Source organism: Onychomys torridus, chromosome 8, assembly GCF_903995425.1.
Source record: "Onychomys torridus chromosome 8, mOncTor1.1, whole genome shotgun sequence".
NCBI classification, from domain to species: domain Eukaryota; kingdom Metazoa; phylum Chordata; class Mammalia; order Rodentia; family Cricetidae; genus Onychomys; species Onychomys torridus.
In genome coordinates, this window is record NC_050450.1 from 1,020,804 (window position 1) to 1,159,534 (window position 138,731).

Genomic DNA, 138,731 nt, shown 5'->3' on the forward strand with positions numbered 1-138,731 from the left:
ATGGCTAACTGTGGTGCCTGTTAGCATACCAAAGCACCCCAGGCATGCAGGCTCACTCAGCAGCTCTTCTCAGCTCTTTTCACCCTGCCCCTACCCTTAATTTTTACAGCCTATAGGCTTCACTTCCCTTACCCCAGCTCTTGATTCCTAGAAAAATCTGCCATTTAGTCGGGTGGTGGTGGGCACACCTTTAATTGAAGCACTCTCTCTGTGAGTTTGAGCCAGCTTGGTATACAGAGGTCCTGGACAACCAAGGCTACACCAATAAACCGTCTCAAAAAACAAAAACAAAACAAAACTCTGCCATTCCAGCCATGCACCCTTTACCCTCTCCTCTCTTGACTCTCTCCTAGACCCCCTTCACGGGAGGCCCCTCTCTCCTGGTTCCCTCTCTCCTGGGCCCCTCTCTCCTGGTTCCCTCTCTCCTGGGCCCCTCTCTCCTGGTTCCCTCTCTCCTGGGCCCCTCTCTCCTGGTTCCCTCTCTCCTGGTTCCCTCTCTCCTGGCCCCTCTCTTCTGCCCCCTCTCTTCTGCCCCCCTCTCCTGGCCCCCCCCAACGCCTCTCTCCTCCCACTCTAATAACCGTTCTTAGTCTACTACTTTCTCTCTCTGCTCTGGACTCTTCCAGATGCCTCTGGCTGTCCTCTCTCATATCTACAATAAAAACTTTCTCCTCAACCATACCTAGGTGCAGTCACGTCCTCATTTCATTCAGTAGTCAACCCTTATTTGTCTTCCCTGCTAGGACAGTAAATTTCCTTCTAGCCTAGGAATGGGGTACACTGGGGATTTCCTATGAGGTGATTACTCAGTCGTGAGGTGTTCCTCTTGGCACTTTCTCTGTCCTGGTAGGCTGGTGGAAAGAAGTGCCATTGTCATCGTTATGATCAGATGCACATAGAACCCCTAAGGTAAAGGCAATACAGTTGCACTAAGGGACCGTCATTGAAAAACTCAAAATACTGCATTGGTGGAGTGCAGGGGGAAGGTCGAGCATGAGCATTAGCAACTTAGTAAACGCGCTGAGAACAAAAGGGAAGCAAAGGCTCTGAGACAAAGTCAGGACCCAAGCCACCGGCTCAGAGGGACAAACGGACAGGACCGCTGGCTGACTAAGCCAAAGGAGGTCTACGCCCCATTGAGAGCTCACCAATATCCACCTAAAGAAGCAACTAGGACTGTCAGGCACAGGAGGGTAAAACATAGGTCATTCTTGAGGTCCCACATTTGAGTGCTAAAATGGTTGACATACATACACACAAAAACAACAAACCAAAAAACCTACAGCTTTTCCCTGAAAGGGAATAAGAAGTAATTAATTAGCTGGTTGTGATGGCTCACACCTTTAATCCTAGCACTCAGGAGGCAGAGGCAGGTGGATCCTGAGTTTTGAGGCCACAATGGTCTACAGAGTGAGTTCTAAGATAGCTAGGGCTACATAGTGAAACACTGTCTTGAACAATCAAAAGAAACAAAGAAAACTCCATTTTAATATTCTCACCTGTGGTCTAATTATCTTTTTGTACACTGTGAAGATGTGTCACTCTGATTAGTTTAATAAAAAAAAAGCTGAATGGCCAACAGCTAGGCAGAATTTTCAGGGCAGAGGGAAAGCTGGGAAGAAGGGCAGAGTTGTGAAGAGATGCCATGAGGCACAGGATGGGCAGTATGCAGGTGAGATAGACAAGCCTCAGGGCAGCACATAGATTATAGAAATGGGTTAATTTAAGTTATAAGAGCTAAAATCAAGCCTAAGCTATCTGCTGAACTTTCTTAATAAGTCTTGGGTTGGGGATTTAGCTTGGTGGTAGAGTGCTTGCCTAGCAAAGCCCTGGATTTGATCCACAGCTCAAAAAAAAAAAAAAAAAAAAAAAAAAAAAAAAAAAAAGAAAAGAAAAAGAAAAAAAAAAGGAAGTCTCTGTGTGGTTATTTGGGAGCTGGCAGGCGGAACAGAAAAATCCAATTCATGTACTTTGTTCTGTAACTAATAAAATATCATGTAACCACTTCTACAGTGGAGCACACCTTTCAGAGCAACCGGAATCTATCTGGTCTTATGCTACCATCAGTCATACTTGGGTCAAGAATAAATATTCTCGATAGGAGGTGGTGGTGCATGCCTTTAATCAGAGCACTCTAGGGGCAGAAGCAGGCAGATCTTTGAGTTCAAGGCCAGCCTGGTCTATGGAGTGAGTTCTAGGACAGCCAGAGCTGTTACACAGAGAAATCCTGTCTTGAAAAAAAAATGAATATATGACGCTGTGCCTTTTAGGGTGGATCTTCAACATCAATTAACCCTGTCAAGATTATCCCTGATACACATGGCCAGGAGCTAACCTAACCTAGATAATTCCTCATAGGTTTGCCAGAGGTTTCTTAGGTGATTCTAGCACAGTGGTTCTCAACCTTTCTAACACTGCAGCCCTTTAATACATTTCCTCGTGCTGTGGTGACCCCTAACCATGAAGTTATTTTCATTGCTGCTTCATAATTTTGCTACTGTTATGAATCGTAATGTAAATATCTGATACGCAGGATGTCTGATGTGAGACCCTGTGAAAGGCTCGTTTAACTCCCAAAGGAGTCTCATTAACAGGTTAAGACACTGTTCTGACTTTTCAAGTTGATAAGCACTACGGACCATCATAGATAGGCTTTTGCCAAACTGTCCTTTGCTAAAACTGGAATTTACAAGGGTGCAAATGAACCTCGATAAGGACCTTGTTCAACCAAATGGAGACTCTTTGGGCCGAATGATACTTTCTCAGAGGTTGCTATCAGGTTTCTAATCACCAGACTTCTTCTGATGTTGTGGAATATTATTTTAACTAGGCAAAGATGTGTGACATTTGTTTTTGCTGCAGACTATTACTTTAACTATGTAGAGGAATGTTATTTTTGTTTATGCTGCATTTGTTTAATTATGCAAAGATGAGTTGCATTTGTTTATGCTGAGGATTGACTTTAACTGTGTAAAGGTGTGATACATTTGTCTGTGCTGCATTTGTTTAATTATGCAAAGATGAGTTGCATTTGTTTCACCTTGCCTGCCTAAGGCACCTGATTGGTCTAATAAAGGGCTGAATGGCCAATAGCTGGGCAGGAGAAAGGATAGGTGGGGCTGGCAGGCAGAGAATAAATAGGAGAAATCTAGGTTAAAGAAGAAAGAGGGAGAACAAAAGGAGGAGAGAATGAGGGACATGCCTGGGGCAAGAAGCCAGGCAGCCACCAGCCAACCAGACACAAGAGACAGCAAGAAAGTAAGAAAAGGTAAAAAGCCCAGAGGCAAAATGTAGATAAAGAATAACAGGTTAATTTAAGTTGAAAGAGCTAGACAGAAAAGAACTAAGCTAAGGCTGAACATTCAAAACTAAGTCTCCATGTCATGATTTGGGAGCTGGTTGGTAGCCCAAAAGAAAAACTTGGTACAATTTGAATTTTATCAAATGTCTCACTATGTTCCTTTTCTGAGCTAGGATCCCATTTCCAGTATGCTGATCTTACTGAATGGTCCCGATTTGGAGTTTATGTGATCTTTCTTCATTCAGGCTTTAGCTTTTAGGTCAGCAATATCTACAAGTGAAACTGTGTGCTTCAGGAGGCCCTCAATATATACAATGACTGGTGCTTTCCCCTTTCATTTCTGTTGTGGTATAATAATGTTTGTTTTGATACAGGGTGGGGGTGTATGTCTCACTATGGTCTTGGATAGCCTGGCACTCACTTTGTAGACCAGGCTGGTCTTATTTCTGCCTTTGTCTCTTCTTCCTTGACCATTCAACTGTGTTTCAGGGGCACTTACTCATTTGTGGGCAAGTATGATCCTATGAGAGGTAGTCCAATACACTTTTTAAAAAAAAAAAAATAACATTTTTTATATTTGTTATACTGGGGACAGGGGGCAAGCGTGTCATGGCACTCATGTGGAGGTCCAAGGACAACTTGTGAGAATCTGTTCACTTCTTCCATGTAAGGGTTTAGGGCTCACTCAGGTTGTCAGGCCTGTCAGGAAGTGCCTTTACCTGCTGAGCCATCTTGCTGGCCTCAATGTACCTACTGAGGGGGTAAATTTGGACTTGTAGGTTGAGGGGTGGTGAAAAAAAGAAATAAAAAGGAAAGGACAGGCTGGAGAGGTGGCTCAGAGGTTAAGAGCACTAGCTGCTCTTCCAGAGGTCCTGAGTTCAATTCCCAGCAACCACATGGTGGCTCACAACCATCTGTAATGAGATCTGGTGCCCTCTTCTGGCCTGCAGGAAAAACACTGTGTACATAATAAATAAATCTTTAAAAAAAAAAAAAAAAAAAAAAAAAAAAGGAAAGGACATGACTGCTCCTAGGCATGGTGAGGGAGAGGGTTTATTATAGATAAAAGGGAGAGCACAGCCAGAGGCAGAGACAGCGACATTTGGGAGAGTCTAGAGTGCACATGACCAGACTGAGCTGGGCCATGTGGGGAGAGGAGGAGAGGAAGAGAGAGGCGAGAGAGGGGAACTAGGTGCAGTAGCTAGGAGGCCAAAGGTACAAAGGGCAGGTAACCCAATGTCTGGATTACACAGGGAAGAGCTTCTAGAGGAAAGACAGCTCAGACCCTGGACTGGAGAGTTCAGGGTCGAGGGTGGGATATGTCAGCCATACCCTGTAACAGGTAGCAACTGAGGGATTCTGGAAGAACCTGACTGCCAGGTCTGCTTTGATATGTTATACAGGTACTTCAGCCATTTGTCCAGGTTTGAGACTTAACAGGGGAGGTCTCTGCGACCTGTTGCCAGCGGAGTGATAAAATGGTAGTTGAGTTCAAACTTCAGGAGTCTGGTGAAAGCTTTCTTTGGTGATTGTAGGGTAAAAAGGGCCAAGGAAAAACACTCTGCCCCTGAGTTGACCCCAAGACCAGGGACAATAACATGAAACTAATCCATGAGCTTGCCACAGAATCAGGCCACAAAAACCCACTAATCCCAAGACACCTTGGAAACACCCCCCCCCCCACAATAAACCCTATGTAAGCTCTGTACCCTGTTCAGTTTGCTGCTGCTTCTCACCTTAGAGGCAGCCACCCTCCCGGATTCTTCTTTCCAATAAATCACCAGTGAGGTTTGTTATACAGTGTGACAATTCGGATGGAGCAGAGACAAGCTCTAAACAACTGTCACCGGAGTGGAGAAGAACTGTAACATTTTTGCTGGGGAAACTTTCCCCTAGTGGAGCAGACACTTTGTTGGGTCTAAGCAGAGCACTTCTCTAGAACAGGGGTGTAAGAATCGCTGGGGAAACCCTCCCCTTGCTGGAGCAGAGTCATCACACTTGCACTGGGGAAACCTTTCCCTGGAGCAGAGCTATAAGCTATGCTCACAGTGACTTTGCGACATTCCTTGGCTCCTGACTTCCAGGATGGCTTTCAATCAACACTTAAAATGATAATTCAATCCTGTGTGCACAATACAACATACATAAATCTCTTTAAAGAACAAAGCTTAATAAAGATTGGAGTGGCTACATCTAAACTCTTTGTAACATACAGGTGACACTTTCCATATAGACAGGTTCTGTAGGTTGAGTGAGAAAAACAAGAATGTAGTAACAGTCTCGGAGAGGGTCCCGTGTGGTCTCTGCTGTATAGCACAAAAGTCACCAGGCTAGAATGCACATCTGCTCCCAGCTCTGAGCAGATAACAGCCTTAACAACCCTTCACTTGAAGGAACAACACACTGCTAATTTCAGGTGCCTCTAGTGCCTATCTGAGCACAAGAACCTTCATGCCTTCTACAGCTCAGTGGTCTTTTTTTGTTTGTTTCTTTGTTTTGGTTTCTCTGTGTAGCATTGGAGCCTTTCTCGGAATTCACTCTGTAGCCCAGGCTGGCCTCGAACTCACAGAAATCCGCTCGCCTCTGCCTCCCGAGTGCTGGGATTAAAGCCTGAGCCACCACCGCTTGACCACTGGTGGCCTTTTTAAGTGTTGTCTTCCCAGGTTTTTTACATTGTAAAGCTACTGTTTACCATCTGCAATTGCTAAGAATCTTGGGCAGAAACTTCACAACTGTGTTAAAATACACACACAGTCTCCCAAACAGGAATATAGTTCAGTGTTTTTACAATAACTCAGTGTGGGTTAGACCCTGGGTTCCATCCGTCTCTAAAACCAAAAGCAACTTGTCACTTTTTAGCTTCCACGATTTTCATGTCCAGCAGCAATTACTCAAATGTTTGCCCAACAGAAGACACTTTTTCTATATTTATTGACGGGAATGAGAACCTAGAGGTGAGCTGTCCTTTCCTCCGCGCATATTCTTTCCAAGGTTCTGGATTGTATTACTATAATTCAGCCCCACCTTAGTCCCTGGCCATAGTATGGATTTGGAATGCTCATGAATGGGCCTGGCTAACTCTACTTTGTTTCTGAGTCCATCTACTTCATTTTCGTCCTAAAGTTTTCCATACTGCTACCTCGGGTGTCAGAGCAGACTCGACGAACGAGCATCGTAGCGTAGGGTAACGCTCAAAACCACCCTTTAGGGGTCCTTGGCACTGACACAGCTCCGCAAGGCCGATCTATGGGTTCATGCCGAACCAAGACTTTTTTTTTGAGCTGAGGATCGAACCCAGGGCCTTGTGCTTGCTAGGCAAGTGCTCTACCACTGAGCTAAATCCCCAACCCCCAAAAGACTCGTATGGAATCCCCAAACTGGCTTCTGCCTCGCTTCCCCTTTTGACGCCGAGGACACTAGGACGCCCAGCGATCAGATTTATAGTTATTAGACCTTTATCCTTCCCGTGTGCTGCAAGTGAAACTCCTTTCCTGCCCTCAGCATCGCGTGACTTTCTGGGGACGACCCAGGTCGGAGTTCCGTTGTCCTTAGCAAACACAAAAGCGCCTGCTGGGCTCCACCGAGGCCGGCTCACACGCACGCTCCCAGCGTTCCCCGCACTCCCGCGCTCCCCGGCTCCCGGCAGCCCCCGCGCGCCTCCCGGCGCTCCCCGCGGCCGCAGCCCTGCGCGCGCCCGGCCCCGCCCGGGCCGCAGCCGTTCGTTCCTCCAGACGGCGGCTGGTCCCGCCCTGCGCCCGCCATCGCGCCTCGCAATTGGGCCGCGCTCGCCTCGCGCCGCCGATTGGCGGCCGCCTCAGCCCGCTCCCGGCTCCCCCAATGCGCGGCGGCCGTGCGCCGGGATTGGCCGCGCTCCGGTAAGGCCCGCCCTCCGCTCGCCCGCGCGGCAGCGGGTCTCAAGAGTCGAGAGCTTGCAGGGCCTTGGCGGGTTGCGGCGGCGCCGGGGCGGTGAGGGTCGGCCGGCTGTGGTCGGGCTGCGGGCGGCTCGGGCAGGTCGCGGGCGCCACAGGTAGGTGCGGGGCGCGAGGGGCGCCCCGCGGGCGGCGGGCTCTGCGGCCTGGAGAGGCTGCGCCCTTCCCTTCCTCCCCCCCTTCCCGGGCGAGGCCGCAGGCCGGGGCTCGGGGCGGGGCGCGGCGCGAGGCGGGCTGGGCCACGCGGAGTCGCGGCCTTTGTGCAGCGGCGGCCGGGCCCGGAGCCCGGGCGTCGTGGACGTAGGGTGCTGTCGGCCTGGTAACGAAGCCCCTCGGCCGGTGGGCCGGAAGCCATCGCCTCGCCTTCTGGCGGGAGACGTGTGGGCAGGGACACCTCTCATCCTGAACTCTGCCTGATTTGGCTGTTTGGAAAAGCCGAGAAACCGCACAAGTCTCCACCAAATTGCCCGTGGATGAGGTGTCATGTAGCTTATCAGGATGTGGTTTTACAGTAACAATGAACGTGGTAGAATAAATGGGAAGTGGCAACCTGTTGACAGCGATACCTGTCAAGTAGTGTCATCCAATGGACTTGGGTTGCTACCTGGTAGGAATTTGATTTGCCATCTTGCATGCTTGCATGTACCTCGTTGCTGGATGCACAGATGTCCTATGTAGGATTGTTGACTTATGGAAGCCAATCACTAGGAGGGGCCCACCATCTGCTGGCCCAAACTGGTCTCCCAGTCTTGAAAGTGGCTCAGTCCCCACTGTAAGCCACTACTAACCAAAGGGAGTGAATGGCTGGTCTAGTGAGTGTGGCCTGTATGTTCAAAATACGAGGATTTGCAGGGTGACAAAGGGATTGATGAGGTCATACTGCCTTTGGGTTGGGCAGGAGGCTGCAGCTGTAGCATTGGTCACCACAGCCGTATCTGCATACCAGTCCAGCAAGTAGGAGTTGTCCAGATGTGTTGGGTAAGCCCCATGTAACTAGTGTAAGGGCCCACTGCTTGCTCACAGTCCAGTTGGCAAAGCAAGGTCTGCATCCGTAGGTTCAGTCAGCTGAAGAGCAGTGAGGCTGAAGGGCTACCCTTTAAGCTCCTGTGGCCAGGGGACAGGCACTTCTCAGTGCTTGTCACAGGTTTACCTTGTAGGAAGTAGGGGTTTGATTGGTGTGCCCAGTTTTGGCCTTCTGCTTTCATCATTCCCCTTCCATGTGATCTCTTCTAGTTTTCATGTCAACTTTCCTTGACATCTTCCAAGTCTCCATCTCCGGCGCTAGTCTCCCTTCTGATCCATAAGCTCCTGCTTCTAGCTGTTCTTTTCACTTTGCCGTGGATTGCTTTGACACCCACTAGTTTGACCCAAGCCAAGCTCCAGTCACAGTCCATGCCAGAACAATGCTTATGCCTATCTAAGGTCACCTTGGTGCCTCTTCCAGGCCTTCATGCATTTCTCAGCAAGCCTTGCCACTTGTTTCCAACAGCAGACCTTTTCCCAGAAACCGGAACTTAAAGTCCTGATCCAGGCTACCTGGTGATCCTTTTAATTCTTCCCCTTTCATAATTGTATCCCCACTCTCTGGACATGAGGAATTCTTTAAATTGCAAGATGTTATAAAACTGGGGTATTACAGACTCATGCCTGCTTGTTTGGGTGGCAAAGCAGCTGTACCACTTCCTAGCTTTGTGACCTTGAGCAAGTTGTTTAACCTTTCTGTCACAGTGCTGGGTGAGCTCATAAAGTCCTTAGAGCAAGGCCTGTGTGAGGGTTGACTGCCATTGCTACCCTTCTGTGCAGTATCCCATTTCTCACAATAACAAGATAAAAAAAAAAGTGACTTGCTGACCTGACTTGCTGTCACTTCCTTCACATAGCACCCCAGCTTGGCCACACCATGTCTCTGCCTCAGGGCCTTTGCTTCTCCTCTAGGTGTCTTCTACAGTGACCTCCTTTTACCCTTGCTTCCACCTGCCTATCTGTTTCATCTTTAGGTGGGTACTGGCTGTAGAGCTTAGTGTAGTCTTTTAGAAGCTGCTTCCTGCTTCCCAGGTTTTTTTCCCCTTTGTTCCAGCTAGAATATTTGTCAGCATGTGACATCATAGATAATTTTCCTCTTATTATCCATCTCCCCCGCTGATATGTAAGCTCTGGGGCAAGTGTTTTGTCTGCCTTGTGCTTAACACTTATAAATGATGGATGCCTTATAGAAAGCATTTATTTAGCAAGTAGTTGATTAACGAATTGAGTAAGCTTACAGAGGGAAAAGTCAGAAACTTATCTAGGACTGTCCACTGCTGAGCCCAAGAGCTAAACAATTTTCCTGCTCCTGCAAGATGTGTACTCGTGTGGCTGGAGAGGTGGCTCAGAGTTTAAGAGCACTGGCTGTTCTTCCAGAGGTCCTGAGTTCAATCCCCAGCAACCACATGGTGGCTGGCTCATAACCATCTATAATGAGATCTGGTGCCCTCTTCTGGCATGTAGACAGAACACTGTATTTGTAATAAATAAATAAATCTTTTTAAAAAGAGAGAGGGGGGCGGAGAGAGAGAGAGAGAGAGAGAGAAGCCTAAATACATTTAAAAAAAAAAAAAAGATGTGTACTTGTGGGCCTCAGGGTACTACCTGTACTGTGTATCTCTTTAAAGTCCTGTCCCCTTTAACATTTACTAATGTCTTCATTTATTGTTTTCATTTTGTAGTTCTACACTGGCTCCTTAGCATGTAGCATGCTTCCCTATCCTGTACCACTCTTTGTCTCTAACCCCTGCCTACTTGGGTCTTCTTCCCATTACTATATTTTATCAGAGAAAGCACAGATTTTTGACTTGCTATGATCTCTGAACACCTGCCAGGCCCTTTCCTGTTCTTATTCGAATCTGTTAGAACTAAGTGTGCTGACCAGTCTGTCCTCGGCAGTGGTCCTTGGTTGCCAGGAAACTAGCTTTGTCCCTTTGGTCTCCCTTCTGGCTCCTTAATGATTGCTGCTCTTCTCAGTCATTCCTAAGCACCTTTGATGGGAACACCTTTAGAGAGGTAGTTTGTTAACTTCCCACTGAATTAACTGAGGCTATTGTAGGTTATAGGAAATAAAGTGATAGCATAGTTTGACTTGTCAGCTGTGTCCAGGCCATGGGGTCCTTGTCTATTGTTAGTGGTAGCACCTCTCAAAGTGTAAGTGGATATTCAAATGGTTAATTTAACCTAAACAAGCCTCTGGCTTTTAGGTTGTACTTCAGCAAGGCATAACCACCCCACTTAATCCCTGTACTGTAAGTGCTTATATAGATGATGTCTTCTGTCTCTTTGTCTTCTCTGGGGTCTTAAGAATATTAGTTGTGTAGGTGCAACCAAGCTGTCACCCATAGGCACGGTCGTGTGTGTATATCTGCACCTGCACCAGTGTGCATGGCATGTGCATGTTTCTGTGCATGATGTGGGAGTGTGCATGTATGCGTGTGTTTCTGCGTAGCCTTTCTTTCTGTGGTTTTGTGGCTAGCTCTGATCTGGCTTCTCTGTTTTGTTGTCCCTCTTTACACATCCTCTGTAGCAGAGCTTCCTGGGATTATATCCTTGCCTCTCTGCTATTTCCCTCTTGTGGTTTTGGTGCTTTCCTCCCAGCACATGTGGTCGTCTCCACCAGACTTCTTCAGGGCTCCAGAGTTGTGTGGCCTGAGTACTTGAGAGACAGGGCTGCCTGCAGCATCCCTCTATTCTTCTCTCTAGGCTTCTGCCTCGGTACCACAGTATGTCTGCAGAGAAGCCTTTTTCTTCACCTCCTTTTTTCTCCTTTCTACCCTATAGGGTCTGCAAACATAGACAATTCCTGTGACACTTTCTTATTGTTTCCAGAGCTGCTTCTACATCTTTGTTTTGGAGAACTGTCCCAACACCTGGTGCAATCAATCACCTATACCTGGTATAGCTGTGAGTCTTCTCTATAAGGAGAGTCGATTCCCTCTTGATAGCTCATTATCCTCAGCCTGGAGCTAGGCTCCTGGTGCCACCCAGGACCCTTTCTGCCTTGACTCTAGCTTTCTGTGTTGCCCTGCCTACCCCCCAATATTAGCAGGCTCCCTTCCCAACAGACACCCTCCCTCTACTGGGAATGGATCTATGCTGCCACTCCTGGTGACCTCAGCACGCTGCATCACTGTCCTGTCCACGTGCCACGTTGAGGGCCCAGGAGAGGGGGTCCCTGGGTAGCAGAGTGCCTGGCCATATCTCTGAGGTCCCTAGTGCCACAGAGTTGAGCTGAGGGTCTCGCTTACCCTCTGACTGATCCAGCCCTTGAAGGTGAGTGGATTGATAGCCTGAAGGAGGCCATGCACTCTGTGTTCCTGAAATGGTGACCTCCAGCTGCATGCTTGCTTATCTACTAGGCTGAGTTGTGGGAGTGCTATGGGAAAGTTTAGCTTTTTATTTTAGTCTTAATCCTTTTTGAGCTCTGAGACTATTTTGGTGCCTGTGAAATAGGGATTAAAGTGAATAGTTGATAAAATATTTAATTTAGGGCTCAAAATTTAGATTCTGAGGAAAACTAGTGAAGTTTTTTTTTCTTCTGATACCTAAAAGGCTTTCTTAAAGGCAGTTATCTTAGCCCTTTACTTCATCATAGATAACATTTGACTCTTAGCTTGGTACCAGAGAAGTGGAAGGTTTCTGTCATTTTGTGACAATATTTTTAAATTTCTTTGCAGGTGGAAGAAGAAAGGTGCCAGCCACTTTGGCATGAAGATAGAGTCACTTAGACGTCATTCTTTTAAGCTGAGTGCATTGTGATTTCCAATAATTGAGGCAGTGGTTCTAAAAGCTGTCTACATTAATGAAAAGAGCAATGTGGCCAGCTTGACTAAGCCGCCAGTGTGTGCAGCGCGGGCAGGACGCCACCGGGTTTCGACGGACTTGTGCATGTTAGCAGTATAGATTTATGTAAGGTGGTTTAAAACTCTGGTGTTTTAAATAGTCTTAACTGCTCATAATATGGAGACATATGAGAGTCCCTCTCCTCTCCCGCGTGAGCCCGCAGGAGAAGCGATGATGGAGAACCGAGCTTGCCCCTTCCAAGTGCTGCCCCATGAACAGTCTCCACCACCTCCCCTGCAAACGTCCAGTGATGCAGAGGTAATGGACGTTGGCTCTGGTGGTGATGGACAGTCCGAACCTCCTGCCGAGGACCCGTTCAACTTCTACGGAGCTTCTCTTCTCTCCAAAGGATCCTTCTCTAAGGGCCGCCTTCTCATAGACCCGAACTGTAGTGGCCACAGCCCGCGCACTGCCCGGCACGCACCCGCAGTCCGGAAGTTCTCCCCTGACCTTAAGTTGCTTAAGGATGTAAAGATTAGTGTGAGCTTTACTGAGAGCTGTAGGAGTAAGGACAGGAAGGTGCTGTACACAGGAGTAGAACGCAGCACTCGTGCAGATTGTAGCCTGCTCCTTAGTCCTGTCAGCGGGGACGTGCATGCTTGTCCCTTTGGCGGGAGTGTTAGTAATGGGATAGGCCTAGGGGGTGAGAGTGCAGATAAGAAGGAGGAGGAAAATGAGCTGGATCAGGAAAAGAGAGTGGAGTACGCAGTGCTCGATGAGTTAGAAGATTTTACTGACAATTTGGAGCTAGATGAAGAAGGAACAGGCGGGTTCACCGCTAAAGCAATCGTTCAAAGAGACAGAGTGGATGAAGAGGCCTTGAATTTCTCCTATGAGGTATGTTGATGACCCTTTCTCTGGAGGGCTCTGAGCAAAACCCAAAGAGGTTTGGAAGTGGCATTGTCTTTTGAAATCGGGGAAATCAAAGCAAAATCCTGTGTGAGGTCAAATAACATTAATGTGGAGAAGAGAAGGATGTAAGGAGTTTACATTTCTAAAGTTTCTAGTGCAAAGTTGGGCTAACATTGAGCCATATTTTTTTTCAACCTGAGCCAGCAAGTGCTGCTGAAAAGCCTCTTTGGCTGGGTGTGATCCTGAACCAGGGGTGTTGGTTTCACTTGTCATTTCATCCTATTTGTTTTTCAGATGATGAAATGCCATCAGGGCATACCCAGTCCCCATTGAGGGTCTCTGTGTATTCCCTCACACATGCAAAACTTGTCCTTGGTACAGAAGCATGGAGGGCTGTAGTATCTGAACACCTTGTTTTGCAGGATGACTTTGACAATGATGTGGATGCCTTGCTAGAAGAAGGTCTTTGTGCTCCCAAGAAGAGGCGAATGGAGGAAAAGTATGGCGGAGACAGTGATCATCCATCTGATGGAGAGACAAGTGTGCAGCCAATGATGACCAAGATTAAAACAGTGCTCAAGAGTGAGTGAGATGGTCACAAATCCTGATGCTTCAAGGCCCCAGAAGGGTTTTCTTCCCAAGAATATTTTGGGAGTTCTCTGGTGCCAGGCATCAGTTGGGGTAGAGACACAGGTTTAAGTGTAGAATAGTCATGGGACATGAAAAGGAAACAAATTGAACACAAGTGGACTCAGACCCACAACTCAGATTCAGATCTTGGTAAATTCCATGGAATCCACAGAGAGGCATCCTTGAATGGGGTGCATTAGTGTGTGTTATGTTAAAAGACCAATAATAGCCTACAGATATGGAGGCCAAGTTCAGAGGTAGGGTTTTGGTGAGTTGGGAGGTTATAATTGGCATCCAAGTTTGGTTCTGTTGCAGGTAAGTCAGGAAAGCACCAGAATGAGGCTAATGTTGGTTTCTGGGCTGCAGCATGGCACGTGGCACTGTGGGCCAGAGTGGGAGCTCTGGGAATAGAAGTAGAAGTATTTGGGAGATGTCCAGAGTGACACTTACACCTGCATCTGGTTGTCAGTGGGAGAGCAACCGGTGCACACCCACAATTGTGTTATCAGGCTCTGTTGCCAGTACAGGAAAGTGTAGGACAAGTTACGTGAGCTTCTGTGTGGATTTGGCTTAGTGGCACCTATTATTCTGGTAAGGATGCCAGGATCAGTTTGGAGGTTGGGGGAGGTTAAAAGGTGAGTGGGGCTCAGGCACATACATGAGACCCCTGGAGAGAAGGTGGAAAGTTCTCCTTCTTGAGTTACTGAGGAGATGAGAGGGTCTGCAAGGCTAGGTACCAGATACTGCTGCACATCTTGGTGGTAGCTGAGCAGTAGAGATATGATAGCAATTTCGGACCAAGTGAACTTTGGGCTACAGCTTCTGAGAAGGATGGGTCAGGTGGTCTTCACCTTGGTGTTCCTGGAAGGTTGGCTTTGTGCTCTTCCCATGGTTCCAGGAGTCTCACTTTGAGCTTCCCACAAGGCAGCAGTAGCCCTGGCTTGTTTACCTGTCTCTAGGAGGAATGATACTGGAGCTCTTCAGACAGCTTGGTGGGCTTTGACAGCCTGCTGCCACAGATATGTGGCTAAGATGAACCTGTCTTTTATTGTGCTCTGGTCCACATTCTTCTTGCTGCTGCTTCTGAATTAGCCCAAGGTTTGTGTGTAGCAGCTTCCTTTTGGTCAAGTTTCTGGAAGGAGTACCCATGGGTACATGTCTGACTTAGAGGATTCCCTCTGGCTCATAGTCTGATGGTGGCTGGTGTTGAGCCCTGGGGTCAAAGCTTGGCCCAGTATTGCTCCTGCCATTCTCAGAGTCAAGCACCTTTTAAAAATCAAGGGCCTGGAGAGATGGCTCAGCAGTTAAAAGCATTTGTTGCTCTTACAGAGGACCTGGGTTCAGTTCTCAGCACCCACATGGCAGCTCACAACTGTCTGTAGTTCCTGTTCCAGGGGATCTGACACCATCACACAGACATGCAAAACTCCAGTGCACATAAAAATAAATAAATAAATAAAAAATATTTTAAAAAATCATGTCTAGTTTTCAGGTTTCTTTAGTTTCTAGGTATCAGATTGCTCCTAATACCTGTAAGAACATTTTAGTTAAGTCTTTATATAAGTCTTTAGTTTTGTCATTGAAGAGAGGCAACTTGAAAACAAATCTGGTACTTTTCTTAAAACTGCCAGCAAAGCAAAGAAAGGATTGGAAGCAGTATCTTAAGCAACATATTTTGTGGGATTTTGTTTTGTTCTGGTTTATGAGACAGGGTCTCTGTAACTATAGTCCTGGAACTCACTATGTAGGCTGGTCTCTAACTCCCAGAGATCCACCTGCCTTTGCCTCTCAAATGCTGGGATTAGAGACATGCACTACCATGCCCAGTTGTTTATTTTAAAGACTTATTTTAATCTTGTGTGTATAAGTGTTTGCCTGCATGTATGTATGCGCATGGTAGAGACCAAAATAGGGCATCAGACCCCTTGGAGCTGTGAGTTGTAGATGATGGGAGCCACCATGTGAGTGCTGGGCACCAAACTTGGATCCTCTGCAAAAGCAGCAAGTGCTCTTAGCTGCTGAGCCATCTCTTCAGCTTGTTTTATTGTTTTAAGGTGGTGCTGTGGAATCAAACCCAGGGCTTGGCATATGGTAGTAAGGTAGTGTTATTTAATAACATGTGCCTGGTCACCAGGAACAGTAGTTGGCACATTTGCAGATTATTAGCAAAATTTACTCAGTCCTCAGGTACCTGTTCCTATGGCTTGAGCCGGCTGGAGAAATCCAGTATCCAGTGTTCTCAAAGTGTGGATGCAAAAGCTGCGTGGGGACTATTTGGGGCTTCTTGTGCATTGGTTAACCACGCAGACATTCTCACCTTGCTCCACATACTATCCTAGGGGTGCAGGTGGGCATAGCAGGCAGATAGAAACTTGGCAAGACCCGTAAGAAAACACAATCAGGAGGCATTGTGATTCAATCTTGTGTTTATAAAGGCATTGCAGGATGTTTTTGTGTTCTGTTCAGGTCGTGGCCGTCCACCTACAGAGCCTTTGCCTGATGGATGGATCATGACTTTTCATAATTCTGGAGTCCCTGTATACCTACACAGAGAGTCTCGAGTGGTCACCTGGTCCAGACCCTATTTCTTGGGAACAGGGAGCATACGGGTAGGGAGTCATCTGTCATGGTTTTAGGCTTTCAGTTCTCAGTACTTATCTCCATATGTTGAAGTGCAGTCAAACAGACTCAACGTTGTCCTGATAACCCCTGTTTTGCAATTTTACTATCTACAGAAACATGATCCTCCTCTAAGCAGTATCCCCTGTCTGCATTATAAGAAAATGAAGGACAATGAGGAACGGGAGCAAAGCTGTGATCTCATGCCCAGTGGGGAGGTGTCACCTGTCAAGCCCCTGGGTAGATCTGCAGAGTTGGATTTCCCTTTGGAAGAACCTGACTCCATGGGTGGAGACTCAGGGTCCCTGGATGAGAAGGACCCACTGGGGGCTGAGGCAGCCCCTGGAGCCCTGGGACAAGTGAAGGCTAAAGTTGAGGTGTGCAAAGATGAATCAGTTGGTAAGTGTTCTGAAGAGCTTTTTCCCTCCTTGTTACCTGAGTTCTCACTCCTACCATGTGCTGTGTGTCCTGGTTCATGGTTGTATCTGAGAAGGGAACTTTTGCATGTATAGCTCACATGGCAGACAGGTCTCTCCCCTGCTTTTAAGAGCAGGCCTGAGTGTAGCAGCCTGAGCTCTGCAGGGCCTGACTGCCAAAAGCTTCACAGAGATGATTATGGCAATGCCAACTGGTCTTTCAACGTGACCCATGAAGTCTTGCTCTTTCAGTACAATGTGATCCTGTGACATTGTCTGATGAACATAGAATTAGCCCACAGTCATAAACTCAGCACCAAGGAACTGCCATTCTTCTGTGGTTAGTCCCCTCACTTTTCTTTTTTGCTTTTGTTGTAGGGTTCTGCTTTTTGCCTTTCAAGAACTGAGCAATGCTCTTGAGTTTTGCATTTGTCTTTGGTTATATGCTTGTATTTCTTACTTTGACTTGTGCCTATAACTTAGTTCTGTCCCTTAGATCCCGGGTGGTATCAGAGCTCTTTCAACCCACCTGCTAACTTCCAAAGAGGACTTGGAGCTTTCAGGGTTAGGTTTGTGTGTATGCGGCACAACACAGCTGCACAGCTGGGTGTGGGGTGCCTGTGGTCTGGGAACAACACATCAGTGTAGAAGCCCTGAGGAGGTAGAGAGCCACTTGGATGTGGTTTGTTAGGAGTTTGAAGGGCCAGAGGCAAAAGTGTGATTGTCAGAGAGGTGGTAGACACTTGCTATTGGCAGTCAGGTACTTGCTGTTTGTTTGTGTTTCCCAGCACAATACTCAATACTTAAGGAGAAAAGCCTGAAGACTAGTGGGTTTTTTGTTTTTTGTTTTTATGTTTTTTTTGTTTGTTTGTTTGCTTTGTTTTTATTTTAAACCCCACCCCCACCACTGTATCATTTTCGTATTGTTTTTCTTAGTCCAGATAAAGTAATGATATGCACAGTATTCTGTCCATAAGGGACTTCTCAGAATGATTTGAAGTAGGTGTTAAAGGACCTAATTTTTTTTTTTTTCTTTCCTTGCTTTTGAAAGGGGTAGGGAAAGGGAAATGGGTATCATGTGTCCTGGACTTGTTTAATGGGGATTGTCATTATACACAGGGCTGAGAAAAGCATGATTCTTGTGTTGGAAATGTGGTTCACTGGTATATATCTTGGACAGATCTGGAGGAATTTCGTACCTACCTGGAGAAGCGTTTTGACTTTGAGCAAGTAACTGTGAAAAAATTCAGGACTTGGGCTGAGCGGCGCCAGTTCAACCGTGAGATGAAGCGGAAGCAGGCAGAGTCAGAGAGGCCCATCCTGCCAGCCAACCAGAAGCTCATCACTTTATCTGTGCAAGACGCACCTACAAAGAAAGGTGAGCTTTGCTTGGACCATCAGCATCAGCAGATAGAGCATGCGCTTACCCCAAAGCTACCTGTTTTCTGTAATACAGAGGCTGCCAATGTTCATAGTGGTAAGCCCCTAAAGAGTGACTCAGTAAAGTGGATGGGCCAGGTTCCTGAGTGTTAACTGAGATAGTTTTTTGTCACAGAATTCGTCATCAATCCCAATGGGAAGTCTGAGGTCTGCATCCTGCACGAATACATGCAGCGTGTCCTCAAGGTCCGCCCTGTTTATAATTTCTTTGAATGTGGTAAGTTCAAACCGATTTCAGTCCTTGAAGAGTCTCACATCGTTTTGCTTGTGGCTGGAGGTGGGAGTGAGTACATTGGCCCTGCTGGGTTGGATAGACGTGTAAGGCAGGGACAAAGAGAAGTGTGGTGCAGATAGGTGTCTTATTTTCACCCTTGTCTCAGAGGGAATGGCTCAGCTTTCCTTTGGAGTTTGTCCTATTCCCCACCTTCCCCTGTTTTTTTTTTTTTTGTGTCTTCTCTGCTCTACCTTAGTAGCTCCTGGCTTGTCAAGAACAGTTTGTAATAAAGGTCTTTCTGTTGTACATTGAGTTCTTTCCTCATCTTCCTGTCCTGTGTCTGCCACTCCCACCCCCCAACAATGAAGGAGCCTTGATCTCACCACACTTCCTGACAGCTCTGTCATCGGTGATTTCCTCTATATAGATTGTGAATGCTAGTGTGGTTGCTCTTGGGATCTGAGACCGGGGATCACTCATTTTTTTGGGGGGTGCTGTTTCTCAGATGTCCTTGGTCCTATGCTTTGCCATTCTTTTTTTGTTTGTTTGTTTGTTTTGTTTTGTTTTGTTTTGAGACAGGGATTCTCTGTAGCTTTGGAGGCTTCCTGGAACTCGCTTTGTAGACCAGGCTGGCCTCGAACTCACAGAGTGCTGGGATTACAGGCATGCACCACCACCGCCCAGCCCATGCTTTGCCATTCTTGACAGTCCTCCTTGTCTTTCAGAGACCACATCCCTACCTTGTATTGGGAAGCTCTGCCTTCAGCTCCTGTTTCCCCTTTGGGTCATTTCCCATAGTAGCCCATGCTCTTCAGTCTTCCCATCTGTGTCCTTTGCTGCCTGTCTTCACATCTCCCAGCCTTGTCTGCACATCTCAAACAAGCACAGACATGCGTTATTCAGGGGTATCTTGTCAGGACTGACAGACTTTGTATATGCATGCTTTTCATGTCTTGACAAGTGTGTTTTAAAACCAGTAATTTTAATTTCAAGAGAATCCAAGTGAGCCTTTTGGTGCCTCGGTGACCATTGATGGTGTGACTTACGGATCTGGAACTGCAAGCAGCAAAAAACTTGCGAAGAATAAAGCTGGTAATGTGGTTTGCTTGGTATATCAGTTACTTTTCCTGGTGCTGTGATAGGTCCCCTTACAAAAGCAAATTAAGAAAGAAAGAGTATGTTTTGACTCCTGAAGGGGTACAGATTACCATGGTGAGAAAGGCTTGGTGCAGGACTTTGAGGGTACTGCCAGCATGGCATCTGTAGTCAGGAGCTGACAGTGATGAATGCCAGTGCTTAGCTTCTTTCCCCCTTTTGGTTCAGCCCAGAATCTCATGCCCATAACATGGTGCCACTCACCATTAAGGTGGATTTTTCCCACCTTAGTTACCCATGTCTAGATATTCGTTCACAAGTATGCCCTAGAGGCTAACTTAATTTAGATATTGATCACAGAAGCTGGTAATCAGTATTAAATAGCACATTTAGTATCCAGAGACATGCTGCCTGCTGGGTTTGCCTCACTCTGATTAGCAAGGGGCTGAGTAATGAGTAAGTTTTTAGGGGTGTGGGTAAGACATTTATTCATGTAATCTATTTTTTAATGTTCTTTCTAAAAAAGGGGTGTGTGTGTGTGTGTGTGTGTGTGTGCGCGCGCGCGCGCGCGTGCGCGCGCTTCTTTCTGCATGTGAACTACTTGTGTGCTGGTGCCGTCAGCGGCCAGAAGAGGGCATTGGATTCTCTGGTACTGGAGTTGAAGGAAGTTGTGAGTCACCTGATTATGGGTGCTGGGAACCAAACCAGAGTAGCAGATGCCCTTAACTCTTACTGAGCCATTTCTGCTTCCCTCTACTTTGATTCTAAAACATAATAGTAGTGGTCCATGCCTGTAATTGTAGGACTTGAGAAGCTGCTTCAGGACCATTGTGAGTTTCAGGCTAGCCTTGGCTGTCAAGCAAGGCTGGGGTGTAACTCAGCTTTGACAAAACAGTAATTATATACTTATTGTAATGATTTAAACTAAGGAAGTGAAAAGACAAGCATGAGTTAGAAAGGTAGCTCAGTAGTTCAGAGCATACACTATTCTCTTAGTGGAACCAAGTTTGGTTCCTGTCTAGTTACTTTTCTTCTGCTGACAAAGCACCATGACCAAGGCAACTCTAGGATAAAGCACTTAATTGGGACTTGTGGTTTCAGAAGGTGAGTTCATGACCATTGTGGGAACATGGAGGCAGGTAGGGCAGGCATGGTCCTGGAGCAGTAGCTGAGGATTATATCTGACTTATAAGCATGAGGCAGAGAGCGCTAACTAGGAATAGTGTGGGCTTTGAAGCCTCAAACCCCCCATCCCCATGATACATATCCTTCAGCAAGGCCATGCCTCCTAATCCTTCCCAAACAATTCCACCATCTAGGGACCAAGCATTCAAAGTCAGTAAACTGTGGGGGCCATTCTTATTCTAATCACCGCAATTACCAGAACCTGCATGGGGCAGTTACAAATACCTTTAACTCCAGCTCCAGGGAAATCTAATGCCTCTGGTTTCTGCACATACATACACACATAATTAAAATAAGATAATAGTAGCGGGCTAACACACTTTTCATCCCAACATTCATTTGGAATGCAGAGACAGTCATTATCTCTGAGTTTGAAGCTGGTCTGGTCTACAGAATGAGTTCCAGGATAGCCAAGGTTATGTCTTAAAAACATTTTTTTTTTTTTTTTTTTTTTGTATGTTTATTTTTCAGGACAGGATTTCTCGGTGTGGCCCTGGCTGTCCTCGAACTTGCTCTGTAGACCAGGCTGGCCTTGGACTCACAAAGATCCATGTGCCTCTGTCTCCCAAGTACAGGTATTAAAGGCATGAGCCATTCTCATCCCCCATCTTCGGGTCAGATTTTTATTTTTTTACTTACTTTTTAAGATTTATTTATCATGCATACAGTGTTCTACTGGGGCCATGTGGGGTATGTGCAAGTTTGTTTTGTTATTTTTTATTTTTGGTTTTTTGAGACAGGGTTTCTCTGATTGTTGGAATTAAAGCATGAACCACCACACCTGGCATGCAAGTTTGTATTTAAACAGCAAAATGTGAGCATGCTAAGAGAAAAAAAGGTGGATTGTCACTTTACCACCATCTTGAGGGTTTTTGATATTTATATAGACTATTTCTTGGATTAGACAGTTGTTGCACACCATGTTCATCCCAAGAATACTGGTGTTTTCTTTTAAAAGACCCACTGCACCATACCTTTGCCTTCTGCCTCCATGCATGAATAGACAGCATTTTTGTGCCAAGCCATTTTGCTCAGCGTTGGGGTTATTTGGGCTTTTCTGAGCAGTGGATGCATTGCAGACTAGTGTTAGGTATACTTCTGGCCCTGGTACATACAGGGCCATTCTTGAACTTCATCCTATGGGCATGTTGTCTTCCAGAACTGGTCTCTATACAGAACAGGGGTCATACTAGTTTTCTCAGTCTTACTGGGTCCTAGTGGCAGGGGGAGGATTTCCTACTTGTAAGAATCAGAGGGTGTTCCTCTGTGCTACTTTGTTTTTGTGGCCAATGCTGAGGACAATAAGAAGTCTTTCTGCATCACATTACTGCCTGTCCTCTGTTCAGCTGCCCTTAGCTTGCATATTCTGCCTCTCCAGGAATGCCTTATACCTATTTTGTTAACTTTCTCCTTATGCAGAGCTAAGGATTGAGCCAGGTCTTGACATGCAAGGTAAAGTGCTCTACCACTGAACTAGGCTCTAGCTCCTGCTATCCATTTTAGAAAGATTCAGCCTAAAAAGATTTTTCAGCTCAACAAATTATTGAGACATTGAACAGATAACTTTGGAGATGGGGCCTGGAAGAGGAATGAAAACATCCTCAGGCTTGTCCTAAGCTATTCTTTTTACAAGGTTACCTGTCTCTGTGCTGGGCTTTGTTTCTCTGCCTATTCTGACTATACTTTCTAGACATCTGCACTGCTTGGTCTTTATTATGTGCTTATTTTGCTGGGATGTCTTACCAACAGTGCATTGCTGCATCAGGCTGAGCCATTATTGTAATAGGTATGGCCTGTTCATGTTGTTGTCACCCTCATTCCGCCTTCTTATACATGCTTCTTTCAGAGTTCCTCAGAATTACCCACCTGCCTGTTCATAGTAGCTGGTATCCATGTGTTGTGGTCTGGATGTCTGCTGTCAGGCCTCCTTGGGTCCAGGTTCTCCAAGCCATTTTTATATATACTACAATTTGATTAAAATGTAGATGCGAGTTCCTCCCTTGGTAAAATTGGCATACAAAACTTCTACCATCTCACTGTCCCTTCTTCAGGATGCACTTATTCTTTATCCTCTCCCAATCTACCTTTTAAAGTGCCGTTGCTGCTCTGGCTACGAATGTGGGAGCCAGCATGTAGCTCACTGCTGGCTGGGCAGCATGCCTGGTTTTCCTTTGGGCTCAAGCCCTTACCTCAGACTTTTTCTTTTTGTAGCCCGAGCCACATTGGAAATTCTCATCCCTGACTTTGTTAAACAGACCTCTGAGGAGAAGCCCAAAGACAGTGAGGAACTGGAGGTGAGTGTGGTGATCTTGTTCTGCTGGGAGCTGCAACTGCCATACATCCACTGACCCCCTTGCCTCAACCAGAGGTGTGTGTGCACCATGTCAAGGGTGTAGTCATTAGCCTGTAAGAGGAACTTGCTTGTCTTTGTGAAGGCAGAGGGAAAGTCTTGAAGAATTTTATCCTTTAGTTGAGTATGTATTATACAAATATGGAAATGAACCTAGCAGAGTATGTAAGATTGAGATTGTAGTTGTTAGAGCTGTCTGAAACCCTGTCCTGTGTAAATCTTTGACAATAAATATGGTTCTATGGCTATTCACAGGAAAGGAGTTTCATCTTGATTTTAAATTGATTTCTTTACTTGTCTGGTTTTTTTTTTTTTTTTTTTGAGGTCACTGATCATTTTAAAATCAGACTTTTAAGTTCTTTGGCCTTTGAACCCTTTTGTTATTGGATTCATCTATGATAGAGTCCTGAATATTTTCAGAAATTGTGTTGCCTTGGCTTTTCAGAGTTCTTGTGCTTCTACATTATGTTTTGCATATCTGTCAAGATAGGTATTGCTTTTCAGGTGTTTAAATTTTTATGTAAATGGGAGGCAGGAGCAAGCAGATCTCTATGAGTTTGAGGCCAGCCTGGTCTACATAATTAGTTCCAGGCCAGCCAGTGACTACATAGACCCTGTTTCAAAAAACCAAAACATTTTTTTATTTAAATGGAATTTAAAATTTTATGGGGGTCATTGGTAGACTCTTATTAGGCTTCTTGGAGTCATGTTCCCATTTGCACTAAGAGAAAACAGGCAACAGTAATTAAAAACAGTTAATTTTTTTCCCAGCACTCGGGAGGCAGAGGCAGGTGGATCTCTGTGAATTCGAGGCCAGCCTGGTATACAAAGCGAGTTCCGGGAAAGGCACCAAAGCTACAGAGAAACCCTGTCTCGAAAAAAAACAAAAAAAAAAATTCAGTTTTTGTATTGCATTTTTAAAAATTATTTTTTTGTGTGTGCGGGTACATGCAAGTGTGGAGGTGGAAGAACAACTCTAGGAAATGGGTTCTTTCCTCCTACCATGTGCGTTCCAGGATTGAAACTCAGTCACTCCAGCTTATGTGGCAAATGCTTTTGCCATTGCGCCATCTAGTAGCCTTTAACTATATTCAGCGATGAGGAACATAAGAAAAAGAGAAAAAACTATTGGGGTAAAGGTACAGAAAAGCCATGGCTTGGCTGTGCTGTAGTAGTGCCTGCCTGTCGTCCTCACACCTGGGAAATAGAGGCAGGAGGACCAGGGCAAGGACAGCCTCAGGTCTGTAGTTATTCAAAGTCAGCTTGAGCTACATGAGGTTCTGTCTCAGCTCCCCGCCCCCAAAGGAAAAAGAAAAAGGAGTGACCCCAATGGAGCACATAGAAAAGAAAGAAAGACAGTACACCAGAAGGAAGGACAAGGAAGGGTCCAAGAGAACAGGACAAGATAGAGGATGGATTTTTTTTCTCCAGGCCTGTTTTCATAGGTGAGTGAGGGCTCAAGCAAGTCAGAGAAGGGTTTTTCTTGGGCTGCACTGTTGGTGAAATCCTGTATGTAGGCCTGCTTGGTTATGCAGGAAGTGCAAGAGCTCCCCTCAAACTGGTCCTCTTAGCCTAGCTAAAGGACATTCGCTCCACCTGCACCGAAGAACCTCTGCCTTTGGGTTTGTGGCAGGCAGTTCTTTTGTGCATTTGTGTGCATGTGCTTCAGGTGTGTGTGCGCGTGTGTACATGTACATGCATGCAGATACTAACCTCAGGTTGTGCCTCAGGTGCCACCCACATTCTTGTGAGTATTTTGCTGGCTTGGAGTACTCAGTAGATTAACCAGTTTCAAAAAACAATACAAAACACCAAAGACAGGGGTAGCTTGATATACTACTTACTGGTAATTTTAATTTGTTCTAATGGTTTCTGAAACTCTACTACTTATTTTTGTTCCCCAGACTAGATGATCTTGATAGACCTATCTTTGTGTTTGCTAATTTGACTCTACTAGGAGACACCGCTAGTGTTCATAATCTCCACCCTGCCCTTCCTCTTGTGTTAGGAATAGGATTTAGGGCTTTAGACATGCCAGACAAGAACTCTGTCCCTGAGCCATATCTCCATGCTCCCCCCACCCCAACCCCTGTGTATATGTCTGTCTGGTTTTTTTTTTTTTGGAGACAGTGTCTCACTCTGTAGCCTGGCTGGTCTGGAACTCTCTATGTAGGTCAGGCTGACCTCAAATTCCCAGAGATCCACCTTCCTCTGCCTTCCAGTGCTGGGATTAAAGGCCTATGCCATCAGCAGTTAAGAACACATACTGTTCTTGCAAAGGACCTGAATTTGGTTCCTAGCACCCACATTGGGTCAATACTTTCCGCCTTTCTGGGCGCATTGACTCATAATGTACATATATAATATAAACATAATTAAAAATGATAAAAATAAATAATAAAAATAGAAGCCGAAGAGATGATTGAATACTTGCTCCCCTTGCAGAGGACCTGGATTCAGTTCTCTGCCCGCCCCCCATGTGCTCAGTTCCAGATCTGATGCTCTTTTCTAGCCTCCATGGTCACTATACATATGTGGTATACAGACATACGTACAGCCAAAACATCCATACATACAGAGAAACTGTTTTTGTAAAAGAATATTAAAAACTCAGAAGGGAACTCAAGAACAAGTTTTTGGCATTACAGAGAAAAGAATGGGGCATACAAGCTAGAGGTCTCATCAGCTGCCAGGAGGAGGGAGATGGATAAAGGACAGAGACAGTGAGAACAAGTGAGACAAGGCATGCCAGGACAAAGGAATCTGGTGCCATGGGCCTTTGTTCTGTGTAGGGTTTTTGTCTGTGTGTGTGTGTCTGTCTATCCTCAACTGCTTCTCTACATTTTTTGTTTGTTTGTTTTTTTGACACAGGGTTTCTCTGTGTAGCTTTTGGAGTCTGTCCTGGAACTCACTTTATAGATCAGGCTGGCCTCAAATTCACAGAGATTAACCTGCCTCTGCTTCCTCAGTGCTAAGATTAAAGGCGTGCACCACCACTGCTCAGCCTTCTCTATATTTATTTGGAGCGAAGGTAGCTGTTTTTGTTGTTTTTTAACTCACTATGTATCAATTCAGTATATATGAAAGATTGGATAATGAATGACTAATTGTATCTGTTGCTATCCTTGTTACTTTCTAGTTCTTTTAATTTATTGGTTTATGTATGTGCATCTGTGTGTGCATGAGTATGCAAACTTATTCTCAAGTTGTGTGTGGATGTACATGTGTAGGCCAGAGGACAAATTCATGGAGTTGGTGCCCTCCTTACTTTACTTTGGTTCTAGGGATGGAACTCAGATCATTAGGTTTATGTGATAAGCACCTTTACTACTGAGCCATCTTGCTGGCCCTTCCTTTGGGCCACTTTAAAATCCTGTTACTGGTTCATCTTTAACTTTGCAGTTTGTTACAAACAGCTGTGGATCTTTGTCACAGAAACACCTGTGCTGGCTTATTTATAATCTTAACAATAGAAGGCCAGCTCTTTAAAATGATTTATAGGCAGCTTGGAGAATTTTTCTCAGCATTGTGGTACTTAAAACTGGTCTCATTTCAAAGGAAAAAAACATTATTTTTTACAATCTTTTATTTACTTTTTTGTTTTGTTTTTGTTTTTTCAAGACAGGGTTTCTCTGTGTAGCCCTGGTTATCCTATAACTCACTCTGTAGACCAGGCTGGCCTCAAACTCAGAGATTCATCTGCCTCTGCCTCCTGAGTGCTGGGATTAAAGGCATGCATCACCACCACCCAGCATTTTTATTTTATTTTTTTAAGATGGATTTTATTTGTATGTGTGTCTGTGTGTCTGCCATGTGAGTGCAGGTGCCCAGGGAGGCCAGAAGAGGGCATCAGATCCCCTGGAGCTGGAGTCACAGGCAGCTCTCAGCTGCCCAACATGGATGCTGGGAAATAAATTCGGGTCCTCTGGAAGAGCTGTAAGCACTCCTAACTGCTGAACCATCTCTCTAGTCCCTCATTTATTTATTTATATATTTATTGTGTGGGTATGTACATGCCACTGCACACATGTGGAGTTCAGAGGACTACCATATGGATCCCAAGGAATGAACTCCTTTGCTATTAGACTTGGCAGTAAGTACCGTTACCCACTGAGCTGCCTCAAACCTTCCCCCTTTATTATTGATCGTTGATCATTGATCATTGCCATATTTGCCTCAAAGGAAGCTGGCATGGTACCTGGGAAGGAGATGGTTGCAGAATGACCTTTTATTCCCTTTCTTCCTGTTTAGTAATCCCCTGTTACCCTTAACTCACTGACTGATTCATTGATTGATTAAATTTATTTTATGATGTCAGGGATTGAACCCATGGCTTTGCTAGGGATGTATTTTACCACTGCCCTCTTAACTGCTAAGCTATCTCTCTTCAGTCCCAATTTTTATTATATTTACTTATGCATATGTGTCTGTGTAAGTGTGTATCGTGTGTATTGGGGTGGGGGTTGCCCATAGAGGGTAGAAGAGGTTGTTGGATCCCCTTGGAGCTTTAGTTACAGGTAGTTGTGAGCTGCCTAACATGGGTTCTGGAGCTGAATGTGGGTCCCCTGCAAGAGCAGTAAGTACCCTTAACTGCTAAGCCATCTCTCCAGCCTCTAGGTATGATTTATTTAATTTTGTGCTGTATGTTTTTTGTATGTCTGTGTGTAGATCACAGGTCATCCTTAAATGTCATTCCTCAGATACTGATCATCTTGTTGAGATAGAATCTCTTTCCTGGCCTGGAATTTACCAATTAGAATAGGATTGCCAGCCAGTAAGGTCTAGAAACTTGCTTGTCCTGGTGCTCAGATTGCCTGGCTTTTTTTTTAATGACAGTTGTGAGGTTCAAATATGTCTTCATGCTTGCATGGCTAGTGCTTTACCAACTGAGCTATCTCCAACAGCCAAAGTCTGTGCTTTCTATTGTGAGTAGTTTGGAGTTCTTACCTAACAGTCTGTGTGTCTCGCTTTTTGTTGAGAAGTAGACATTTAAAACGTTTGGCAGCTATGGAAATGGGGTACTCACATACCCACCACACACATACAGCACCACAACCAAGATTAGGTATTGCTGTTAATATTTGTTTACTGGTCCTACTATAACAAAGAAAGGCTGGACAGATTAAACCACAGACATTTAGTTGCCTTCGTTCTTGAAGTCAGAAGTCCAAAATAATGTCAGGCTTGTTAGTTTCTTCTAGACATTGAGCAGAGGCCTACTGGGTTCTAGATTGGCTATCTTCATGTTTGTGCTTTTCCTTGAAGATATGTTTTTTTCTGTTTATAAGGAATGAGTCCTCGAGTAGGGCCCACTCACCCCATGTAGTCACATTCTGAGGTACTAAGAGTTAAGACTTCAACTTGTAAATTTTGGAGGAGTTTATAGTTCAACTTTTAGTAATATCTTTCCCAGATAATAATTGCAAAGTATTATCTGCATTCTTGAGTATTACCTTTCTGTATTTTTATGTAACATGTCTACTAAGTTGGTTCATTTAGATTAGCTGATCATTGGACAAAGATTTCCCTGTACTAGTAGGTCTCTCAGCCTTTGTCTTTGTTAGTAGTTGGAAGTTTTTATCATGCAGATCCTGCTCACATTTTATATTTCTTAGATTGTCCCACTGTGGTGAGTAAACATTGGGTCTTAGTTCATTGCTAGCATGTAGATACAACTTACTGTTTGTGTATTGTGTATTGCTGCTTTTCTAAATTCATATATTAGTTTTTATAGTTCTACTGTAGATTTTTTTGGGTCATCTTTTGTGGATGCTTAATAAGAAATGTCCTCCATAAGCTCAATTTAGTCCTTGGTTGGTAGTTTTGATTGGAGAGGTTTAGGAGGTGCAGCCTTGCTGGAGTTAGTACATACCTGGATGTGAGCATTTAGAGTGTATAGCCTTGTCCTACTTCCAGCCTACTCTTTCTGCTCCATGCTTGTGTTTGAGATGGGATCCATGTCTCCTGTCAGGATGGATGCTTATCTGTAGAATTGTAAGCCCCAATAAATTCTTTGTTCTATAAGTTGTTTTTGGTTATTATGTTTTAGCAACAGATAAGTAACTAATTCATGTGTGTATAAGATTGTGTTTCCTATAGTCTTTTATTTTATTTTATTTTGGTTTTTTGAGACAGGGTTTCTCTGTGTAGCTTTGTGCCTTTCCTGGAACTCACTCTGTAGACCAGGCTGGCCTCAAACCCACAAAGATCCTCCTGCCTCTGCCTCTCGAGTGCTGGGATTAAAGGTGTGCGCCACTACCTCTTATCTTGCCAGTCTGGATGTCTTAACAGCCCTTGGCTGTTGTTGAATAGAAATAGTAGATATGTTTGTTCCTCATCTCAGGGGGGTAGTATTCAGTTCTTACTACCCAGTGTGGTATTGTCTGTGGGGTTCACAGATAATCCTTATTGGGCTGAGAAAGGTCTCCTCTGCCTCGGTTGCATTTCTTTCTTCCTCCCTCCCTCCCTCCCTCCCTTCCTGCCTTCTTTTTTTTTTTTTTTTTTTTTGTTCCATTTTTGGAGACAAGGTTTCTCTGTGTAGCCCTGGCTGTCCTGGAACTCCCTCTGTAGAGCAAGCTGACCTCGAACTCAGAGATTCCCCCTACCTCTGTCTCCCTGGGATTAAAGTTATGCACCACCACTGGCTGGCTGGCTGGCTGGCTGTTGAGCACTTTTAACATGAAAAGCTATTAGATTTCTGCCAGATGCCTTTTTTGGTACCATGTCTATGATCTTATTATGGTATGATTTTTTGGTCACAGCTGAGGACCGAACCTAGGGCCTTGTGCTTGCTAGGCAAGCGCTCTACCACTGAACTAAATCCCCAACCCGATGGTATGATATTTTTATTTTTTATTTGTTAATGTAGTTAATTATATTGATTCTTTTAAAGGATTCATTCCTGAAATACCTTTCTATTATACTACTGGTTCCCATTTATTTTGTGTGTGTGTGTGTGTGTGTGTGTGTGTGTGTGTGTGTGTGTCTGTGTCTGTGTCTGTGTTTGGTATTTATTTTACTTTGTGTGAGCACATGTTCCACACAACACACATGGAAGTCAGAGGACAACTTTGTTCTTTCCTTCTACCTTTGTGTGAGTTCTAGGGATTGAATTCAGATTTTCAGGCTTATATAGCAAGGGCTTTATCTGTTAAGCCATCTTGTCTACCCTTTGTTTTTGTGTATTTTGTTTGTTTGAGACAGGGACTCACTGTTATATTAGCTGGCCTGGAACCTGCTATGCAGACCAGGCTGGCCTCAAACTCACTATGTAGACCAGGGGCTGGCCTTGAACTCACAGAAGTCTATCAGCCTGAGTGCTAGGATTAAAGGGTGTTCCACTGAGCTCAGTGTGTTATTTTTTTGTGACAGGGTCTTGGTACATAGCCCAGTCTGGCATGGAACTTAGGATTTTCCTGCCTTATATTCCTGAATGCTGGGCATATAGGCACACACCACCATGCATACTAGCTAATATTCTTCAAAATTTTTCCTCTGTGTTTTTGAGGGTTGCTATTGTGTAGGTTTTGTTTTATTTGGTTTTGTACTTTCTCCTCTTGTTTTAATATGGTACTGGTAGCATCATTAACTAAGCTGTGAAGTATCATCCTTAAATTTGTGTAGAATTGGTATTATTTCCTCCTTAAATGTGGAGTGGTCATTCATTACCAGTGAAGTCATCTGGACCTGATGTTTTCTTAGTGGGATAATTTATAGCCACATTGGTTTGTCTTGAGTGGATGTTGCTGAAGGCTGCTTCGGAAGTCTGATTTTCAAGATGCTGTTCCTCAGTAAATTGTAGATTTTCATGGGCTGTCCACGAGCAGCTTATGTTTCTTTGTCATCTGTGGGCACTTGAGTCTCCCAGGAATATCAGTGATTATCTGTAGGTCATTTTGCCATTTGATTACACTGCAGACACACTCCACAGAGATGGTTACTGTGGTAAGCTTTATGTTCAGAGTATTGTATCCGACACAGACATCTTTGTGTTTCTGAGTGTGTGTTCTTCGGTGGGTATGCTGGTTGGGAGGAGTTTGGGGTTGGACATAAACTGGCTTCTGCCTGCTGAACCCTGATGTCCAGGTATCAACTACTGGGTAGAGCAGGGTCATATAGGGTGATGTTGCTAACCAGTTGACTGCCTTGTGGTTAGTTCCAGGGCCTAACTCCTGGTGAGGGTGAATGGCTACCCTATGTTTGAGGGCAGAGGCATCTTTGGATGCCTGTTTGAAGACAATAGCCAAACCATGACAGTTGGAATTCATGCTCACCAATCTTGGCTGGACTCTCCATGTCCTAATTTCCTCCACACTGTTGTCACCAGAACAGTGCAAACACAGAGGAGAACCTTCCATGTGCCATTCTAAGAGGACTTGACTTAGCTGTTTCATGTGACCCAGGGTCTGGGCTTTGGGGCTCTGTAGATTGTAGTTGGTTGTTTTTACTCTGGCCTTTGGGGCGGGGGGCACCACCCAGCTCTCAAATAAATACACATGGAGACTTATTACTACTCATTAATGCCCGACCTTAGCTTGGCTTATTTCTAGCCAGTTTTTTCTTAAATTGTCTTGTCTACCTCTTGCCTTTTATCTTTATCCTATATACCTTTCTTTACTTCTTCTTACTTTGTGACTTGCTGTATAGCTGGGTGACTGGCCCCTAGAGCCCTCCTCCTTCCCTCACTCCTAGATCTCTCTTCTTTTTTCTTCACCTTATTCTCTTGCTCTTTCTTCTTTTCCTCCCAGATTTCTCCTTCTATTTATTCTCTCTGACCACCAGCCCCACCTATCCTTTCTCCTACCTTTGTTATTGGCCGTTCAGCTCTTCATTAGACATTCCGGTGCTTTAGACAGGCAATGTAACACAGCTTCACAGAGTTAAACAAATGCAACATAAAAGACACATCTTTGCATCATCAAAATGTTTCCAGCATAAACAAACGTAACATACCTTAAAATAATAATATTCCACAACAGTAGGCATCTACCTAGCAGGCTGGTGAGAGACTTTCCGCTCCCAGCAGAGATCCTCTGGCCAGTGGGCTCTATTGTTTTCATGTTTGTTTCAAGCTCTTTGTTCCTATTTGCTTGTCAACTGAAAAATTTATCTTTGCTCTAAGTCTCCTGGGGAGTCTGGTCTAGGTTGTATTATGTTCCTGAAAAGGATCTATTGAAGGACTAATCTTCAGTACCTCAGAACGTGATCTTTGGAGACTAGGTTGCTGCAGTTATTTATTGACTTGTGGTTGAATAATTGTGACTGGTTTTCCAGAGGTGAGAAACAAAGAGGCTAAGTAAGATTGTCTTGGTGTTGCCATAAGCCAAAGGACCTGGGCTACCAGAAGCTGGAGCTTCCCAGCAGAGGGAATATAGCTTTGCTGACTACTCTGAATTTACTTCTTGCTTTTAGAATTGTGAGAGAACACACTATTATTGCTTAAAGTCACCCAGTTTGTGTACAGATATGTATTGCTTAGACGATTTACTTATGTAAACTTATAGAGGGTACCTGCACAAACTAGGATGACTAATGTTGCTAGGTGATAAAATCCTATGGGACTACTCTTGTGTATGTGATCCACTATCAACAGGTAGATTTATCAGTGCATGACTGTACTCTGTTTCTGCAGTTAGTCTCTGAGATGGTCTGTGCTATAGTGTGAGCTGAGCTGTATGGCCTCTTCTGTTCACTTAGTAGTATAGTGTCAGTCAAGAGATCAAGGCTGGAAAGGTTCTGTTAGCTACTAATTCTGAGCCTCTGTCCTTTGTCCTTTGCATTTCATGGCTGCTTTAACTACCCCTAGCCTACCTGAGTCTTGCTGTGCAAAGTTTCTCTCCCTGTGTGTCTTAGTTACTTTTCTTTTCTATTGCTCTGACAAAACACTATGACCAAGGCAACTTATAGAAGAGTTTATTGGGGCTTACAGTTTCAGAGGGTTTGTTCATGACCATCATGGTGAGAAGCATGGTGGCAGGCAGGCAGGCAGGCTTGGTGCTCAAGAAGTAGCCAAGAGCTCACATCTCATCCACAAGCAGGAGGTTGGGTGAGGGGGTGAATCTAATTAGGAATGGTATGGGCTTTTGAAAGCCCAAAGCCCACCCACAGTGATACACCTTTTCCAACAAGACCACACCTTCTAATCCTTCCCAAACAGTTCTACCAACTAACAGGGATATCAGGGGTGTGACATGTTCTAGTGAGGTGACAGGAAAAGATGTTCAATGCATGAGGGAAGCACACGTGGCATGACTCCCAGGAGGTATGGGTTTGCTCAGGATTCACAGGCATGTGCTTTATATTTTAGTATTTTAACCACATCAGTATTGAGGATTCACGAGTCTACGAGCTGACCAGCAAGGCCGGGCTGTTGTCTCCGTATCAGATCCTCCATGAGTGCCTTAAAAGGTAGGGTAGGGAGCACCTTCTTCAAGAATCAGGTCATGGGAGCTCCTCTGGAGTATCTCAGAGTTTCACTTGACTTTTGTCCCAAGGTAGAGTCATTATCTGTTTGCCTGGACATACAGGAGCCCCTTGGCTCTGGCTGATAGGCGAGCCCTGGGTAACTGAAATGTATATGGAGTGTGTGGAGAATCTCCCTTAGTCAGCTGAACATCTAGGGAGGGGTTTGGGGTTTCTTTGGAAAGTTATAAATGGACTTTGTCATTTGGTATCCCTCCCCAGAAGTCACCATGTCCAAGCATCATCCACTGATACCTTCTTGTCATCTTTGTTTTCCCCTAAAAGAAACCATGGAATGGGTGACACATCCATCAAGTTTGAAGTGGTTCCTGGGAAAAACCAGAAGAGTGAATATGTCATGGCATGCGGCAAACACACAGTGCGCGGGTGGTGTAAGGACTTGTCTCCTTCCCTGCTTCCCTCATAGACTGGCATGTTTTCAGAGGACTGCCGGGGTATGGCCAGTCGTTTCTGATATGAGGGTGTGTGGCCTAGTCTACTACTGCTGTGGCAGTCACCCGAAGCCCCAGCTTTGTGTGTGGGCCACCACACCTTCATCTGAAGCTAGATTTGTGGTCATCCTGTCTGCATTCTTCCTCCTGTTCCACTGTTTGTTCTCTTTCCTCTAACCATCCAGTTTGGTAGGGTGAAGGGCTGGCTTCCCGAGGAGCAGGCTGAGGTGCCTCCTGATGGCTATCTATCCATCTGCACACCTGTATTCTGGTCTGTAGGCACCATCTCACTCTGCTTTTACATCTGACATAGCTGCTTAGTAAAAGCCAACAGAAAGCCAGTAGTTACAGCTTCTTAGGAAGGAAACTGGGCAGAGAATCAATCATGTGAGGATGTGAGTTCAGTACTAGCTTGAACAACATAGTGAGACCTTATTCCTAAAAACAATAATAATATAATAATAATAAAACCATAAATTTTGTAAAGCAGTGGGTAACCACTATAAGGAAAAATTAGTTCTATATATATTGGGGGTGATAAATAGAGGACCCTGGGAAATACAGACCCAAATTTAGACCTGGATGGTCCAGTTTCCTATGGCTGTTGCTGCACCCTACAAACTCCAGTCCCCACAGAGGTCACTGCTGAGAAGGCTGAGCGAGTGAGCAGTCCACCGATCTTTCAGCCTGGAGAGCTCTCCTGGCTCAGGGTATCCTTCATATGGAGGCTCCACCCAGGCACCTACCTACTCTCAGGAGCCACAGACTTTAGGAGGCCTTGCTGCTGATGGTCTGTGTGTTGCACGAAAGTGGGGTGGAGTGGGCTGGTGCAGAGAAGGAAGCTTCATTGTCTTGGCTAGTAGCTTTCCCACTTGTCCTCGCCTGGATCTCCTGAAAGCCGCTCGGCAGAGTGGTACCTGGGTCCAGGTCTCTGGACTGTGAGTCATAGTATCTAGCACAGTGGCAAAGCACTGTCTACCCTCCTGTGGAATCCTCTGCATGGCTCCCTAGGTGCCAGGGAAAGGTTTTCATGTCTGGATATTTATGACTTCTCTACACCTTTGCTTTTTCCTCTCACAGGTAAGAATAAACGAGTTGGGAAACAGTTAGCCTCTCAGAAAATCCTTCAGCTACTGCACCCACATGTCAAGAACTGGGGGTCCTTACTGCGCATGTATGGCCGTGAGAGCAGCAAAATGGTGAAGCAGGTAACCAGACTGTCAGGTGGTCCGGCAGCTGCTCTGCTTCCCTTTTTCTTGCTTTGGAGCTCCTATCTAGGGTTTGCTGTCAAGGCCAGGCCTCTTTTTTTTTTTTTGAGACAGGGTTTCTCTATGTAGCTTTGCGCCTTTCCTTGATCTTGCTCTGTAGACCAGGCTGGCCTCGAACTCAAAAAGATCTACCTGCCTCTGCCTCCCAAGTGCTGGGATTAAAGGTGTGCGCCGCCACCGCCCAGCTAAGGTCAGACTTTTGATTAAGCCTGTCTCTTCTGTGTTGTGCCAATGATTGTGCAGACTGAGGGTGGGGACGCCCAAGCTACACCTTCTTGAATCTGCCAAATATTTAAGTATGAACTATTAGGGGCACACCTAGAGCATCAAGCCTGTCAAACACCAGACAGTAGCGGCAGTGAACACCACCTGGTGCTGAATTGTGTGAAGACTCGCGGGCTGTCTTTTGGCAGTTCCCAAGACAGTGTATCCTTGTTTAGTTGAAGATCTCAGTGGCTTACAGAATATGAATATTGCCTGTTTTGTTTCTGTGGCTTTTACCCAGTTCTCAAATTTTAAATCAATCTCTAAACCTAATGAGTATGGGGAAGTACTGGGAGTGATTGTTGGCTAAAGTGCTAAGGATGGAACCTAGAGCCTTGAATATCTAGACAAATGCTCTACTGCTGAGCTATACATCACCAGTATTTTTACCTTTTCCCTTAATATATGTAGAAACTACCTGGATCATTACGATCCCATCATTTAGAAGAGTATAGGTGGTGACCCTGAAGACTATGCTGTGGACCCTTGAGCCAATAAATAATCTGGAGCAGTGTAGCACCCCATTGGGTTTCATCAGACTGAGGCCTGGCACTGTCCTTGCTCTGGGCTGGCAAGGCAGAGGTCCAGGAGCCACATGGAGAATATAAACAGTATAAGGCTCCTCCTTTTCCTGCTTCCTTTCCCTCCTTACTGCTGGGGATCGTATGTGGGACTTTGTGCAAGCTAAGCAAAGACTATACCACTGAGCTGTATCCCCAGCCTTAATAGAAGCATTTTCTATGAGTTGAAATGTAGGTGCAGTATTTGCTGTACATAGTCTGGGCTGAGACAGAGGGAACATTGTTGCAGTCATAGGCAGGGGCTTCCTTCACCTAGAGGGTGAATGGCCCATGAGCTCTGGCATGCCAGCGAGCATCCTTGGCTGTGGCCTCCAAGGCAAGAAAGGACCAAAGAGAACGGCTGTTGGCTGTTATGTCTCAGTTGGCTTCAGCCATGCTCTTGCCACTGTCTCGGGGTCCCTAACAGTGACTGCTTGACTTTCATACTCAGCCAGTAAACACAGAGTGTAATCATGCAGGAAGGGACAGAGTTTCTGGGAAAAGCCAGGGAGCCCAGGGCTGTTCTTATACCCTGCATCTGTCAGCAGCCAAGGCCTCATTACAGGTGGGCCACTGGTGTGCACTTCTGTGCCCCACCAGGACCTTATGCTCCTGTTTTGGGTGGTCATGAGCATACTGCTGCTTGGCAGTTCTGAGAGCAGGCTTTGGGTCCCTAGGAGACCTCTGACAAGAGTGTGATAGAGCTACAGCAGTATGCCAAGAAGAACAGGCCCAACCTTCACATCCTGAGCAAGCTGCAAGAGGAAATGAAGAGGCTGGCTGCAGAACGGGTGATTATCTCCCTTTCTCACCTCTCCCCCAGGCCATCTGCCTCCCTATCCCCCAAATTCACCATCTAATCCTGCAGTCCCCTGTACTGTTTCTGCCCATACCACAATTACTAAATCATCAGGATTGCTGGGTCAGCTTCTTTCTATTATAGCTCAATCTTAGAAGCCCATTTCTGATCCCTGACTCTGGAGATGCTTAATCTTCCTTCCAGATGAGGTTGGCCTTTAAGTTCTAGCATTGATGGTGCTTTCCTAAAACATCAAGTTAGAGGACAGATAGGCCTTTTAGTCACTAAAGGTTCTGATTTGTAGTCAGGTATTTCGAGGGCAAGGATTGTGCACTGTCCTTGTACTTGATAACTCAAAGGTCATAGAATGGTTAAGCCTGGGTAGAACTTGGTCTTGATGAAGCTTCCATAAAACTGCTATAGGTAACTTGTCCCAAGTGGGCTCTGTTACTGACATAGTTTCCTGGTCTGGGGAAATACCTTATAGCCACTCACACCCTTAGACTTTCTGAGTTGGGAGCCATTCCAGCTCTGGTGACTTTGTCCCAGGTGTGAACACAAACTCTGAGGACCAGGTGTCTATTGCCATTTGCCTTTCTGTTGCTCTCAGGTGGGGGTGGGCCTTGTCTGCTGGAGTAAGCAGAACTTGCTAGCTTGACTCTTTGGGAGATTAGTTGTGGGGATCAAGGCAACAGGCTCAAGACACATAGTTCTTGTGGGGGAAATTCACTGGGCTTCCGGGCAAGCAAGGCTAGGATGACACTCACCCTGGAGGGGTGGATCCCAGCTTGTTGCAAATTCTTCCATTCTGGGTGTCTCTAGATTGCTAGGGAAGCTGCAGCACATGGGAGTCTACCCTGGCATTCTGAGGAGACCCTTCTGGCCTGGCCCAACCCAGCCCGCTCCCTGTACCTTCCCTCCTAGCCAGGTATCACAAGGCTTCCACCCTTTCACCCTTGTGAATCTCATTGCTGGGCCCACCTCTAGCATCATTGACCTCTGTTCTTCCAGGAGGAGACTCGGAAGAAGCCCAAGATGTCAATTGTTGCATCTGCCCAGCCTGGCGGTGAGCCCTTGTGCACAGTGGATGTATGAGGTAGGCGGCATGGACCAACAGTGCTACCTAGGAGACCACCAGCCACACATCATCACTGCAGCACCAGGCCTCCAACCTAAGTTCCTTTCCTGTGGCAGTGTCGGCTCTACTCTGGCACATGGGGACAGCTGTGACAACACAGCACACATGCAAAGAAGCAGTTCTTCTGGAAGCTGCTCTATGTGACTTATAGGATCAGCTATAAGTAACTGCACAATTGGAAGCTGATAGACAGCTGTAGATCCTGCTTGTATGTATCTGCTGCGGACTGTTTTTATGAAGGTTTTCATGAGTTTTAGTACACTATATGCACTGACAAGAAGTGATGCTTGGTTGATAGATGAGATGACCAGGTTTTATAGCTTTGGCTGGCCTATGATGCCAGGTAGCCCCTTTGCTCATAGTTCCTTGTGGAGCCACTGAGACCTGATCAGAGGTGCAGGTATCTTGTCCTGTAGTATTACCTGCTTTGTGTGTTTCCCATTTTCCTCTGAAAAAGTTATAATAGGATTATTTCAGGCTATTTTGGCTTAAAATAAAACAAAATTTTAGCAACAGAACTACTTTTCAGAGATTGCATAGTGAAGATACTGAACTGTCAAGATACTGAGTGTTAATCTGGTTGGCTCTTAGATTGCAATCTACTTCTTTTGACGATGTCTTAATGCCCTAACAGCTGTCTTCTGGATACCCAAGCTCCCACCTTCAATAAACTCTAGCAACACTTTTCTACAAAGATTTTTGTACAGTCAAGTCCATCTGTTGATCAATTTTTAAAAGCTTTTATGATGTTTTAGAATTTGGAAAGAAACTTTTACAGTGAGAGTAGAAGACATGTAGAATCTTGCATTTCAACAGATGGACTTGTGTAAATAGGAAACAGGGCCTTCAGTGTAGCCCATCACTGACCAAGAGCTGGCACTGCACATGACAAGTAGTTATGGCTTCTCTGGATCTCAAGGGTGGCTGCTATGTACACACATCAAGCCTGGTGTCAGGTTTAGTCTTTACCCACCCATGCTCACAGGACAGCCATGGAGAAGGGTATTGAGTAGAGGTATATTGAGAGCCCCAGTCTTGGTCAAGAGTTAGCCTACTCCAATACCTGTTCAGAGTGGCTGCAGTCTTATGTTCTCAGTGTTTCTCAACCCATACCTGAAGTTATATGGGTGGCATGTGTTGTCAGAAAGACAAGGTGGCATCCCAACACTATATTCCTCCCCGCCCCCCATAGCAGTCAACTTCTGTGTTAATCTTGGCAAGAACCCTCCAAATCAAGTTGTTTGAATTGGACACTTGATTCCTTTTCTTGCCTCCCATTCAGTTGTGATCAGCCTTTTGACTGACCCCAGGTTTGCCATTGAGAAAGCCTTAAGCACATGGTAATGGTGATCTCTCTATAGCTGCACTGGCCCAGACAATGTCAACAACAGGTGCTACCACACACTCCCCCTATCTCTTATAGGTGGGTGAGGTTTTAAATGCACAGCTATGCTATAATGCTGTGAGCCTGTGTGGATGCTGGCCATGGCTGTAGGGTGCACCCTGATGGTCTGAACACATAAAACTGTCCAAAAGGGATGGCTGGTTTCTTTTGATTATAGAATGTTGGATGTTTGTGCATCTTCAACTGGCCAGGACAGTCCTGGTGTCAGTTGTGTTTTTAAGTGCCATGGTGCACAGTTAATCCCATGTGAACTCAGCATAGATGGTGTGTATTCAGTAGTTGATGCCTGCAGGGGCCATCCTCAGTGCTCACTCCTTTGGAGTATATGATTGATGTTTGGTCCTAAAACCCACATTCCATTAAGCACACAGTGAAGCTGTGCACAGTGGCAGACATCTTTAATCCCAGCATTGGAGTCATAGGCCAGCCTAGTCTACATAAAGATGGTGCTTAAACATGGAAGCACAGAGTGGTGGCACCACAGGCCTGCAACACTGGGGAAGTTGAATTGGCCAAGCCTTAGCCTGAGGACTTGACAGACTGAGGTACTTTGCTACCCTACTCTTCTGTACCTTAGTGGTGGCAAGTAGGAATGACTCAGAGCTCTGGGTCTCACCACAGAAGCATCAGCAAGCTAGCAATTGTTTATTCTGGAGTCTGGCTGTTACAGGACACAGGTGTTCGTAGTGCCAACTAGGCCAGTCTCATGCCCACTGCTGTTTGCCTGCCACCCTCTGCTTAGTAGGGAGCTTTCAGCTTTTGTTCTGTACTTCTGCAGTTCCCAAGACCTAGGGTGAGAGGGAAGTCTCTGTTTCCTTTGGGGTGACATCAGGAGGATTTCTTGGAATTTGAGATTCTTGATGCCCCAGGGCTCCTATGCCGTTAGGGTGTTGTTCCATCCTCTCAAACAGGATGAGCATCTCGCAGTGTGGAGTCTGTGGGAATAGATCCACGGCCACAGCCTTGACTGGACGGAATGGGATGCCTTTTACTCGGTTAGATGGGGCCCTGCAGAGGCTGTGGTGGGAAGGAGGTTCCAATATTAGCCCCAGAGGTTCCTGTAGGTGGCAGATAGGTGTGTCATCATATCCCCCCCCCCCCCCCCACACACACCCAAAAGAAAAAAAAAAAAAAAATCACTTACTCCACAAAGTTGCCCATGGCTGCCCTGGGATTGCAGGAAACATACAGGAGTCGCTTGATGTTCTCAGCTCTACGAATGGCCAGAATCACCTTGGAATCTGACAAAGGCACATAGGGGCTAGTCTCTCCTAGCGGTGGAATACCCAATGGTGCTACCTCCCCAAAATGGAAGCCACTCACGTAGGCCAGCCCGTGGTGGGTCTAGGACAGCTACAAGTTGCTGGGAGGACAGTCTGCTCACCAAGCCTGGCACAAGATCCTCAGCCCTGCCGCAGTGGAATTCAACGTTGTTCAACTCTGGAGAGTGTCATAATTGTCACTGGACTCTGGGCCAGGCACTGGGAGGGCCTAACAGGCTTAGAGAGCATACAGCACCCCCCTCCCAAAGCCTTTCTGCCCCAGCCAAAAGTCTATAGACCCTTCGGTGTCCCACTCCCCAGAAGGCCCCCAAAACCTCAATACAGATTGTAGATATAGTTATTAAAGTGCATGGCAGAAGTCCTGCTGTGGCAGATCACCTGCTTGCTGTGTGATGCAAAGGTTCTCACCATTGGTAAGGGCGTTCACACGGGCATCCTTCACAGCCTCCTGGCACAGCTCAATCCCAACTACTCTCTTCACCTTCTGAAACAGATAAGCCCCACTGCCCTGGCTGCTCAGGAAAGAAAGAGGCAGCACAACTGGGTTGTATCTGGGATGTGAGAGTAGCTAGCCTCAGCCTTCACACTCATGATCAGCAGTCAGTAGGGAGATGTCCTACTTACCCGGGCCAGGGTCAGGCCTATGGTGCCAGTGCCACAGCATACATCTAGCACGGTACTGCCCCCATCCAGCTGAGCCCATTCCTGGATGACTGTGTAGAGCACTTCAGCTGCAGGTGTGTTTACCTGGAGGTTAGTTAGCCAAAGTGTACTCCAGTGTAGGCTGGATCCCCATCTACATAAGTGATCTCATCCACTCTCCTGGCTTTTAAAAACTAAATCCTTACAACAGAAACCCCCATCGATGGGGAGCTTTTTTCCCCCCGACTTCACAAATCCCCCCATCCCCAGGCCAACTGAGTGTGACTGTATACCTTAAACTACCAAAACCTTGGGATCTTTACCCACTCCATCTCCACAGTAGGGTTTTGTACAACAGGGAGAGGGGCTCAAGGGCTAAGAGACTGCTACCAAATAGTATCCTGTTCTAGGTTGGGTAGGAGGCAATAAGGCCGCATGTATAACTGGGTTAACCACAAATCAATCAGTGGCAAACTATCCCTTTCTTATCCTAGGGCCCCCACTACCTGGATGTCCTCTAATCTCTTCAAGCGTAGCTACTATTCTCCTTTTCACCACATCTGCTATCACACCTAGCTTCCCTGTCGTTGTGTTCATAAGGGGCACACTACCTGGAAGAATGCGTGAGGGGAGATACGGAAGGCCAGCCCCAGCAGGTCCTCCTGGATGCACTGGTCACCAGCCATATGCTCCAGTGGCAGGCCTTCCTGGCTGGGAGTCTTCCTACATGAGAAGCAGATGATTCATCAGTGCCACTGGCCTATTTGGAGACCCTTCCTCTCCCCACCTGGGCTCCTCACCTTTGTCCCTCTTCCACAAAGTAGAGGCAAGTCACCCCACTGGCCTTGCCTGGCCCTTCCATGAAGTGGTACACCAGGGAGGCCTTCAGCCCTGCCACCTCCTCTGAGCTCAGTTTCTGCAGTAGTGGATGCAAAAAACCCATCAGGCTAAGCAAAAACCAGTAAGACCTCCCCCCAAAAGACCACTGCCTGAGACCTGGGGGTGGAAGTAGGCAATGGCCATGGCCTGGCCTCTGCGGCTGGTACGGACAGTCAGCTGCTTCCAGTGGCCTGTATATGTCTCAGGGTCATATGCCGAGTATGGGGTGGACCTGAGGAAGCCACAAATGTCTCTGAGTGCCTAGTGTGTGTGCCTGTCCCGGCACCCTGCCCCTCCCCCAACTGCCAGGGCAAGGACCACAACCCCAGGACAGGTCCCCACCGAATGAATTCTTGGAAGGCCTTCACCACCTGCTTGGTGGCCTCTGGAATGTGCACAGTGTCAAAGGGGGCTGCCACAGCACATGTTCCACCCTTGTACTTGCCAAGCCTGCAGCCAACAGTGTTGTCTTCTCCATCTACCCCAACTCCGACCAGAAACTCACACTTATTTCGGTATTCAGTCTGCAGGAGAGAAGGTAGCAAAGAGGCAGCCAGATCTCAACCTTGATTGCCCAGCACCAGAAGAAGCACGATGGTGAACAAGAGACCCTGGTAGGAGTGGCAGGCAAACAAGGTTTTACTGCTGGCTTATCAAACACCAGGAAGAACTGAAAAGCAAGAAATGGCAAAGAGGATAAGGAAAGATTATAGAGAGCAGGATGATGGGCTGGCCCAGCGTTAAAGTAGATGCCTAACGTGGGAGGCCCTGGGTTTTGTCCCAGCACTGCATTACAAAACCAAACAAGGCCAACCTCCCCCTCCCCACACATAGAATGGGATTTCGTAGTCAGCCTGACCTGCTGGGGTGATGGCCTGACCCCCTCCAGTGGGCAACAAGCCTTATTATGCTGTTGTCTCTGTGTGAGCAACCAGGGTAGCAGGGCGCGGTTAGTGCTCCCAATTTCCCTGTAGGATGAAGCACATCATGGTTGGACTTACACTGTTCCCCATCCACACTGGGCAGCTCCCTTGAGACCTCACTATCACACTGGTATCATGGGGGCATTACTAACCAGCTCCCCGACCACTTAGACCAGTGGTTCTCAACCTTCCTAATGCTGTGACCCTTTAATACAGTTCCTCATGTTGTGCTGACCCCTAACCATAAAATTATTTTGGTGTTACTTCATAACTAATTTTGCTACTGTTATGAATTGTAAATATGTTTTCCAGTGGCTTTAGGTGATCTCTGTAAAAGGGTGTTTGACAGCCACCCCCCCACCCCGAGGTTAAGAACGCTGACTAGACCCACTGTGTGTCCTGAATAGAGTACAGGGATGGTGGAGCAGTCCAAAGTTTGCAAAACCCAGCTTCTATGGTTGGGATGCCAGTGCCACACTCACTTGGCCAGTTTTTGCAGCACCCGTTCACATTCCAGCCGTTTCTGCTCCAGCTGCTCAGAGTAGGGTACCGTCCAAAGAGGGGTCACCACGTCGGCAATTTGCGTAGCTGTCGGCTCACTATCACCTTCCTGCCGCCTCTTTCTAGCCATGGGGTCAGCCTTGGGTCGAGCCAGGCGCACGCTGAGTGGGCGGCCTTTCCAGAGAGCACCGTGCAGCACTCGCAAGGCCTTGTCTCGTTCAGCAGCGCTGCGAAATGTTACAAAGGCACATGGTGGTTGTCCAAAGAGTTTGATTTTGTGGGATTGTAGGCCAAAACGGCCCAAAAAGCGCCGGACATCACTGAAACTGGCATGGCGAGGCACATTTTGCAGTTCCAGTTTAAAGATCTCTGAGGTGAACAGGTCATTCCTTATGTAGCTGTAGAGTCCAGGCTGAGTTCCAGGCCCGGCAGCTGGTCCAGGCCCCTCTTTCTGTTCTTGACATTCTGGGGCTGCAGGGCTGCATACTGCACTGGCATCCGGGCCGCAGTCCTCCATGTGCTCCCCGACCTGTGTGGGGATAGACAGGGACCAGGCTGAAGGCGGTACCTAGGATGACTACCGCCTCGGGCTAGCTCCCTAAACTACTGCCAGACCGCCATTAGCGCACACTACACCAGCCCTGCCGAAACCCGCCCCTTTCTACCCTTGCGACCCAGTTCTCCCCCGTCCAATCTCTGATCTAACCGTAATGACTGCCCCTGAACCCCACCCCCATCCACATCTGCTGCACGTCTCTCCCTTTGCTTTACTTCCGTGTCCAGCTTCTCACTCATGGCCTGGCTCGTCTGCGGCCGGACCAGGGTGCTCACGAGGGCCACCACCTAGGTTTCACACACGAAGTGCTCCGAAACAGAGGTGCGACGCCGCGAGGGTAGGCCGCGGCTTCGCCTTACGCAGGAGAGGTACTCAAAACTACAGTGCAGCACTGCAGATTGGGAATGCACCACTCGCCGCCCAGGAGCCAGCGGGAGCCACACGTCCCGCCCGACTCCAGTCGGCCAGTGCACACTAGCCGAGCCTGGATTCTCTAAGGGCTGGGCTTCCGATGACGTCACCGCCACGCGCCCAGTCCGGACTGATCCTTGCACCAGCCGCTCGCACTGACGTCAGAGGCACTCAGGGCTTGCAGACGGAAGTGCGCGCGTGGGTCGCCGGGAGAGCGCGCTCCCCAGGCTGAGGCGCGGCCGGGCATGCGCCGCGGGCGTTTTGGCGGGAAGCGCGGGGCGGGCCGGACAATGAATGTCCGCCGTCAGAGCCAATAAAGCTGCAGTGGTTTTGAATCACGGCGCGTTTCCCGCCGCTGGGGTCAGGGGTCAGGGTTCGGGTCGGGGGGCGGAGGGAAGAGCGGACGGGCGGGAGACGCCGGCGCCAGACGCGAAGGAGAAGGAGCTGCGACCAGTCACCCGGAGGCCGCCGAGCCAGCGACGCCTGAGCCAGTCGAGCCGCCGTCGCCGCGCCCCCATGGCGGCCGCCAAGGTACGGCGAGGCCCGGGTGGGGCCCGGCAGGCCGGGAGGCAAGGGCCGCTATGGGCGGCCACGTGGGCGGCCCGCGCCTCGGCCGCCAACCCTCGCCGGCCTGCGGGTTCGGGGCCTGTCGAGGCGCTCGGGCCTGGGGGCTCGAGGACTTTGGGTTCCGGGAGTGGGAGCTAGTGGCCGAGACTCGGGTCTCGGGGGCTGCGGGGCGGCGCGTGACCTTGTGGCGTGCAGCAGAGCAGCCATCGGCGCACCGGGCTCCCGGCTCCCTTCGTCGTGGCCCGCTTGTGATGTCCCCACTAGCATCGGGAGCCCTTCTTCATTCATTTGGCCATTACGCCTGGAACCGCCGGCGGCGGGAGCTTGCTTTTCAGCGCGGGCAGTAGATGTAGACGCGGACTCGGGCGGGGGCGGCTTTGTTGGGGCTCGCGTGTCGGCCGCAGCGGAGCCGCAGTGCTGTGAAACCGAAGGGCTTCTGTTTCTTTACCCTGTGGAGTTGGGTACTGTGAGTCTGGGTTTTTTCTGTATTGTCAAAGCACGTGATCTTGTCCGATCTAAACCTGCATGCCCTTGTAATCCTTCAAGTTGGGTCAGTCTTAGGGCTTATTGGCCAGACTTTTCTTAGCTTCTTTCAGCTTAGATTTCCAAGCTTGTGTAAAATTTCTGGAAGAGTTGTAAATTCGTGTAAACGCTAATGGTCCTATAGTTTATTTTCCTAGTTTACAAGTGCTTGGAGAATCGTCAGTACAAACTGTTAAGGTTGCTCTCTCGAGTTCATCACGTCCTTTACATGTCGGGTATAATTTTCATTTTATAGAGGAGGAGAGGAGTTTCTCAAGCTGCTTTGCCAAGGACTCTGGTGTGTGTGTGGAACTGATGTTTGAATGTGCTGGGAGGAGGGTGTTAAAATCCGTTGTCTTGTTGCGTGCTGTCTTCCGATTTTTGTGATGCTGGTTGTAGCACACTGGTGATGTGAAAGACTGGAGACTTAATTTCCCATTTAGGGGAGGCCTGTCTTCCTTTTCCAGGCGCCATCTGCCATTAGTGATGCCCGCTGTGGCAGGTTCGCCAGCAGCATCACTTCCCCCTCTCTGCACAGGACAGTCATGAGGACCACGACACCTCCACAGAGAATGCAGACGAATCCAACCATGACCCCCAGTTCGAGCCAATAGTTTCTCTTCCTGAGCAAGAAATTAAAACACTGGAGGAAGATGAAGAGGAACTTTTTAAGATGTAAGTCCACTGAGGTGTCCCTGCAAGTGTCTTTAGATGGGCTGACTGAGACAGAAAGAAATGGCCTGATAATAAACAGGTCTCCGCAGGGCATTTCTTTTAAAACTTGCAAAACCCAACAACCACAGTGGGACCATGGTCTCTTTGCTTTCTGGAGGAGCCAGCCAGCCAAGCTAGGAACTCTGTGCTGGGTGTTGTTTCTCTTGTGCTGGGGTATAAGCCCTAGTGATCATTAGCCTCTTTGTGATTTCTATCTGGAATTTGGCAGAAGAGTCCTAGGTTGGCTGGGCACATTATGATAACCTGTGAATTTTGTGGCTTGGCCCAGTTTGAAGAAGGCTGTTTGAGGAAAGGTCCTGGAGTTGTACAGTGACTAGCCTTACATTGAAAATCAACCATTTCATCTGCCAAACCTCCTGCTGCCCCTGCTTCCTTGTGGCCAGTCATTTAAAGGGTGTCCCCATCATTGGTCTGTCACCTGGGGGTCCCCCAGCTGATCTTGCACCTTGCCTCCACAAATCAGCAGTTCCAGTAGGCTGTGGTGGTGCACACCTTTAATCCCAGCACCTGAGAGGCAGAGGCAGATAGATCTCTGAATTTTAGACCAGCCTGGTCTACGTAGCGAGTTCCAGGACAGCCAGGGCTACACAGTGAGACCTTTTCTTGGGGGTGGGGGCTTCTTCCTTTGTTGAGCAGGGGATCTTAACTCCTTTCTTCCCTTTTCTTTCTTTCTGCTTTGTTTTCTGTTGCCTTAGCTGGGTATCATTAAAGAATGGGTTTGTTTAGGTATTTATGTTTTGTTTTTTTTTTTTTGTTTTTGTTTTGGTTTTTTTTGTTTGTTTTTGTTTTAATTTTTATATGTGTATGGGTGTTTTGCCTACATGGATGTCTCTACACAATGTGCAGCCTGGTGCCCAAGGAGGCCAGAAGAAAGCAGCGGATCCCTGGGGACTAGAGTTACAGACAGTTTTGAGTTGCCATGTGGTCCTCTGGAAGAACAGCCAGTGCTCTTAACTGCTGAGCCATCTCTCCAGCCTCCAGCTCATGGTTTTGCAGGTTAGGAAGTCTGAGATCTGAGAGCATAGTGCTAGCACTTGGTATGGGCCTCAGTTACATCTTAATGTAGCAGTGTATCATGTAGTAAAATCAAGGAACTTGCTAACTCCAGTCTTTCTTTTACATATCCACTAGTGCCATTGTTCAGTCCCATCCTCATGAGTCCATCTAACCCTCTTTATCTTCTAAAGGACACTTCTAAATACCATTAGTGTGAATTTGGAAATTGAGTTAATGCCTAAACTCTAAGGACACATTCAAACCATAGTAGAAAAATTCAGCTACCTACAGCCTATGTATTCCTGGTTCTGTGTCTTCCACAAAATGCCAGTGGAAGTGGCTTAGTTATCAAAATTGCTTTTTAAAAATTACCGTGTATTTGCCACTTGGAACCTTCACTGAGGAACTGTAGCAGTACTTGAGTAAACTTTGGATTTGCTGTTGTCTTGTTTTACTGGCCTGGTGATTGAACACACTTGAGGCATGTACTATCTCCAGCCAGTGCCGGTCCCCGCCACCCCAAGTTATACATGCTTGGTCTTGAACTTGCCGTTCACCTGCTTAGCTTCCTTAGTACCTGGGATTACAGGCCTGTTCCAGCAGGCCAAGATGGATGAGCACAAGCTGTCTTGTATCTGGCTTCACATCACTGCAGAAACTGGCTTGTTGCCTGTGCTCAGAATTGCTGGACACTGGGTTCAGGTGCATCCTAGCAAAAGTGTTGCCGTCCCTTTCAGGTGTGCCTAAGATGTGGGGGAGGGAGGCCTGCTCAAGGAAAGCCAGAAGCACACTTTTGTACCCAAAAGGTGGTGGGCCAGAGCTCTGTCCCGCAGCCCTGGGCAAGGGTGGCATCCTCTTAAGTTATGTGGAATTTGGTTTTGTCCATGCAATGCTGAAAGGACTCCTGATTTCCTGTGCAAGGCCCTTGGTATAGTTCTGGAGACCAACATCTTGTGCCTTACATCAGGGCCTTTGGAATCTCTCTTAAGGAACTGGGTGGCCACGTGTCGATTGACAGACTGAGTTTGGAGGAGAACAGAGACTTTGGCGGAGAAGGAGAGGCAGATGAGGGCTGCAAATGAAGGGTGTTGGCCCAGCTTGAGGGACAAGAGCACTAGACTCATGACTGGTGCTAGGTGCTTAAACCCTGGTTACTGTGAAAGGTTCCTCCTGACAGGAAGCTAGTGCTGGGCCTGTGGAGTAGGATATCCCTAAGACTTTGTGTAGATACAGGGCACTCACATAGTGTGACTGGGTCACCCAGCTTGCTGGAGCTCCCTTACCCACTCGGCCATGTGTACCCTTAGATGCCTCTTCTGGGGAAACTGCTTCTGCTATGAATCTTTCTGGTTGTGAAGTAAAAGCAACATGGAGTTTGTCAGGCTTCCCTGGGTGGTATTTTGACTAGTAATTCTTGGTGCCCAAAGGCCTTAGAAAAAGATATTTGGGCTGGGCGGTGGTGGCGCACACCTTTAATCCCAGCACTCAGGAGGTAGAGCCAGGCGTATCTTTGTGAGTTCGAGGCCAGCCTGGGCTACAGAGTGAGTTCCAGGAAAGGTGCAAAGCTACACAGAGAAAAAAAACCCTGTCTTGAAAAACAAAAAAAGAAAGGAAAGAAAAAGGTATTTGGTGAGGGCCCAGTGTCCAACCCCATGTTCAGTGCCCATATAACATATTCTTTGGGGGCAGTTGGTCCAGGTGTGAATTCCCCCTCTGTCTGACTGTTTCCTTACTGGCTTTTCTTATAGGCGAGCAAAGCTATTCCGGTTTGCTTCAGAGAATGACCTCCCAGAATGGAAGGAGCGAGGCACTGGTGACGTCAAGCTCCTGAAGCATAAGGAAAAAGGGACCATCCGCCTTCTCATGAGAAGGGACAAGACTCTGAAAATATGCGCCAACCACTATAGTAGGTGGTCTTTCAGGGCTGTACACCCTGGAACTCCTAGGAGCTGGTTGTCAGGGGAGAGAGGGACATATTTGTCATGCTTATTGAGTTTAAAATAAGTTTCTTTCAAACAAGCCTCTGAACTTGAACTATGACAGTGAAGCTTACAGAATACCAGGCTGTGGGCAAGCTAGGTCTAGGTCTGATGTAGAGCTCCAGGATGGTGATGCAGTGGGTACGTGTTTGTATGTTATCTGGGCAAGTTGCTGGGGTCTGGTGCCAATGCTGTGTTTCCACTTTCTGATACGCTGTACCCTCACTTGATCGCTGGGATGATACAGGAAGGGAATGAGGAGGGCTCTTGGCCAGGTCTCAGCAAGCCATCCCTCCCGTTTGTCTCTGAAGCTGTTCAGATCCATCTTGGGATGCTCTTGAACCTGGTAGATCTAGTGCAAGAATTCTTACCTTCTAAACATAAACATATTGTCCTCACATGAGTCCGCATGTGGAGGACAAAGAAGAAAGTTGTGGGATCTGTTCTTCCTTAGCACCTTCTCATGGGTTCTGAGTCGGTCTCTGGTCTTGTGCTTTATCTCCCGTCATTGGTGTTGCACGTATGCCATAGCTGTAGCAGTTGAAGGACAACTTTTGGGATCTGGGGATAAAACTAGTCAGACTGTTGGCAAGTGCCTTTACTGAGACAGCTTACAGACCCTGAACCTGCATTTTCTAGCCGCTCAGGATCTTTTGTCCTGGGTACATAGGCCAACTATAGGTAAGAGCAAGGGAGGGGTGTGTGTAGGGCTGGACAGGTGATTTTGCTGAGGAACGATCATGAGAAAGACTTGGCCCTCCCTGTCTCACAGTTGCCTCAGTCTCCTCTCAGTCCCAGTTTGGAGCATTCCCTTGGGGGTCTCAAGCTGCTCCAGAAGCTGTCTAGGTTCCTGACTGGCCTCTACAAGTGGTTGGAGCCCTTTGTCTCATGCACCTCACAGGCCCTTGGTTGTTGTGAGTCAAGGTTGGGCATGGTCTTAGTTGCTACTGTTCTATTGCTGTGAAGGGATGCCGTGGTCAAGGCAGCTCTAAAGACGTTTAATTGGGGCTTGCTTGGATTTTCAGAGGATTAGTCCATTATTGTGGCAGGAAGCAGACAGGCATGTCACTGGAGCAGTAGCTGAGAGCTTTATATCCTGATCTGCAGGCAGAGAAAGAGGGAGGGAGGGAAGGAGACAGACACTGGGCTTGGCATCAGTTTCTGAAACCTCAGGGCTCACCCACAGTGACCCCTTCCTCCAACAAGGCCACACCTCCTAATCCTTCCAAACAGTTCAACTGGGGACCAAGCCTTCAAATCTATGAGCCTTTGGGCCATTCTCATTCAGACCTCCACAGGCATCAAGTGCGGTGTAGGGAAGTGAGGGTGTAGGTGGTGTGCAGTTCCTGAGGCTACCATGGGCTGCTGTGGCTCAGATCCCTGAAATCCAGCTTTGGCTGTCGTGGGAGTGTTCAGATTGTTTCGAGGACCTCCAGAGAATCCTGGAGATGCTGACAGGGCTACAGGGACCAATGGCTGGGTATAGACACCAGTGATAAGCAGGCTTTTGGTGGGGGACAGCTTTCTGTCAGTGTTGTAATCCCTCGGCTCCCCTGGGCTGTGGGACCTGAGGGATTCAGAATAAACATGCTTGTTAAAATTCTCTCCCAGGGGCAGACATAAGCAATGTCTGCACTTTTCCCAAGGTCCCAATGACAGATCAGGGTGTGATGCCGCCAAAGTTTACTCTGGGGAACCAATGAATTTATTGGGCTTTCTTAAAGGTCAGAGGTGAGGTGTTACTTAGAGGGGTGTGGGTGCTCCTGTACCCGAAAAGCCTTGACCTAGCAAGGATGATGGCTTCCGCATAGGTGGAGTCCCTCTCCCCTAGTCTTTCCCAACCTAATTAGCCTCTCCTGGAGGAGGGCGCATGCAGTTAGGACAGAGCTGAACACAACCAGTAACTAGTAGGGAGTAGCTGGTTATTGGGGTGAGGGTCTCTGACCCTCTCCACCCTTGGGGGGGATATAAACATCAAGCCCAGCTGGGATCATCTGCAAGTGGGCACAGTTGAACTCCCCAATATGGTGGTTGCTTAGCTCAGAGGGTAATCAGGGACAATAGCTTGGATCTCAGATCCCAGATTCCATGTTGGCTAAAGTGGGTCCCTCACTTGGTGAGCAGGTTGCTCTGGGTGAGGGCTGAGTGGTTTGGTCGAGGGTTCCGCTGTCCTCACAGGTTTTTCTCCTCTAGTCACACCGATGATGGAGCTGAAGCCGAATGCTGGCAGTGACCGTGCCTGGGTCTGGAATACCCATGCCGACTTTGCTGATGAGTGCCCCAAGCCTGAGCTGCTCGCCATTCGCTTCCTAAATGCTGAGAGTAAGCAGAACTTCCCAACTGTGGGTCAGCTGCTGCTTTGGGGGAACTGACATTGACCCACAGCATGCCGGGCCTGCTGTGTGAAATTCTAGGGGTCTGTATAAACAGTTGTTGCATCCAGTTGACTCCTGTCAGGTGTGTGGAACAGACACACCCTGGAGTTTCCTCCTGCTGCTGCTTCTGCTTGGTTTCTGGTTCCTCAAGACTGGGGCACTGGTGTCCCCTACTGATGATATTTAGTCCAGCAAAGACTGCAGAAATCTGCAAGCCCTGGCTGATCTCTCTTCTGTAGGGGAGTCTTTCTAGTGTGAATTGCCACAAAGTTGTGCCCTGAGGATCTTGGAGAGTCAGCAGGTACCATGGCCAATGCCCCAGTGGCTGGTGCTCCTGTGAAAGTGAGCTTGCCCTTGGTGTGGAGTATAATGTATATCTGGTATTCCTTCCAACAGGAGTGGAGCCTGTAGCAAGAAGGTGCTTAGTTGTCTGAATTGTTGATAGATAGCCTAGCACAGTCACTAGCCTCAGGAGGGACACAACAGTAACCAGTCACTTTAGGTGTTAGGTGGTCAGAAGCTGCCATTAGGGCTAGGCATGGTATACACACCTTTGATCCCAGTACCTGGGAGGCAGAGGCAGGCGGATCTCTTGAGTTCCAGGATGGACAGCCAGGGCTATGCAGGGAGAGCCTGTCTGAAAGAGGAATGAGAAATTGCCATTGGGACCACGAGTTGGCTCTTCAGAACTTCAGGATGTAGCCACTCTACTCTTGAGAACTCCTGCTCACTCCCTTCTCCTTCTACAGATGCACAGAAGTTCAAAACAAAGTTTGAAGAATGCAGGAAAGAGATTGAAGAGAAAGAGAAGAAAGGTGACATGGTACCCTGGGGGTGATAAGGGTGGGTGGTGGAGCTTCCTTGCAGATTCACTCTGCACCTGGCTGCAGCTCCAGTCTGGTGCTTTTTCTGTCTGCCAAAGAAATATTCCAGGGTGCTGTGGCTGCCTCTGCCTACTGGAGGTCATGCAGCTGCCTGGGGACACTGATTCCTTGGAGGCTTTGACCTCATGTTGGCCTCATAGCGTTTGTGCTCAGTTTCAGGTACAGAGCTGAGTTAGAGCTCTCTGGAACCCACCTGGGGTGAAAGGGCTTTTAAGATATTCCTCACTTTCAAAGAATTCTGGGTCCTGTTCCTCTGGGGCAGATGAGGCCTGCGTTAGTAAGTGACCATGCATCACTGAGCAGCTCAGCGGGTACCACCACCACCAGCAGCAGCTTGCTGGGACCTTTTGGGCCTATTTGGGAAGAGTGCTGGGTGATGCATAAGGAGCAGGTGGAGCCTTCACTGGGTGAGTGCTGAGAGCAGCCCAGTCTCAGTCTTACTGCCCTTGCCTGTTTTTGCAGGACCAGGCAAAAATGAAAATGCTGAAAAGGTGGCCGAGAAGCTGGAAGCCCTTTCTGTGAAGGAGGCCAGAGATGAGGCTGAAGACAAATCTGAGGAGAAGCAATGAGTCACTCTGTCCTTTTCCTTTCTTTTTCTTTTTAAAAAATTTCCCTGCCCTTTAAGGTTTGTTTTCATTCTGTTTTGTTTTTACAAGGGACTTTATAAAGAACTGAATTCCAACCTTCAGGTTGTTATTTTTTTTTTTTTTAATTTTTTTCTCCTTAAGTTTTGACACCATCGAACATGACTTCAGAAATCCATTCCCCAGTCATGAAAATGTACTGTGCTAACTTTCTTTTCCATAGTGGAAACACTTATTTATAGTCATCAAAAATAGTGAATAAAAAATGCCTTTGAAAACCTGGACCAGCTGGCAAGGCTATGTGGGGGGAGGGGGCTGTGCCTGGAGCCCTCCTTGGCCACTCATGTACCTGAGTTCATTGCAGGTCTGTACAGCCTGGTTTCTTAGGAGAATTGAGTGGTGTGTTGTGCTGTGGCTCTTAGGGAACAGTGGATACTATGGCATGATTTGTCCAAGCTAGTCCTAGAGGCCACTAGGTGTGTAGGATGGCAGCTGAAAGGCCCAGTGGGGCTGAGGCTGACATTCAGAGCCAAGGTGTGTTGTTCCCTTGCAGATGGAACTATTACTTTGTGCCCTTATGTAGGTTGGCTGTGTGTGTTTGAGGGACATGAAGGAAGACTTTCACCTAAGTGAAGGGAGGTAGGAGGTAACCAAACAGAATCTGGCTATTAAGAAAAACTGCTTTTGGTTGGCTGTGGTTAATAAGGCAGCCCTTAGCTCAGTGGAGGGAAAGGCCACCTTGGAGGTGCATATTCATTCCAGTGCTATGTCACAGTACAGCTGTGACCACAGCCCCTCAACCCTCCTGTTGGAAACCATTAGGTCCCCCAACACATCTTCAGATAACACTTGAGGGGTTTGGACCTGTGCTTTAAATCTAAATCAGCACTGTCAGGATTATGGGACTAGAATAAAGCTTGCCGTGTGCCGGGTGGGGCTGGAGAAGTGGCTCATCAATTTGATGAACACTTGCTCTTGTAGAGGATCCGAGTTCAGATCTAAGCACCCACACTAGGCTGCTCACAGTTAGGTTCTAGGGACTCAGACCCCCTCTTTCCCTGCTCAGGTAGTGCATGCAGGTGAAATATACATATAGACAGACATAAGAAAGCCCTGATGTGATAGAATATGGGCCTCAGGAGCTGCACCAGCCCTGTCTTTTACAGGGTAGGAGCCGTGGGGGCTTGATCCCACAATAACAGGAAGTGGTCACTTGGCAGTAAGGTTGTTTGGTTTCTACCTGTCAATGTGTTTCTTGTCACTGGCCCTGTTGTCTGACCTTGTCACAGGGTGTGCTTACAGCTTTTCGAAGTTTTCATTGTGACATTTCTATATAGGCACATTGTACTTTATCCATGTCCATACTTCCACACCCCGTGCAAAAGTCCCTTTTTATCCCCTAGCTGGTCTTTAAAAGCCAACAGAAGACTACTGGCTGTCTCCTGGCTTTCTCCATCCCAGGAAGAGCTCTGCACACATGGTGGGGCCTTATAAACTGGAATTGTGACATTGACCACAGGTGGCCTTCAGTGTACTTCATAGAAGGACTGCTTGATCTTCAAGGGAAGACTTGGGCCTCAGCTTCATTTCAACATAGTGCAAAGTGACTTTTGCCTTGAGTTGTAGTAATAGGCCAACGAGCCTTTTGGGTGGGAGAAACGTTCACCAAGTAGGAAGTTCCTTCCCATTACAAGTGTTGGGCATTTTTTCCCTATGTATCTGGCAGTGGAGGAGGATGGCTGTGGTGGCCCCCACATAACATAGTCTCAAGTCAAACCAGAAGGGTTTCATACTGTAGATAAAGGCCCCTCCAAAGTGGCTAGGGGACACTGCTGTCCTGTGCTCAGGCTTTATTCTGGTGTACTTTCAAGGAAGTTGCTTGTTCACACTTGTAGAAGTTGTAGCTGAAAGGAACATGCATTGGTCCACGTCTGAGTGTGCCCTATTGACAATGGGCTGGAGGATATCCATGGGTTGTTGAAGATACCCAGCCTGGCATTGTGTCCTGAGGCAATGGTAGGCAAAGGCAGTGCTAAGTGGAGTGAGGTCTTATCAGATGTTAGGACTGTAAGAAACACAGGTGTACAGTAGCACCCTCCTGTCCATAGGGAACATTCCAAGACCTCCAGTAGTTGGTGTAAACTTGAGATACCAAGACCTTGTGTATTGTCACCGTCCAAACACCTGTATACAGTTACATAAGGTAGGCATGGTGGGAGGTGAAGCCAGACACTGATAAGATTAAGTTAATATAGTCTAAATAGCTTACTGTGGGTCCTAGCAACCCCAGCACAGCTCTCTTCTAGCTATGTAGAACACTTTGGCATCACTACTGCTAGAACACAAGAAGGCTACAGTACGCTGGGCAGTGGTGGTGGTGCAGCCTTTAATCCCAGCACTCGGGAGGCAGAGGCAGGCGGATCTCTGAGTTTGAGGCCAGCCTGGGCTACAGAGCGAGATCCAGGACAGGCTCCAAAACTACACAGAGAAACTGTCTTGGGAAAAAAGAAAAAGAAGGCTATAATAAGAAGTGGGTAAGCCGAGGGAATTCACATCCAAGGCAGAGAAGAGCAGAATGGTGCAGTTATTAAATTGGTTGGTTTGAGACAGTCTCAGCCCTGGCTGGCCTGAAACTGGCTGTGTAGCTAAGATAACTTTGAATCCTGGGTCTACCTCCTAAATGCTGGAACTAGGCACATACATCCTGTTTATATGGTGCTGGGCTTTGTTAGGTGTGGGGCGTTTACCCACCAACCCCACAGCTCCCCCGAGTTTTCTTGAGTGTGAGCAGCAGGAAATATTAGATAGAAGGATTTATAGTGTGGAGATAAACAGATAGAAAACACAGGATAGCCTCGAGAGGGCCTGGAACCTTTTCCAACGGGCCCTGACTGTCCCTGCTCCAGGGTATTTATAGAGATGCCAAGGGGGTGGGGCAAAAGACCTCCTCCCCCAGCACAGCCAAATACAGACCATCCCAGACACCTGCACTCAGGCCGGTGGCCCCAATCATCCTCTATGCGGACCTGCTGGGTAAAGCCATGAGGAACCCGAAAACAGGCTCCCACAGTTAGGCAGGCATCCTACCAACCGAGCTACATCCTGACCCTTTTGTCATGTAGCTTGGCTAGCCTGGAATTTACTATGTAGACCAGGCTGGCCTCAAACGTGAGATCCACCTACCTCAGCCTCCCCAGTGCTGGGATTAAAGGCATGCACCACCACGCCCAGCTTGTTTGGATTTTGAGATGGGTTTCACTGTGTATAGATAGCCAAGGCTGGCCAGACTTGAACTCAAAAGCAGACTTCCTGCTTCGGTCTTCCAAGGGCTGGTACTACGTGAGCCACCACACTCACACAGGACACAAATCTTGAGTTAGGCTGTGGGTAGCTGAAAGTGTGGAAAGAGCCACTGTGTGCTGCTTTGCTCCTCCCTCGCAGGTCCCACCACAGGCTGACTGCCACTTTCCATTCTTGTTTCATTCTCTTTTCCCGACCTAGGCTGTGGGTTCCATGATACTCTGGCCTCACAGTGCCCACATTCCCTCCGGTCCTATTCAGGAAGAAAGGTGCCATCACAGCACTGGGCTCTGGCCTCAGCAGCTGGATCTGCCCCACAGGACACCTCTGCCTGGGATTCTACATTAACTCAAAGGATCTCACTAGGCAAGCCATCTCTTCCAGGACCAGCGTTTGCTGTTTTCCTACATGGCTGTGGGCAGTGGAGCAGTGACTGTCTTGGTACCCTACATCTGAGTAGAATCAGACCTAGACCCAGAGGGATTCTGCAGGGGCTGGGGGGAAGCTGTGGGTTGGGGAGACTCCTCAGAGGCCCATGGAGGTTCTGAACTTTCTGTGTTATGGGTTGCAGGACAAGAGCAAAGTCCAGGCTATAGGTGGGGTGAACTTAGCTGAATTGTGTGCCAAGTGCAGAGGGCCAGAAGGATACTACCTGAGAGCAGAAAGGAGCGGGTCCACTCTGTTTGCCACTGTGCCCTGAGGCCCTTTCACTGCCTATCTTTCCAATGCTGGAAGAATTCTTGGTGACCCCTGTGACTTCTGGCATCAAATGAACATCAGAACAGAAATTTGAGAGAAAACACATCACTGTTTATGCTGTTGGAATGCTGTTTGTACATTAAGGGATCCAGCTCTGTGCTGTGGGCTCCAACCTCCTATGGCAGTGTTGCAGGGCGGGGGTGGTTTCGGGTTCTGGTGGTACAGAAGCAGATAACAGCGACCAAGGGAAGAGGGCCCCTAGCATCTCCATCTGGGGAGGGGTGGGAGACAGAAGCGGGCCTTCATCCTGGAGAACCGCCAGTCGGCATCGCGCCCAGGCCCGGATAGGCTTCAGAGTAGATACTGCTCCCCTTTGTTGGAGTGACCAGAGCAGTGGAGTTTGACCACGTCCCTACTCAAAACACACTAAGGCTGATCTGCCAAGGGAAGCTAATGCAAATGCCTAGCCTGCCCGCCCACAACTGCAGCATCCTTGGAAGGCCGGTCTACCTTAAACAACACCGCCCTGGCGCTGGCAGGTGGGACTGGATTTCCCGCAGGTGGGGAGCATGCGCATCCTCTATTGAAGGCCTGGGCAGGGTACGGGCGCTTCCTTTAGGGCACCAGCCTCCTAAAGGCATTTCTCAGTCTCCTACTTACACATGGCCTCAGTCAAGCCTGTGGCCTGAGTCAGGACGCAGAGGAACTCCGTGGCCCAACTCTAATGTCTGGAGGGCTTCGAGTTGGGTAAGGTTTTAATAACCATGATGCCCCTACCTTGTCACAGCAGTCTTCCCCCACACCCTAGTGACTGCCAGGGGACCTTCAGCCTGCCCCGAGACTGTGCTTGGGGAGCACATAGGCCCAAGAGGGATCTCAGGCTAGGGCTTGCGGTAGCAAGCAAAAAATCCAGGCTTCCCACGGTCCTGCAAGTACAGAAGTAGCGGCGCGTGCGTGGAGCGGCGGGCTGGCCTGCAAGAGGAGTTGGCCGCCGGGCGCTCCGCCCTCGGCCCGCCCCCGCCGCGGCCCCGCCGCCAAGTCCACCTTAAGGGGCGCGCTGACATCAGCGCGCCGCCGCCGCCCGTAGGGTGGGATTTCCTCCGCTGCCGCTGCGGCGGATCCTGCGCCGCGTCCAGCCCGCGCGCCCGACCCCGGCCCGACCCGGCCGGCCCCGCCCGCCCGGCCCCGGGGAGGGATGCGGCGGCGCGGCGCCCAGGATGCCCCGCAGCCCCGGGACGCGCCTCAAACCCGCCAAGTACATCCCGGTGGCCACGGCCGCTGCGCTGTTGGTTGGCTCCAGCACCCTGTTCTTCGTATTCACGTGAGTCGGCGCCGGGTCCAGCGCCTGGTGGCAGCGGGCGGGCCGAGGGGAGGGGGTGCGGCGAGTGGGTGCACGTGCCCCCCGGGGGCGGCCGCGGGCTGGGAGGATCTGCAGGGGGCGGCGAGGGCAAGAGACTGCGTCCCGGGAGCGCGGACAGGTGAATGCCTGGCCCCTCTGAGCGTTCTAGCAGGCCCTGGGTGTGGCTGCAGCCCTTCCTTCCCGCGGTGCTTTGGAGGGGGACGCGTGTCACCCAGAGTCACTAGCTCTCCTCGCAGGCAGAGTGGGAGCTGTGAGCCCCCTTGTCTCGGCCAGCTTGTAAAGCCAAGTTATTCGTGCGATTCCCGCGTAGGTGTGGCCTGCCCCACAGCCGCGGCTGGCCACTCCGGCCTGGCTAGGACCGTCTGCCCTCTCTGAGCACAATACTGTTCGAGGTTCCGGGCCAGGCTGCACCCAGGCTCCTACACTTCTAGTCATGAGGGACAAAAAGACCGGAGAGGCCAGGCCACCAGTTGTGGGGAGTCAACATTCTTGCTAGCCTGGCATCCAGTGCCTCCAGCCTCTTGACTTAGGCTGGCTCACAGGTCATGGGGTCCTAGTGGTCATTCTTGAGGATCCCTGACCACTCGTTTCTTTCTACAATTCCTAAACCTTGACACAGCACAGGTGACCAGAGGGATGGCCATTTGTTTCCAAGTGGGACAGCCCCAGATGTGAGTGAGCCTGGGGTGGACTTGAGCCACCCTTTCCATTTCGGCAGCATTTGTGGGAGTCTGCGTTCTGTGCCTGTTGGGGGAGGAGAGTCCTTACCTGGAGGCTGGGGTTGGGTGGGAGCCACCGGCTGCAAAGAGCAAGTTTAAAAAAGGCCTGTGTGGACGGGCTTATTTCTGGCACCAGAGAGCCTGTGTATTCTTGTCACTCAGATGTCGAGGACTGTGAGACAAGAAGGGGTGGTAGGTGGGCTTGGGGAACTAAGACTAGAGGAAACACATCTTGGAACATTCAGTTCTCCAGAGGTCAGAGTGGGGTTCTGTCTCAGTGGGGTATCTCAGGTACAGGGCAGTGTCTTTTTAACATACCTTTAAAATTAAGACATGAAATATGGGAATAAAAGTTTGAAGAGACATTAAAACCCTCTGCCCCCTGCTCTCCTCTCCTGAGAGGACTCCTGTAGTTTCAGAGGGTCCTTCTGTAGTGGTTCCTGGGAACTTGACCCAGCCCCCAGCATTAGTCTCTGAGGTTGCTACCATTCTCCTGGGCAGAGCTTCCTCTGCTGCTCTTGAAGCTGGGTTCTGGGCCCATACCTGTTGGTGCCTTTGAGGTGTGGGCCTCCCTTTAGGAGACAGCACCTCACCCTGTGGGTACCCACTCTGACTTAAGCTGGCCTTGCAGTCAGAGAATGTGGTATGACTTGGGCACTGCTCAGTCTGTGTGCAACTCATCTGCCCCTTGGGTGAGTCGCTAAGGTGTGGGCATGGCTGGCTCGGACCTTCTCCGCCCCACTTTGGCTCTGCTGTGGGGACTCCAGGTGGCTGTTTTCAGAAGAAGTTCTGCTAGACAGCTGTGCTGACTTGGTGTATGCCATGGTCTAGGCAGTTCTGGTAGCCATACTGGGTTAGGTGTCTTTTTCAGGATAGGATTGGTATTCACTCAGTGCCTTTCTCCTGCCCTGTTTCTGCCCCAGCCCACTGACACCCCAGACACCAAGAAAAGGGAGTAGTTTACCCTGGAGACCTATGTAGGGTCCTGGGACTTTACCTGGAGGTGAGTGACCCTCCCGTCTCCTCTTTGCACACCTGAGTATGAACTACTCCTCTCTGGGCACAACTTAATTACATGCCAAGGAGAGTTGGTCAGCTGAGAAGGGGAGTCTGAGGAGTAAAGGACCAAGGACTCCCTCCCACTCCAGCTCACCAAGAGGGTAGGCCCCGCCGGTGTGCAGGCCTCTTCCTAGAATAGGCTAGGGATAGGCAGGGCGTGAAACGGGACTGCTCTCTGGAGGTAAGGTGGGAAACTGAGGTGACTTCTAAGCGCCTTTCTTGGGAAGCTTCCTGGGCTCCTGCTGGGATGTATCTCTCTTTGTGGTACAGTGCCAAGCTGGGTTTGGTTCTGGGGTGGGTCCAAAGGCTTCCTCCAGGCCAGACTGCCCCCAGATCCACTTTTCCAAAGGACATGGATAATGCATGCCCGAGGGTGAGGCTTGCTATCAGGCGGCCAACCCTGGAGCTATTAGACCATTTGGAGGTAGAGCTGGTTCTCAGGTGGGCTTGAGCCGTCTGCATGATTAGAAGCCTAGTCTGGGACAGCAGACAGTCCAGGTCTGGGTCCCTGGCAGCCTTGGGGGAACCTAGTAATGACTGGAACATCATGGGAGGGCCTAGGTGTGAAAACTATGAACTCGATGCCAGGGTGTCCTGCTTGTGGCGGAAACCATGGTTCTTCTGAACCAGTTTCTATGTCTGTTCAAATGTCTAGGGATTGGACAGGTGGGTGCAGCTGTTTCCTACTCTAAAGTGCTTGGGATGTCCAGGTGAGTGGCTGCTGTTGTGGGTCCTGGATGTCCCACAGGCCAATGATGCTCTCAGATACAGTGCTAATGAAGAACTTGATTCAAGGAAAATGTCTTGAGCAAAAAATTTCCATTCCACATTTAGCTTTGGCAGATGTTCTGTCCCTGAAGTCACCCCCTTACTGGGCGGTGTCTCCCTGCTGGCCTAGGGCGGGGCTCTGGACCTCCACCTGGGTGGGGCACACACTGATGGTTTGTGTTCTTGCCCGAGTTACTGCAGCTCAGAGGGATCTCAGACCTAGAGTTCTTGGAGCCCTGGGGCTGGGAACGAACACACACACACACACACACACACACACACACACAGACCCCCCCCACAGGCACCCCAGAGAGAGAGACACACACACACATACAGATACCCCCACACGCAGACACCCTCCACACAAACACATATACGTGCACATAGAAACACACATACATATATATATACACATACACCAGTCCCTAGCAGGAAAGGGTCTCTAGGGCTGTATCAGGTAGAGCTGTCCTACTCACTGAAAGCCAGATGCCCCCCACATCTGCAGGCAGGGCCTCTAGGCTGCCTGACTTTTTCTGATCCTCCTGCAAGTTCAGGACTCAAAGTGGTGCCTGCAGGGGTCTGTGGGCTGCCTCCAGCTGGGGATCTCCTGGAGCCAGCCAGAGTAGAGCTGGCCTGGGGTGTCTGGTAGGCCGGGCTAGAGTAGGATGGATTCTACAGGCAATGTACCTAGTGTTCCTGCATGCATGTCCCTGAGTATTCTCGTGTGTGCTCACATGACCTTTCAGTCTTCAGTGGTCCTTGTGCTCAATGCTTGCCCTGACCTTGGAGGCAGTGGGAAAGGACAGCCCAGAGAGGCAGAGAGCTTGCCTGAGTCCCAGAGTGGTGGGCAGCTGACCTAGGTTAGACGAGCCTGAGCAGGGAGAAGGAGGGGTGTACCACACGGATGTACTCACGTGTGCCCGTGCGGCAGTCTCATCTGTGTGGTGTGTGTGCCTGCCGTACGTGTCTGCATGCACGTTGTCCTGCCTGTCCCCGTGTCTACAGCTGTTTGTTGTTCATACATGTGGAATGGTTGTCTGTGCTTTCATACATTTGTGAGCTGCAAATTCATGCTTCTGTGTGCGTACATATCTCTGTGTATGTGCCCTAGAGCATGCTTGTGTTCGCATGTTTTCGTGTCCGTGTTTCTGCATGTACCAGTATGTGTGGTGCTCCTCCCTACACTCCATCCCTGCTTAGCACACAGGCTTTCTGAGTCTGGACCCTATCCAGACCCTGGTGGGGAGACCACTAGGCCTCTTTTCCTTAAGAGGAGCTCCCTAGGCCTGAGGGCTCCAGCAGCAGGCTCCTCCTCGAGGGGACAGATGCTTGGTCCTGGACCTGGGTCACGCTTCTGGGGCTTAGAAACGATGCAAGGATGGTGACGTGGTGACTTTCCCACTCACTCACGGTACCTCAGGTCTGCGGACACCTCCTGATACCCACTGGCCCCGCTGTGTGTATACAGGTGGTGCTCACGCTGGCCAGAGGCTACCCAGCACCTCACCGCCAGTGCTACCCCACCAGTACAGGTTGCCAGACGTGGCCCAAGGGCTGCCCCTTTGCTCCTCAGGCATCTCACTCAGGGCAACTGTCTCGTCCATCTGGGCTGCTAAAGAGCTTGAGGCTCCTGGGGCAACACAGAATACAGGTGGCCAGGCTGGTGGGGAACACTCTTAAGCCCTGGGAGCTAGGCCCTTTCTATTTCATAGGGAGTGCATCCCCGAGGCTAGCCCATGAGAAAGCCAGGAGTCAGCCTGGCCCAAACACCTGTGGTCTTCAGCTTCTTGTATATAAAGAGGGAGACGTCATGGCTGGGAACACCAAGGACTTTGTGCGGGACAAAGTCTTGTAAGGACCGAACCCGTGCCTGGTCTCCCCATGTACACCCCCACCTGTTTCTTCTTCCACACCTGTGTCTGCCTGTCCTTTACAGCCGCCCTGGGACCCCTCACCACTTCCGCAGGTGCCACTAGGGTTTCATGCTATACTGCTGACTTTTTAATATGGGGTCTGAATTTTTACTATGTATCAGTGTGGAACCAGCCCCTCCCATCATCCATTGGGGGGAGCTGGTGTGTTCTACCCAACTCAAGCTGGAGAGGACTCTGTCCCAGCAGGCCCGACTGCTTCTCTCAGGGGTGTCTCCCCTGCCTGCTGAGCTCTTCACTGCTGAGCTGGCCATACCTTAGGGGGCCACCATTGCTTTGCTGAACAGCATGTATTGGAGGTCACAGACGTGTTTTAATGCCATCTGTGTTTCAGTCAGGGATGGGAAATACAGAGAGGTGAGAGGTGAACACTCCAGGCTGACAGGTTGGTGTGACCTCCTGCTGGACACCAGTGGCTGTGGCCCGTGTTGTCATGCTGTATATATGTCCATGCTGGCCCAGGGAAGAAGATGGGGTGTCGTGGCTGGTGGACCCATAGAGGGTGCTGCCGTGGGAAGCAGGAGCTTTAAATAGCCTCTTGCTTCCCACTAAAAATAGTTCTGCTGCCATGGAGGTGGTTGCTGGGGCGGCGGGCCTGGCTCCTGGCCAAGGCAGGCGTGGGCGCACAGTGTGGACTGTGCACTCGGTGGCGGGTAACTGCAGGCCCTGCAGACAGCCACCATCACTCCGTCTTGTGGTTAGGACAACCGTGAGGGAATCCCCACTGGCCTGGCTCCGCAGAGGACCAAGCACAGGCAAGAGAGTCAAGCCCTGTGTGTTCCCACCACCCTTCTCGGCAGCCAGTGACTCGAAGGAAACACTGGGAGGCTGAGGCCAGAAGAGCTTCTTGAACCTAGCAGGTGGACTTCAGTAACCACTGCAGGGTCAGGACGGGTGTGCATGCGTGCGTGCGTGCGTGTGTGAAGACCTGGCATGTCACTGTGGAGAGGAGTCTGGTCAAGCCCCATCAGGGCCGAGGCAGGTGTGTTTGAGGGAGATGTGCAAAGCCACTGCAGAGATGCGACGGAGAGGGGCCTTCTGGAAGGCTTCCTGGAAGAGGCGGCAGCATTGGCTCTGAGTGCTGTGGGATGGTGAGAGATGGGACGGGTAGGGGCATGAGCTTCTCCAGGGTTTGTAGGTCTCCTGTGCAAACAGGGTGGCAAACCCAAAAGAAGGGACTGCCAGGACTGGGGGCTGTGTCCTGCCAGTAAAGGAGGCTGTCCCACAGGCACTGGCTGCAGCGGGCCTGCGGCTCTCCACACCTCAGAAAGCACCCCTGCTGAAGAGCCAGAGACAGCTCTGGCATGGCCTGACTCAAGCTGCTGGGTAGCCTGCTGGCCTCAGGAGTTCTCAGTTCCTGTCTGGGTCTCTTAGGAGTATGGCAGCCTGGGCAAGTTGCATTTGGGTTGGCTTAGCTCTGTGGCCACCCCAATGCTGTGGCCCTAGGCTGGTGGTCCTCTCCAAGGTATGTTCTCAGCTGTGAATTGTGTTCCAGACGTGGCTCTGGGGGCTGCCAGGGTCAGAGCTAGCCCAAGGAACTTACACTGGGCATGGTGGAGACAGCCAAGGAGGAGCGATGGGCTAAGATCTGCTTGTGTGACTGACTGCCAGTGGCCCTGCTGGCGGCCTGGTGGGCCCAGATGCATACCTGTGGCTGCGCCTTATAACCCTGACCTTCCTCCCTCATCCCCCAGCCCCAGCTCTCTGCCCATTGTCCATTGCAGGTGCCCATGGTTGACAAGAGCGGTGTCTCCAGCTATTCCTGTCTACAATGGCATCCTCTTCCTCTTTGTCCTGGCCAACTTCAGTATGGCCACCTTCATGGACCCAGGAGTCTTCCCCCGAGGTAGGGCCCTGTGGAGGGCAGCTCGTCTGCTTCTTCTCACTAGAGTGTGAGTGGATGATTTGGGATTCCCAGTAGGTGGGCTGGGCAGAGATTAGAGAGGTCCTCTCCTGCTAGGAAACTCACCTTCCTATACTCTTGCCACCCTACTGGGCTCCTGATGTTCAGCGGACGAGGACGAGGACAAGGAGGATGACTTCCGGGCCCCACTGTACAAGAACGTGGATGTGCGGGGCATCCAGGTCCGCATGAAGTGGTGTGCCACATGCCACTTCTACCGTCCACCCCGCTGCTCACACTGCAGTGTCTGTGACAACTGTGTGGAGGTGACCGCCCTGCCCTTCCCCACCAGGCCCTGTGCCCAGTCCCTACCCTTCACGCCTTCTGACACCCTGCCCCTGCCAGGACTTTGACCACCACTGCCCCTGGGTCAACAACTGCATTGGACGTCGCAACTACCGCTACTTCTTCCTGTTCCTGCTGTCACTCAGTGCACACATGGTGGGTGTGGTGGCCTTCGGCCTGGTCTACGTGCTCAACCATTCAGAGGGGCTGGGAGCTGCCCACACCACCATCACGTATCCTTGATCCTCACACGGTCCAGCCCAAGGCAGTGTGTCCTGGGGGGTCAGCAGTGTGTCCTGGGGGGTCAGCAGAAGAGTCACTGCTTAGGCGAGAGGGGACCACAGAACGGTGTCACTGGAGTGGGGTGGGCTCCCATGCTCTTGCCTCAGCTGTTGACCTTAACGGGCCAGCATGGCTGTCATGTGTGTGGCTGGCCTTTTCTTCATTCCTGTCATCGGCCTCACTGGCTTCCACGTGGTACTGGTCACGCGGGGCCGCACCACCAATGAGCAGGTGCACACCCTGAGGGCTGGGCCTCAGGAACCCTCACGTGAGGTTACTTAGGCAGCTGTGGGAGGAGGGCTCAGGGTGTGGGCCACAGCTACCCATCCCTCGAACGCTTGCCACCCGTGAACATCGCAGTCACCAACTCAAGGCCTGGAAACGCTTTAACTTCCTGCGAGGGCGGGCAAAGATAACCCAGGTATAGGGCACTGCTGGGCCCACTGTGCCCACACTGCTGCCCATGAAGACCACTTTTAAGGACCTCATCTACCTTTGCCTGTCTCCCTGCCTGTCCTGGGTGGCCAGGCTGGCTGAGGGGTCCCATGTCCACAGGTGACTGGGAAGTTCCGCGGGGGTGTGAATCCCTTCACCCGAGGCTGCTATGGGAACGTGGAGCACGTGTTATGCAGTCCCCTGGCGCCCCGGTGAGGCCCGGCCTGGGCAGGGGGACAAGGAGGCCTGTTCTGGGTGTGGGGTGGGCAGCCTCAGACCCTCAGCCTGGTTCCTTTCTGCACTGGACAGGTGGGGTTGGCCTCGCCTTGTTTGTCCAGGCCTACTTGTCTGGCCACTGACCTCTTTGCCCTGGTACAGGTATGTGGTGGAGTCCCCTAGGATGCCGCTCTCAGTGAGCCTAAAGCCACCCTTCCTGAGGCCTGAGCTCCTGGATCGAGCTGTGCCCCTCAAGGTCAAACTTAGCGACAATGGGCTGAAATCTGGCCGCAGCAAGGTGGGGGTCTGGACTGGAACAGTAAGGAGGCTGAGAGTGGGGCTGTGGGGTGTATGGGTGGGGACAGGGAGAAGAGGTAGAGAAACTGGGCAAGTTTGTGCATGTGTCAGGAAGATACTATTAAAAAGACCTAAACTTCAAGCTAGGCGTGATGGTGCATGCCTTTAATCCCAGCACTGGGGAGGCGAAAGCAGGTGGATCTCTGTGAGTTCGAGGACATCTTGGTCTACAGAGAGAAACCCTGTCTTGAAAAAAAAAAAAGAGCCAGGCAGTGGTGGCGCACGCCTTTAATCCCAGCACTCAGGAGGCAGAGTCAGGCGGATCTCTGTGAGTTCGAGGCCAGCCTGGTCTACAGAGTGAGATCCAGGACAGGCTCCAAAAATTACACAGAGAAACCCTGTCTCGAAAAACCGAAGGAAAAAAAAAAAAGGAAAAAAATCAAAACCACACTTCACCCATCGCTGCTCCCTCTTCGCTAGTCCAAGGGCAGTCTAGACCAGCTGGATGAGAAGCCCCTGGACCTTGGACCTCCACTGCCCCCCAAGATAGAAGCTGGCACCTTTGGAAGAGATCTGAAGACCCCAAGACCTGGCAGTGCTGGTGAGGTGGAGGGCAGCTGAGGAAGGGGAGATGGACTGACCCTTGTGTGACTTCCCCGTGACGGTGATCCCTCTTCCCAGAGAGTGCCCTATCAGTACAGAGGACCAGCCCCCCAACACCTGCCATGTATAAGTTCCGGCCAGCTTTCTCCACTGGTCCCAAGACACCCTTTTGTGGACCCAGTGAGCAGGTAAGTCCAGGCTCTGCCTCTGGGAAGGGCCCAACTCTGGAGATAGCCCTACCTCTGGGAAGGCCCCATACCTGGGAAGAACCTGCCCCTGGGAATGGTCTGTCCCTGGAGAGAGCGTTATTTGGCCCTGGTGTCCTGTCCCTGTCCTCTTGTGCTCCTGACAAGGCCGTCCTTGTCACAGAGTTGTCTAGCAGGACTCCATCCTGTGGGCATGTTGAGCTGGGGTCCCTTGGAGAGGGGAGCATGTGAGATCGTCCTGGCCTGGCATATCTTTTTCTCCATTGGCATTGCCCATGGACCAGGTGGGCAGCTTTGCCCTCTAGTAGTTAGGATGTCTGGAATTCCACCATTAGTCATTCTGTAAGACCCATGGGAAGCCCTCAGAAGAATCGAAGGTTTGTTTGAGAAAGCACATTTCTTTTCCTGAGTTAAGTACTTCCTTTGTCTGCCACTGGAATAGTCAGCAGCATGGAGCAGCCTGTGGTGTCCCCAAGGCTGCCATTCCTCTAGAGGTTGCCTAAGAGTCCCACACATCTAGACCAGCTGTACCCTGGGGTTCTCCTTATCTGGTCCATTGAGTGAGATTGTGAGCCTGGGCCCCTATGGGTGAGGGTCTGTTCTAGGGGCAATGTAGTAAGCCCTGTTGCCCAGCAGGAGGGTTGTGTAGGTTGGAGTGATGGGCTTCAGATGCCTTTCCTGTGCCACCACCTTCCTGTGACTGATCTGTGCCCCCCAAAGGAATCCATAGGCTGCCTGAGTATACCAGGACAATATTACTCCTTCAGGCTTTGGAATTTGAGGGCTCGTGGTTCAGCCCTAGTCACAGTGACTACAGAAGCCCTCTGCCTGTGCTATGGCTCTCTAGGTTAGAGAGATCCAGGACCACAGACCTGTGTATCTAGAGAAACCAGCTGTCTGGCCTTACACTATCCCCTTGGTTGCCTTAGAAAGGGTCCGTGTAGCCTGTCTTGGTGATTGTAGGTAGAGGCAAGCTCCACACCACCTCTCCTTGGGAGACAAACTCTAGGAACGTGGTACTGAGTCTTCTGTTCCAAATTCCATCCATAGTGGGTGGCTGTGGGGCAGGGACGGGAACCTTTTGTTCTGCAGGTTGTGTTAGTGGCCCTTGCTTCCATGGCTGGTGTATCGAAGCACAGCCTCAGAGTTCTTGGTGCTCTAGGGTCAGGTAAGGGGTGAGGGTGGCCAGTGGTGAGAGCACCCTGTCCTCCTACAGGTCTCAGGCCCTGACTCCCTCACTCTGGCAGATGACAGCACCCACAGTCTAGACTTTGTGTCCGAGCCCAGCCTGGATCTCCCAGACCATGGGCCTGGTGGTCTGCACCCTACCTATCCCCCTTCCCCACCCCTCAATGCCACGGATGCCTTCTCAGGTGCCTTACGCTCCCTGAGTCTCAAGGCTGCCAGCCGGCGGGGTGGGGACCACATGACCCTACAGCCACTGCATTCTGAAGGTGGGCCCCCCACACCTCACCGTGGTCTCTTTGCCCCTCATGCACTGCCCAACCGAAATGGCAGCCTGTCCTATGACAGCCTCCTTAACCCTGGCTCACCCGGTGGCCACGCATGCCCCACACACCCTTCTGTTGGCATGGCCAGCTACCATTCACCCTACCTGCACCCTGGGCCATCAGATCCACCACGGCCCCCACCCCGCAGCTTCAGCCCTGTGCTGGGTCCCCGGCCTAGGGAACCCTCTCCTGTGCGCTATGACAACCTGTCTCGGACCATCATGGCCTCTATCCAGGAGCGCAAGGACAGGGAAGAGCGTGAACGGCTGCTGCGCTCCCAGACTGACTCACTCTTTGGCGACTCTGGTGTCTATGACACACCCAGCTCCTACAGCCTGCAACAGGCCAGTGTGTTATCGGAAGGTCCCTGTGGCTCTGTGCTGCGCTATGGCTCCAGGGATGACCTCGTGGCTGGTCCTGGCTTCGGTGGTGCCCGCAATCCTGCCCTGCAGACGTCATTGTCCTCACTATCAAGCTCCATGAGTCGGGCACCTCGGACATCTTCTTCCTCCCTGCAGGCTGACCAAGCCAACAACAATGCCCCAGGACCCCGGCCTGGCAGTGGTTCACACAGGTCACCTGCCCGGCAGGGCCTGCCTTCCCCACCAGGCACTCCCCGATCTCCTTCTTACACGGGCTCCAAGGCTGTCGCCTTCATCCATACGGACCTCCCGGACCGGCCACCCTCACTGGCTATGCAGAGGTGGGTGCGCAGAAGTGTAGATGGGTTTGTCTGTGCAGGGCCCCTCATGACCTGGTTCTCCCAGCTCAACCTGGAGACCCACGGTTGTCTACAGGGACAGTGCAAGGTGGGTGGGCTTTACCTTACCTTCAAGGCCCCTAGTTACCCTGTTGTGGAAGGTCTGGCTCTGGGTACATGATGCATGTGGGAACAGACACATTTGCATGCTGAGCCAGCACAGACTTGGCCCAGGGCCCTCCCTAGAGCCAGCCACACATGGATCTGTGGACTCCTCCCTTCCCAGGCACATGGTCCTCCCCTGGCCTTGACATGTGCTCAGCATGCTAAGACTGAGGGGTATTGCCTCATCACACCTGATACGCACTTGAGCATGCAGCCCCAGAAAGCAAGGGGCCTCCATGCTTAAAAATGGGGAAGGGAAGGTGGGACCCAGGCACCTGAGCATTGGTTTCATTGTTTTGGTCTCTGGTGAGTCCTGAGAGGAGACCCTGTGTGGGACCCATAGGGTACCTCTCCTGTGCAGGAGCTCTTTGGTTTTCCTGGGAGAGGTGAGGTGGGGAGACCAGCGGGGACACTCGTCAGCTCTAGACAGGTCAGAGGGCAGTGCTGCCCTCATCTTCCTGAGAGACAGTGGGGAAAGAGCTGGGAGTCCACTACTGGGCTTCCCAACTTCAAGCCCCGTGGACAGGTGAGGGCCCAAAGACTCGGGCTAGCTGCTCTTTGGCTGATTCAACTGGGAGAGATCAAGGTACCCATGAGGATGACGGCAGTTCTGGCAATATCTGTCTGTCCTGTGATAGCACAGCCCTCTAAGGGAGAGGACTGCCCAGGGTCCACATCTGCATGTGTCCTACTGCCCATTGTCCTGTGTTCACTGTGTGTGCATGTTTTGATGCAGGGATCACCCTCAGCTGAAGACCCCCCCAAGTAAGCTTAACGGGCAGTCCCCGGGCATGGCCCGTCTGGGGCCTGCTGCCAGCCCCATGGGGCCCAACGCCAGCCCTGCCCGGCACACGCTGGTTAAGAAGGTGTCCGGCGTGGGTGGGACTACGTACGAAATCTCGGTGTAAGAACTGAGCACCACTCATCTGCTGTGATTCCACGGGGACCAGGATCCCCACAGTAGCTCCCCCACCCCCATCAACTTCTCTGCCCCAGGGAGAGGAGGCTACCCAAGCCTGGTGTGGACACATCAACAGGAAAGAAAGCCCTGCCTCCACAAGCTTGTGCTCCGGCCTCTGCCTATTCGTCAACTTATCTACTCATGGGGCAGATGGATCCAAGGCTGTGGGCTGTGATGGGGACCTGGACCGCCTCCTCCATCAGCCAGTCTCAGCCCTGCACCCTATTGCCCTCATTTCCCAAGGCCAGTCCCCAGCAGTCCCACGGGCCCACTCTCTCCTTTCTGGATGGGTTGCTCTAGCCCTGTGCTCCCAGCTGCTCCTAATACATGGCCTTTCACTGACCTAGCTGGTAGCTTGCTGCTTGGCAAGGCCTATGCTTTGCAAGGAGTGTAACCCTGACCTGCTCTGGGTTGGGATGGATGGATGGACAGATAATCCAGCTGTAGCAGGGTCCTAGCTCCCTGTGTTCTGTCTTGCCTGGCTGGTGGTCCATGTCTGTATGCTGTGCTGCCGTGCCTCGTCCGATGTCCTAGCGCTCGGCTGCCACTGTTCTTTCATCAAAGCCTTAACTTCTGCTTTATGCTCTTGTGGGAGGTGATGGGAGGATGGTAGGCCAGAGCGGGGGGCAGGGGGGCAGATGCTGCCCCAGGGACTGGTGGGGCCTGGAGCCCCTCACTCACTCTCAGGCCTACCCTGCCAAACTGGAGAGTCCTCACCCAAAGCATACAGAGTTCCCAGCATTGGCTTGGCCAGTGCCACTGGAAAGCATATCAGGGCGGGTCAGTTCTCCCCCTGGCACCAGGGACCCGAGTAAGCACATGGCAGTGTCCGCTTGCATTGTCTGTTTTACGTTTTTATATTTACATCTATATATCTATAATTTTATTAAAAAAAGGAAAAATCATTTTGATCCTTTCCTTGGGCAAAGGCTACGGCTGTGGATGCAGGGGAGGGTGTCAGGAAAGGGGTGCCAGCTGGCACGGGACGGCACATTCCTCTTGTACGTTTCTGATGACGTGCCAAGTCAGGCCAGTTGGTAATTGGCCTTCGGCTGGCGAGTCTGTGTCATGTCGGACAGCAGGGTTTGTGGTGACAGGCTAGGACCACAGCTGCCTCCTGGGACTCCGAGGCAGGTGCATTGGAGGGTGCACATGGGGCCAACACCTGGCTGAGAGCCCTACAGAAGTTACTGTACTTTCTAGAAATCACTCTTCTGTGCTATATGCCAAGGGAGGGATTACAGAGTGCCAGGAAGCCACATTTTCCTGAGCTAGGGCTCAGAGCAGGGCTGGAGAGGGCTGGGCTAGGTCCAGTATCTTGGGGAGGTGTCCAGAGCCTAGGGCCCCATAGCTGTACCCCAGCTGACCTCCACCTTTCTGCTTCTCTCTCATGGACATCGGCCCGCAGGGGGCGAATTGGCACCTGTAGTCGTGGATGGGGGTGGCGTGGCCCTCCTAGGGGGACTCCTGGCCTGCACCTGTGCCACCTCGGCCATCCCGAGGATCACCCGCCGCTGCGGGCCCCCTGGAGCGTGGCCGCTGGGGCGCCCCCCCCGTGGGACCATTTGTCGGCTACACTCCGCTGCATCCAGCCTTTTCCCCAGCCTCTCAGGTCCCTAGCAGGACACCAGTAGGTGGCTCTAGGGCCATGAACAACCTGCTGGAGATGCAGAAGACCAGGCTGCTGTAGAGCTCATAGTGGGGCTGGATGTGGCCCAGGATCCCTGTCCATTCCCTATCAACCAGCCACATCTGACTGATCAGTCTACCAGGGCCCATGCCCCTGTGTCCAGGTGACCTCAGGAAGTCCCCCCATCTGCTGCAGGGGTCCAGTGCCCCACTGGGGGTGGCCCCAGAGCTACTGGGAACCAGCATGACGTTCACCCCAGCCTCCCTATCCCTTCCAAGCACTTTAAGCCACTCCTCTGGGGAGCCCAGGCCTCTGTGGGTTGGGCTGGGGTGGGGGTCTCAGGTCATTGCAGGCTACTGCACCCCTCCACTCCACCCCAAGCACACGAACAGATGCCTTAAAGTCCTGGAGCTGTCAGCCAGCCTGATGGGCCACAGACTTGGCCCATCCACCTCTGCCTCTTGCCTGTTCTGACCCCCCCTGGGCCTTCTGTATTCAGGGGTGATGCTCTGGGAACACCCCAGCCCACAGGCCTGGATGCCTCTAGAAGGGCAGAACCGAACCCTGACAACCCCCCCTTTTGCACAGGGGCCCTGTCCTGGGTGCACTCTGGGCAGCAGCTCTGTCTCCCATTTGGGGACACAGAGTCCACAAAACTCTTCTGTTCTACAAGATTTTCTCCCTCAACTACCCTAATAAATTTTTTTGTGTTTACCTCCGTGGCACTATCCAGCAATGTGAACCCCCTTACTTTAGCCTTGGACAGTGCCAGGGGGCTGAACTGACAGGGACCTTGGGGTGAGGGGTTGATAGCCCTGGCAGGGTTGACAAGATGGGGTGGGTGGGTCAGCAGATTCAGGGCTCTGACTTCTGAGGTCCCCAGGAGGACCTCATCCAGGAGGTGAGCCCCAAGGACTCCCGTAATTGCCAGCTGTAGCCTTTTAGGGAAGACCATCCTGACACTCCACATGCTCCAGGGGGCCTTTATGGAGGAAAACCTTTGAGGGCAGACAGGAGCCAAGACTGGGATCTGAGGCAGGGGCCCCAACACCACACCCCAACTACCAGACCAACAGTGCCTTCAGAGAGTTCCCAAACCTCTTCCCCCCAAAACCCCAGTTTCCATGGAAACAAGCTTACATGCAAAGTGTGTCATGACTGTATGTCCAGCTGCAGGCCCAGCCCTCGGGACAAGCCCCTCCTCCACCCTTCTCTGCCGCTCCTGGTAGGGACTCTGCAGCAGTGCTGTAGGCAGGCAGGAACCAGTTAAAGCCACTGGGCCCCAGGGGCAGCACCAGCCACCTGGCCTCCTTTCTGGGGCCTCTGTGCCTCTGGCCTAGAAAGGCAGGAAGTCGTCTACCTCGAGGCGCAAGAAGGGACCCAGTAGGGCCCTGAGCTTCCAGACGGCGGCTCGGCTCAGCAGGGGTGGCACCAGCCCCTCGAAAGGTGCGGGGTCCACCACGTACACGTAGGCCGCTGTGCAGGCCAGCAGAGCACCCAGCAGCAGCCTCAAGGCCAGCAGCCTGCAGGCGGTGGCAATTAAGGGGTAGGGAATGCCCATGGGGATGATCCTGGGGGGACTGGGCTCTGCCCAGAAAGTGACCTACCAGAGCTGGCTCTTCAGGCCCTCGGAACATCCCAGCTGTGGCCTCTCTTTCTGTTGGGGAGGGGGCTGGGTCAGAGCCTGTTCTCAGTATCTTGGGGGCCTTGGGGAAGGGCAGGACCCTAGCCCTGAGGTGCCCACAATATATACGGACTCCACTGGGGCTCAACCAGCTGAGCTCCTTCCTCTCTCCCTTCCCAAGGATAGTCTTTTGCCACCACTGGGTTCTAGTCCTGAGACCTGGCCCCTGTAGTCCACTTCTCAAGACTCCCTAGCTGTAGCCTGGGTGGGGACTCTGGAATCAGAAGGGAGCAGGGAGGACTTACCTCCATGCATGACATCTGCTGCTGCTGCTTCCTAGCCTGAGTGCGGCAATGGGCCCTCTCCCTGGGGGAATCACTCTGTGAGGACCATGCAGCCCTCACCCCCACCCTGGCACCACCTCTTCTGTGGGGCTGGAGATGCGAGAAGGGTCCACCCCATCCCGACCTGGTTCAGCCCGGGTTCCCCGCATCACCCCAGAATCTCCAGCTGAATGTCTTCCATCTGATCTAGCACACCCCGGATATCCTTCTTGAGGTTCTAGGAGGCAGGGGAGATGAAGCTGGCCCTCTGCCCCTCCACTGTGCCATACCCACAGCCTTTCGTGGCTGTCATCCCTACCACGGCCCTTTGATGACCTACCAGGAGCCCAGTAGCCTGGTTGTTCAGAGCCATGTGTACCTCAGCCACACCGTCCCACACCTGGGGGCAGGGAATGGGGGCCTGCATCACACTCAAGGGTACAGCAGGGGCTCCCTCCCACCACCAGCCAAGCAGGCACCTCAGTAATGGCCATCTTCTTCCTCTCAAAGGACAGTCGGATCTGTTGCAGCTCACTCTGGGTGGGGAGGAGCAGTGTGGGCACAAGAGCCTGCTTCCTGCTCCCCAGGCCATGCCCCTCTTCCCCGGGGCCCACCTGGGACTGCCGCACAAAGGACTCTTGCCCCCGGCAGAGCTCCTGCTGCTGCGGCAGCTGCACAGGTGCCCTGTCTTCCAGGGGCCGGGTGCTGGCAGACTCAGGGGACTGTGGGAAAGCCCCCAGGTCATGCCCAAGCCTGTGGACAGCTCGAGGTGCTGCTGCAGGGGTCCAGGGCTGCGCATTCCCTCTTACCCAGGCCAGGGCTGTGCAGCTTGAGTGCTCGGCACACAGAGGAAGGAACTGCTGCCCTGGCCCCAGGATGGCCCCCAGCTGCTCCCGAAGGTCCTGGTTTTGCCTTTTCTGGGGTTAAGGGACACAAAGAGGGGGGTCACCTGTCCTGGTTGCTTCTTAGGCAGGAAGCCGAGGCAGGTGAGCTTGGGCAAGAGCTCTGAGGAGCAGGGAGTGCCCGTTGGCCCATGGGATGCACTCACCAGGCTGTAGTTCTCCTGCTCCAGCTGTAGAAAGGACTGCTCTGCAGATCCCAGTGTCCCACTCTGGAGTTTCGTGGGAGCTGTCCTGGGTGAGGCTGTGGCCCCACCTCCGGGAGGCATGGTTGGACATGGGCAGGGCCTGGGTCCTGAGGTGGGGGATGCTGCCTGCCTATGTGGCACCTGTTCATGCCCTGGATGCAGGGGCCAGCCCCACTCTACCTCAGCCTCCACTTCGTGTCTGGACCCTGCTGGCTCTTGAGCTCTCTGCCTCGGCATCTCTGCTTCTTCACTTGACAGAAACATCCCAGGTGCCACTCCTCCCACTCTGGGTCCCCCACCCCCTGTCCCTGGAGCAGGGAAAGGTCTGGAAGACTCTAGTGACTGAGTGGACTGATGGGGGACCAGACAGGGCCACCTTACATATCCCTGACAGGGCTGATCCAGGCATCCTCCATGACTGCTTGAAACTGGGGCTGGGGGACACTGGGGATGAGAGTGTCCGCAGGGCCCCAGGGGGTTTGGCCCCTCCATTCCTCCCTGTGACCCCTTTCTGACCCCAGGTCCAGGCTCTGGCCTGGCTGACCTGCCACTCTCTTTGAGGGCACTTTAGATGTCACCCTGGCTCACAAGTCTACCCAGGGTGACAGTCACAAAGGCCTGGGTACAGCCAGGGAGGTCACAATGGGCTGGGGCAGAAGCGAGGCTAGTGGTCCACCCCTGCCCCAGGCCTGTTCTCACTATCTCCGAGGCCCCTGCAACGATGTGTTCCCTCTGTACATTCCCTCTGTGTATGGAGGAGTGTTCATGGTGCCTGTTCAGTCTCAGAAGGCTGACTCGAGGAAAAACTGCCCTGGGAGAGATCAAGTGTGACCACCCAAGTTCAAGCCCCTCTGCTACGTGGCCCTGTCAGGATCCAGCTGACTAAAGGTGGACGGGTAAGACCATCAAGACCCCACCCCTTTGATTATGCCCTCAGGTCCAGTCAGGTTGCCAATGACCTGCTTCTGAGCCCAGGTTAAATCACGCTCGTGTCTGTTTAAGAGTGGGTACAGCTGACATGACACCACATGAGTCTAGTGTCGTCTTACCCGTCCCGAGGTCAGGCTGGAAAGCCAGTCTGAGGATGTTCTCTGCTTGACAGCCCTTTCTGACCCCAGAGGCCCCGACGTTCCATGCTGACGGATGTCTTGCTGCTCATAGTTCTGGGTGCTTGGTGGCCAAGTTGCATGTTTTGTTTATTGGCAGTGCTGGGGAGGCAATCTGGGGTCTTGTGCGTACAGGGTAGCCATTCCCATCCCTGAGCTTCTCCCAGCCTAGCTGTTTTGTTTTTGCTTTTCTTTTTTTCTTTTTTCTTTTTTTTTTTGTTTTCCTGAAACAGGGTTTCTCTGTGTAGCTTTGGAGCCTGTCCTGAAACTCCCACTGTAGACCAGGCTGGCCTCGAACTCAGAGATCCACCTACCTCTGCCTCCTGAGTGCTGGGATTAAAGGCATGTGCCACCACCACCCAACTGTTTTTTCATTTTTAATAGTTAATATATTTTTATTTGTATGTATCATGTGTATCTTTGTGTGTATGTGTATATGCACATGTGTGCATGCACTTGGGGGCCAGAAGATAGCACTGGATCCCATGAAACTTGAGCTACAGGTGATTGTGAGCCACCTGCTGTGGGTACTGGGAACTGAAGTCAGGTCCTCTGCAAGAGCAGGAACTGCTTTTAACTACTGAGCCATCTCTGCTGCCCCATGGATGTTCCATCTTGGGGTGTAATATCTCATTGATTTAAGTCTCTTCTGTTCCCCACTTCGTTGGAACTCCCAGGTGTTGGGTCTCTCCTGTATATCTTTAATATTTGTATGTCAAATTCTTCAGGTCTTAACTCTCCCTTACTTTAAAATAAATATTTATTTTTTGTGTACATGCACGTGTGTGATTTATTTATTTGTATTTTGTGTGTATGTGTGTTTTGCCTGCTTGCATGTTCATTGTGTACATGCCTTGTGTCCATGAAGTATTTTTGTTGTTGTTTTGTTTCAGAGTCTCTCGATGGGGCCTGGAGCAGTCTGATTAGACCAGGCTACACCAAGCTAGCTGGCCAGTCAGATCTGGCCAGATCTGCCCATCTCAGCCGTACTGCACTGGGATTACAGTGTGTGCCACCACACCTGCCCTTTTCCAGGGCTCCTAGGGGTCCGACTCGGGCCTCAGGCCTCAGGCCTCAGCGGCAAGCTCCTTACTGACAGAGCTTCAGACCCTTCTCTCTCACACTATATGCGGTCACGTGTCGTTTAATGGTGGGGTGCATTCTGAGGAACTTGCCAGTAAGTGATTTGGTGTTCTAAAGTGTAAGCCTAGACGGTGCCATTTCCTACACACCTGGGCCGTGTGGAAGCTGGGCGTGAAGAACCCATCGCCCGTTGCATTGTTTTGAATGGAGCGGTGTGAGGCTGAGGAAAAGCACAGAAGGGAAAACTGAGCACTAGGTGTCAGAGACTCCCATGAACTCAGCTGTGTTTCACAGCCAGTCCTTTATCAGGCAAACACAAACACAAACACACTAAAATAACAAAACATCTCATGGCACATGCATAAGGGAGGACCACAGCTGTTTGTTGCTGTTTTGCAGTGCTGGGCACGGCACCTCGTGTGTACTGCACTCGATTCCACTGGCAGAGCCGTGGGTGTGTTCTTACCATTCCCACTACAAGCATGAGGGCTACATTATGTCACGATGCCTTACGGCATAATTAATTGATAGGAGTTTTTCAATACCACCAAAAGTTTTTAGCAGTGATGGGGATGGAACCCAGGCCTTTGCACATGATAGGCAAGCAGCTACGATTGAGTCACTCTCGGCCCTCAATATTATGCATTCTTATGGGACCACGTGTGGCCTGTTGTTGACCAAAGTGTTAGTAGCACATGATGGTTCATTAAAAAACCTTTGAATTTCAGTGGTCGTGTTTTTGATTCCTGAGGTGTTGCTGCTAACCCCTGGATGCAGCGCCTTTTTTCAGAGCATCCTGTTCTCTTTTCAGAATAGAGTGGTTTTGGGTGAGAAAAATATCTTTTGCAGCCTACATTTTCTTTTTCCTCCTGATGGCTCGTTGGTTCTGTTTTCCTTTATATTTGGTCTCTGTTTATGAGGGAGTTGAGAAAGCTAATAGGTGCCTTTTCTGTTCAACTACAGGGATGGTCCAGGTCTAAGAAGAGTGAGGGTCTTGCCACACATCTCCCTGTACCAGCTCCGATGTCTGGAATGAAGACCCAGAGAGTTTGCCTAGAAAGTTCTGTTAGCAGTTGCCATACTCAGTACTGGAGCACAAGCTTGCCCCCAGCCAGTGCTCTGATTCCGTTTTCAGTTTGCTGCGGTCCCTTTATAGATGGTCTCTCTCCTGCTGTCTTGCAGACCTGGAACGGACACCCAGCAGAAGCCACTGAGACCGGTGGCAGAGCTGGCCCAGCTGGCCACACTAGCAGGAGCTCTGCATTTTCCCGGGATGGGACACATCTATACACCATAGCAACAGGCAGAGACTGGCAATAGTGTAATGGGAAGGGCCTGGAGTTGCCTCAGTGTGTCCTAAACTACTCAGCAGCTGCCTACTCAGTTTCCTGGAGGGTGCTAGGTCTTCCAAGCCCTCTGCCTGTCCGCTCCTCTCTGGGGTCTACCAGGATATGCTAGGAAGGCCCTTGGATGGCATTTGGTGGCTGTGGGTAGGGGTGAAGGGAAGCACCAGCATAGGCCCTGAGTAGCTGACATTGGTGGTGGCTTCATCCTGTCTTCTGTGTCTCCAGCCTGCTAAGTGCCCAGGAGATGCTCAGGATCCTTAGGGACTCCTGTCCTGGATGACTAGAGCAGTCTCACACAGAGGCTGTAGGCTAGGCTCCTCAGGTCACAACTCCAGGTGCTAAGGTTGGGCTACAGCTGCTGAGCAGTCGTGAGGAAGGACTCAGGGCACTTTAGATGTTCTTCTGCACTCCTATCTGAGACCCTAGGGTGCCTCCCTTAACCTGGAACCCCACCTTCTCTGATCACCTTACCTTTGCTTGAGCTGTGCCCTATCTGGAAGGCTGGATTCTCTCAGAGCCAGACCTGAAGATGCCTTCTCTGTCTTCACGGTCCTTGTATGGTCTTGAGCTCCAGAGCGTCCTGGGAGGTGGGGGAGTCCAGAAGGAAAGAAGAATCCTCAGTCTGCAGCATGGCTGGCTCCTGCTTAGAGCATCAGCTGTGCTAACGTGTTCAACAACCTGCAAACTGGTGTGTTGGGTTGGGGTGAGGGTCTGTGTGAAGCCCTGGCTCCAGGCAGAAGGGCTGAGTCTGTACTGGGTAGGGGTCCTGGATAGGTGCAGAGACTCACAGCCACACAGAAAGTGTGGGAAACTAGAGTGTGTTGTTAGGAGCTAGAGTGGCCCTGGCCCCTGTTGCTAGGCAGCACACTTCCCTGGACACCAGTTGCCATGGCAGCCGCTTCCTGCCCATGTTGCCATGACACCCGGATGGCCTTGAGGAGCCTGGAGTGGTGGTAAGGGGCTAGCTACTTAGACATACTCACCCCTCCTTGGCTGGTGGTGCCTAGGGGATGCTGGGGAAAGAAATGTGTGTGTGAGAGTCTGTGCTGTCCACAGCTTCTTGCCTACAGCTGGCCTGGGATGAAGACGGGCCACATGGTCTATTTCACCGTACTCACTGTGGCCTTGGCATTCCATGTCCCATGTTCATTTCAGGGCCTGAGTAAACTCAGAGTCACAGAGCCAGACGCACCCTGAGTGCTTCCCATCTCTTGGACTTCTTTGTTTGTTTTTGTTGTTGTTTTTCTTTTTTCTTTCTTTCTTCCTTTTTCTTTCTTTTTTTTCAGAGCTGAGGACCGAACCCAATGCCTTGCGCTTGGTAGACAAGCACTCTACCACTGAGCTAAATCCCCAACCCCTGTTTTTTGGTTTTTTCAAGACAAGATTTCTCTGTGTAGCCCTGGCTGTCCTAGAACTCCCTCTATAGACCAGACTGAACTTGAGATCTACCTGTCTCTGCCTCCCAAGTCCTGGGATTAAAGGACATCACCATGCCTGGCCCATCTCTGTGCTTTTAACCCTGGCTTCTGGCCCGGATCCACCCTCTCCACTTGCAGCCTCAGAGCACCCTGTGTAGGACTAGAGGATCCCGGCAGACCCTGATGAATGGACCTGGGGGTTTCCAGACATTCCTGGAAGAGGCCTTGGGATTGCCCTCTCTTACTTGGGACTCAGGTCACTCCTTTTACCTCCTCTTCTCAGGACCTAGGGTGTGGCCTAAGCATGAATTCTCCTTTTGTCTATTAGAGATGCAGAGTGACACTTGGCTGTGGCTCTGAGTCATGGCCTCGGATCTCCCAGGTGTCCTTAGACTCATAACCATAGGGGCAGATGAAGGATGAGGTGGCCTAAGTGATCATCCCAGGGCCAGAAGGTAGCGGATGTCAGGCCTCTGTTCCTGGCAAGGTAGACACGTGCTTCTCAGAGCTGTGTGACCTTCTCTGCCCTCCCCAGTCTGCGGTGGGCAGGTGCAGAACAAGCTGGGAGCTGGGTCCCGGGATGATGGTGTGGGCCTTAGAATTAGGCATGCAGGTTCACACTCGTGTGTATCAGGATTGTGTGAGGTTAATGCGGGAGGATTGCCATGAGTGTGAGGCCAATGTAGGATGCACAGTGAGATCCTCTTTCTATGTCTTATCCCCCAAAAAGAAGACACTTGGTGGGCTGGGTCCTTGAGGTCCTTCTGGGGATCCCCATTTCAGAGGCTAAAGCTCTTGCAGGGAAAGGTACACCCGTGGGCTGCCCAGTCCCCAGTGTGGCTTTTGTGCTCTCAAGATGTGCATAGTGACAGGCCATTTGTCTCTCTCATCTGTGGTCACTCTCTGGACACTACCGTTCATGTTTTTAACTTTAAGAATCAGAAAGACAAGAATGGAAAAGACAACCCTCCTGTGGATGACACAGCCCCAGCAGATTACCATCATTCCAGGTTGAGGCGGTGACATGCTGGCCACCATGTTCTTGTGCTCCAGGAGGTTGCTGGGTGTGAGCCAAACATGCCGTCCCTGCCCAGGCTGGGGACCTTTCTCCTTACTTAGGAGTCCCACCCAGAAAGAGTCAGATCCCTTCTCTTGTCACTTCTAGAAGGACAATGGTGTCCAGAATGTCAGCATGAATGGACTGCCTGGTGGTCAGTACCAAGTTCACCTCACTGGGACCGGATATGGGTTCTCATCTCTCTTGTTCTGTCCTAACCGGTCCTCTTCCTGGTGGGTACCAGCCTGTCAGTGCGGGCAACAGTGCCAGGTTCCCAAGGCCTGTTTCTGCATCTGGACACCAGGACTCTTAATGTGGAGTCGGGCAAATGAGAGGCCATCTCAGCTGCCAAAAGCTGGCCCCTGGCCCTCCCATGCTGGTGGCAGGCAGAGCAAGAGTAGTGTGCAGTTCTTATGTTCGCCACCAGATGGCACCTCAACCCTGCAGACCAGGCACGGGTGCCTGGGGCCCAGAGCCCAGGGCAGAAGTGGAGGAAGAGCGAATCCTCCCAGGCTGAGACTTCTGCCAGTGAAGGGCAGAGCAGGGGCAAAGCTTCCACCCCGGCTTGAGTTGTGGTTTCCATGACGGGTAGCCGTGTGGTCACAACTGCCACCGGTTTGAGGGTATTCCTTTCCCACTGCTTCCTTTGAGGTAAATGACCCTGGATGTTCTCAGCACTGGGCAGGGGTTCCTCCATCTCTCCTGTGGGCAGCTCTGGATCGGCTTCCTCTGCTACAGGCAGTTAGAGCTGGGATAAGGAGTCTCACAGCTGTGTGGTCAGAGAAGCTCAGGCTGGTCCCACATCTTTGACACCTTGGCTGGGAATGGCCCAGGGGCTCCAAGCTGTTCTCCCTGAGGAGCAGCACGAATTTCTAGGAGGGTGGAGACCACCCACCAGGGGATGGGCACCGAAAGCTGCAACTCTGTGGTTGGTCTAGGGTGGAGAACTCGGAGCCTGGAGTGAGCAGTGTCTGAGGCTGCATCTGACGTCCTTGGAGGGGACACACCTTCAATTGTGTGCTGGGGACAGGACTTTGGGGAGGGAATTCAATGTAGAGCTCAGAGCTTACTCTGCCATTTTCCTGACCTTCATCAGGACTTTTAGCTGTGGCCCTCTCAGCCCAGGTGACTTGGCTTGGCTGATGCTTCAGGCTCTGGGCAGGGCTCCACCTCGTTCCGTAGAGCCTTCCTGGGATGGGGCTCCAGAGTCCAAGTCAGAAGCGGAGCTGGTGAGCCCAGTTTTGTCTCATAGACTCTAGTATGTGTGAACCCTGCGAAGTGGCGCGGTAGTAGCCCCTTGCCTCAGCATGGTTCCCGTGGCCGGAAGTAGACGGGATGCACACTGCGGTCTGACCGTGAGACTCCTTCAGAGCCTCCAGGCAAGCCTTTGGGTGACAGGGATTTTTCAGGATGAGGGAGGACCGAGAAGGGAGGGAGGGTGATGGAGAGGGGCACACTGGCTGGTGTGTCACCTCCAGCCCCTCACAGTGGTAATTCCCCATTTCACTTCCCATGTTCCACCAAAGACCACCTGCCCACTATAAAGGAGGAAGTCCTGCCTTGCTAGCCAGAGTTCAGCTCCTGGTGACTCTCGCCTTAGACCCTGAGTCTGCCTAGGTGGTCAAGATGGGACGCTGCTCTTTGAGCCCCCCACCCCCTTCTTGTCATGCAGAGATCCACTCTTCGGCCCACGCACTGGCCCTCCCCCACTCTGGTCTCTTCAGGGGCTCCTCTCTATGCCCCGCTGTTTAAAGCTGCTTCTGTTGAACACTGAAGGCAAGTACATAAAACATATCCCTGAGCTCTGGGGCCAGCGGTCTCCCCTCCCTCAGCCAGCAAGAGCCAGGGGAATTTACCTCCCAGCACAGTGCCCACCATGGCTGCAAACTTTTCTTCCATCTGCCACACACCCCACTTCCTCTCTCTCACACACAGCCCAGTCCACCTGGCCACTCCTGCATGGGAGCACCCTCAGCAGAGCCTCACTTGCCTGACTTTGAAATGTCTGTGGACCAGGTGGGCCCTGGGCCTTTAACCAAAGAAGATGAATTCTGGTCTCACCATGCTATGTGTCCCTCTCCCACCTTCTAGGCTTCCCTTTTCTGTTCCCATTCCTCACCGCTCTCACACACCCTGCTCACTGTCCTCCTCTCCAGCGTACTGCCTCCCTACCTGCTGTCCGTCTCTGCCTGGATCCTCAGCCTTGCTTCCTCCAGCTCCTTGGATCGTATTTCCTAGAAAGCTGCTGGTCTAGAGGCTTCAACCTTGTGTTTTGGAGGGAGCATGGGCTAAAAGGTAGCCTACCCCCTCATAGCCTCGCCCAGTCAGCCCGCTGAGAAGCCAGTTACCCCACCACACACCTACCCTATGACTCCCAGGAGTCAGCAGCGTCTTCTCACTGAAGCCCGTATGTATCAATGATAAAGGGCAGTATTCGTCCCTCGTTCATGTTCCAGAAGCTGCTTGCAATATGAGAGAGATGTTTAATTTATCTCAGGAACTAGGCACGAGTGATGAAAATGGTAATTTCTTGAAGATTCAATTACGTGTTTTCATTGTTACCCCAGTAATCAAGGAAACGATTTCTAATGATAGGCCAGAAGATAGTAGATCTTGGAGGGAGGATGGGGCAGGCAGGTGATGAGGGACCAGAAGGCAATGTCTATAAGCAAATGGGACCTCAGTTCCTCATGTATGGCGGTCCCTGCCGCCATCCGGGTTCTCAGTCTCCCCACTTGCTAGTGAGCTAGTTCTCTGGAGAACTTCAATCATCTATCTTTGGGGCCTCTGCAGGAGAATCAGGGGCTCCTCGGGGAGGGTCTTGGACCTGTTTTTTTTCCCCCAAGTGATGTCTCAGCTCTAAATAACATGGCCAGGATTAACATTGCTGGCAGCCAACAGTACCAGGTGATTGGAAAAGGGGTTTTATGGCCCCTTGGGTAAAATTGAACTTGCATCCGATGTGTGTTTCCAAGATGGGATTTTCCTCCCTGGCAAATGAGGCACGTTCCCACTAATTACAACAGCCGCTCCAGGCCACTCATCATACGCGGTAGGCAAGCACTCTTTGAGGCTGGGCCTATGCTGCCTGGGGGTCAAGCCTGGGTCATCCACAGGAGGTATCAGTGCAGCCAGGAGAGGAGAATGGATGCACAGGGAGAGATGAGATGAAGCTAGGCTAAGTGAGCACACCAAGGAAGACACATTTGAGGCCCAAGCTAATGGTGCTGCTTGGTCTCATTGGGAACTGAAGGCACATCACCCAGCTGAATCCAGGGGAGAGCCCTGGACACGCTGCAGCAGAACCTGGGGGCTTAGGCTGATGGTGGACTTCGTACAGCTCCTTCTGGGCAACCGTACCTGGCCTCCAGGCTGTTCTGACTCCAGCTCCCTCAAACCATTGCCAGATTGGGCCCAGCAGGAGCAGACCCTGCCTCCATCCCGCTTTCAGGGCTTTTGGCTTTGGCTGTCATCCTACCACAGGGCATGGGGACGCAAAGCCACCTGCAGGTAAGCAGGGTTTGTGGATCAGGGTCTGGGGAAGGAAGACAGGTATGTCCTTCTACATAGAGACACAGGGACACAGGCACTGTCACTTCCCACCAACCCAGGGAAGATGCTGTCACCATCCACTTCACAGGCTCAGAAGGGTTTATCTGGGGTCATAGTGCAGATGAGCCAGAGTGAGTTGCTATGGGCATCATTGTGGGCACGTGTCTTGTCATTAAAGGATGTAAGGAGAATGCACTCTAGGGGTCCTGGGCAAAGCCACTCCATGCTGCTGCTTCTGCCAGGCCCTGCAAAAGGTGTGTGTGTTGTGTGTATGTGTGTTTTGTGTGTGTATGTGTTTTTTGTGTATGTATGTGTGTGGTATGTGTATGTGTGTGGTGTGTGTATGTGTGTGTGTTTTGTGTGTATGTATGTGTGTGTTTTGTGTGTATGTATGTGTGTATGTGTGTGTTATGTGTGTGTGTTTTGTGTGTATGTGTGTGTGTATGTGTGTGTGTGTGTTGTGTGTGTATGTGTGTGTGTGCATGTGTATGTGTGTTGTGTGTATGAGTGTGTGCTGTGTGTATGTGTGTATATGTGGGTGTGTGTTTGTTTGTTTTGCTTTGAGACACTGTTTCCCTGTGTAGTCTTGGCTGTCCTGGAACTCAATTTGTAGCCCAGGCTGGTCTCAAACTCAGAGATCCCCTTGCCTCTGCCTCCTGAGTTTTGGGATTAAAGGCGTGCGCCACCACTGCCCGGCTCCCTCCAAAGTTTTAATTATCAGTTTCCAGTGAACCCAAAAGGAGGGAGAAGGGGGATGGCCCCCACTGTCCTGAAGGGACCTTCCCTGGAGTAATTACTCTGCATTCCCCTGCGGCAAACACTAGCCTATGTTTTCTCTTTCCAATAATTGCACTTATTTATTTTTAACCAAGATTAAATGTTCTTTCTAAACTCAAGATACTCTTAACTGCCCTGTCAAGATCTGTCAGAGCTCTTCTTCCTGCCTTCAGGAGCAGCCATTCTGGGAGGCGGAGGATGCGCTTGTCTGGGGTGCTGGGTCTTTGCCATCACTTCTGTGGCCATGAACGTGATTACCTGTACCACATGTAACCTTCATCACTTCCACCACATCATCACCACATCATCATCCCTACCACCATCTTTCCCTCCATCACCTCCACTATCACTTTCTTTTTGAGATGTAGTCTCTCTGTGTAGCCCTGGCTGTCCTGGAACTCACTCTGTAGCCCAGACTGGCCTCGAACTCACAGAGATCCACCTGCCTCTGCCTCCTGAATTTTAGGCTTAAATTCATGCACCACCACATGCAACTCACCTCCATTATCATCATCACCAGTCATGGCATCACTAACCATCCCCAAACCACCATCACCATGACATCACCAACCATCATCATCATCACACCATCACCACCATCACCAAACCACCAACCATTATCGCCACCACCACCACCACCACCACCACCACCACCACCACCACCACCACAATCACCACCACCACCATCACCACCACCACAATCACCACCATCACCACCACCACCACCACCACCACCACCACCACCACCACCACCACCACCACCACAATCACCACCATCACCATCACCACCACCACCATCACCACCACCACCACCACCACCACCACAATCACCACCATCACCACCACCACCACCACAATCACCACCATCACCACCACCACCACCACCACCACCACCACCATCACCACCACAATCACCACCATCACCACCACCACCACCCACCACCACCACCACCTCCATCAGCACCACCACCACCACCACCACCTCCATCAGCACCACCACCACCACCACACCACCTCCATCAGCACCACCCACCACCACCACCACCACCACCACCTCCATCAGCACCACCCCACCACCACCACCACCACCACAATCACCACCATCACCCACCACCACCTCCACCACCACCACCTCCATCATCACCACCACCACCGTCATTATTGTCATGACCACTATGGCCACCATCACCATCATGATTACCATCATCATCACATTCACCATCACACCACCAGCTATCATTACCACCATCTTCACTATGGCCACCACCATCACACCACACTATCAACTACTATCGTCACCACCACCACCACAATCACCACAATTACCACCACTACTACAATGCCACTCATCATAATCACCCTGTCACCACCATCTCTGTCGTCATTGCCTTCACCATCAGATCACCGACCATTATATCACCACCTCTCTCACTGCATTTTCTCCACCACCACCGTCACCCTTATTATCTCGGCCATCGAGGTCTCCACGCCATCTTGCTGTCACCATCTACCATCACTCATTGTTGTGTGAGCCCATCCCTTCTTCCCCCAGCGCAGCTTCCATGTTGACAAGCCCATGCTGAGTCTGAGGCTTGCTGTTGTTCCTGTGTGGAAGCCTCCATGACGCTGCAGTTGAAAGATAGTTAACACAGTCATTTGTGGGAGCAGATACTGCGGGGCAGGCGCAAGGACAAGACAGAACCGATCTGGAGGGACATTTCCATGTTCCCACTGTCTCAGCAACAAGTTCAACAGCCCAGCAAGTTCCTCTTCCCCTCCTCTTTCCCCTCCTCCCCCTCCTCCTTCCTCTCCTCCTCCCCCTCCTCCTTCCTCTCCTCCCCCTCCTCCTTCCCCTCGTCCCCCTCCTCCTTCCCTCCTCCCCTCCTCCTCCTTCCCCCCCTCCTCCTCCTCCTCCCCTCCTCCTCCCCTCCTCCCCTCCTTCCTTCCCCTCCTCCCCCTCCTCCCCCTCCTCCTCCCCCTCCTCCTCCCCTCCTCCTCCTCCTCCTTCCCTCCTCTCCCCCTCCTCCTCCTTCCCCTCCTCCTTCCCCCTCCTCCTCCTTCCCCTCCTCTTCCCCCCTCCCCTCCTTCCCCTCCTCTTCCCCCTCCTCCTCCTTCCCCCTCCCTCTTCCCCCTCCTCCTCCTTCCCCTCCTCTTCCCCCTCCTCCCTCCTCCCCCTCCTCCTTCCCCTCCTCTTCCTTCCCCTCCTCCCCCCCCTCCCTCCTCCCCCTCCCTCCCTCCCCCTCCTCCTCCCCCTCCTCCTCCTTCCCCTCCTCCCCCCCTCCTCCTTTCCCCTCCTCTTTTCTTTTGAGACAGGTCTGTGTAGACTAGCCTAGGCCTTCACTATGTAGTAGAGGCTGGTCTCAAGTTTGCTGCAATCCCCCTGCCTCAGTGCTGGAATTATAAGCATGTGCCACCATGCCTAGAAATGCTGACCCAGCTTCTGTCACTGACCAGAGATTCAGACTCTGTCTGCCTGCACCCTCCACTGGGCTTAGCACTTCTCTCTGGAAGGATGGGCTCCTGGGAGAGGGGCCAAGTCACCCCTTGAGCCCTTCCTTGCATTGCGCTCACAAGGCAAGTCACTCAGAGCCCCAGTGCTGTCTTGGCCCCAGGCTTTGCTCTCATATTAGGGAGTGAAACAGCAATTGGGGCCAGAGGGCAAGGCCACCATGGGTAGCCACCAAGAGTGCTGTGGATTGATGTCATTGGGGTCCTTTCTGAGTCATCTCAAGGAGGACCATGGGAAGTGAGCAGGTAGCTGGGCCCCCTGTGGTGATAGGCCACTGCCATGTAATGTCTTTTCTTGATGCTGGATGTCCCACTGGGCTTCCCAGCCCATCAGCTGCTGGCACAGTGTGGCACATAGAGAGGGGTGCCCCTGGAAGCAGTGTCTGTACTGTTGGGGACACCGGGGACTCCAGGAAGCCCAGGCTGAGCTGCAACAGCAGGGCCATAGGCGGCTCCTCTCCTGTGACAGGCATTTTCTGTCCCCCTGGCCTACAGGGGGTGCCTGAGCACAGCAAAATGCTGGGGGTGAGGGCCTTAAAGCTCAGAGGATGGGACTGGAGTTATAGTTTAGTTACCTCAGAACCCTGCTGAGGCCAAAAATGTGCTGGTGAGGCCTCACTCATGTGGAAACAAGCAGGGCTCCCTGCAGCCAGGCGGCCCCGGCCCACCTCACCTGAACTGCACTAAATTTCTTTTGTGTTTGGGAAATACTATTAACAATTAAAAATCTTAAATCTTGGTGACATTCCCGGTGGCCAGATAATTAATACAAGAGCAGATAATAATTACTCAATGATTAATAACTACATTTAATAGTTTTCTAAGTAATTATAATAAAGAGAAAGTTAAATGAAAGCCTATCAAAGTTGCTGATGCCTTGAGCACTGCGGGCACCTTGGCACTGCAAAGTGGTGAATCTCTGCCTCCTGGCCACATTTGCTGCTAGGCCATAAGCCAGGGGCAGCTTCGATTCACATCTGGAGGGTGAGGATAGCACACCTATGCCCAGAAAGTTAGTTTGGAGCTACATGGTGAAGCCTGCCTTTTTCCTTGTCCTTCTTGGCTGTATGTGGCTGTGGGGTAGGCTCAGTGGTTCCCCACCCCTACAGGCATCTCGGAGCTCAAGGCTGCAGACTACTGCACCTTCAGACACTCATGGCCTGTTTCGTGGTCCTCTGCCTGCCATAGCCCTTCCAGTTCGTACCGTGCCCTGAGATCCGTCCTGAGCATTCCGTCCACCATTCCTCACTAACGTGAATAGTTGCACAGTGTTGCCCTCCTTCTGTGAGCTTGTAGCCTTCTGCTAGGAGAGGAGGAGGGCAGCTCCAGTGAGAGGGCTTGCACCCTCTACCTGGCAGAATCTCCCAACACAGGGACAGAATCTGGGTGCCTCTCATGCGGGACAACTTCTCCTACCCCGCCTGGTCAGACATTGCTGTACTGTTCACCCCTTCACATCCTCTTACTCGACAGGACTCTGAGCAGGGTCATCCTTAGTCACCGTACTTACAAGAGAGCCAGAGCCACTGTCTGCAGCTGGGTGTCATCATGAGTCCAGAGTAGACTGGCTGGCTCTGGACATGGAGATGAAGGGATCAGACTCTACCCCAGTGACACTGGGTGCTTACCCAGGATGCCTCAGATGGGAGAAGGAGAACGGGTTAAAGGCTTCTGGACCACGGTGGGCTCAGTGCTTCACTCCTCCTGGGATCTAGCCCAAGATGGCTCCATTGATACAAATGTGTGAGTGGGGTGTCCCAGAGGCCATGGCACTGTTCCAACACAGTAGTAATGGCAATTTGGGCAGAGTCACAGAAGGGGCAGAAATCAAGAGACTGGCATGGAGGCTTAGTGTCCCACATGATTTCAGTTTCAAAGAGGAAGAGACTGTCCCCTGGGAAGGGTGATCGCTGAGCCTCCATGCCCTGGGAAGGACACTTATGGTCTCTGTTCCCACCGTCATCCCCATTATAAGGTTCATCAGGAAACAGCCCCGATGGCAGAGCAGCCTGGCCACAGCCACCACTCCCTAGCTCAGAGGCCATCATTGCTGTAGCAATGGAAACCTTGGGGCAGTGACCCTGGCGCCTCATGGTGGACATCCCAGGGTAGAAGGAGGTGGGCTATTTTTTGAGACTTTAAAACTTTTCAAAGCAGAAAAGAAACAGGTGGAGAAATAAAGGGCCTGGGGTGGCGGTGCATTGGGAAGGGGACTTCCTGTCATTCAGCACAGACATTCCCACAGGCAAGAAGGCATGGTTATAAGCCTGGCCCAGATTCACCCTTTGGTTGAAACACTGGTTCCCTTCTTTCCCCTGACATGTACAAGGTCACACTTAGATGGGCAAATAGGCCTGAGAAGGGCAGAGCTACCCAAGGTCCAGAAGATCAACCTATGTCTGTCTAGCACTTGGTTCCTGATCCTCCTGCCTCAACCCAGGCCCTGGCAGGTTCATCTCAGCCACTATTCCTTTCTCAGCAGTGGCTTGATTCCGGGCCTGGGGCTCAGAGGTGGCAGTGAGAGGGATGCTGGCTCCTTGGGTCCTGATTGCTTGTGAACCTTCTCTGATGGCCCCACCCATCCGCTTTCCCATATGCACAGATGTCCTCTTTACAGAGTGTCTGGTGACCTTGACTCTGACTCTGTGGGTGTTTACTGCTACCCATGGGCCAGCTGAGCTGGTCTTAGTTCTTGTTCTACATTCGGGGCTATCCACTCTCATGGCTTGCTTTCCCTTTATCTGTCTATAAAGTGGTTTTGAATGAGGGGAGCCACAGTCACGGGTACTGAGGCTTTAGGGTCCTTAGAGCTCAGTCAAGTGGCCCCCTCCCCCATCACTGCTGTTTGAGGCTTGTGCAGCCTCTGTGCCCAGGTCCACCCTGCAGCCTGGCAGGCCCTCTTAGGGCCTGACCCCTCCCCACACACTATTCCCCAGGGATCTGGGTGAGGCTAAGTGATTTAGTGGCCTGCCTAGTTAGATCTCCTCATTAATAACACATTTCGGCTAACAACCTTCTCTCCTCCATGTCATTAACTGAGCCCTCCAGCTGTGGGGAGAGGGCCCCTTGTGCATGAGGCAGGGCTGCCCCCACATGGGATCAGGGACCATGGAGAATCCTGGGAGCATCATGAGAAAGCAGGAGTGGTCAGATCAAGCACCTGTAAAATAGACCATAAGGACAGCTGAGGGCTGGGAAGGAGTCCATGGGTCCCTCCACATCCCGTGGCTGGTGAGCTGTGAGAGCTGAGGTCAGGACTGTGCGGGGGACCGTGACACTGGGGGAGCAGAGACCCAGAGAAGGCTACAGTGCAAGGTGGGATTTGGAGAGCAGGGGGACCACCAAGAGGGACATCATGGAGCAAATGTGACGATGTTCCAGATGCTTCCAAGGAACTGATGGTGGGAGCCTGGGGCAATTCCCCCCAACGCCCCAGCTGTTTCTCTTAGAAGCAGCTACCCCCAGCCCAGACCCAACCAGTTACCTGCATGTTCCTGTCTCATTAGGGCTGAGGGCGTGAACACTTCTGGGGATCATAGGGGAGTCCCAGATCTGGTCCCAAGAACCCCCAGTGGGAAGCCTTCAGTTCTCACCATCTCTTTGTAGCAGGCCAAGGGGAACCTTTCACAGGGCAGGGCTGCAAAACTCCTAAGACTTAATTAAAATCAATCTCAAATTACTCACACTACATCGATTGGCGCCTCTGCTGAGGGGAACATGACCATCTTTGTGGGAAATGCCTATACCACAGCACTGCATGTTTGCCCCAGCATAGGGAGTATGGGAGATCCACAAAATCTCAAGGCTGGCCAGTGTCCCTGAGCAGCCATGTCCTTGCTGAGCTCCAGGGCTTTTGGCAGAAAAGGCTGGGACACTGCCCTGAAGTGCTGGGGCCTTGGTGGCATTCTTGTTTTCCAAAGAAAGTTTTCATACTCCCTGAAGGCTTTGAACTCACTATGTAGCTGGGGATGGCCTTGAACTTCTGATCCAGCTGCCTCAGCTTCCTAGTGCTGGGATGGCAGGAATGTCCCTCAAGGCCCAGCTGTTGGCAGTGTTCTTGACATATGTGAATCTGAGGGTAGATGATGTCAGGTATGCTCCATGGAGACTCCCTGCCACTGTTGGGCCCCTCTAGAGGCTGCAGTGGTGGCCATGTCTGCCAGCCTGCCTTACCAGGGTTCTAGGACCCCTGCCCATCAGCTCAAGGAATCTCCTGAAGGAGGGAGTGGCTCAGGGTGGTCATATCCCTCTGCTTCTGTGGACTTTGGGGACCCAGTGGGAAGCCACTGTTAGTAACCACTGTGTGTAAAGGAGCCCTTTGCGTCAAATCCCGAAGTTACAGCTCAGCAGGGGGACAGAGGAGGCACATCTGGGAGAAAGGGTGTGGTATGGTTCAGGAATGGCAGAGTGTAGAGCCTTCCTGGGCCAACTCACCTGCTCTTTACGTCCCCTAAGTAAGGCCTTTTGGGGGAATGCAGCGTAGAATGGAAGCCTGGGTGAGCTTTCTTTGCTCCTGATCATGGAGGACAAAGGCACAGTGTGGGTAAGGAGAATCAGGCACAGGAGACAGAGGGGGGTAGGGAGTGCTAGGCTGGCTCTGGTACACCCTTTGTCTTGTCTCCTGTGACCTTTGCCCTTTACTGCAGGCTCCTCCAGGCCCTGGGCCCTTGTCCCCCTCCCCCCGCCCCACGGGGTGGGGGTAGCAGGTAGGGAGGAGACTTGAGAAGGGAGAGATGAAAGGAGGAGGAGGGCTTTGTCCCACCTGGGTGTTGCAGAAGCTGGCAGTGGCCTCTGTGGTGACACCCAGGATGACCCTGGTGATGTCTTGAGCCTCCCCTCTGCTCCCGAGCTCAGCTTTCCTTTCAGGTAGGTCCGCTGTGTGGAGGCTTTTGCTATGTTAATTAATGTACCACTTTCCGATGCCTAATTAAACTGCAGTTGCTCCATGTCCAATAGCTGAACGTCCCATTAGATACAAGTTAATGCAAGCGTCTCAGCAGAAGAATGAGCTTGTCACATCCCCAAGGAGAGACACGGATGCACCCAGGGGATGGCAGAGCCCAAGTGTGGCTGCACAGGGACACTGAGCCCACCCAGGGCCCCCAGAAGACCAGTAGGTTAGAACTGGGAGAATGCCAGGCCTCCTTGGCTCCTGGGCCTCTACCTCATGGCTCCTCCTGGTGCTATCCATTCTGCCTCCACGAGGAAGCCATGCCACTTTCAGAAAAGTTTGAAATTGTAGAAATTAGAGATTAAAATAAGCAAGGGAGGCCCTCCAGAAGTGAGATGTCAGGTGCCCTGCCTTGGAGTACGATGAGGCTGGCAATAGCTCCATTATCAATCAGCAGCTCCAGGTTGGGGCATTGCAGGGAGCTGGGGGCATAGTACCCCCTAGGCATGGGAATGCCCAGGGTATTAGATTGTCCATTCCAGCCCCCTAGGAGCTCTGCCTAGAGGTAGTTCTCGTTGGCTGGTCACCCAGAGTCCTGAGTCAGCCCATTGGGGCAGCAAGGGCTGAGCACCCTGGGAAGGCCTTTCCTTTGTTTGATACCTGCCTTGGCTTCCTGCTGCCCACCTTCCAGGCAGGAGAGTCTTAGCCAGAGGCCATTTCAGGAACATGCTAGCTGTGGGCTCAGCCTCAGCCTGTCTGAAGTAACCTCAAAGTTGGGGTGGACACAGGTCCAGGGCAGGCAGGCTTCACTTTAAGGCCACCGGGCTCTGCTTTTCCCTACTTGTCCATGTCCCTATTGTTGGGACTGGGGCCATGTTCACCTTGGCCCTTTGTGCCCCAGTATCCTGCCCAGTCACAAGAAGCTAAGACCTGACTCAGGAGAAGGTGATGGGTCCCAGAACCTCCACTTGCTTCAGAATGCAACTTGGCTTGGCATCTGTAGGGGACAAAGGCATGCTGCACTCCCAATGTAGGACTCCCCAAAGCACTCTGGGCCCAGTGCACTCTGAGTTACTATGGTACAGTTACAAAGATGCAGTCTTCCTGGGCCAGAGAAGCCCCAAAGCCAGATGGCATGGAGGGCTCAGTGTATGGGAGGGTCCCAGAGTAGATCTGCCCACTGTCCCAGCCACTGAGGGCAGGATGGGTGTGATCTGGCAAGGACCAAGATGACAGGCTCCAGATATCTTAAGGCTCTGTCTTCCTGGGGCTGTATCCATTAGGTACCATGTGTCCTCTCATGGCAGGTGTCTCGCTGAGGTATCAAAGTACTCTCAGTGTCCTTCGTGAGTGTCCAGCGCTGAATAGAAGGATTTCCTGGGGCTGGAGGGCAATAGCCTGGCTGTGTTCTTTCTCATGGTGGGCCAGCATAGACTGCAGAGTGCACCCTGGGACTTCTCTGGGAGTGTGTCCAGGAATATGGCCCCAGAGCTGAGACATTGACTTCATTTCATCATGCCACCATTCACAAGCTCAGGGACCTTGAGCAGGTGGGTCTCCCTTTGCAGCAGCAGGGGGTGGGTGGCAAAGGGAGTTCTGGCCTACAGTGTGAAGGTGAGCGTGGGCTGGCTGAACGGTCACTGGTAAGGTGTCTGGGAATGGTGACAAAGTGATATGTCACAGCCAGCTTGCTTGCTAATTTCCAAAGTCACTTCTGCTTGCTTCAACTGGGTCCCACACTGGGCCACGTCCTGAGGGTCTGTTCTTTTTTCTCATACCCTGTCCCCTTGGGACGAGGTAGTGAGGCCCAAGATTTTTATTCATTTCCTATCAACATCTTGGTAGGGCAGACTAAGTTCTAGGGAATGTCATTCTGGGACCCTTGGCTGGTGATCCTGTTTCTTAGGGGATGTTGTCACCTATGGGATCCTTGCTGACACCAAGATGGCTCTGCTCACCATCTCCTCACTGCAGCATTTGTACCGAGCCTGTCTTAGAGAAACTCCACAGGGCCACTGACAGTGCATAAACATTTTGTGAGCCTGTAGCATAAGCCTTTGCTCCCCCCGCCCCGGACCGAGGCCTCTGATGGCACTGACCTTCAGTGTCCCAAACAATACCTCAGCTTCTGCTTCTTGCTCTTAGCCCCACATGGCTCGGTGAGGGGGATGTAGAGAAGGGGAGCTGCTGAGGCCCTGTGGCCAGCAGGCCAAGGCTGTGCACAAATGGTTCAAGTGCCCTCATGGCATCCCTTGTACCCTGCAGATACTGTGGATAGCAGTCCTTCCTGGGCTCAAGCTCCCAGGCAGGGATGGGCTGCTTCACCAGCTCGTGTTTCCCTCTTCCTGACTGAGCCTCACGGCTCATGAGGAGGCAACCCTGTGCTGAGCCCTGTGTCTGTGCAAAGGGCCCTCGTTGGGCAGTTCTGAGGGTACAATAGAGGCTGGGGTACGGTCTGACTCAAGGCTCTATTTCTGTCCTGAGTCTGATCCCATCCAGTGTCGGTGAGTCACAGGATGGTGACTGGTATTTCTAAGCCCAACTCCATAAAGCCCCTGAAACCCTCCTCAGGACACCCCACAGTGTGAGTGGTCTCTTGGATCTTGCACAAGGTTTCACCTGCCTGTCAGCCTGCAGAGACAATAAGCTACTGAGAGCAGGTATGGGTTGGGCTGTTCTCTGAGTCTCCATGTCTTGCTGTGTGCACACAGGCCACACAGGCAAGTGTGTGGAGCAGGACAGGGACTGGCTGGGCAGGGGAGGCTCAATGCCCACCCTCTGCCTCCCATTGTTTCAATGGCAGCCGAGGAGAAAACAAGGACTTTATGGCTGTCACAAATATTTCATCCCACACATTTTACAGTCCACAACTGCTGCGAATGCTGGGCTCCTGTCGGAGCTGGAAGATTCATAAAACGCATGTGAATTTTTATGTCCAATTATTCTAGATCTCCCGCACAGGGCGCAAGAGCTGCCCTGTCTGTGCCCAGGTCCCAGCCTCTGCCTATTTAGACCCCCTCTGTGCTCAGGGGAGAAGTCCCCCCCACCAGGCATCCTCCTGACAGGCCCTAAACATCCAGTGTTTTCTTCCTTCTTCCCGGCCTCCTCTGGGGAGGGAGGCTTCCAGGTCCACAAGGTGTTACAATGGACACGCTGCTCTCTAGTCCAGAGGACCCCAGGTAAGGGCTCCCTGGGGGTGGGGGTGGGTCTGGGTACTCATCAGGAGCTGTTACAGGCTCAGCCTTGCTCTTCCTCAGTTTTCTCCTGAAAAATGGGCTTATGTTTGCAATGTTGCTGAAACTCTGGGTCTCTGTGGTCCAGAGGGTCCAGGTGGCTAGGTCAGGCCCAGGGCGGAAGGCACGTGCTGCCTCAGGCCTGGCTGTGCAGGGGAGGGCTAGAGGGTGTGGTGGGCACTGTGGGAGCGGCTCATCGGTTGCAGCCTCACGTCCCTTCATTACGGTGCTTGCAGAAGATGTTCTCTGATTAGTCTGCTGAATTATGAATTAGGTTCCGGGTCCCTGTGCAGCTGTTCTGGCTTGTCGTCCCCACCGCTTTATTTCCCCATCTGCTTATAAAACCAGGAGCGCCGTCCTGCAATAAACACTTCAAGCACTTTTTTTAGGGGCTAATTAATTGTGTTGCATTTCTCCAACACAGTGCGCAGGCTGGACCTGCCCTGAATTCCCAATGTGGTTCAGCTCCTGTCAGGGTGCCTAGGGAGAGGGCTGGGCCCACAGACTGGAACAGGGCACACAGCCTCCTCAGGCATACTCTCCTCAAAGTCAGCCCTGCCCCCCATGCTGGGCACCTCTCCATGCATGCAGGTTCTCCCCAGGGATTCCCCTTGATTCTGTCTGGCTGGGCCACTGGACATTCCCTCCACTTATTTGCAGTGTGTCCCCCTGTTGAACGCCAGGCCACCGTCCTGACTGTGATTCCCACTCTGCCCTCGGTGTCTGCCCTTCCTCAGCCTCCTTCAGCACCTGCCCCTGCTTATGTGGTTCTTGCCCAGAACACCTTGCATCTGCTTCTTCCTGATGGCCTGCTCTCAAGAGAGAGGTATTGGGGAACCCTATGTCTGCCCTGCACCCCATGGCAGTACTCCTCCTGAGAAGACCCAGAGAACATTTTGGAGCAGGTTTCTGGCAACACTGTTAGTAAAAAAGCAAAATCACAATTACAGAGTTTCACAACAGAGCTCAGTGCTGCTGAAGCTAGGCAGCTGCTGTGTACTGCTCTCAACACTGGGCTGAGGTGTTTGCTAAGCTGAGCCTCAGCATGGGTGCTATGCCAACCAGTGAGAATATACAGTGTGGTGCCCATGGGTCTGAGTCCACATGGGTCTGAGAAGGCACCCAGGAGGCTCTGTTACTAGCTCATGGTGGTGACAGTAGACACCTATGTGCCCATCGTGTCCTTGGAATTGGCCAGCAAGGCTCCTCTAGCTTTCCCGGCTTTGTCCTCGCAAGCTGAGCAGAGGCAGCTGAGGGTGATCTGTTTAAAGATGCTGCAGAGCCACTGAGAGGGTAGGGCTATGTGATGAGGGGCAGCCTTGGTCACTTGGATGCAGGGGCAAGAGTGCTGTGAAGAAAGACATCAACTCACCCATAGAACTTGGAGCCAGGCTCCCAGTGCACAGGAATGGCTGAACCCAAGCACATCTTGACTATGGGGACTTCAGACCCAGAGGTACGAGCTATTGGGGTCAGAAATATTCCCACACTTCTCAGGGGCCTTGTTTGCCAGCTCAGCTCCCATGCTGGAGGCCTTGTTGGGGTCTGGGGGGAACCTTTGTTCTCCCTGGTGTCCAAGCCCTCAGGGTCTTGAGGTGAGCAATCCTGAGAGTGGGAGCTGCTGCCAGAGAGGGCAGGGCAGGGGTGGGTGCCAAACCTCCTCTAAAAGAGCCTGGGGCCTTGTAGGCCCCCATATGGTCACTAAGAGCAAAGCACGTGGGATTCAGAGACATGAGGGGAGCCTGCTGTTCTCTCTTAGTGTGGTTTTCTCCAAAATGACTCTGACATGAAGCTGACTGTGGGAGCTTGGTGACATCAGGGACAAGGGCAGCATGGGGTAGGAGGTGATGTCACAGTGGCTGGGTAGAACACTGTGGGCTGCTAGAGCTTGGTTCTTGAGTTCTAGCTCTGCCTGTGGCTGCACATGCTCACTGGTGACCTCCAGATGACTGGAGGTGAAGGGTCCCCTCACAGTGCCAGCCCACCAGGAGCTGAGTAGACGGCAGGGTTGAGGATCTCTATTCAGGCAACTCAGTTAAGCAGGGTGCGGGCCTGCACAGTGCTGGATCCAGGGGGTCATTCTATGCCAGGAGAGGGAGGTGTGGGTCAGAGGACATGAGCAAAGCTTCCCTCCTGGCTCTGGCCCTTGTGGGAGCTCCTCTAGAGCAGGGGTAGTGGCCTGTCGGTGGTGCTCCCTTAGAAACACTTTTATGGGCTGTTAATTGTTATGCTTCCATTTAATTCTGGGTGTCATTGCATATCAACCATGCCCGACAGCCTGGGATTTATGCCTACAAATTATGGGGCTTGGGCTGTTCAGAGGTAAAACAATTACCCATCAATCAGCCACCAATCTCAGAGTTAGGGCTGGCAGCCCTGTTAGCAGGTGTGAGTGTCAGTGGCCCTGTGAGAACCTTCAGGAGGAAAAGATGACTTTAAGAACAAGGCAGGCTGGGCAGGGCCCCGCCCCAGGAAGCTTGTCTATGTCATGGCTCAACTGTCTAGGAAGGTGACCCTCCCATGTTCTAAATGTTGGGACTAGTAACTTAGCTTCCCTCATGTATGCTGTGACTCCAGGGGGTGTGATGGCAGGGCTGATGGTAACCAGCTCAAAGATGCCGCAGAATCACTGAGAGGGCAGGGCAATGTGTCCAGTATGCTGAGGGTTCCTAGCCAGCCTCTGTCCGTCTTCCACAAGGTCAAGATTGTCACAAGGGAGAGAGATGCAGAGGGAATGATGGGGCCCCCACTGTGGGGACTATACCACCAGAGCCCAAAGGCCTATGGCCACAGAGGCAGATGAGGCCCTAAGTGGAGAGGTAATCCATGAGTAGAGCATTGCCAGGAACAGCCTTCCACAGAAGTTCTGTGCTTAGCCAGGCCTTACTGAAGACCCCAAAGTCCCTGAGAGTCACAGGGGAAGGGGGCTCACTCTGAATAAAGGATCAAGAAGCCTCACTCTTCCTGCTGCTCTCCAGCCTCACCAGGAATCACAGCAGGGGCGGCCAGGACCTGCTCTGCAGACCCAGGTTTCCTCTCCACTAGTTCAGGTCCTCAAGTATCAGCTTGCCTCTGGCTACCCAGCAGCACCTGCCCCACCATCTGCACCTACCCATCTCACCTCCTCACCCCACCTGTTCCATTAGCACCTACCTACCCCACTGCCCCATTTATCCTCAGCTAAGCTCCCAAGACCCTGCCTCTCCCTTCTCCCAAGAAGGGCCGGGACATCTACCTACCTGTTCCCTTGTTCCCCTTCCACACAGCTGAAGCAATTTTCAGGAATCACAGGAGAAAAACTAAACCATCCAGCAGGTGCAGCTGTGGAGGTGGGGTGGGCTGGGGAGGTGAGATGGACTCGTGCAGCTGGGGCAGGGGAGGCTGCTTAGCACAGCCTGTGGTTCCTGGTGAGGCTGGAGAGCAGCAGGAAGAGTGAGGCTTCTTGATCCTTTATTCAGAGTGAGCCCCCTTCCCCTGTGACTCTCAGGGACTTTGGGGTCTTCAGTAAGGCCTGGCTATCCCCAACACCCCGCTGGCCACTCCTGGGGACAAACAGTGTGAAAAGTGCTGGCATGTAAGCTCCCCCAGAGGAAACCTGTAGGCTGGGGCCACTTCTGTGTCTACAGCGGTGCCAGCCCGTCACAGTCAGCCGCCTCCATTCTGGGCACTGCTCCTCAGCTAGGCACCATGCCTAACTGGTGCTGATGGAGGCACCTATGCTGCCGACTGGCAGGTATCCTGGGAGAGTGTGTGAGGGCTTTCCTCACCCACTGCCCCCCCCCCCCCCCACTGCTGACCTAGCTACTCTGAGACCTACCATGCCCCCTGCTCAGGGGCATTTACACAGGACATACAACTCTCACCGTGTGTTATGCAAGGTCTCAGGACTGGCCCTCTCCTCCTTCCTGGCCTTCCCAACAACAGAAGAGGATATTCTCCTGCAGAAAGCTTGCTTCCAGAGGGGCTGCTCGGCCTGCCCACGCTGTGGCCTGTGCCGAGCCTGCCACTCCGTGTGCTCTGTGTGGTGCTGTGGACCAGCTCTAACCTAGAGGTCCTGTCTCTTCATCTCCTTTTGGCCTCAAGATGAACTGGGGCAGCTCAGAGTTGGGGCCTAGCCTTCGTTTTCAGACTGGCTGTCATTGAGGGTGGCTGATGAGGATTCAGTCAGGGATGATTTGGGTGGGGGCACACTATGGCTGGTAATCAACAGGCTGGTCGGCGTGGTGGCCACCCCTCTGTCCACTTGGTCTGGAGTAAAAGTGAACTTCCAGGCTTATGTCCTCCTGAGGTCGCGTCCCTGGGATCACGTGTCCTGGGACCCAAGTGAGTCCTGCACAGTGTCCTCACAGGCAGACTCCATTTAGCAGCAGAGCCTCCTACGTTTTGTATTGAAGTATTTCAAACAGGAGAAAAGTCTTGTTTTCATTTTCTCAGTCACATGCTAATTGGCCCACACTGCTATGAGCAATTACCACAGTCTAGGACTGACTTCAGTATATTCTAGCTTCCTTGAAAGTAGAGGAGCCACGTGCCTGTGACACCCATGAGTCACTCACGCTTCTTCTTCCTTTGCTTCCCCACCTTAAATGCCAAACGCTGCTGGTGGGTGAGACCCTCCAGGGAGCTGTGGAACTGTGGGTGGAGCTTGGCCCCCACCCACAGTTTATCTTTCAATAGCCTTGCCTGGGCCTGTGAGGCTGGCCGCTGCTCCAGTCCTGCTGGTCTTCCAGGCTGGGACCAGCAATGTGGTAGGAAACGCCCCCTGAAGCCCACTTGGGGACTCTTGGGGTAGTTGTAACTTTAATTCTTCGCCACACAGGCCCCTGCAGAGGCAGGCTGCATGCTCCCATGCTGTAGCTCAGGGAAAGGTGCTGCTGGTTATTGTAGCTCACCCAGGCCTGCAGTGGACACCTGCCATGGGGGAGGGAGGCGTGCACTTGAGGGACTCTTTCAGGCTTTTGGCTGGAAGAGACAGGCTGGCTGGCTGGCAAAGATCATTTTATTCTCCCCGGGGTGGCCCCAGGACTCCCGTCCATAGTCCTTGCACCCACGCCCAGCCCAGGCCTCATCCTGCCATGCCTGGGTAGCCACACTGGCATTTGGTATCCGGGGAGCTGCTGACAGTACGTGTTCTGCCTACTGAGGAAGCATTGCTAGCCTATTTGGAAATGTCAGGCTGGCGGGTGGCAAGCCTTGCCACTGCCCCACCTCTGACCATGCTGCATGAGCTGCAGCCCCAGCAATGGAGCCAGGCTAGAGCTGAGAGGCTCTGCTCAGGGTTGAGCTCTGCGTGGGCTACAGGCTGTGGGGAGCGGCAGTGGGCTGAACCTGCAGCCGATGATGAGGGCTCTATCCTGCAACACAGACTTGGTAGACTGGTTGATGTGGGAGAGCGATAGTGCCTGGGGACCCTAAGGTATCTGAGGGAGCTTTATTGGCATCAGCTGATTTCCCAGGAGTCCTTGCTGTGTCAGAGGGGAAGGTGTGATGTGTGGGCTGTCTCTGGCCTGCCTGGGCCTGAGGAGAGCTGTGTGACAGACACTTGGTAAAATCAGGAGAGCAGCGGGTGCATCAGTGTTGGGAGCTGGCCTAGAAGGATGGGAGACATTCTCTCCAGGTGGGGGGACATGGCTTGGAGGGTGACATAAGGCAGGACCCCAAAGGGAAGCAGGCAGTGTGACAGACTTAGCTCTGGTGTACCAGGACAGACTCCCGGCTTGGGACTTGGCCGGCTTCCTTGTCCCTTGTGCAAGCTCTGGCCTTTGCAGCCAAGATTTGGTTCTCCTGTCCTACCCATTCACTTGGGCACAGGGCTCTGTGACCCTCCATGACAGTCACCTTCTCTGGCTCTGGCATTCCATGACAGATTGAGGACTGCCACACTGCTGTGCCTAGGTCTCGACTCTGTGTGTGGGAACAGCACCCTCCCAAGTGGGGACCCTCAGGTGGATCTCCTAGGGCACCAGATCAGGAGCAAGGGGTTTCCAGTTGTCAGCCACACAGTCTTTCCCACCTCTGCTCCTGTCCGGGTTTCCTGGAGTGCTCACAGGGGCCAGTCACTACCCAGAAGGAGCGGGCTAGAGCCCCACTGTGACCCTGGAGGCTGCTTCTCCCCCCAGCAGGGGTGGGGGTAGGTGATGGCTCCTGGGACACACTGAGGCTGGAGACAGAGAGGGCTGTGTGGTCCCTGTGTGTGGGGCGAGGGTGGTTTGGATTCCTGGAGACACGGCATCTTCGAAGCACCTGAAGGTCTTATTCCGGCCATGGCTTGTGGGTGCCATCCCCACAGCAGGGAGGTGACAGCGGCAGGAACTGGAAGGGGCAGCTGCTTCCAGACAGGAAGCAGAGAAAGGTGAATGCCAGCCCCTCTGGCTTCCCCCATCCCCGTTTGTATCCAGTCTGGGGCCTCAGCTCACAGGACAGTGCTACCCACGCTCAGGGTGGGTCTTCCCTCCCCAGCTGGACTCTGTGCACTCACAGCTACTCCCACAGTGCTGTCTCCTGCGTTATTTTATTTACTAAAAAACTATATTTTTAATTTATTCTTTGGGAATTTCATACATGTACACACTACATTTGATTAATATTCACTTCCACTACCTCTTCCAACTGCTCCTAAATCCTGCTCCACATCTCCCTCTCACTTCATGTCCTCTTTGTTTTTTTAAAGATTTATTATATTTTATGTGTATGTGTGTATGCCTGCATGAATGTGTGTGTCGGTCCCCTCAGAGGCCATTGGAGGGCATCAGATCCCCTGGAACTGGAGTTACAGGTAATTGTGATCTGTCATGTAGAGGCTGGTAATTGGACCCGGGTCCTCTGCAAGAGGTGGTCTTAACCCCAGAGCCCTCTTAAAACACCCCACAAGGTTATTCTAAATCCAGCCAAGGTGACAATGAAGACCTCACCATCCAGGAACAGTGGATGGTGAGGTCTTCTCACAGACAGTGTGCCGCCACACCTTCACCTCAGCCTGCTCATCTTCCCATGGATGTTGCATCTGTACTGACCTGAGCTGTTATGTGAGCCCTGGCCTCCCATCTTTATCTCAGTTTACCCATCTGCCACATGTGTCTGACAGCTTCTGCCTTATGTGTGAGTGCTACCTGGGCCAGTCCTCTTGGTCCTGGACACTCACCCCTAAACTTGGCCTGCAGAAGCCCACCCTCCGGCTTCCCGAGCTGTCTCCACCAGACCAAAGTCGTCAGGGGGTCTGAAGAGTCTCAGCAATTTGTCCTCATCAGGCTCGTCATGACTTTGCTCAGATTCTGACCTAAGAGTCCCTTAGACAGTGACTCTGGCCCAAAGTTTGGTACGTGTGGTCACCAGGTGCCCCACAGGACTGGCAATGGCCCAGAGTGCACAGGCTGGTCCTCTACACAGGGGACTCAGCTCTCTGGGATGGTGAGAGGGCACAGGAGGCCATTTTGAAGTTCCCAGTGGCAAAGCCTGCCCAGGGTGCTAGGTACCCAGAATGGACAGCTCTTGGCACAACACATGCCCCCACTCTGTGGGGGTGTCCCTGAGCTGGATGTGAGTGAGGCTTCTGGCAAACTGTTGGTGAGAACCAGGGCTGTGGATAGCAGAGATTGGCTGCCCCTCTGATCCTCCTCCTCATGTGGCTGCTACAAGGTCCAGGATGCTGGGAACCTTCTTGTCCAAACCAGCCTTAACTTTTTCCATTGTTATAAGAAAAACAAAAAACAAAACCACATTTTCATAGAGAATTGGAACCACCAGGCCTGGCTTCAGAACAATCCATTAAAAATCAGTCACCCAGCCTTTAATCCCAGCACTTGGTCATTAGAGGCAGGTGGATCTCTGAGAGTCCAAGGCCAGCCTGGTTACATAGTGAATCCTAGGACAGACAGGGCTACACAGAGACTAGATCCTGTCTTGAAAAGATGGGGGGCACATAGATTGGTGACAGGTTGCCCATCACGTGGCAGTGCAGACACAGTTGAGCAGCATGTGGCAGTGGGGGGCACTGGCATCAGCAACGACACACCTGCAGGGTCTCCAGAGTTTGGGGCTGGTGGGGTGGACCTTGACTGTGTGTTTTTCTCAGAGCACCTTTCCCAGTCTGCGATCCCAGGTGTCCAACATAGCCATGGCTCTGACCATGTCCTCCTAGGGCGACTCTGCCTCTTCTGAACACATGAGCTGGACAGAGCAGCCAATGGTCTGGGCTGACTCTTGCCATACAAGGCCATAGGACAAGGGCCAGGAGGAGGAACCAAGGGTCCCCCCTCCGACTGGCCTGGCAGCAGGGTGTATGGCCACCCATCTTTGTCACAGCTCTAACAACCTTAGCTTGTCTGTCCTCAGCTCTGACCACATTTTCCTCCAGCCAGCTTCTGCCTCCCTGCCCCTCAGGGCAGCTGCCCCTGTCTGGCCAGGCTGCGAGATGCTCCTGGTCCTTCTTCCACTCTCCTTAGGATGTAGACAGCTGCCACATCCTGAGGACCCAGCAGTACAAATGCTGCCCTTATGAAAGGCTGCTGGGTGTGGGCTCTGGGACTACAGTACATGGGCCAGGCCTTGCTGGACAGCCATGTGCAGGTCAGGACCCCCTGGGCAGGGCAGGTTCCAGAACCAGGGAACAATAGCTTGTCAGAGCTGTCTGAAGGTCTGTATGATCAAGAGCCAGCTGCAGTTAGTGTTTTTCCTGCCCATAGACCCTGGGAGATGAGCACATCCCTCTGAGCAACACCTGCCAGGCCCAGGAGTCAGGATGGGAGGGGAAGTCTGATTTTTAACTAAGGAAGGACCTTTTCTGAGTCTGAACTTCCACACTGACCACCATCTTCTGGTTGCTGAGCTTGGATAGTGGGACATCAATTGAGGCACTGATAAGGCCTACAGGGAGCACACTGCTGAACCATGTGGAAGCCGTCTCTCTTATTCAGGCCAGTGGGTAGGCTGGGGGTCCTATGGCCTTCTGAGGACAGCAGGTAAACCTGCCAGCTTTCATTTGGGTGGGTGTCGTCTTGCTGTTTAAGTGAAGCTGGACTTTGAGGCATGCTCATTGATGTGGACAGATGAGGTCTGGCCAGGAGGCCCCTACAGGTCCATCTGGAAGAAAAGTTCAACCCAGGATAGAAAAGCTTTTCAGTGTGTGTAGCAGCATCTAAGAGACAGGCAGGTAGCATGGGCCATGCCATCTCCTTCCTCTGTGTTGGGCCACATACAGGAGCTACCTGGGACTCTGGAGCCTAGGCAGACAGTGGAAGTGGGAATCTCTGTCCCCAGAACTGAACCCACAACCCAGTGTGTCCAGCACTCAGGAATGTGATTAAAGTCTGAGACTGACGTGTGACTGGGCCCTGCAGTCTGCTCCTGGCTTGAGTGGTCTGGGGCTTCTGGGCACTGCTTCAGCCTGCTGCAGCCAGGGCCTCATGGGATTTCATAACACATCTGAACTGTGATCAAGAATCAGTCATTTCCTGTCCACAAGAAGCAGTGCTCACAGACAATCTTCTGTAATGCTGTGGAGCACAGGAAGAACATTCTCACCACTATGTGGGGTGCTCTGCTTGTGAGGGAACCTTTGAAGCAGATCCTTCTCCAAAATGTGGTCACAGTAAAATCCAGGTGTGGCCCAGTGTCTCCCAGAACCAACCTGTGAAAAGCGCCCAGAGTCCAGGCAGACTACAGCTGTGATGACCATGACCCAGAAACCAGATGTAACTGTGATCCAAAATCTAGATGTCAATCCAGAATCAAGATATAACCAGGACTCAGGTTCCAGATTTGAGCAACATTTTGGATTAATGCTGTGACTAGACCCAGAATCAAGGTAAAAACAAGACCCAGAAACCTAATTCAAACAGGACCCATAACCCAAATGTGCATGGCTCCAGTATTAACAGTGTGACTGAACCCAGAATCAAGATGTATCCAGGATCAAGAATCAAGGTATATCTGGGACTCAAGTCACACCCAGAATCAAGGTGGATCAGGACCCAGAATCAAGGTGGATCAGGACCCAGAATCAAGGTGTGATCAGGACCCAGAATCAAGGTGTGATCAGAACCCAGAATCAAGGTGGATCAGGACTGAGAACCCAGTGTGCCCAGCACTCAAGAGTGTGACTAAAGTCTGAGACTGACGTGTGACTGGGCCCTGCAATCTGCTCCTGGCCTGAGTGGTCTGGGGCTTCTGGGCACTGCTTCAGCCTGCTGCAGCCAGGGCCTCACGGGATTTCATAACATGTTTTATTTTCATTTTATTTGTGTGGATACCTTCTATTTACCACCCTCGAAGCTTGTTTTCCATTTCCAGAACTGCTGTAATATTTCCTTTCAAAATATAATCACTTAAGTGAAAATATCCATTTGAAGAAAATCTTCAAGTAAACAGTGAAGTGGACAGGTGAGGCAGGGTGGGGCAAGGGCATGGTCCTCTGCCCAGTGGGGCAGGGCTGGATATGGAAGGGGTGAGTAAGGAAGAGGCTGGGGGATAGATGCAGACCCTCTAGTGTAGCCAAGGCTAGTGCTGGCCAGCTAGGACCACCATGGTAGTGGCCTGTCTAGCCTGGGCTTCTAGTCCTTTCTGGTCTCATGGCCATACATGGAGGCTCAGCATATGCCTGCCTTCTCCACCATGTGGCAGGCCCAGGGCTGTCCGTTCACATCAACAGTGAAGACAGAGGAGCTGATGCCCAGTCACAGAGATGCCCGTGGTCACTGCTGCTGTTCTGTTCACAGGTGCTGAGGAGGCCATGTTGGCAGTGTGTCTACTGCTTTTCATTGGATATTCCACTTTGTGGTGTGAACCCAGGGCCTGGATCTGTCACGAACATGTATGACAGGGACAGGTCTGAAACCCCAAGATCAGGATGCACGACTGACTGAAGCTGATCCCGGCGGTGGCAGAACCTCCAGAGTTGGCTGTGGTCTCGGCCCATCTCACTCCCACCCAAGCAGACAGGGACCTTTCCAGAAGGCCGTGGATGCCACCAGCTAGTAAATCAGACTCTTTGCCTCTACCTGGGAGCTCTGTCTGACAAGGAGTTATAATTCTTGAGTCTTCTGGGATGCACTAGAGGTGTTGCAGGGAGGCTGGAGTGTGGGCCCAAGTCATAGAGTGGGCAAGGTGCCCTATGAGGACACCAGAGCTGGGCTAGGCCTTGCATGGAGTTGTTGTTATATTTACATAAGAGAAATGTGCTACAGAAAGATGACACTGCCCACGTCCTCACACACTGCCCACGTCCTCACACACTGACCACGTCCTCACACACTGCCCACGACCTCCCTCACACTGCCTATGTCCTCACACACTGCCCACGTCCTCACACACTGCCCACATCCTCACACACTGCCCACGTCCTCACACACTGCCCACGTCCTCACACACTGCCCACGACCTCACACACGGCCCACATCCTCACACACTGCCCATGTCCTCACACACTGCCCATGTCCTCACACACTGCCCACAACCTCACACACGGCCCACATCCTCACACACTGCTCACGTCCTCACACACTGCCCACGTCCTCACACACTGCCCACGTCCTCACACACTGCCCACGTCCTCACACACTGCCCACGTCCTCACACACTGCCCACGTCCTCACACACTGCCCACGTCCTCACACACTGCCCACGTCCTCACACACTGCCCACGTCCTCACACACTGCCCACGTCCTCACACACTGCCCACGCCCCTCTGACAATTCTTTTTCAAGATAGGCTCTCTTTCTGTAGAGCTGGTTGTCCTAGAACTCACAGAGATACACCTGCCTCTGCCTCCTGAGAGCTGGGATTAAAGATGTGCACCACTACCACCTGGCCCCTTCTGACACTTCCCTACACAAAGTCACAGCTCTATGTGCCCCTATACAGATGTGTCCCTGGACACTTCTTCATATGCTCAAGGCTGTGCTGGGCTTTGATGTTTCTCTCTCCTGAGCTCCAGAATTCTCTGTTTTTTTCCCCAAGACCTCTCCTCCTACTGTGGGGCCTTGTTGCATGTGCGTATGTTGAGTGGCCTCCTGGGGGGCGTGCCAGATCTCTGGCACACTTCTCAGGAGGCCAGAGAGCAGCTCGGGAGGCTTGTGTGGGGTGACTGATCTGGGGTGGGTCTGGATGTATTTGGCCTTGGGAATGGGTGCTGGCCAGGAAGGTGTCCCTGAGCTGCCCTTTCCTGCTGCTCCTTGAACAGCCGTTCTCTTTCTTATCACAGGTCAAGACCTGTGTGCACAGAAATGCCAGGCTTGGGGGTGGGTGACCCAGATGGGGAACCTCAGCCAGATAGAAGGGGCTTGATGGAGACAGTAGCCTGAATCTCGGTCAAAAGGCGTCCTTAATAGTCCCAGAGACAGTAAGAGAGAGGGAGGCAGAGCCCCAGCAAGGCCTTCTTGGTAGCCTTGTGTTATTACCAGGTCTCCCACCCCACATCGCTGCCCACCACTACTCCATGGTTTCCCTCAGTGCTGGGGGTAACCATTTCTGTTCTTGTCCCACCCAGTTCCTGTGCCCCATCCTGTCTGAAGGATGATGGCCCAACCTCTGGCCCCAAGATGTCACTCTGACAGGCAGGATGAGCTCTGCATGAGTCCTGCATATGACCACTTGGGGCCAGAGGAGGAAACAGGTTTCCAGAGGCAACCATGCTTATGCAGGTCTCAGCTGACAAGACCTGTAGCCATGTCCTCAGAGAAGCTAGGTTTTCCAGGGTGCTCCTCTTAATGGGGGAATGTCAGCATGCTTTGAAGGTGAGGAGGGAGCAGTGAGGCAGAGAGAACAGAGAGAAGGCCTTCCAGTCTGTGTGGTCAGGGGGATGACACCACTGTGTGGCACATTCTGAGGGAGTACACAGATCCATCACATCTCATGCCTTGGTGCTCACGGGGCTGGTGATGTTGGAGGCACACCTCAGTTCCCTCACTGCTCTCCTGGGGCAGAACATGGCTGTGGGTTCTCATCCTTGAAAATTCTCTGGGCTCCCGCGTTCTGTAAACTCTTGGCGATTCAGAGGCCTCCTCAGCCTCCTCCAATGCTCTGAGTGAGGTTCCTATTGCTGGGGTTGCTCGCCGCCATGCCCTGCTGCTTTTGGGCCTGTTAAAGATGTCTCCTCTTGTCTTCTGCCCAAGATTCAGGCTCTAGCATTTTAGATGGGGGCAGTAGTGATGGAGTCCTTTTCCTGGAGGCCACCATGTGCTGCAGCCAACTCTGGGGAGTGAGAACTGGTCATTCAGGCCTCCATTCCTCCCAGAGCAGTGACTCCAGTTAGGACCTTAGAATTTGCTGGAGTAGGCACCTTTGGCACACATTCTAAATCAGAGAACCCTGCCCACACCCCGTTCAGCCTGTAACACCTCATGGCTGGAGGGTCCACTCTTCCATACTGGCCACTCTCCATGCCATCCTCACAGAGCCTCGGGGTGAAGGGCAGCCCTCTGCCAGGGAATGGGAGCTACTAGGGTGGACTCTGCATGCTTCCCGATGACATTCATAGCTAGTCCCTGAAGGGAGCTCTATCAGGGAAGTGACTGTCTAGGTGCCTGAGTGGACAGGAAGTTGGGAAGTCCTGAGGGCCTGCGAAGGCCAGTTCTTAACTCTCAACTTAAAACCATCTAGCAACATCTTCTGGGCATGTCCATAAGAGTGATTTTGGGAAGCCTGAATAATGAGAGAAGACTCACTCTGCCTTTGAGTGGGAGACCTGAGACAGAAGACAAACTGAATATCAGTGTTCAGTTCTCTCTGCTTACAGACTGCCAAAACAGCATGACCAGTTACCTGGACTTCCAGCCACAAAGGCTTTCCAAATAGGGTAGATGACACAGTCAAACTCTGACTCAAATAAACACACCTTCACTAAGTTGCTTTGGTAAGGTAAATTGGTCAGAGTGAGGAGAAATATATCTAACACAGGAACCTACCTAACATAGGAACCTAACACAGGAGCCTACCTAACACAGGAACCTACCTAACACAGGAACCCAACACAGGAACCTACCTAACATAGGAACCTACCTAACACAGGAACCTAACACAGGGACCTAACACAGGGACCTAACACAGGGAACTAACACAGGGACCTAACACAGGGACCTAACATAGGGACCTAACACAGGGACCTAACATAGGGACCTAACACAGGGACCTAACACAGGGACCTAACATAGGGAACTAACACAGGGACCTAACATAGGGAACTAACACAGGGAACTAACACAGGGAACTAACACAGGGACCTAACACAGGGAACTAACACAGGGACCTAACATAGGGAACTAACACAGGGAACTAACACAGGGAACTAACACAGGGACCTAACACAGGGAACTAACACAGGGACCTAACACAGGGAACTAACACAGGGAACTAACACAGGGACCTAACACAGGAACTAACACAGGACCTAACACAGGAACTAACTAATAGAGGACTCCCAGTCCTCTTCACACCTTCTAACTCCCCTGGGACTTTCATTGAGGATGGAGTCTAGAATGGGGAGGAGGCAGGCACCTTGAGAAAATAACCCAGAAGACCTTTGCTTCTCAGAGATTTACCTTTGCGCATCACTGAACAAGTCCACAGTTCTTCTAAGCAGGACACAGGGATTTCCAAGGCCACAGAGTCATATAACACAATCCCGGACCCTGTACCTAGCTGGCTCAGTGTCTGTGTGTGGCAGGCCATCACTGGGGATTTGTCCCGAATGGGCTAGCATGGTGGAGGCTCTGGGGCTAGTGTGGAACCAGGAAGTTGCTGGATGAATCCTGTCAAGCAAGGCAGCTGCATTGGCTCCATTCATCAGCCTGCAGGCCCTCCTCAGGCCCCAGGCCTTGAAGCTGCAATAAATATTGATTCATTCAGGCAAATCAATGTGTTTCTGAGGATCTGGATCGATAGCCAAGTTACAAGGATCAGGGCAAAGTCATGCACGTGCCCAAGTCTGGTGTCAAGGAAAAGCCAGGCTAAGGCTGAAATGGGGTCTCCACTATCGAGGGTGCTAGAGGTTAGCAGGAAAGGGGCCTGGCAGATGCTGCCCCAGGGCTTATGGGCATTGTCGGGGTATGTGTTTTTGTGCCTGCCTGGGCTTGCCTTGTGCTTGGCCCCCAGACATGTTTTTGCCTCTTGCTACTGTCTAGGAATGAGGACCTGGGTAGGTTTTCTTCTGGGGCTTTGGGTACAGGCCAGTGAGATCAACCTAATGAGAGAAGTTCCCTGTTTTGGCTCCTGGTCCTCTGAAATCACAACATTCCCACCTCTGCCCCAGCAGCTTTTCACTCTGGACCTGGGCCCACAGAGTGGACCCAAGCACACCTCCAAAGCCAGCTGCATCTCCTTGCTTAAGATCCTTCTGTCACTGATTGGGCCCAGCGGGGAGTCTGTGGGACCTTACCTCCTTCATCATCCTTCTACCTTGGGGCTCTCGAATATACTCCTGTCTTCACCTTGCAGTCCATATCTGCCCGTTCTCTCTCCCTGCTCTCGCCCTTCTGAGCACTTCTCCCACCTGTAACCATCCTCCCCAGAGGGCAAGATTGGGGACCAGGACCTTGAGAGGATGCCACCCACACACTTCCTCAGGGATGGATGAGTATCATATGCTCCAGGCATACCATCTATGTACTGGTTCTGAACCCTGCATCCCCCAATTCTCCCTTCACCCCCATTGCCATAGTTGGTTCCTCTCTAACCATGTCTCATGGCTCGGCCGCACTCTGCCATGCTTCCTCCCCTTGAATGTCAAGACTGGGTCTGGTGTGTTCTGCTCCGGTGGGGCCACTTTATTTATGAAAATTTGGCAAATGCAGATGTACTGTTTCCAGCTAATAGCCCCAAATCACTTGCACTGCCCCATTAGCGGGGAAACCGGTCTGTGTACATTACATGCCACCTAAGTGGGAGCCCAGGCAGCAGTTTTATGACCCTATAAAACTTTGTGAGTTTATTGCTATTGAACAAACATGTAATCCGATGCTTCAAGTTCAATATATGTAGCCAGCAGCATTCAGAGCCAGCTGTGGCTGTGGCTCCCATGGCCAGAGTGAGCTACGGACATTCAGGGGCTTTGGAGCTGATTGGAGATTGATCAGCTTGGGACGAGGGCAGGATTTATGGCAGTTGTGTGGGGTCGGTACTCTAGCATATTGAACAGCCCAAGTACAGGGGAGGGGAGGGGAGGGGAGGGGAGGGGAGCTGTCTGGGACTCAGGGTAAGAGGCTGGTCAAAGGATGCTGAGCAGAGCTGCAGTAAAAAAGCACGGAGAAAGAAATGAGCAAATGTGTCTCCCAGAGAGAAGGGCGAAAGTACGAGCCAGGGGAGGGGCAGTGGCTAATCCTTACTCACCTAAGGCTTTCACCTACCTCCCAATACAGCCCCTTGTCCATACAACTATTTCCCTACCTGTCCATTCATCTGTCACCTATCCACCCATGCATGCATGCATCCACCCACCCATGCATGCATCCACCCATCCACTCATGCAGACATCCGTCCACTCATGCATGCATGTATTCATCCTGTCATCCATCTTTCCATCTGCTTAACCATTACTTTGTCCCCCATCTGTCCCTCCTTCTGTCTATCTACCTATTTACCCATCAGCCATCTATTCATTATCCCCCCACCTATCCACCTGTGGACTTGTGTGTCTGTCCATCTACTCACTCACCTCCTATCCACACACACTTGATCACCCATCCTTCCAGTTCAGAGGCCCCACCCCCATCCAAGAACAGGGCTGTCCTAGACCCAGAGGACCAGAGCCTGGGAAATCCAAGGTGGCTTACCCCACCCTGCAGAAGATCCTGACATCCTCAGAATCTTGTTCTTATGTCTACATTCCAGGTATGTATTTTAAAGGATGGAAATCTCCACTGCTAATGGTGGTGTATTTATCTCCTCCCTGCCTTGTCCTGTGCACACCCTTCCAAGTTCACGCCTCTCCCAGACAGGCCATCCTTTGTGTTTGTCTCTTGTGAGATTTTTATCAAGAATGTTTTCCAGGTGCTGTTTCCTGCTATGTCTTCCTCAGTATTGAGACAAGCCACTGCAGCCCGTGAGTCCTGATCTGGCTTTCTGTGCATGGTCGGTCAACACAGAGTCTAATAAAGGCTCTGGGCTGAAGGGTGGGATGGTGACTTCCGTCGGTTTACAGCTGACTGGAGCCTCCGAACAGAAGCTGCTGCAACTCAGGCAAAGGGGCCAGAATGTTGCTGTGTGCTCAGTGTGTGTAAGGGCGTGAGTGCGTGCGTGCATGCGTGTGTGTATGCATACGTGTGTGAGTGTGTGTGAGTGTATGCATCCATGTGTGTGAGTGCATGTGCGTGTGCGTGTGCGTGTGTGTGTGTGTGTGTGTGTGCATGTGCGTGTGCGTGTGCGTGTGCGTGTGCGTGTGCGTGTGTGTGTGTGTGTGTGTGTGTGTGTGTGTTCAGGCCACATGCATTGCTTCATCTGTAGTGCACTCACATCTTTCTCAACATGTTTCTTCAGAATACCTCTTGCCATGTTAATGGTATTAATTTTTTGTCACATTAGTGTCAAACATTTACCTGACACATTGCTCATCTTTTACCTTGATGTTTCTTCGGCCACCTAAGAATTAGCTTTGCACAAAGAGCACTCATCCTGGCTTTTTCCTAGAAATTCTTTCCCACTGGGATTTGGTGTCTATTTTCCTTCCTGTTCCTTTCAATGGTAAAATTATGTTCTGGCATCTCCGTCTTACCTCCAGCCCACGTGGTGAGCCCCAGATTCTGGCCTAAAGCATCCTGGGTTCTTTCCCCTCTGCCCCTCATGCCCCCTCACCTGACTGTGTGTACCCACGCCCCTCACACCCCATCACCTGACTGTGTGTACCCACGCCCCTCACACCCCATCACCTGACTGTGTGTACCCACGCCCCTCACACCCCATCACCTGACTGTGTGTACCCACGCCCCTCACACCCCCTCATCTGACTGTGTGTACCCACGCCCCTCACACCCCCTCACCTGACTGTGTGTACCCACGCCCCTCACACCCCCTTACCTGACTGTGTGTACCCATGCCCCTCACACCCCATCATCTGACTGTGTGTACCCCCGCCCCTCACACCCCTCACCTGACTGTGTGTACCCATGCCCCTCACACCCCATCATCTGACTGTGTGTACCCACGCCCCTCACACCCCTCACCTGACTGTGTGTACCCATGCCCCTCACACCCCTCACCTGACTGTGTGTACCCATGCCCCTCACACCCCCTCACCTGACTGTGTGTACCCACGCCCCTCACACCCCCTTACCTGACTGTGTGTACCCACGCCCCTCACACCCCCTTACCTGACTGTGTGTACCACGCCCTCACACCCCATCATCTGACTGTGTGTACCCACGCCCCTCACACCCCTCACCTGACTGTGTGTACCCACGCCCCTCACACCCCCTCACCTGACTGTGTGTACCCACGCCCCTCACACCCCATCATCTGACTGTGTGTACCCACGCCCCTCACACCCCTCACCTGACTGTGTGTACCCACGCCCCTCACACCCCCTCACCTGACTGTGTGTACCCACGCCCCTCACACCCCCTTACCTGACTGTGTGTACCCACGCCCCTCACACCCCCTCACCTGACTGTGTGTACCCATGCCCCTCACACCCCTCACCTGACTGTGTGTACCCATGCCCCTCACACCCCCTCACCTGACTGTGTGTACCCACGCCCCTCACACCCCCTCACCTGACTGTGTGTACCCACGCCCCTCACACCCCATCACCTTGGGCTTTAGCACATTCACTTGGGCTCATCTCTCAAAGAACAGTCTCCAGCCCTCCTCAGTGACTACAGAGATTTTAGCTTATTTCTAGGACGGTCAGGACCCTTGGCCACTCCACCCAGCTCTCCTGCTTCCTCCCTTACTAACATCCTGACTTTACCATCCTGAGCCCTGGACACAGTGCCACCATGTCCTTCCTCCAGAACACCCTCTACCGTGCCAACGGCCATTGCACATCATCACTCTGAGAATGTTCTAGAATTACCAGCTTATGTCGCCACTCCCTCCTCTCACCCCTCATCTTCCTGTCTTCAACTCTCTCTCATCATCAGAAAATGTGTCCTGCTAGCTCAGTAGGCCGAGTGTCCTCCTAGCATACACAGAGCTCTGGGTCAGTCCTCAGCACCACACGAACCAGACATGATAGTGCACACATCCGTGCTCCCAGCATTTGTGGAGTGGGAGCAGGAGGACAGCGGTGGAATACTTGAGGTCCTGCTGAAAGACAAGAGAAGGAAAGGAGGAAGTAGGGAGGGAAGAATGTCTGCTCTCGGTGCCTGTGGTGCAGGCGAGGATCAGCAAAATCTCCTGGACAGGTCTCTCAGCTGTATTTCAGGTGGCGGAAAGTGGGTGGAGGGTGAGATGTTAGTAGGGGAGCCAGGCAGTGTGAGTCGGGACTCCCCCAGGAACTTCTGTGTGGGAAGGGAGGGAGGCCCAGGGCCAGATATCACTCCCCAACAACAGAGATAGAACTGTGTCCTCTGGCTTCTGTGTCACCTTCCCTATATGTTGTGACGCAGCTTTGGGTAAGGTGCCGACAGTTAACGTTTCTGTCTTCCACTGTTGGTCAAAACTTGAAGTAAATCTTTCCATTTCTCTTTATATGTTACACTGTTTTCTCTTAGTCTGGATGAGTATTGGGCCCAGAGCCAGATATGACCAGGGCTCCAGTGAGAGTGTGTCAGGACACAAAGAAACAATAACCAGTGGTGTCTTTTGGATGTCCCAAACCGAGTTTTGCTTGTAGCTCCCTGTCCCGGAATGACTCCACCCTAGGACACTCCAGTCTGCAGAGTTGTTAAAAGGTGGCCTTGACTGTTCGTGTGTGTGTGTGTGTGTGTGTGTGTGTGTGTGTGTGTGTGTGTGTGTTGCTAGTGAGTGAGTCCAGGGCCTTACACTTGCTAGGCAAGTGCTCTGCCACTGACCTATGCCCCCAGTCCAAGGCCCCACTTTTCTGTGCAACCACCGGCATCTCTGGACTCTAGCCTGCATTGTCCTTGGGACACCAGGCCTGCCACATTTGGGGGATACTGAGTGTACCCATTTGGGCTGATCAGTAAAACTGGATGGTCAGCTATTGAAATAATATGTGTGGCATGTCCAAAGTGCCCCCAGTGGAATGTTCCATAAATGTCTTCTTCTAAAGACTTTCTGATCCTTTTTGTCATGTCATAGGCTCTGAATTCCATCTGTGGAATCTCGGCAAGTTCCATAGCCCCTCTGGGAGGTGCAGAGGACTGTCCAAGTGGGTCTCAAAGCTTAAGACCTCCTATGACTCTGTGCTGATTGCCCTTCCCCTCCCCGACTCCCGGGCTTCTAAGTCTTTGGGGATTGAAAGAGTGAAGTTGGCAGAAGGGGCGCCTGCCCTCCCAGGAGCTGGCCCTGCAAGGCTGCTGTTCTCAAGGGTCTTTCTTGTTCCCCTTTATGTCCTCCATCCCCAGGACAGTGAAGCTTCAGCATCCTCAGACAACCTCCAGAGTCGCAGCTCATGGTACAGCAGCTCACACTCTGGCAGCGTCTCCTGTCACAGCAGCCTTGCAGGGTTAGGGAAAGGGTCAGTCACTGGCAGTGTCTTCTGTCTCAGCCAACCTAGCAGGGGGTCGCTGGGGAAGGGGGAGCATGTGGAGGCAGAGTGGAGAGGCCTGGGAAATGACCTCTTCAGCATACTCACCATCAGTGGGAGTCAGGTGACCTTCCATTCTGGGGCAGGCAAACCAGCATTCTCGGAGACCACAGAGCCTTTTCCAAGCCAGGCACAGATGGGGACCAAGTAAAGCTGCCGTATAGGTGCACAACATGGAGCCTCAGAATGACAGACTAGCCTTGTCCTTGGCTACAAATGCAATGATTCCAACGTGGCCTGTCATTGGGAAGAATGAGATGTAGAGCCAGGCTATATCCTGTGCCTCCTCTGTGTGCTTGGACACTGGCTCAGATACCAGTCCTGGCTGGTTGACAGTATGCATCCACAGAGGCTGAGGCCTAGAAGGAGGAAAGACAGGGCAGGGCTATCTGGACAGGGAGAGGCCTGAGGCTATGGTAGAAATGGGTAGAGGGTGAGCTTGTTCATCATTGGGGCAGCCAAAGTCCCAGAGAGGGTGTTGGAACATATAGGCTCCCAGCGGGGTCTGGGAAAGCTGGACACACTGTCAGGCAGAGCAGGGGCAGCCTCAGGTGTCTGAAGCAGGACGACCGCAGGACCAGGTCCTAGGAGGGGTGGCTGCATCCATATTAGGTGACAAATGGCGAGGGATCAGCCTCAATTAACACTAGGCTTGGACCCAGGCCGGTGTCCATCAACTTATTAATGCTAATTGCTGGGCCGCTGGCCTTGCCCTATGAAGACTTGCAGAGAGGGAGGCAGGAGGGGGCTGGGGTGGGAAGTCAGGTCAGCTGAGCCACTCACTGCCTACTGGCCTGGTCTTGCCTTGTGTCCACCAGGCTTGAAGCAGGAGACATTGCAGGGAAGGAGTAGGCCTCGGCTCCTCTGTCGTGTCGTGTCGTGTCGTCCCCCCCCCCCCCCCCCCCGGTCTACCTGATTTTGCTCCCTGGTAACTTTGCCCCTTTTCTCTCTGTTCCACTTCTTGCCAGAGCCATGCCAGAGTCTGTGGAGGGTATAAGGAGGTTGTGAGGTCACTCAGTCACTCAACAAACCCTTCTCTGGTTATGTGGGTCTGGGAATGGGTGTGGGGGGCTAATCTTGACTCCCCAAGATTTGTTCAAGTCATCAGTTTTCTTGGGGACAAAGGTCTTGCTGGAGACTTGTAAGTGTCCTGCTGTGGTGGTCCAGCAAGCTTGTAGCCTCTCTTAGCTTCATGTAGGATCCTGGATGTAGGTAGCATCAGTGTTTTTGAAAGATGTGTTTGGAGTTTCAACAGGGTGACCAGGTCTTATTCCCCGGTTATCTGATATGGCTAAAGGCATGCAGACTGCTCTCCTCCGCGTGTCCCCATGTGTCCCCTGTCCCTTTGGAAGTCAGCCTGTGTGACAGGACCTTGTCTGCTGGGGCAGCTTCTCTCATAGTTGTAATGGTTTGTAGACCTCTTGCTGTTGTGGGGGGCAGGGAACCCGTGCAGTTTGCTCGAAAGTGTCTCCGCTGAATTATTGGTTTAATAGCTGAGGAGCGGCAGGGTGCCAGCAATGCTCATGCCAGCTCTGGGATTTGGGGGGGGGGCTCTGGGACAGGACCTGTCATTGCCCTGGGGGTAATCTGCTCCCAGTCAGGTGCCAAGAATGCAGGCAGAGAGGAGATTTATGTTCTCAGCTGTACAAGGCACTAACACAAGAAGGCCGAGAGGCAGAAGCTGAATAATTGATTGTCCTGGCTTGCTGGGGGATGAGCTGGATTGAGAAGGTGGAGGCCTACAAGTGCTGGAAGCATACTGAAAGGATGTGGTGACGGCCTGACTGGTGGGCCCAAACGTGGGTACAGGGTCACAGAGCCTTGGGTAAGTGTCAGAGGCAGCGTCCCCGATGAACAGGGATTCTAGGAGCTCAAAGGACCATACTGTTGGTTCCCTGGCAATCCCTTTCCACACTTGTAAACCTACCTCTCCGGGAGTGTGGCTCAGCAACCTCACAACTCCATCAGCTGGGGCCACCCTGCCCACCCTCCTCACTCATAGAGGGCTTGCTGTGGTCTCCAACAGGCTCTGCGCTTGGCTTACTGTGCTTTGAGAGATGAGTGAAAAGCAGGGAGTGATAGGGCGCTCAGCCATCCTGCCCCCACTCCCTCGGCCCCTCCCAGGAGTGCTCCAACATCTGCAGGGGCATCAGCTCTGTCTCTCCTTGCTCCCTCTCCAGCCAGGACCCAGTCCCAGACACAGATTCCCTAGGGGAAGATGGACTGCCAGGTCCTGGGGCAAGTGGGATGCACTTCAGGACAAAGCTGCTGCAGAGCCCTTGCCACTGAGGGCTCAAGCCCTCCTGAGCCCATTCCATTTGTATAAAGGGCTCTTGTGTCTATAAGCCTGCCCTGTCCTCATGGGCTCATACTCCTGTGCCCTGGGGAGGGCTTACTCACAAGCCTGTGCCCCCTGCTCAAGCACAGGGCACAGTTTGTTTGTGGGTTTTGTTGTTGTTGTTTTAGAGCTGAGGATCGAACCCCAGGCCTTGCGTTCCCTCTACCACTGAGCTAAATCCCCAACCCCTGTTTGTGTTTTTATGAACAAAAATTTTGCTATTTCTTCTAGCTGCTGGCATTGGGAGGGTCACCAAGTCGGTTTTCACAATGAGTGCCTAGTGTCCAGGGCAGGGCTGGCAAGAAGGGGCACAGAGTTCTCCCTGGCAGTACCAGCCACACAGCCCCCTGTGCCCACGAGACCCAGCAGACTCTGGCTCAGCTTGCCTCAGTGTCTCTTCTAGGCCTACCCTGCTCAGTGTTCAGTGCTGTTGGATCCAACCTGCATGCCACTGGCCTCTGAGATGTCGCTGGGCAGATGCTCAGGTACCAAGTGTCCCACTCCCCACACCCTGAGATTTTGAGGGGGTCGCCGGGAGGATGCAGAGCCATGGAATACAGAATAGGGGTTCCATTGGGCCCGTGTTTCCATGGGTGATCATGACCCACATTCCTCCCTGGCCTCAGTCTAGGGCTTGGTACATGACCCTGATTCTTTTCCACACTGTCCCTAGGAAGAGAGACATTTGCTTGGCCAGGGTAGCCAGGCAGATCATATAGAGTTTGTTTTCAATTAACACTTGTTTAGTGAAGTTTCTCTTCCCCAAATCTCCCTGCATGCAGGCAGGGCTCCTCTTGGCCCATATGATCTGTTGAGCCCTTGCTCAAATATGAGCAGATTTGCCGCTTTCTAAACACTGCTAATCCAATTTGGGCTCAAGGGCTGGGAGGTAGGCAGCCTTGGGCAGATGAGCTAGATGGTCTCTGGCTCTGGGGGCTAAGTGCTGAAGCAATGGGGTAGCCAGAATAGGTTGAGTGGATGTCACCATGGTGCCCTCCCCCCATTTCCTCAGAACCTCCTGTGGAGGGAGGGCAGTGGCCAGAAGCCTTTAGACAAGAATTCTGGCCACAGTCATGGAGTAGTTGTGTCCCTTAGATCCAGCCTTGTCTGCTCTGCTGTGTCCTTGACCCCTGTGTCACAAATCTGGGTGACAACCAATACATCAGGTAATTTGACCCTGGGGTCCAACCCTGTTTTCTACAGGACCAGGTTCCAGGAGTAGGATGGGGCCTTCATGTCCACCTCAGAAACCCAGTCAACCCATAGTCCTGTCCCCAGCCTGCTTTGTTTGCAAGGGTACAGAGCCAGTGGGCATCTCACACCAGCGTTGTTCCTTGTGACCTGAGAGGCTTGTGTGCTGAGTTCTGCCTGCCCAAGGCAGGAGCCGCAAAACTACCCTGAACCCACACCACTCCCAGGTGACGGATTCAATTCAGTTCCACAAATATTGACCCTGAGTCTAATCCACTCATCCTCAAACGTCGGCTCATCCCTCCGTGGGCCCAGGGTGGCCACTGCACATTCTGCTTAATCCTGCCTGATGTTCCTGATTGCTAGTGAGGGAGCTAGGCTTACCCCATCCACTGAGTAAGGGGCAGTGCTGACCTCTGTCCAGATTGGCCACTGACCTCCACAGAAGGCAATGAGGGTGTGAGGAAGGGGCTCTCAGGCTAGCCAGGGTCTGTGTTCCTGCCTGTAAACCAGACCTGGTGAGCTGAGAGGGACCCAAATCCCGAACCTGGCATGGCTGGGGTGTGGGCTTGTATGAGCCTCAGAATAGTTGTAGTGATGGGATAGGGCTGGCACAAAGCCCTTTAACGGGACAGACGCAGGGGAGCTCTGGGCATATAGCAGGCGTTTAGCATGCACTACAGGCTTCTTCTGTCCCCTCTGCTCAGGGGGCTCCCCTTTCCTTCATCTGACCCCCCCAACTCTACCTTTAAGGGCTTTGCTTGAGAGTCTGTGTGGCTTTGAGGCCTGGAAACTTTGTTCTCAGGTCAAGGTAATACTGACATGTGCTCTGATGGCCAGGATCTGGGGCTTGGGGTGACCCTGGAGTGGGCTAGCACACTGGGTGGGGAGGAGTGTGAGGATATTCACCCTGAGTTGAGCACCTGGGGTAGTTCCTGGCCAGTGGACAGCTGGCTGCTTTGCTGACAGAGTGTTAGCATCTGTTGGACATTGCTGCCACATTGTGACCCCATAGGAAGGACCAGGACATTTATCAGAAATGGAACTGATGGATTAAAGTGGAACCGGATGAACTGATCCCCCCCCCCCAGCACTTAAATACCACTCTTTGTCAGATCTCAGGGTGGCAGAGACAGGGAGAGAGGCTCCATGGTGAGGGGGAGGGAACAGGTAGAGCATGATACGACAGCTGTGTGACAGCGGCGAGGGGCCGGGGGTGACCACGGTGGGGAGAGAAGAAAGCTGTGAGGACAGCGAGCTGGGTGGTGATGGGGACAGCTGCAGGCTTCTGGGCCTTTGGCAGAGGGGCCATGACTACAGAAGCCCCGTCCCCATAGACTGGAAACAGGGCTGAGCCTTCCCCCACTAGGGTGGGACAACCAGGAAAGCCTTGTGGCATTCTCATTTTTTCCTTCATGTGACAGGCACGGCAATGAGGGGAGCCAGCCCCAGGAGAGCACGGGCAGGGGCGCTGAGAAGCCAGACTCCCGTGCAGTGCTATCGTCTCTTCCTACTGGAGGTTTGGTGTTAGCGGGCTCAGGTACTCCCCTTGTGTAGTCAGCGCCACTCTGTAGGGTCTTACCTGCTCGGCCCACCTCACTGTGCCCCAACCTGCTGAGGCACAACTAGCTCCAACCCTGGTGTGGGCCACGGAGCAGGTGATTACCCTTGCGTCTTAGCCCATGAATATGGCCAGAGGCTCCACAGGCATTACAGTTCCCTGGCTGGAATTCAAGACCATGTGTGAGTTATGCAAACATCTCCTAGGTGGCCAGGGCGTGGTCCCACTGTGCCCACCTTCCAGCCTCATTTCTGTGGCAGTTTGCTTTGGCAAGAGATTAACAAGGGATGAGCAGGCAAGCGAGTACCAAGCCTAGTCTGTGTCAGAGGACATGTTCAGCTTGACCAAGGGGTGGTTGCTGCCTTAGCAGGGTTGCTCAGATTCGTGGCGGCCCTTGGTCCTTTCTGATGAAGCCTGGATTAGACAAGGAAGTACTGAGCTGGAGAAGAAAAGAGCATCAGAGAGCTGGGTCCTGAAGCAGATGCTAGATGTAGCATTGGGCCCTGGAGAAGAGTACTCACTTCCCACGTCCACTCAAGCCAGAGGCCAGACAGTGTCATGTGGAACTGAGATCCTCCAGTTATACACCATTCTCGCATGAGCCCCACACACCACTCCTGGGCTTTGAGCTCTGAGGTCTATAGCCAGAATGGGCAGAATGCGCGTGCGTGTGCGTGTGCGTGTGTGTGTGGTGTGTGTGTGTGTGTGCGTGTGTGCGTGTGTGCGTGTGAGAGAGAGAGAGACAGAGACAGAGAGAGACAGAGACAGAGACAGAGAGAGAGACAGAGAGAGAGAGAGAGAGAGAGAGAGAGAGAGAGAGAGAGAGAGAGACATTCCCACATTGAGTTCGACAATTGATGGTCTATTATCTCTTACTTCTTCATCCACTAAAACAACAGGCTTAGGCATCAGGGCAGGTGGGCTCTTTTCCTGCCTCCTTGTTGTTGTGTGTGTAACAATGTATCATGTGCCCCAGGCTGGCTTTGAACTTGTCATATATTGGAGATGCCTTTATCTCTTGAGTGCCCATCTAGACATGTACTACCATGCCTGATTTACGTGATGCAGGAGACTGGACTCGGGACTTTGTGTGTGCTAGGCAACCACTCTACCATCTGAGCGCCATCTCTTCCCTCCTTGCTGCTTTGTGAGTGAGGGTGGTGTCTGGGTGCTTTCCTGGGACCCCAAACCCTCCTTTCTGGAAAGCTGGGCCTCCTTTTAAAGGACACCCTTGTCTCAGGTTTGTGTGAGCCTGGGCTTCAGTCTAGGTGGAGGGTGGCTCCCACCCCTGGCTGTTTCCTGACAACCTCTGGGCTGAGATGGCCACTGCCGTGTCTGGTGGGCTCATTGCAGGGAGATGGGCTGAGTTTGCAGTGGGCTGAGAGGCCCAGAGGCTAAGCAAACAGCACAAACTTGGTAAATATGCCTGTTTGCCCTGCTAATCGCTCTTGGCCTCTCCTGCCTAGTGGAGGATCTGCAGGCAGCAGGGGCTGGGCTGGGCTTAGAGTCATCCAACTCAGGAAGGGGTGTATCCAGTAGAGGACAGCATGGGAGCACCCAGCACTGCAGCTGGGTTGTCCAGGTGCTTTTTTCCTGGGCCCAGTTGAATCCCACAGCTGCTTCTCTAACCCTTCTAGGGTGAGGTGGGGACTGGGGACTGCTTACCTCGGCCCTCTTCCTCAACCTGCCTTCCACAGACTATCTGTCCCTGTCTTCCTGTGCAAGGAGAGGTTGGGCTGCCCTGGCTCAGGGGGAGAACCCTAAGGCTGGGCCTCTGCCGATAGTCAGGACCTCCTGCCAGCTTGGACCCTGAAGGCTCATGCCTCCCATGAGAGCGCCCGGACAAGTGACCCTCCAGGTCACATGAAACTGACAGCCAGCCATGCCAGCCATCTGGAGGGCTGCGACTGAAGCTCTTGGGCATCTGTGAGAGTGCCGTCTATGGTTCAATGGCTCCCTTGTCTCAGACACCACGTCCTCCTAAGCTGCCTGTGAGGCCTGTGAGGCAGAGGGTGAGGACTGGCCATGGACAGCCTTCACCTGCCTGGACTATGCTCTCTGCACACTTGGGCAACTCCTGGAGTCTGTGAAAGTCTGCAGGCCCCTCCCTTGGATGACCAGGAAAGCCTGCCCAACAGGCTCCTTGGTCTGGCTTCTGATGTTGGGGTCCCAGAGATTCATCTTAGTTCGGGTACTCAGTTTTGCCAGTTGGAGGCCAGAGATTGGGAGAAGTATCTCTAGAGGGGAGTTTTTGGAGGGCCCGTGCCCTATCCTCCATCTGTATCAGTCCCCTGCCCTATATGCTTGGCCTGGATTACTCCATGAAGCCACTGCTAACAAGGTCACCTCTGCATGTTTCCAGACCTGTGGAAATCCCAGGGATGAGTTTCCTGTAGGAGGAGCATTGCCAGCCTCTGCAGACTAATGTCTGTCCCAGCCCAAGCTCTGACCCCAACCCTGGGGCCTCACTTTGTAGTCTTTTTAGCTTGTGTCTTGTTATCCTCCTGAACCTGTGTCCACCAGCAACAGGTTCAGGGCCAGCCAGACCCCAGGCTCTGGTTCCCATTGCTGTGAAGCTCCTGGGGCATACCGCCGTCATCCTCCCCAGGGGTCCTCACACTGGCCTGTCACCCTCCCCAGGGGTCCTCACACTGGCCTGTCATCCTCCCCAGGGGTCCTCACACTGGCCTGTCATCCTCCCCAGGGGTCCTCACACTGGCCTGTCATCCTCCCCAGGGGTCCTCACACTGGCCTGTCACCCTCCCCAGGGGTCCTCACACCGGGCGGTCATCCTCCCCAGGGGTCCTCACACTGGCCTGTCATCCTCCCCAGAGGTCCTCACACCAGGCGGTCATGCTCCCCAGGGGTCCTCACACTGGCCTGTCATGCTCCCCAGGGGTCCTCACACCGGCCTGTCATCCTCCCCAGGGGTCCTCACACTGGGCGGTCATCCTCCCCAGGGGTCCTCACACTGGCCTGTCACCCTCCCCAGGGGTCCTCACACTGGGCAGTCACCCTCCCCAGGGGTCCTCACACTGGCCTGTCACCCTCCCCAGGGGTCCTCACACTGGGCAGTCACCCTCCCCAGGGGTCCTCACACTGGCCTGTCACCCTCCCCAGGGGTCCTCACACTGGCCTGTCACCCTCCCCAGGGGTCCTCACACTGGCCTGTCACCCTCCCCAGGGGTCCTCACACTGGCCTGTCACCCTCCCCAGGGGTCCTCACACTGGCCTGTCATGCTCCCCAGGGGTCCTCACACCGGGCTGTCATCCTCCCCAGGGGTCCTCACACTGGGCAGTCACCCTCCCCAGGGGTCCTCACACTGGCCTGTCACCCTCCCCAGGGGTCCTCACACTGGCCTGTCACCCTCCCCAGGGGTCCTCACACTGGGCGGTCATGCTCCCCAGGGGTCCTCACACTGGCCTGTCACCCTCCCCAGGGGTCCTCACACTGGGCAGTCACCCTCCCCAGGGGTCCTCACACTGGCCTGTCACCCTCCCCAGGGGTCCTCACACTGGCCTGTCATCCTCCCCAGGGGTCCTCACACTGGCCTGTCACCCTCCCCAGGGGTCCTCACACTGGCCTGTCACCCTCCCCAGGGGTCCTCACACTGGCCTGTCACCCTCCCCAGGGGTCCTCACACTGGCCTGTCATCCTCCCCAGGGGTCCTCACACTGGCCTGTCATGCTCCCCAGGGGTCCTCACACCGGCCTGTCATCCTCCCCAGGGGTCCTCACACCGGGCTGTCATCCTCCCCAGGGGTCCTCACACTGGCCTGTCATCCTCCCCAGGGGTCCTCACACTGGCCTGTCACCCTCCCCAGGGGTCCTCACACTGGCCTGTCACCCTCCCCAGGGGTCCTCACACCGGCCTGTCATCCTCCCCAGGGGTCCTCACACTGGGCGGTCATGCTCCCCAGGGGTCCTCACACTGGCCTGTCACCCTCCCCAGGGGTCCTCACACTGGGCAGTCACCCTCCCCAGGGGTCCTCACACTGGCCTGTCACCCTCCCCAGGGGTCCTCACACTGGCCTGTCACCCTCCCCAGGGGTCCTCACACTGGGCAGTCACCACTCCCCAGGGGTCCTCACACTGGCCTGTCATCCTCCCCAGGGGTCCTCACACTGGCCTGTCACCCTCCCCAGGGGTCCTCACACTGGCCTGTCACCCTCCCCAGGGGTCCTCACACTGGCCTGTCATCCTCCCCAGGGGTCCTCACACTGGGCAGTCACCCTCCCCAGGGGTCCTCACACTGGGCAGTCACCCTCCCCAGGGGTCCTCACACCGGGCTGTCATCCTCCTCTAGGTGATAACGGGTGCAAATGGGGTCCAGAGCAGTGGCTGCCAAAACTGTGACCTGACCTGCAGGAGGACGCATTTGGCAGTAGCTGCGGGCAGGATGTGGCCTCTGAATGTCAGGGAGGGATCTGTGCAAATGAGAAACAGAATGTGCAAGTGTGCATGAGTGTGAGAACTGAGAGTGTGCATATGTGAGTAAGCATGTGTGAACATTAGTGCTGGCGCGCATGTGGGTGTGTAAGAAGGTGGGGTGGTCACGTGAAAGCGTGTAATATGAGTCGTCATGTGAATGAATGTGAGTAGCCATGAGTGCACGTGAGTGAGCAGTCAGTGTATGGGCATTCATGTGTGTTGTGAGTGGACCTGGGTGAATTTTCAGGTATGCCTGTGAGAGTATGTTAGGAGATACATGTTTGTGATGAACACACAAGTGTATGTGATCACACAACTGCATGGGCATATGTTGAATGCTTGTGAACATGTATCTGAGTGTATACATACATGTGCAGATATGTGACATGTGTGAAGATGTGTGAATGTACATGTGTAGACTTAGTTTAGAAGCTCTGACATCAGATCAGTGGCAGCAAGGCTGGAAATGCTTGCTGAACCCAGGACAGTTTTTTTTTTTAAATTTTTGAATTTATGGTATAATTACATCATTTCCCCCTTTCCTTCCTTCCTTCAGCTTCTCTCATGCACCCCACCTTCTCTCTCAAATTCATGGCCTCTTCCTTTGTTGTTACATATGTCTCTCTCTTCCGCTATCCAGGGCAGTCTTAAAGCAGGAACCCCAGCCTGCTCTCCCACAGCCTGGGCAGCTAGCCAAGGTCCTCAGACTGGAATCTTGGACATTCTGGAAAGGTCGTTACAAGCTCAGGAGCTAGACTGGAGCTCTGGGAGTGGAAGACAAGCTTAGCCCTTTTGCCTGCCTCACAGTAGACTTATTGAGACAACGGCCAGAGTGGAAATTCCTCATCTCTTATGGAATGCGCCCCACAGAACTTGCAGCCACTGTCTCTGTAGACCCTGACCTCTGCTGGCCAATGTCCACTGTGAGCCACAGTGTGTAGGCCTTGTGCTGTGTCCTTGCAAGCCTGGAGGTGAGAACAGCTCATAGGATACAGGCATTTCACATGCACGGCACGTGTCCCTCACACCCGTGGGTGTGCAGAGCTGTTTGCAGTTCCATGAAGATTTTAGATCCGATGCGCTGAGCTGCGGCTGAGCAGTGCCTAGGGAGCATTGACGAGGACAGTCCCAGCCAGGAAAACAGCAACTTTGCCCCAGCTGGGATGGGCAGCCCTAGACCAGGCGGATGGTGGGAGTGGGTTGGATGACAAAGGTCCTGTGTGCAAGGAGGTTTGGATGTTCGCTTCTGAGCCTGGAAGAACATAGTGTGTGTGAGGGGGGAGGGAGAGGGGGCAGAGGAGGGTTGCAGCTTGCCCTATAGATGCATCTCACCGTAGCTGGCAGCAGAAGTCTAGGCCCACCTTGCTGTGCCCCTGACGTCTTTCCGTTGAGGAGAGCTGTTGTCTCTCTCTGATTTAGCTGGCCCCCGGCACTGCACCCCAGTCCCACCTCCCTCACAGCTATTCCAGCATCTCTGGGTGGGAGTGGGAAGCCGGATGCAGCCGGTTCTGTCGCTGTTTTAGGAAAAGAGGGGATCAAGGCAGGGAGGGCCGAGCCCATGTTCCAGTGGGGTTGTCTGGCTGCGGGACTGCACCTCGCCCCTGCACACACCCTCCACTCAGGTTCTTGGCTACCTGCCTCGTTCATGAGGTCCTTTTTTCCTGGCAGGCCCAGCACCCCCAGCCACCTCCCGCCCTGCTGTGGGTGTGATTTCACAGTGGCGTTCTCCTCGCCAGCTTGTGTCTCACATAGGGGATGTTTCCATTTTTACAGCAGAAAGAAGACGATTCCAGGCGCCTTAGCCGCAGCCAGAGCACAGTGTCCCCCCCCCTCCCCGAGCTGTGCAATGTCAGGTGCTTTGGGGGGGTGCAGGTTCTGCGTTGCCAGCCATGGTCTTAATTGCTGCCACTCAGAGCCGCCTCTAGCCTGGGATGGGCAAGAGCAGGGTCTCAAGGGAAGATACCAGCCCCAGGGGAGCTGGGACCTCTGCCAGTCTTCTGGCAGCCCCTCCCAGATCCAACAGCACCTTTGTGGCTGGTTGGGTGGGTCTATGACTACAGGACAGGGCCTTTACCTGAGGGGCACTGAAAACGTGTGTTTTGGGATATCCAGGCTAGGCATTAGCCAGCATTCTTCCTGCTGTACGGCTCTGGCTATGATGCCTGCCTGTGGGAGCCTGTCCCTAGGGCCGGAATGAGGACAGATAGTCTCCACCTGTGGCACACAGCACGTGCATGGTGACTCCGCTGCCTGCCCCTTACTCTGCTCTGTTGCCATATGTACTCAAGTGGCATCCCAAGGGTAGGGGAGACGGCCGTGTCCATTGTCACCTAATTTTGCTCTCAGGACTGACTGGCCTGCAGAATGCATGAGCCCAGCTTCCTTGCAAAGTAATATATGCTGTACAGGGTGCAGTGCAGGCCCATGAGCTTGACACCCGATGTGCTCACAAACCAGCATGCATGCGGTGATAGGAAGGCCACCAAGCAACACACGGCAGCTCACAGAGAAAACAAGACTGCTCAGGAAAGAAGATAGACCCTCTTTCACTGGTCACCAGACCTGGACACCTTGAAGAAACAGGATGCTATTTGACTCATTGACACTGGGGGCAATGGGAGAGCCACAGCATTGTGGGAAGGGCAGGCCAAGGGTAAGCCTGCAGGGGGGCCTGTCCGCCTGTCTCCCCCCTCTCCCCACAGGAAACTGGAGCAAACTCTGAATTATATCTTCACTTGTCCTACAGGTTGACCACACAAGTTTGTTCACAGGCTCTAAGAGGAAGAGAGGGTAAACTGAGGCATGCAGCACCTAGGGACTATGAGCTTGGCCTGAGGAGGATCATCTGACCTGACCCCGGACAGTTTCTATGGCCCATCCCTGGGGCCCAGACTCTGGGTGCGTGGCCAAAGGTCTTTTCTGGTTAGGACAGTACAGAGGTGGCCCCAGCAGGACCTGTGGACTCTGACACACAGCAAGGCACAGAAGAGCCTGGACCCTTGGGTGGGCTGTGCCATCCTCCCATGTAACCAGGCTGGTAGGAATTGGGCACAAGTTGCATCTTCTCAGAGCAGCTGTACACCTGATGTGTGTCCCCCCTCTGCTTCTCCCTCGCCCCAGCTGTGCTAAGGCATCCACATGCCTCCCTCTTGCAGCCTCCAGGACTGCTGAGGCTTCTGCTTTGGCTGGCCCCTCCTTGTTCACCTGACCCTTCTCTGCTAGAGGGGTATTTTTCCTCCCCAGTGAGCCCAGCAGTGTGAGGTGAACAAGAGACAAGGCAGGGGTTGAGGGCTGGCAGCTTTTCCTTTCCCATGTGGGCCCAGGTGACAGGAACTTGTGTCTTCATTCACAAGGAGTGTAAAGAGGCAGGGACAAAGCTGGTGACGGGCACAACAGGACCTCCTACACAGCAACTGAAGTTTCTCATGCAAGGGCAGGAGCGAGATGAGAGTGTACCTCGGGGACCCTGCCAGAGCCATACCACACGCCATACTTGGGTTTCTTCTCATGAAATGCCCCTCGGCCACTGCCCTCCCACTCCCCCTCATCTTCACAGGGAACAAGCACCACACTCAAGGCGCTGCTGGGGCAACACTCCCCTCCAGGCTCTCCTGCCCTCACTGGAGAGTCAGGCTGTTCCCACTGAGGCCGCAGAGTTCATCTTCCAGAGGCAAGCTGAAATTCTTGAAGTCTTGGTCACAGCCTACGTTTCTCCTTGTTAAATGGAGTATAGCCTCCAGCCGGGGCAAGAGACGCTACCTCTTTCCCAACCCCAGGCTTTTCTATTTTCTATTTCTATTCTCTCTCTCTCTCTCTCTCTCTCTCTCTCTCTCTCTCTCTCTCTCTTTCTTTCTTTTTGAGACAGGGTTTCTCTGTGTAGCCCTGGCTGTTCTGGAACTCACTCTGTAGACCAGGCTGACCTCGAACTCACAGAGATCCACTTGCGTTTGCCTCCTGAGCACTGGGATTAAAGGCGTGCACCACCACTGCCTGGCTTATCTACTGTCTTAATCCTCAGAAGGTGTGGGCTTCTCTGGCTATGCTTCTCACAGTGAGCTGGCAGCTCCAAGCCCAGGCAGGTCCTATCCTGGGGGCTCTTGGCTCTCACTGCTGCTCATAAAACAAGGGCTACTTCATTTGCCTGTGCCCAGACTTGGGCATCACCTGGCTTTAGTGTTCCCAAAATCTGCTCTAGGCATAGATGCAGTGGGGGGGGGGGGGGTCAGCCTTGGCCTTGCACACTTGTGAATCAGTTATCATGATCCCAATACTAGACCACACAAGAGCTTCAAGTGTCTGTGCTTGGGGAAACCACCACTGAAGACTGAACTGCACTTGCACAAACATGTTTCATACACATATATGCAACACACGCACACCAGACATACATACGTTTACATGCGTATACATACGTGCATGACAGTGGCACTGAGGGCGGGAAGGACTGTTGGAAACATCAGCCAGCTGAGGTTCGAGGCTCTCCAGCACCCACAAGCGCTCTCTGGAGGCATGGGACCTAGAATCTGAATTGGGGATCCAAATGCCATCTGGTGCCACTACCTGGGCTACAGGGGTCATGGAGGAAGTGTATCAACCTACTGAAACTGGCTTGGAGTCCAGGCCTGGGCTACTGGCTGCACCACTGCAGGGGACTGGACAGAAAGAAGTCTGTGTGTGTTATTGGGTAAGCCTGTTCTGTGATGATTACATCCATGGCAGCTGATGCCCACAGTCAGAGCCCCCAAAGTGTGTCTGAATACGGGGAATGTAAGAGCTCGGGCTCAGACTTTAGGCCTGTCTAGGAGTTGGTCTTGCTTTGGGATTCTAGGCTAGGACCACTTCCCATCTGTGTCCCCTAGAGCTACCCCGCTTGCCTGAGGATCAGGCTCCACCTTCCTGGCTGGGCCCCTCCCACACTGTGGGGCCAAGTCCAAAGGCACCACATCTGGAAATGTTCAGACCCTTCACCAGGAATTGAATACCAAAACCCCTTTGAGAATCCAAGGGCAGGGAGCAGGGCTGGTCCACCACTGCCCAGCTGACTCACCCCCAAACTTCAACTACACACTCTATCTGCCCAATCCCCACCTTGTCCCTGGCCCACCCCCAAACTTCAACTACACACTCTATCTGCCCAATCCCCACCTTGTCCCTGGCCCACCCCCAAACTTCAACTATACACTCTATCTGCCCAATCCCCACCTTGTCCCTGGCCCACCCCCAAACTTCAACTACACACTCTATCTGCCCAATCCCCACCTTGTCCCTGGCCCCAGCCTTAACCCTGGTCTTAGTCCCTTTGGATTTGGAACCACCAGAGCAGCCAGAGGCACATATCTACCTCGCTCCATACCTTGCCCTGTCCTAAGCCAGCCCTGTGCATCTCATCTCTCTGGCCCACCCATTTGCTGCTCACCTCTACCTAGCCTCCTGGCTTACTCTCTGCACATCCAGGATGTCGGCTGATCCTCTAACCAGTCTGATGGCTTTCTCTGATGAGGTGACTTTCATATTGGCACCTGCTGGCTGCTGCTACTTTTCTGTCTGTTGTCAATGCAGAGACGGAGTCTCTCATCTATTGAGCCTATGTTGGGGAGATTCCTGGGGACATCGAGGCTGTATCTATTGTCTGGTTGGTGATCACTCTTTTCAGGTGACTGACATGCTTGGCCTTGATGTACCCAGAGAAGGGGTGCTATTACCCACAGTACTTCTGGAGCTTTAGTTACTTACAGTAGCCCTGGGCTCAGTGTCACATCATAGCCTAGCAGACCCCAATAGCCTGGGAAGCAGAAACCTGATCCCTGTAGCTGGTCTGAGGCCATTCTCTCCCTGACCAGCCCTATAGATGATGAAGGAATTGGCTAGCTGGGCCCAAAAGGTGGGGGGCTGCTATGCCCCTGCCCAGCCCTGTGCCTGGCTAACACCTTGGAAGTGCCTCACACCTTGTTATCCCTTTCGCTGCCCTATGGTGTCATCCTGGTCACTTATTGGAGCTGGTGATAAGGCTGCTTGTTTTAAAATAGATTTTATTGTTATTCAGGTAGGAGGAGGGAGACAGATCAGAAGACAACTGCCCTTGAAAAAATCGTTTATTACTCACAGTTCCCAAGAGGGGCACACATGTCACAGGCACATGGACTAGAGTCTGGAGGCCGGGGACAAGGGGAAAACACAGGCAAGAACCTTTATCACGGCATGTGTTGCAGCAATGGGAGAGACAGGGCTTGAATAATTGCATCAGGCTTGTGGCCCATGGGCTGTTCCTAGTTGCTAAGTGCCTGGCCCTGGCATGACCAGGCAGGGGCTGGTAGCCTGGGGTGTGGGAATCTGATGAAGAAAGAGGGTTGTGCGTGGGTTCTGGGTCAGCCGGTTTGCACATGCAGCTGTACTCCCAGGTGAGTCCCTCACTGTCAAGCTCAAGTGCTCAGCAAGGCTCCAGGATGGCAGAGCATTGGAAACAGACAAGGAAAATCCTGCTCTGTGTTGTTTGCTGCTTCTTGGAGAAGGGGACGAGGCATCACACCCAGCAGTCCAGACTGTCCAGCTCCAGGTGGTAGGGCGGCTCTATGGAGCGCCCTCGGAGGCCCATTACCAGTTGAAACCCCGGATGTACTGTGAATTAACTGGGGAGAGGCTGGCCAGATCCCCAACAGATTTCCTGTCCCTACCCCAGATCTGGTCCCTCGCGGCTGCTATCTCCATGTGGCTTCCGGTGCTTATGTCTTTTCTTTACCATGTTTGATTGGAGAGCTTTAGAAATATAAGAAGGGGCTTCAAAAATCCACAGCCCTACTACCCATGAGCAATGCGTGTTCCCTGAGTCCCAAGGTCCCTACCTGCTTGTGATCCCTGGCTGAGCTGAACTGTTTGCAGCACCGGCTCTTCTGGGGGCCGGGGGCAGACTGTCCCAGGGGAGATGGAACTCCCTTCCAGGAAGGGCTTCTTTGCCACCAGCCCTTTTCTTTGTGGCTCTTGCTTCCTGTTGTGTGGCTTGGCCTTTTGAGAACATCCAGTCCTTTCCAGTAGCCACTGTATCCCCAGGCCCAGCACAAGTTCAGCCACAGAGGCCCCTCAGTACTGTGAAGAAAGGCCTACATTGCCTGCCTGCCTCCCTGGGGGCTTCACTTGGTACTCTGGTTCTAGGGTGCTCACTTGGGCCTTGGCCTCCGGGGAAGCCTCTTCTAGGGCATCTCATGGCTTTGACTGGTCCGTGGCATCTGTTTTCTAGAGGACCACTGGAAACCTTTCATCACAACGGGACTGAAGCCAAGTCCTGCTTTGGTCCTTTGGTTTCGTGTGTCCCATTTTATGGTCATTTCCTTCTTTTTGTGTGTTTTCCCCCTTTAAACTAAAATGATCCATTTATTGCACTAAAGGCTGTGTATTCAGGACAGCCGGCGGGTGAGCCTGCATCATAAGCAATACATGAAACAAAGAAATCCATTTCTTTATATTCTAGAATATTTAATGGCCTATAGAGTGTGATGAACTTTGGGGGGGTTATTCACTCTTCAGTCGGGGTAACATGGCCTTGATGCGAAACTCAGCGTTTTAACCGTTTTCAGGTGCGCTGCTCAGTGGCATTGCGTGTCTTTGCATTATTGTGCCGCCATCTCCATCATCCATCAGCAGAACTTTTCATCTGCTCAGACTGAAACTTTGTGCTCTCTAAACATCTGCTCCCACCTCTGGCAGCTGCCACTCTGCTTTCTGTCCCCATGGATGTGACGGCTTTGGAAGGGTGAGATCACACAGCCTTTGTCCTTTTGTGACTGGCCTAGTTCACCCCCCTGGTGTCCACTTTCTGCTCATGATGTTTGGGCTCTCTGTGTTCTCTAGCTGTGGGAAGTAGATGTCCCGTTTTTAATTCTGAGGGCTCACTTCTCAGCTTTCAGAAACACACTTTAATCTCTGATTCTCCACTTTGCCAAGCATTTGGTATGAAACCATACTGGTAGTCCCCAGCATTGCAGACACTGTCAGGGTTTAGTCAATCTGTGGCCCTAATGCCTTCTTCACTCCTGTCTCTCAGCAAGAAAGTAACGCTGGGGCTGCCAAGATGGCTCTGCCGGTAAGAGGACCGGGTTCGGCTCCCAGGGCCCACATGGTGGTTCTCAGTCACCTACAGCCTCAGTTCTAGGGGATCTGGCATGACACCCTCTTCTGATCCCAAGGCACTGCGCACATGTGATGCACAGATATACATACAGGCAAAACACCCACACAAATAAATCTTTTTAAGAAAAGCTATGCTGAGCTATTAGTATGTTTGTATTAATTACATGTCCATGAATCTCCTTGCCCTGAGAGCACCTTTACTCTGCTGTGAGCCCTTGGATTTGTGTGGAGAACTGTTCCAGGACTGGCTGGATGAAGATTATAGCTTGCTTTCTTTCTTTCTTTTTCCCTTTTTGTTTTTTGTTTGTTTGTTTTTCGAGACAGGGTTTCTCTGTGTAGCCTTGACTGTCCTGGAACTCGCTTTGTAGACCAGGCTGGCCTCAAACTCACAGAGAACTGCATGTCTCAGCCTCCCAAGTGCTGGGATTACAGGCATGTGCCACCACCGCCCGACTGAAAATCATATGTTTTTATATGACCTAACTTACAAGGGCTGTGAGCAGGGTTGTGCCTCCAGAAGCCCTCCTGCTTTGGTTTAAAAAATTCAAAAGAAGTATTTTTATTGATTTAGTTTAGGTCATGTGACTCCTTCCATCTAATCAATGTGGGCAGGAGTTAAGGTGTTGTGATTGGCCAAGTGTAGACTGGAAGTTTGACCCTGGTTGTCCACTGCAGGGTCAGTCTCCTGGAGGTTAGCCATTGAAACCCTGCAGAGCTGGCAGGCCCACTGTGTCCACGTGAAGTGGCCTAGGAGACAACGTCACGGTGACTCTCTCTTTCTTTTGTGTAGCTATGACCTGAATCCTTGAGAAAGCAAAGGTTATTATTGGCTCACTTGCAGAGGCTCAACTCTTGGTTCATGGCCCCATAGGCTTGGGCAGTTCGAGCAGCTAGGAAGCCGAGAAAGGGCAGAGACCAGGCCAGGGGAACATGCCTCTGCTGATCGTTTCCTCTGAGTAGACTTTACCCCTCCTCTAACACCATCATTGAATCCCTCAAGGCTTATATCTGTTCCTTAAGTCAGGGTGCTGGTGACTGAATTGTCTTCCTCATAGGAACACCCAGAATTTTCCCCTAGATGTTTCTTAAGCCAATCAGAACTAATTATTACACCCTGTGATTCCAGGTGACAAAACTGGACCCAGAGTAAGAGCAGATTCCTGGGATCCCATTGTGAGCTGTTGGGGAAGACAGGTGCCCATGTGGTGGAACTGACCCACATAGTGTCAACTCTTTCAGGAAGCCTTCTTGGCTTTACCAAACCAGGCCCAGATTTGGTGGTGACTTCTCCACATCATACCAGAGTGGGACAATGCCCTTGTCTCTGGCCTCAGGTGGGTGCTTGGTAAATAGATACTGGATTCAGCTCGTAGGCCATGCCATTGGGACCAGACTGGCTCCTTCACCTGCCACCCTCATGTGGATGTTCCTGGCGATGTCTTTGCCTTGTGTCCTAGTCTTCTAGAACCTCCTACCCACAGGACAGGGCTGGGACTACCCCTCTTGCCTGCGGAAGGGCTGGGTGGGTGTTGCCTCATCAGAGTTAACACAGTCTAATTGTTTATGGAGCCCTGGAGTGACTGTGGCGTGCATGGCTGGTGATTCAGGGCCATGTGAGGAGAAGACAGGCTTCTATGTGAGAACTCCTGAAATGCCTGTTACAGAGATTTATGCCCACCCTTAAATATCGGAGATTAATTTTCTGAAAACATCTATAAAATAAGAGATTTATACCTAAAACAATACCATACATGGTGACAGGAAGGGATTAGAGTCAATTTATTCATGTATTAGTCAAAAACTCAATTTCATATATTGTGTAGAAAAATTAAAATCCTTTCTGCATTTTATTACAAATTATACATTCTCCATATATGGAGATAAATAATTGATAGCATTACAAATACTTAATCTAGAAAATATTTATTAGGAACAGACAACTCATTTTTTAATGTGTTTTGTTGAGGACAATATTGCACACTTTAAAAAATTAATGACAATTTTTTTTTGCAAGAAAAAGAATAGACATCCTAATTCTTTTGTTTAGTCTCTTGTCCAGGTCCAGGCAATACACTGGGTAGAAGGACATGCACACTATTGGCCTCAGATGAGCTGAAGGACTCTGGGACCTGGCTCTCTGCCAGTTCCTTGGCTGCAGCCTGGGAGAGGCCTTGGAGAGCACCAACATATTGTCTTCTTCAAACTCTCTGTGGCTTGCAATTTTAGAATAAGTGTTTCTGACTTAACCTTTGAGAAAGCACCAAGCAATCTGATTTGTGAATGTGCTCAAAGAGCCAAGAAATCAGTGTTCAACAACTCCCATACTGGAGTGCTGTAGAGCCACGGACGTTCGGACTGGGCTCAGTCTGCACCTCCTGAGACATATGGCCTTGCCATTCCTTGCCTTTGGTGGCCCTATGAGGGGGTTCTCAGCCTCCTCCTCAAACTTGTCCATGCCCTGGGCTCACCCATGCCTCCTGCCCCAGGCATGGCATGAGGGATGATGCCCTTTGCACCTCAGCCCTTTACACCTGTGCCATGCTTTGGAGTGGCCCTTCCCTGCCCCGTGTACTCTGCGCTTGCTTTGTGTATTGATGCTGGGGCTCGCAGTTAGTGGGGCCCAATGGCAGTGCCTCATTGCCCCATACCAGCCCACCCAGGGGAGTACCTGGGATTGAAGAAATAACTGTCGTGTTTATTAAAATATAAATTTTGTGCCTAACGGAAGTGCTGCTTCTATACATAGAAAAAAATGTTTAAAACAAAAACCAAAACAGTTTTCAAAGGCACCATAGCATTAATTATTCATCTTTCACTAATGAAAACACGCCTTTGCAGGCAGCAGGCTCCCCCTTCTCCACATGGGGGCCTCAGGGCTCCTAGGAAGGCTGGCTCAGAGAAGGGTAGATAGGGAGCCTGGCTGAGGGGGTCTCTATGTGGCAGGACCCAGGACCCGGGTAGTGGGTAGGTGACTTTGAGTTCCAGTGTCCCTTGAGTGAGGTGGGAGCAGCCACATTCCCCTTGTTGTGGCTGCTTGGTGAGTGTGGGTGCTGGGTCTGTGGGGAGTGTCTGTGCCGGGCTGTTTCAGAGCCCTGGATCCAGGAGGGGGAAGGAGACAGGCTGACCTGCAGGAGTACCAGTGGACACTGGTCATCAGACAGGCCAGGAGATGAAGACGGGACCGGAAAGGGACAAAGGCTTTAGTTCTCACCAGACCTTCCAGCATAGGGGCAGCTTGGTGGCACACCTCTGGGATGGCCATTTCCTCACATCCCTATGGCCCACAGGTCTTCCCTGTCCTGGGGGCTTGCTGACCTATACCAAGCAGTTACTTCTCAGGCTCAGTTTTATGAGGTTCAAATCTACAGAAATTGGCTGCCCCCGCTCAGATACCTGACCACGAAAGGCTTTCTGCCTGAGCATCCTCCTGGCAGCCTCAGCTTCTTCCTCTGGCTCCATGTTTGTATCCAGTGACATCTCTTGTGTTAGTTGGGATGAGACCCTCCAAATCAGGGCTTTCAGGCAATAGAGAAAGATACCAGACTAACTCGGGCTTGTCTGTTCTAAGTTACTGGATTCCTAGAAATTCTCGAATCTACTAGTTTCTGAGTGGAAGGAACTCCTAGGACTTACGTCCAGTCCATTCATGGCGAGTCCTACTCCTACCCAACCCTAAGGTCCAAACTGCACACACAGATGCTGCTGGCCTTAGGGCTGCCAGGGACAGCCTTAAAGTGCTGAGAGAATGACAGCAGGTACTTCTGTGACCCTCTGGGTCTCCCCCAGACCTTACAGCATCTCTGGCCCATCATAACATCCCAACCAGGTGCTCTATTGTCCTGGCTACAAGGCTGGGGCTGCAGAGCTCCTAATCACAAAACTCTAGACCTCTGCTTCCCATGCTTGGGGCGGTTCCAGGTTTTGGGGTATTTGTTCTCATTCATTCATTCACTCACTCATTCATTCCTACATCCATTCATTCACAAACACTCCCCATATCCCAGACATGCTCTGGCAAGCAGGTCTCCTGGGGAGAAATCTGCTGAGCCCATCAGCCATCCTTAGCTCAGGGGCCTGGGGAGCCAGAGGGAGCCTCTCTGATCTGCACTGACAGCCCAGGGTGGGGATGCAGGTGGTATCCAGGGCAACGGATCCCCTGGGAAGAAGATGAGCTGTGCCCTCAGGCAGCAGCAGCAGCAAGAAGGGCCCCAGTAAGGGGCCTTTGAAGCCCTGTCTGCTTGTGGGTGAGGGGCAGAGAAGGACCACTTTGGGTAGGGGCCAAAGCGGGAGGTTCTCCTGGGTTAGCAAAGTGTCCCTGTCATGGCCTCCTGTGC

The 138,731-nt window shown here is 51.7% G+C and overlaps 5 protein-coding genes, 1 long non-coding RNA gene and 1 other non-coding gene across 16 annotated transcripts; 4 read left to right on the forward strand and 3 right to left on the reverse strand.

The window, feature by feature from the left end:
* The first annotated feature begins 7,188 nt into the window (after positions 1-7,188).
* Positions 7,189-38,538, forward strand: Dgcr8 (DGCR8 microprocessor complex subunit). 4 transcript variants are annotated; one of them, XM_036197276.1, is made up of 15 exons: positions 7,189-7,328; positions 11,934-12,936; positions 13,374-13,533; positions 16,048-16,190; positions 16,317-16,599; positions 17,797-17,994; positions 18,172-18,273; positions 19,264-19,362; positions 22,762-22,844; positions 33,207-33,307; positions 33,647-33,753; positions 34,894-35,021; positions 36,583-36,696; positions 37,527-37,632; positions 37,716-37,779. In XM_036197276.1, exons 2-14 carry the CDS (start codon positions 12,217-12,219, stop codon positions 37,626-37,628), a joined length of 2,340 nt encoding a protein of 779 aa, XP_036053169.1. In that variant the 5' UTR covers positions 7,189-7,328; positions 11,934-12,216; the 3' UTR covers positions 37,629-37,632; positions 37,716-37,779. The 4 variants fall into 4 exon arrangements, with proteins under 4 accessions (XP_036053169.1, XP_036053172.1, XP_036053173.1 ...); XM_036197279.1 differs by having other exon boundaries at positions 7,189-7,267; XM_036197278.1 differs by lacking the exon at positions 7,189-7,328 and adding an exon at positions 9,830-11,529.
* A 1,319-nt stretch (positions 38,539-39,857) lies between these two features.
* Positions 39,858-44,609, reverse strand: Trmt2a (tRNA methyltransferase 2 homolog A). 5 transcript variants are annotated; one of them, XM_036197283.1, is made up of 12 exons: positions 44,267-44,607; positions 43,457-44,004; positions 42,911-43,019; positions 42,394-42,575; positions 42,169-42,283; positions 41,973-42,088; positions 41,784-41,895; positions 41,155-41,277; positions 40,939-41,014; positions 40,571-40,687; positions 40,392-40,488; positions 39,858-40,264 (listed from the first exon to the last, which is right to left on the reverse strand). In XM_036197283.1, the coding sequence occupies exons 2-12, from the start codon at positions 43,990-43,992 to the stop codon at positions 40,036-40,038; spliced, it is 1,812 nt and encodes a 603-aa protein (XP_036053176.1). In that variant the 5' UTR covers positions 43,993-44,004; positions 44,267-44,607; the 3' UTR covers positions 39,858-40,035. The 5 variants fall into 5 exon arrangements, with proteins under 5 accessions (XP_036053176.1, XP_036053174.1, XP_036053175.1 ...); XM_036197281.1 differs by having other exon boundaries at positions 44,247-44,607; XM_036197282.1 differs by having other exon boundaries at positions 44,242-44,607.
* A 202-nt stretch (positions 44,610-44,811) lies between these two features.
* On the forward strand, positions 44,812-53,368 carry Ranbp1 (RAN binding protein 1). Its single transcript, XM_036197286.1, has 6 exons — positions 44,812-44,973; positions 46,070-46,206; positions 49,011-49,168; positions 51,435-51,563; positions 52,366-52,431; positions 52,963-53,368. Exons 1-6 carry the CDS (start codon positions 44,959-44,961, stop codon positions 53,067-53,069), a joined length of 612 nt encoding a protein of 203 aa, XP_036053179.1. The 5' UTR covers positions 44,812-44,958; the 3' UTR covers positions 53,070-53,368.
* LOC118590540 lies at positions 52,480-52,605 on the forward strand. Its single transcript, XR_004945828.1, has one exon. It is a non-coding gene; the product is annotated as a small nucleolar RNA SNORA77 (small nucleolar RNA).
* A 4,326-nt stretch (positions 53,369-57,694) lies between the features above and the next one.
* Zdhhc8 (zinc finger DHHC-type palmitoyltransferase 8) lies at positions 57,695-72,833 on the forward strand. Of its 2 annotated transcripts, none has more exons than XM_036195037.1 (11): positions 57,695-58,404; positions 64,645-64,766; positions 64,932-65,089; positions 65,169-65,341; positions 65,519-65,621; positions 65,946-66,037; positions 66,204-66,339; positions 66,819-66,939; positions 67,020-67,129; positions 68,364-69,361; positions 70,260-72,833. In XM_036195037.1, the coding sequence occupies exons 1-11, from the start codon at positions 58,301-58,303 to the stop codon at positions 70,429-70,431; spliced, it is 2,289 nt and encodes a 762-aa protein (XP_036050930.1). In that variant the 5' UTR covers positions 57,695-58,300; the 3' UTR covers positions 70,432-72,833. The 2 variants fall into 2 exon arrangements, with proteins under 2 accessions (XP_036050930.1, XP_036050928.1); XM_036195035.1 differs by having other exon boundaries at positions 70,520-71,885.
* Positions 72,380-76,420, reverse strand: Ccdc188 (coiled-coil domain containing 188). 2 transcript variants are annotated; one of them, XM_036195039.1, is made up of 9 exons: positions 75,110-76,420; positions 74,676-74,978; positions 74,541-74,597; positions 74,402-74,461; positions 74,235-74,299; positions 74,044-74,104; positions 73,722-73,771; positions 73,255-73,637; positions 72,380-73,112 (listed from the first exon to the last, which is right to left on the reverse strand). In XM_036195039.1, the coding sequence occupies exons 1-8, from the start codon at positions 75,638-75,640 to the stop codon at positions 73,451-73,453; spliced, it is 1,314 nt and encodes a 437-aa protein (XP_036050932.1). In that variant the 5' UTR covers positions 75,641-76,420; the 3' UTR covers positions 72,380-73,112; positions 73,255-73,450. The 2 variants fall into 2 exon arrangements, with proteins under 2 accessions (XP_036050932.1, XP_036050931.1); XM_036195038.1 differs by lacking the exons at positions 72,380-73,112; positions 73,255-73,637; positions 73,722-73,771 and having other exon boundaries at positions 74,051-74,104; positions 74,207-74,299; positions 74,541-74,978.
* Positions 76,421-77,083: 663 nt separating this feature from the next.
* LOC118588578 lies at positions 77,084-79,493 on the reverse strand. Its single transcript, XR_004945612.1, has 3 exons — positions 79,362-79,493; positions 79,155-79,263; positions 77,084-78,521 (listed from the first exon to the last, which is right to left on the reverse strand). It is a non-coding gene; the product is annotated as an uncharacterized LOC118588578 (long non-coding RNA).
* Between the last annotated feature and the right edge of the window lie 59,238 nt (positions 79,494-138,731).

What these genes read in the sequence shown, in the direction of transcription:
- Dgcr8 (XM_036197276.1), top strand. Translation starts at nt 12,217, where the DNA reads ATGGAGACATATGAGAGTCCCTCTCCTCTCCCGCGTGAGCCCGCAGGA. An exon ending in CTCCATGAGTGCCTTAAAAG is followed by an intron (nt 33,308 to 33,646) that starts GTAGGGTAGGGA and finishes TTCCCCTAAAAG; the next exon opens with AAACCATGGAATGGGTGACA. An exon ending in AGAGGCTGGCTGCAGAACGG is followed by an intron (nt 36,697 to 37,526) that starts GTGATTATCTCC and finishes GGGTGTCTCTAG; the next exon opens with ATTGCTAGGGAAGCTGCAGC.
- Trmt2a (XM_036197281.1), bottom strand. Translation starts at nt 44,270, where the DNA reads ATGAGTGAGAAGCTGGACACGGAA. An exon ending in GTGCTGCAAAAACTGGCCAA is followed by an intron (nt 43,020 to 43,456) that starts GTGAGTGTGGCA and finishes TTCATCCTACAG; the next exon opens with GGAAATTGGGAGCACTAACC. An exon ending in TCAGGCCATCACCCCAGCAG is followed by an intron (nt 42,576 to 42,910) that starts GTCAGGCTGACT and finishes TCTCTCCTGCAG; the next exon opens with ACTGAATACCGAAATAAGTG.
- Ranbp1 (XM_036197286.1), top strand. An exon ending in AATATGCGCCAACCACTATA is followed by an intron (nt 49,169 to 51,434) that starts GTAGGTGGTCTT and finishes TTTCTCCTCTAG; the next exon opens with TCACACCGATGATGGAGCTG. An exon ending in TCGCTTCCTAAATGCTGAGA is followed by an intron (nt 51,564 to 52,365) that starts GTAAGCAGAACT and finishes CTCCTTCTACAG; the next exon opens with ATGCACAGAAGTTCAAAACA.
- Zdhhc8 (XM_036195035.1), top strand. Translation starts at nt 58,301, where the DNA reads ATGCCCCGCAGCCCCGGGACGCGCCTCAAACCCGCCAAGTACATCCCG. An exon ending in TGCAGTCCCCTGGCGCCCCG is followed by an intron (nt 66,038 to 66,203) that starts GTGAGGCCCGGC and finishes GCCCTGGTACAG; the next exon opens with GTATGTGGTGGAGTCCCCTA. An exon ending in CCCTCACTGGCTATGCAGAG is followed by an intron (nt 69,362 to 70,519) that starts GTGGGTGCGCAG and finishes TCTCTGCCCCAG; the next exon opens with GGAGAGGAGGCTACCCAAGC.
- Ccdc188 (XM_036195039.1), bottom strand. Translation starts at nt 75,640, where the DNA reads ATGGAGGGGCCAAACCCCCTGGGGCCCTGCGGACACTCTCATCCCCAG. An exon ending in CCTTTGTGCGGCAGTCCCAG is followed by an intron (nt 74,598 to 74,675) that starts GTGGGCCCCGGG and finishes CTCCCCACCCAG; the next exon opens with AGTGAGCTGCAACAGATCCG. An exon ending in AGAAGATGGCCATTACTGAG is followed by an intron (nt 74,462 to 74,540) that starts GTGCCTGCTTGG and finishes CCCTGCCCCCAG; the next exon opens with GTGTGGGACGGTGTGGCTGA.